We start from the raw sequence: 140,391 nt of genomic DNA, 5'->3' as shown, positions 1-140,391 counted from the left end.
TATACGTATATATATATATTAAACTCAAGCTAAATCAAGGCAGAGATATATAATCCGCTCTGATACCAACTGTTAGACAATTTATATGTATAAACTGAAATATATGTATGTGTATATAAAATGCGGAATAAATAAATATATACACTATATAACTTAAGGATCGAAATACCTCCAGCCATTGATTTTTGAGCTTTAAACCCACATAAGTTTTGATCTGCAAAGGAAACTGGTTGATGTGGGTAATCGGGCTTCCTCGCTCTCTCAACTCTCTTTAGATGGATTTTGCTGTTATGAACAGAATGAGTGAGGAGCTCGGGGACCGAGACCCTATATTTATAGGTGAGATACTCCATCAGTATCTGTGCCACATTAATTGTCAGAATATTTTGACAATTAATTCAGGAAATCAAATCAGGTAATGAATATAGAAATCTGACCATATATAGAATATTACGTAATTGATTCTGTCCAGATTCAATGAATATAAAATATTCATTTATCAGAATCAATAATATTATTTTATTTCCTTAATTAGAAATATTCTAATATCATTGAATTATACTATACCATAATTATCTCATTTACACAAGTGTGTCATACTCACTTAAACATGGCCATGCAATGGGCATGACAAATTTCTAAATAATAATAAAAGTTATAATAAGATGCACATTAAAAATTCAAATAATTAATGTGTAATTTGTTTTTTTTTTAAAAAAAAACTAATCTTACTTTAAAGTATATAGACATGTGCCTAAAAAACATACTACATTATTATTGTATATAAATTGTTTTTGTTCTTTTTAGGATGAATTGTGTATAAATTCTGACTGGCTTTAATAATTATTATGCATGCATAATTTAGTTGAAAGGTTAGAATTTATTGTTTTTGGTAGATAAATAAATCCATAAAGGGAATAGAACTATAACTATAACTAGTCGGTTCCTATAAAAACCAATCAAAGCAAACAAATTCATCAACTCATTTAATTATTGCCAACTTTTTATTTTTATTAATTTATTTTTCTTAGTTTGGTGAAGTCCAAACATGTGTTGTCTATAACTACAAAAAGTAAAAAAGGCTTCTTCTAGTTGTGTTGTGGTCGGCAATTCTCATATAATTTCATTTTAACCAATTAAATCAAATCAATATAATTAACTTTAAACATATTTGTTTTCCTTCTTTCAAATTTTCTTATTATTTTTGACATTAATTAGACATTAGGACCAGTCCTGAGGTAAGATAAAGGAGAAGGCCGACCTAGGCCCCCCACAACTCAAGCTCCCATTTTGAAAAATAAAATAAAATATAGTTAGTAATAAAATAAATAATAATACTCTTATTACTAAATGTGTTGTAACCTAGTGGTAATTTGATTAATTTAACAATTAAGTGTACCAAAGTTTAAATCTTAATAACTTTGTTTTTTTTACTAGCCCCAATTTTTATAGGGAAATTTCATTTTTAACGCTTAAAAAAACACCCTCTAACAAAATTTAGACTCCTAATTAATTTATACAATTAAATGCTATTATTTTCAATTTTTACCCAAACTACCATCCTTTTCATTTTCCTTCTCTCTCTCTGTCTCTTTCTCTTCCTCACTCTCTCTTCTTCTTCCTCGCACCACCGAGACCAACCCAGACCCAGGCACCAAGACCACCCAACCACCACTACCGAACCTCCTTTCCTCCACCACCGAACCTCTTCATCTATCCAAAAACCCAGACGAAACCCAGAGGCCCAAGACCGGTCGGACCTCCATAGCACTCAAGCATCGAAAAACCCAGAGGCCCCGAACCTCTGTCTCCGTCTTCATCTTCGTGTTTATTTTTTTAATTGGATTTTTTTTTATTACATTTATTGATAGGTTATCGATAGTTTATCGATGACATTTATCGATAGGTTATCGATAGTATATCGATGACATTTATCGATAAGTTGTCGATAGGTTATCGATAAGTTGTCGATAGGTTATCGATGATTTCTGTTAGCACACAAAAAAAGCAGTGTGCAGACAAAACCATCGATAAACTATCGACAAAGTATCGATAACCCATCGATAATTCCATTTTGGCCAGAAAATCATACCCTCCACCACCATCTAATGTCTCAAACAAATACGAATTCAATGAGCTTCTGATTGGGGGAGCATTAAGTGGGCGGTGGCGAATGGCGATGGTGGTTGAGAGAAGTCGAGGAGGAGGAAGAGAAAAAGATTTGGGTAGGTGAGATTTGGGGGTTGTTGGATTAAGTTTTGGGTAGATGAGGAGGTTCGGTGGTGGAGGAGAAGAGGTTCAGTGGTGGTGGTCGGTGGTCTGCCTGAGTTTGAGGGAAAGAGAGTGAGGAAGAGAAAGAGACAAAGAGAGAAGGAAAATGAAAGGGGGGGGGTATTTTAGGTAGAAATTGAAAACAATAGCATTAAATTGTATAAATTAATTATGAGTCTAAATTTTGTTAGAAGGTATTTTTTTAAGCATTAAAAATGAAATTTCCCTTTTTATATTTGCTAGACCCAAATTAACATAAGATCGGCCCTTTTAGACACACCCTACTATCTATTCCTATTAGAATATATATATTATGTGTCTTGGGAATAATTAACAATTTTTTTTGTAATAATTTTATTAATTATTAAAATGTGTAAAATAGACCGACAAGATAATTATCAATTTGTCAATCTTTCCCTAAAAAAATGTGTGTTAAATTATATACTTATTTAATAATAATAAAAACTTCATAATATTTCAGTATTTTTTTTTTCATCAAAGATCGGACAATTTAAACAGTTAGCAGGTTCGTCACTCAACATAGGCAAGCTAGGGCTTACTTAGCCTAAGGACCCAAAAGAAATTTTTTCTTTTGAAAATGTGTATATATATATATATATATATTTTTTTTTTTACTAATTTCGAAAATATTATATTTTTTTAAATAAGGGTTATTCAATTTTTTTTTTCTTTTGTTATGGCCCACTAAAATTTAGTACTAGCCCTAAATTAGGTTCCATCTCTAATATATAAGCCAATAATATATGACTAAGAAACTAATCATTTTCTCACTATTTCAAAACTTATTATTTTTTAATAGGATATTGGCGGCTAAACCACCTGAACTTTACGGTTTGTAACACTTAACCACAAAAACTGAATTTTTGGCGGCTAAACTACCTAAACCCTGGTTCTGTTTTGCTCTGCACACCTCTGTCCAAAAATCACAGTTAAGTGCCACGGTGGACTGTCCACGTGTACGCACTTGTACACGTGGTAAATTTTTAGTGGTCCACGTAATTTTAATTTTAAAAAATAATTATAAATATTTAAAAAAACAATTTATAAAAATTAAAAAAAAAATCTTTTTTTTTCTCTTTTTCTTTTTCTTTCTCTTTCTCTTTCTCTTTCTTCTCGAATCTCGACAGAACCCTTTCTTCTTCTTCTTCTTCTGCCATTACTACAATCAGAACCCCAAAATCCCTAAAACCACCCCTGAAACCACCATCAGCACTGAAACCACCTGCAATCACCATCACCATCGTCGAGATCGACAAACCCCCACCCAATAGCCAGAGAATGGAACAACTCAGATAAATGCAACAATTGTGTGATTAGCAGCACCAAAATACAAGGGTTTTCTGGGCTCACTACTGCTGATGATCTTACTTTATGGGCTGGTTTACTGTTGGCCGAAATCGAGTTTTTTGAGAGGTAGAGGTGGGTACGAAGGTTGCTTGTTTTTGGATCGACGTTTATGATATTGATGGGGAGGTTGCAACAGAGAGTGGCAGCGTAGATCGAACAGATCGGTGGTCGGCTGGGGATTCTTTTGTATGAGTTCAGGAGGTCTAAGGCTGCCATGGATGAGCTTAGAAGTGAGTTGGAGAGGACAGCGACGATGACCACCACAACCACAACGACGAGTCAGGTAATGGAGTGGGAATTGGAAGGTGGGATCGGAGAAAGGGTTGACAACTTGAGAGATTGTTTTATGGTTTTGAGATCTGGACTTGAGAATATCGTTGCCCAACTTGATGATTTCTTTGATGAAATCGTTGAAGGAAGGAAGAAGCTTCTGGACTTTTGCAGCCATAGGTAGACGACGGAGAAAGAGAAAGAGAAAGAAAAAGAAAAAGAAAAAGAAAAAAAAAAGGTTTTTTTTAAATTGTTTTTTTTTATTTTTTAAATATTTATAATTATTTTTTAAAATTAAAATTACGTGGACTACTAAAAATTTGCCACGTGTACAAGTGCGTACACATGGACAGTCCACCGTGGTACTTAACTGTGATTTTTGGACGAAGGTGTGCAGAGCAAAACGGAACCAGAGTTTAGGTAGTTTAGCCGCCAAAAATTCAGTTTTTGTAGTTAAATGTTACAAACCGTAAAATTCAGGTGGTTTAGCCGCCAATATCCTTTTTTGAATTTTACAAAAGATTGGTCGGTTGTGATTAGAAGAAAAAGGCATCCAACTACAATATAGTGAGTACTACGTACTAGTAGTAGTGAGGTGACCATACTACATATGCATGTATTGAATTTCAACATTAGCATGTGCTGTATTCATACACAAATAACTAAAAGTGATTGAACCCTAGCATATTAAAATAAATCTAGAGGTTGAATTCTTAACATGACTACATGTTGGTAAATTAAAATAATGTGCATTATTATTTCCACAAATTTATCCTTAGCCAACATATCTATGCTGATTAATGATTGTGCCTAACTAATTTTAGTTGTGGGTGTCTCATAGCTAATTTGGTTTATAAGATTCTTCATACACAAAAAATATATTGTTCTTGACCATTATTAATTGAGTATTGGTATTAGGCAGCTGTATATACTTAACATAAGTTGAAAAATATTTCATTTTTTAGGTCCATTAATCAAAAATATCCTTATATTATTTTTTATCAAAATTTTGAGTGGGTTGCCCAATATACCCCACTCTCTACTTAAGTCTACCATAGAAATTACATTAACCTAAGGGGTCTAATAAGTGGGTATATTTAAAAAAATATAAAATAGAGGTAAAAATTAAAACAAGTAAAGTAAAATGGGTATACAATGTAATTTCTTCCAAAAGAAATAGGGATTATTTCACAAGTACACAAAAATTACAAAAATACGGTTTCACGAAATTTTAAATATTTTTACAATTTTTTTTTTTATTTTATTTACAGAAAATACGGTCATTTTATGTTGTATTCTTGTTAATTTATTATTGTTTTTTTTTTTTTGTTATTTATATGTTATTTTTTGTTGTTGTTTTGATGTTATTTAGATGTTATTTTCATGTTACTTTGACGTAGTTTTCTTGTTATTTTTATGTTATTTCTATGGAAAAATGTAAAAATATATATAAAAAATTAAACGTAAAAATGTAATTTTTTTACAAAAAAATAGTACATTATGTAATTATCCTAAAGAAATAAAATGGAAAGTGTTTTAAAGAGTATTGATATTACTTACTCATTAGAGGAAATTACATTATATACCCACTTTACTTTACATGTTTTAATTTTTACCTTCATTTCTATATTCTTTAAGATATACCTACTTTTATAGATGCTGTCTCTATTATACCCTTAGATTAATATAAATTATATGCTAGACTTAAGTAGAATGTGAGAGTATATTGGACAAACTTCTCACAAAAGTAGATATATTTCAATAAAGTTTAATATAAGTGTATTTTTAATTAATAGATACAAAAAAAAAATATTCCTTTAATGAATAAAAAAAAAGTATTCCTCAACTTATCCCATTTCTTTTGTATACATTTTAGATTTTACTACTGAACTATAGTTCGTGAATGATGAACGTTTTTTTACATGAGAAGATGAAAGATCTATGTGGGCCATAATTGGGCTTCACTTCATTAGGCCCATAAGAACTCCGTGATGAAGAATGAGCACCTCAATAGTTGGGCTTCAATGGACTGGCCCAGTTCTTCAGCAGCAGCCAGCCCATGGTATTGGAATAAATACAAGAATATGAATTCTTTCATGGCCAAAATAAAAGATTTTAAATGGCATAATTTCTCATTAAACTAAATATAACTTAGCTATTACTAAGTATTGAAAAGAAGAGCTCTGTCAAGAAAAATGTGGCAAATTGATACATACATAAATACATAAGAGCATCCAAATTAATAAATTAGATGTACAAATTGAATCTCTTAGAACTAAAATATGTAATATTTAGCAACTAAATTCAAATATATAAGCATCTAAAAAGTCATAGAATTAAATACTAATAAAACTTGGAAAGTACTGTAATTATTTCAAAAGAAAAGATGTCATAATTATCTACCAAGAAAAAAAAAAGATTTGAAAAATTAGAGCATGTTTGGTATTGTTTTTTGTTTTTTGTTTTCAAAAAATTGTTTTTATAAATGAGAACAAAAAATAATTTTTGAAGTTTTTAAAAGCAAGTCATGTTTGGTTAGTGTTTTTTAAAAATAATATTGACTAAAAGTGAATTGGTTTTTAAAACAGAAAATAACATTTTGTTGTTTTCAAAATTCTTGTTTTTTGTAACCTTGTTTTCTGAAAACTGTTTTCAAAAAACAAGGCTAAACAAGCCAAATTGTTTTCAAAAAACAATTTTCTGTTTTTAAAAACAAAAAACAGTTTTTTAGTTATGATGTCAAACATGCAGTTAGATACTAATTGGGCATTAGTAATCTGTTATTTTAAGAAAAAATGATATGATACTAACGAGTAACTAGTTACTACTACTAATTTTTTAAAAATTGAATGGAAAAAAATTCCCATAAAAATTTAAGAAAAAGAAAGGCTAAATACACAAAGGTTTTTTTTTTTTTTTTTTTTTTTTTTTTTTTTGAATAAACCAAATACACAAAGTTAAAAATCCTATACTTATTAAATTCATATTATATATATAAAAAATAAAACATATTTAATGTAATTTCTAATCATTCCATAACACATCCGACCACTTATGACTGTAAATTCTCAAAAGTTACATCTGCATATGGTCAATGTATAAAAAGATAGGAATTAAGACTAATTGATATGTGGATTTATATTACGCTACTAATTCATATTATATTCTCAAAATTAATTTCTAATTCTTGAGAATATGCAATTACGAGTCAATATTATTAAGTTAGAAAAGCTTCAAATTAATTCTTACAAGTATTTATGCCCTATCTTTTTATATTACGCTCGTAGCTACGAACTCATATATAAGAGAGTTTTGGTAATTAGATATATACTTAAATAAAATTTATATATAAAAAAAAAAAAAATTGTGTTTGTGTTGTATCTCACATTATTCAAATGTGAGTGATTTGTGAAATTTATATCACACTCATAGCTACCAAGTCACAACTTTATGATAAATGCTACAAGTGTAATTGAAATTCACACAAAAAAATGACTTATTTTTTTCATACATATTATATTACGGTAGTTTATTATTGTAGTTAATATTTGGACATATTATTGACTACTGTTTAAAATAATACTTAATTTTTGTATTATATCATCGTAGTTATTTATTGGGATTTTTAAAAATTAGTTATAAAATAAATAAAATTAAGAAAAAAATGAATAAAAGAAGAAAAGATCAAGATTTTAATTTATATGGGTCGAATGTTAACAAATTTTAGTCCACGAGTCAATATTATTAAGCTAAAAAAGCTTTAAATTAATTCTTACAAGTGTTTATGGCCTATTTTAAAAACCTTGACTCTCATTTCTTCTTTTAAGGATTCAATTTTTCTTCACTTTTTGCATGAAGAATCGAGTATAGGCATACCCAAATTCGGTAAGATTTTAAGATGTCAACTAGGCGATCTGATAGAGTAAAATATAATATTTATTAACTTTGAGCCTGTAGGATTTTCTTCTCTGATATGTCCCTACACACAGCACAAGAATAATCAAAAGCCAAGGTTACTTTGGACCTTTCTCACCCAGTCAAAAGCTCCTTTTGACTCTCTGATTTGAATCCTCAAAAATAGGGAAACGACAGCCCCTTTAATTTACTTTTGGTCATTTCAATTTTAAAGCAAAAGAAACCCTAGTCTATAACATATATATATATTGTCTTTATCTCTTTTATTTCACTCAGCACACACACACGGCAGCCCTAAAGTAAACCCTAGCATAGAAACTAAATGCCTCCTTCTTCTTCAATGTTCTTCAATGAAGAACATGAAGAACAACTGCCCAAATGCAAGTTTAAATCCCAGAAATACTACACAACCCGAACAGCAAAAAACCCAGAAAATTCCTTCCCAAACCGATTCAATAAACCCAGAAATATACACAAACAATATATATAAAATGCAGAAAATAAAGGAAAGAATGCACCATGGATTTTATAGAGGTTCCCCAAAAAATCTGGGTACGTCCTCTTGAGCTCGCCTCTTCCAATATAGATCTTTAATGATCAAAGTTTACACTTGCAGGGATTTCAAATACACAGGTATGAAATGAAAAACCCCCAATTATTTTACAGTGTTCAGCTCTCTTTTCTCTTTATTTTCTCACTTAAAATCAGTTCTAATTTCTCCCTTTTTCTCCTTGATCTTGCATGAACGGTCTCCCTGGCTTCTCGGATATCCGAACCCTAATCCTAGGGTTCCAAAGCTTAACCTCGCTGTAAGCTTCCTCCAAAGAACTCAGCTTGTTCTTGTGTTCATCTTCTGTGCTGATATTTGTTGTTGTTTTTGATCTGGAGATGAATCTGAATCTGATTGTGTGTCTTGCTCTATTCTGATTTTTTTCTTCTCTTATTCTCTTTTCTGATCTGAGTATTGATTTATATATATGTGTTGTAATAGTGGAAAAACAGAGAAAAGAGTTAGTTACAAAGTTTAATAAACTTTGTAACTAACTTGCTGATCTGTCCTAGGTATTTAGAGGCCAAAGGCCACCTAGGATTTATTTTACTGCCTTGTAATACTTTGTGTAATATTCTGGTTTTTACAGTGTGGTTGATATGGGGTTTACTTTAACAATTTCCACCTCAACCCCATATAAACAGTTCACTGTAATCTCTGTGTAGTTTGAGTGTATCTGAGGGTCTTAGCTCGAACCCATTAAGGGTTTTACCAACCTGTGTCAATCCCCAATAAGCTTAAGCAAAGCTTAAACTTATTGAGAGGGACACAACCTTTGTGCCCATGTCTGCTGGATTCACTTCAGTAGGCACTTTGTCTATCCCGATCTGTCCTTGTGAAACTTTATCCCTGATAAAGTGATATTTTATCTCGATGTGTTTTGTCCTATCATGAAAAACTGGGTTTTTGCACAAATAGATGTTGCTCTGACTATCGGAGTAGATTATAGGCTCCTTTTTCATTAACTTCAACTCCTCCATAAGCCCTTTTAACCATAGAGCCTCTTTAATAGCTTATGTAGTAGCTATATATTCAGATTCAGTAGTCGACAACGCCACTACTGGTTGTAATTGTACTTTCCAACTAGTACAATTGCCCCACATTAAGAAAAAGTAGGCCGAAGTAGATCTTCTAGTGTCCCTGTCCCCCGCATAATCTACATCAGTGAACCCTTCGATGTTCTGATGTGTTTGGTGACCCTGATAGACCAATCCCAACTTAGATGTACCTTTTAAGTATCTCATAAGCCATTTCATGGCTTTCCAATGCTCCTTTCCAGGACTAGACATGAACCTGCTTAGCACACTGATTGCATAAGCAAGGTCAGGTCTAGTACTAACCATCAAGTACATTATGGACCCCACTGCATTAGAGTAAGGAACATTCACCATCTCTTCTTGCTCTAACTTGGTCTTAGGGCACATAGATTTAGACATAAGGTATTGGTTGGTAATCGGCTGTGAAACAACCTTTGAATCTTTCATAGAAAACTTTTCTATGATCTTGTTGATATAGTCTTCCTGATGTAGCATGAGTTTCCCTTTGCCTCTATCCCTTAGAATGTTGATTCCCAAAATCTTAGTAGCCACACCTATGTCCTTCATTTCAAATTCTGACTTGAGCAAATCCTTGACCTTGTTGACATTTGACCTCTCCTTGCTAATTATTAGCATGTCATCCACATAAAGTAGCAAGTAGGTGACTTTAGCAATTTCTGAACCTTTAAAGTACAAACAGTGGTCATAGTAGCTTCTATTGAACCCCTGTTTGGTCATAAAGGTGTCAAACCGTTTGTTCCATTGTCTCGGGGATTGCTTCAATCCATAAAGAGACTTCTCAAGCTTGCAAACATGGTCTTCCTTGCCTTTAACCACAAACTCCTTTGGCTGCTCCATATAGATGTCTTCTTCTAGGTCCCCATGTAGAAAAGCCGTGGTCACATCCATTTGGTCAATCTCCATGTCAAACTGAGTAGCTAGTGCGAGCATCAATCTTATTGTCTTATATTTCACCATTGGTGAGAATATTTCTGTGAAGTCTATCCCTTCTTTCTGAGTGAACCCCTTTGCCACCAATCTCGCTTTGAACCTTACCGTTTCATCCTCGGTTCTCCCTTCCTTGACTTTGAAAAGCCATTTGCAAGATACCACACTCTTGCCTTCGGGTCTAAGTACAACTCTCCAAGTCTTATTCTTTATGAGAGAGTACATTTCCTCCTTCATTGCTTTCAACCAAGCCTTGTAGTTTCGGTCTTTGAGTGCTTCTTCATAAGATTGTGGCTCATAGATCTCAGCTTTAAGCTTGCACATATAGGCATAGGCAATACTCTCATCCCACACATTGTAACTGTACTTCTGGTTCGGTTTAGGGACTCTTTTAGCTCTATCTCTTGTAAGCTGATATTCTGTGAGGTCTTCCTGATTCCCATCTTCTTCATCTTGAACTTCACGTTCCACCTGAATTGGTTCCACCTAATTTGGTGCTTCTTGAGGTTCCATTTGAATTGGTTCCACCTGATCTGGATTCGGTTCCACTTCAGTTGGGCCGGTTTGAGAGACTCCAATAGATGTACATGCAGGGTTAGTTTCTGTGGAACCTGCATCAAGCTCATTAGTATTTTTACAAGGAAAATCATTTTCTTGAAAAATCACATCTCTACTAATGAGAGTTTTGAAACCTCCTTTCCCTTTTACCCACAATCTATAGCCCTTTACACCCTCGGGGTAACCCAGAAACACACATTTTAGAGCCCTTGGCTCTAACTTGCCTACACTTTGATGTGCATAAGCTGCACATCCAAAAACTTTCAAATTAGACAAGTCGGGTGGTTTACCAGTCCACCTTTCTTCAGGAGTTTTACCTTCAATTGCACTAGAGGGACTTCTATTGATTAGGTATGTAGCAGTGAAAACTGCTTCTCCCCAAAATCCATTTGCGAGCCCGACATTGAAAAGCATGCACCTTGCTTTGTTCAATATGGTTCTATTCATCCTTTCAGCAACACCATTTTGTTGAGGAGTTTTCCTCACGGTCCTATGCCTTTGGATTCCATTGTCTTGACAGTAACCTGTAAACTCATCATTACAAAATTCTAGGCCATTATATGTTCTTAGGGTTTTCAATTTCCGGTTAGTTAGGTTTTCAACAAGTAATTTCCAATGTACAAATTTTTGAAAAGCCTCATTTTTATGCTTTAACAGATAAACCCAAACCTTCCTAGAATAATCATCAACAATAGACAAGAAATAGGCACTACCCCCAAAAGTTAGGGTTTTCTCAGGACCCCACAAATCCGAATGAACATAATCTAAGATGCCTTGTGATTTGTGTGTGCTAGTTTGAAATTTAAGTCTATGATGCTTTCCTTGTACACAAAATTCACAAAAATCTACCTTGGTTACCTTGTCCTTACCAAGTAGCTTTTGTTCACTCATAAGTTGTAGCCCTCTTTCACTAATGTGTCCCAACCTTCTATGCCATAGGATAGCCTTAGTGTCTTCCGTCACATGCTCCTTAGTGTTGTGGCAGCAAGCTACGGGGCTTCCTTGCAAGTAGTATAGACCACCATTTTTGTGTCCTTTGATGATGGTCATGGATCCTTTTGCCAATTTTATTGTACCTGCCTCAATTTTGCTAACAACACCAAGATCATCAAGTACACTAATAGAAATTAAGTTTCTAGATAAATCAGGAACATATCTAACATTAGTTAAGGTTCTAATAATGTCATCAAACATTTTAAAATTAATAGAACCTGAACCTTCAATGTTGCATGTTTGGTCATTCCCAAGAATGACTTTGCCCCCTCTAGATTCCCTGTAATCAAACAAATAAGACTTATTGTTAGTCATGTGAAAAGTACAACCCGAATTAATAATCCAATCATCTTTAAAAGATGATGCAGCCACATAGACATCTCCACTATCATAACCATCACTTAGGTTTGCATTTTGATAGTCATTCTTAGTCTTGTTTGATTTGTTTGATTCCTCTTGATGATCTGAATTTTGTTTCCCATTGCTTTTCTTGTAAAAGTAGCATTCTCTCTTGAAATGCCCTAACTTTCCACAATGGTAGCACCCATTAGGATCTTTAGGACCCTTTGAATTTGACCTTCCTTTGTGATGATGATTGCTGCCCTTATGTGAACCCCTACTAGTGCTTGAACCTCTACTAGTGCTTCTACCCTTATTATGCCATGGTTTATTTTGTCCAGGCCTTCCCCTACTTAGGTTAACATCCCCATTAGTATGCCCCGGTCTTTCAACCTTCATTTCCAAATCTTTTGATTTCAAAACTGAGATTACTTCTTCAAGAGTGATCTCAGTTCTCCCATACTTAATGGCTGTCTTAACCTCCCTGTAGGATTCCGGTAGTGAATTGAGAATTATAATTGCTTGATTTTCATCACTTAAGGCCTCATTTTCCCCCGAGTTCGCTAACTCAATGTGCAATCTCAAAAACTCATCCAAGTTTTGTTCTAGAGATTTAGATGGACTCATTTTAAAACCAAAGATTCTCTCCTTCAAGTAAATCTTGTTGATCAATGATTTCTTTTGAAATTGCTCTTCCAACTTGTTCCAAATCTTGGCAGGTGTATCCTCCTTGTCAACCAATCTGATTATAGCATCAGAGAGGTTGAAAATGATCAATCTGGTTGCTGTTTCTAGCAACTCTTCTTGCTAGTCTTTGGCTGTATCACTTGACCATTCCACCTGATCTTTAAGAACCTTCGACAGCTTGTGTTGAGCCAATAGAGCCCTAATCTTCTTCCTCCAAATACGATAATCACCTGAACCATCAAACTTATCTATATCAACCTTCATGGAACTCATAATTGTATATGTATAAAGTTATTTCAAAGAAATTATATAGATAATGAGTTTAGAAAAATCCTGGTGTTGTTCTTTGCAATCTTGGTTTTGTGTGTTTGAATTCTTGCTGGTATGAATGTGAATCTTGATGCTTTCTTGATGATTTCTTTATGCTTTCTTGATTAATCTTTGCTACAGATTGTGCCTTGTTTGGCTCTGATACCACTGTAGGATTTTCTTCTCTGATATGTCCCTACACACAGCACAAGAATAATCAAAAGCCAAGGTTACTTTGGACCTTTCTCACCCAGTCAAAAGCTCCTTTTGACTCTCTGATTTGAATCCTCAAAAATAGGGAAACGACAGCCCCTTTAATTTACTTTTGGTCATTTCAATTTTAAGGCAAAAGAAACCCTAGTCTATAACATATATATATTGTCTTTATCTCTTTTATTTCACTCAGCACACACACACGGCAGCCCTAAAGTAAACCCTAGCAAAGAAACTAAATGCCTCCTTCTTCTTTAATGTTCTTCAATGAAGAACATGAAGAACAACCGCCCAAATGCAAGTTTAAATCCCATAAATACTACACAACCCGAACAACAAAAAACCCAGAAAATTCCTTCCCAAACCGATTCAATAAACCCAGAAATATACACAAACAATATATATAAAATGGAGAAAATAAAGGAAAGAATGCACCATGGATTTTATAGAGGTTCCCCAAAAAATCTGGGTACGTCCTCTTGAGCTCGCCTCTTCCAATATAGATCTTCAATGATCAAAGTTTACACTTGTAGGGATTTCAAATACACAAGTATGAAATGAAAAACCCCCAATTATTTTACAGTGTTCTGCTCTCTTTTTTCTTTATTTTCTCACTTAAAATCAGTTCTAATTTCTCCTTTTTTTTCTCCTTGATCTTGCATGAACGGTCTCCCTGGCTTCTCGGATATCCGAACCCTAATCCTAAGGTTCCAAAGCTTAACCTCGCTGTAAGCTTCCTCCAAAGAACTCAGCTTGTTCTTGTGTTCATCTTCTGTGCTAATATTTGTTGTTGTTTTTGATCTGGAGATGTATCTGAATCTGATTGTGTGTCTTGCTCTATTCTGATTTTTTTCTTCTCTTATTCTCTTTTCTGATCTGAGTATTGATTTATATATATATATATGTGTGTGTGTGTTGTAATAGTGGAAAAATAGAGAAAAGAGTTAGTTACAAAGTTTAATAAACTTTGTAACTAACTTGCTGATCTATCCTAGGTATTTAGAGGCCAAAGGCCACCTAGGATTTATTTTACTGCCTTGTAATACTTTGTGTAATATTCTGATTTTTACAGTGTGGTTAATATGGGGTTTACTTCAACAGAGCCAATTGAGTGAGGCCCCATTCACGAGGTGAGGCTTCTCCGTACAAGCATAGACCGTTTGAGGATGCCAAGTGTCGTGCGTATCCACGTCCGTACCGAGAATATCAGAGAATATAGCGTTGGAGGAAAAAGTGACCTTCTTTTGGTAGCATACGCGCTTCGCCAGTCTGATGCGGGGGACAAGTTCTAACACCGTGGGGCCCTATACATCAAAAGGATTCCATGTAAGAGGACGTCTGGATACTATCTGGGTGACTCTTCGATTACCCACTTCCGAATCACCTCATGAAGGTATCTAGATTTGTCTTGGCAGACTCTTTGCTTCTAGGTCAAATGGCCTTTTCAAGATTAGGGAGGTCTGGCCTTGGCAGGTGAGCAAGTTGGGCCTAGGTTCGTATGAGAACTACAACGTGACTTGGTCATCTGGTTGAATAATCAACCAGACCGGGCCCAAGTTTGGTCCTACCTTAGCTGGTATGTGGACTTAGGAAGTTACACGTCATCATTTCGAAAACCTAGATAACATTTATCCCCAAGCCTTTAGGACTCATGATTCGTGAAGGCTTGCAGGCCTCCTTCCAGATTCACTTGTGATACAAAGCTGGAAATGAAAGAGTTCTTTTGAAATTCCAAAGCAATGAGTGGCGGAAGCCTACTATCTCTTCATCTCCCTGAAGCAGAGGACACATGTCAAAATCTCCTTAGTCTGTGCAGGTTACACGCCTTGAGAAGGCGTGTGAAATCTAGGGATGTGGATTGACGACTAGTTTATGTTAGCGTGACTTGCGAGACGCATATTATCATCAAATGACCTCGATTCTGCATAAGGCATTAAATGCAATCCTTTCATATTCTGTAGCCATTGGGTCTGCATTGTGCTTTCTAGAGCCAAATTTAGATCATTAGATTAGAGAGCACGCAGATCACCACTTTTGGTATAAATGTTGGGGAAGTTGACCATTCACCATTTTTCGTCACTTCAAGTTTTTGAGTTTAAATTTTCTAGAGAAGAAAAAATTCTTGAGAGGAGAAAAAAGCCCCCAAAAATCTGCTTCTAATGAATGTCTGAGTATGTTGACGAAATAATTTGCCTTCTTCTTTGAGTACATTCGAGATTAAACCCAAACGCACCACCCCCAAACCTTAACATTGATCCATTGGAGCTACTGAGGTCGCGAGGTTATCAAGTAGACATTGATGAACTACTGGGGGAGAGTTTGTGCCTTTCAAATGAGACTTCAGTTCCTCAATCGAATCACTGTCGCCTTGCCCTCAATTTGGCCAGAGCATGACGTTCAAATTCCTATCCCAGAGCCTTCATCTCTAACACGTAAGTTCTGTGTATTACTTGTGCATTTTAATTTCTGTCGAAATCTATGTGGCTTAGTCAAATTAAAAGGTAGTTGGCTCATGTAGTTATAGATCATTTATGTTGATTAGAACATTTAGGTTGATTAGAGAATCTTTGTTGTGCTGGTATAGAGCATTTAGGTTGATTAGGATAATTTAGCATAACAATTTCAATCTGCATTGGTGATCTAGTGTCCCTTATGAAATTTGTGTTTCTTACCGTTCAGGTCTCTTCCAATGCCAGATGGTATCTACTGTAAGCTCTTGTTTTGTCTTCTTGTTCTGCATCCGTATGTTCCCAATCTTTCCATTCAGAAGTGAAGTTCCCTGGAGGACATGCTTCCAAATATTGGGTCCAGCTAGCGGGGACCTTTTCAAATAGTTATAAAAGAGGACTCTCTTGTACCCTTACTATGTTTATTAGTGTAAGGTTCTAACTGCTTGGTTTATCCTTCTTTATTCTAGTTACTTCCATGCCTGAAGCAGACAGATTTGTAGAAGAGATGATTGTAGATCCTGCAAAGGAGCCAGTCCGAGAAGCTAAAAGCGCAGAGCCGGTTGTAGCAGCTGATTCATCTCATTGGGAGATGGATCGGTACAAGAACAAACTCTGCAATTTCCTGATATTATGGTCTTACAAGGAGAACACAGGGCTTAGAAGTATTTCTGACTTGTTCTAGAACAAGCTAGCACTAAAGGGTAAAACTCTGTGTTATTGCGTGGATGGATTCGGGGCTTGGAGTTAGGCGCATGTTGAATTTGGAGCTCACCTTCCTCTTCAGAGCTACTTCGCGCATTTTTGCAATGAAGTAGGGCTAGCGCCATTCCAACTCATCCCTCAGGTATATAAATTACTGGCAGAATGGTACGTCTTCTGCAAGGATCAGGACGTGGAAGTCCCCTCGCCTGAAGAGATTATTTTCTTTTACAAGGTTGAATCAAACCCTATGCGGAAGAACACATTTAGGGTAGGCTTCTATATGCTAAAGAAGAGCGAGGATGTGGTATGCCTCGTCAGCTCTTATAGGCATACCCACGACTTTTAGGAATATTGGTTCTTCACATTCGGGTTCCCTTTGAAAAGACATCCATTGACGCTTGATTTCTGCATTGTGGGTAAGTGATAAAATTCTTTCCCATTTTTCATTCTTTAGGTATCCTGACCTGTTAGTTTTAACGAAATTTGATCTGATTGTCTATTGTTGATCTTGTAGATGATCATCCCCACCCTACGATGACTCCTTTCTTGAGGGAGGGGGTAAAATTATACAGCACTATCAATAGATAGTGATATTTCATAATAGTTATTAAATTAAATTATATAAGACTCGATACTTAATTGCACCAATAACGATATAACACTTTAAATAGTATTAGACACCACCAATATTTTTTAACATTTCTCTTTTAAAATATGTTTGATTAAATTCATTTATGGTACGAGAGAAACTCTCTTTCATTGATTTGAGAAATGAGAAATGGATGTGGAGTTCATTGGAAAGTGTGATTGTAACTTTGAGAAATCTGCTCTTTGAGATAAATTATTAACGTGATAGGAAAATCTATTTAACTAACTTAACTAGTCCGTCTGACGGGTTAAAGAGTTTAAAGTCTAGTCCGATAGGCCTGATGTAGCTTGATATGGTCCGATGGGTTTAGGGTTAGGGTCCGATGGGTATAATATCGTAGCTATTTTTGAGTGTGATGACATCAGGTCCGATGTGGGCCTGATGTAGTCCGATACATGTTTGATGGAAGGTTGTTTTTTGAGGTTGATGACATCGGGCTTGATGTGGGCCCAATGTAGTCCGATATAGGTCTGATATTGATATGAATAATGCTGTTTTTTGAGGTTTATAGCATCGGGTCTGATGTGGGCCCGATGCATTCCGATATATGTCCGATGGGTAATAATTCCTTTATTTATTGATATAGAATTTTAACTTTCAATTTCTTGGTTTTTTTTTGCAGAGACCTCCACATCTAATAATTCCACTGTTAGAACATTACATAGGCCGTGTCACTTGACGTAGGGGTAATTATTACTACCTGAAGATTAAGGCCAAATTTGAAAAATTCAGATTATGGGATAGGGTGAGAGAATCCTCTTTCAAACAGTTCTTCGAGAAAGAACCATTATAATTTTCGGGAGCATTAATCCATTAGTTGATGTTGCACAAAATCAAATGTGACAAGCTAGACGAGGTACATTTTTACTTGGCGAATAAGAGATGTAGATTTGGTAGGGTGGAGTTTGGTTTGGTGACCGGGTTAAACTTGTTGCCCGGACCTACTGAAGAAGAAATTGAAGAAAAAGGAAGTTCGAACCAGTTGATTATGAAATATTTCAATGGTAATCCTTCCATCAGCTTTGGCCAACTGCGCAGAGTTTTTGAGAGCTGTACAGAAGTTGATGATGTCTACCAGTTCATAAAAATGAAGCGAAAGCCAATTTTTGGACACTCATTGGGCCCCCATCGGTGCCCCATCGGGACCAATCGAACCAGTTCATAAAAATTAAGCGAAAACCAAATTTTGGACACCCATCGAGCCTTCATCCCTGTCGACCAACTTTGACAGGGCATCAAACCACAATCGGACCTACATCGGACCCCATTAGACCTGACAAAAAAATTGCAGAAAATAGGAAAAATACAATATTTACAGACAACAAGCATTTTAACACACAAAACAGCAAAATAACAGCAACAATCCACAGATCAAGCATCAAAACAACATTCTAAACTAAATATAACAACAACAAATAAGATTACAAAAAAAAAAACCCATGACGTGTATGATGCTCGTCCAAAAATGAGAAAAATTATGCGGTGTGGCTTGTAGTATAGTAGCTTCTAGTGTAGTGAGGTGAAAAGAATGAGTGAAGAGAAGAGAAAATATTGAGTTGTTTTGTAGTGTAGTAGCTTCGGGCAGTAAGAAGGAAAGAGAGAAGAAGAGAGAGGGAACGAGAGAAGAAGAGAGAGGGGGTGAAGTAAATAAAGAGGGTATTTTGGAAAAAATACAAATGTAGTCATATACTACAAATATTGGGTATTATGAGTTTTACGAAAAAAATTTAACTACATGTAAGCATAATTAATCAAATTTCTCATTTAATATTTATAACTAATAACAATAATATAACATTATTAATATATTTGGAATTGATAAAAAAAAACATAGGCTATATAGCGTCACTTTTCTAGTAACACTATACATATAAAATAAAAAAGAAAATGATATAGTGATGCACTTTTTGAGAGTGTAAATAGTATTTTTTTTTTGACACTCACATTAGTGACCCGCATTGAAGTGACACTGAAAGTATTTAAAGTCATTCATTATGTATCACTAAAAATCATTTTTGTAGTAGTGCCACTCTTGTACACATGACATATTTATATTGGTACACCTAATATTATTATTTCAAAATTTAATAAAATTATAAAAATAAAAAATAGAATATTAAAAAAATAAAAAAGAAATATTATAAATTTTGAAATATTCTTTTATAATTTTTAAATAATAATATTAGGTGTACTAATATACACGTGTCACGTGTACAAAAGTGTATATATAAACAGTTCAAGTTGGTAGTTAACTGTGGAAAATAGATGTCACCTTAAATTTGTTAACAGTTTAGTAGTTTGAAGGGTTTTACTACTAAAATTTGAGCTTGGATGATTAAGTGCAAGTGAAATAATAGTTTAGTTGCAAAAAGCTCTTTTCCTATTAGGGTGTCTACACATTTGGTAGTTGATACCCTGTATTTTATCTAAATACAAGTTGAGTACCCTGTATTTTCGATAATACTTATTTGGTACTCTGGGTACCCTAAATTCAAAATTTTTGATAAAATTTTATCAATACAATCAAATTGTGTAAAATTTCATGAATTTTGAATTCAAAATTTAGTTATTTAATTACATATAACTAAGAACTATTTGGTTAAATTAATAAAATTGTATTGATTAAATTTTACCTTAAGGTACTAAGGTAGCGTTTGGTAACACTTTTTTACTCAACTTTCTGTTTTTAAAATTAGAAAAGTGAAAATATTTTTAAAAAACATGTTCTATAAAATTGTTTTCACTTTTTAATTTTTTAATTAAGAATCAAAATTTTGAAATGGACTCCGACTAGACTCGGACTTAAATTCCCCGCCCCCAACGGCCGTGGCGCTGAATTCGTCCTCTGATCCGAATCTAAATCCAACCCCGGACCTAGACCAGACCTAAATAAAATAAAAAAAAATAAACTTTACAGAACACACTTTTGATTCTGTTTTTAAAATTGAAAAATAAAAATAATTATAGAACGTATTTCTGTTTTTCAAAAACAAAAATAGAACTTTCATTATATGATTAAAAATTTAAAAACAAAAAAGTGTTAATAAACGACAACTAAATATATACAATTTGAAAATATGAAAATATTATTAAAATCACAATGTACCAAATATATATTTGAGTAGAGTAATTTGCGGGCAAAATCCCCTGAACTATCAATTTACTTGCAAAAAACCATCCAACCTCATATTTTGGTGGGAAAACCCTCCAAAGTACTATTATGTTTACATTTTTAAGGTGTCGTCTGTCCAGTCTCGTTAAGTCCTAATTTTACCCACGTGGCAATGACAGGTCACTAAAAAATTATCCTAGGTGGCCATATTTTACAAAATAAAATAAAAACTTTAAGAGTAATTTGCGGCAAAACCCCCTAACTATCAATTTCCTTTTAAGTTGGTATAAGGAGAAGGTGTAATGAACGCGCGAGGCGATGCGTGTATGGATGAGAGTAGGATCATGTATGTGTGTCCAAATGAAAATACTCACTCTCACTCACTCGCTCTCCCCCAGAAAACAGAATACAAATGCGTTTTTCTTTAGTATCAACAAAATACTCTGATACCATTTGTATGGTCTGAACTTATGGCTCTCAGGATAGGACCTCAAATCGGTCCCTTCTCCACTCACCGACTCACCATGGCCAATCCTTCTACTGCTACTCTTCTTCCTCCTCACAGTCTCGTCTTCTTCGGCACCTTCCCTATCATTTCTCCACGTTGCTTTCGTCTCCACTCGCTCAGAACTCGTTCTCCCATTCTTCCCTCCCTCAGACTCAGACTCAGAGCTTCTTCCGACTCGCCGCCGCCGTCGCCTTCTTCTCCAGGTTAATTTACTCTCATTGTTATTTCTTCGATGTTTTGAATTTTTGTTTTTTAAAAGTTCGTTGATGAATTAGTTGATTGGAGTGTCGTGGTGTAATGTCTGATTATATCGATTGAAGTCTTGAATTATTTGATGTTTTGGATTCGGACTTGATTTTTGGAGGTTTAATTGTTGTATTAGTTGTTTTTAAGTGTAATTTGTGGAGTTGAATTGCGTTGAATTTTTGTTTTTTAAAAGTTCGTTGATGAATTAGTTGATTGGAGTGTCGTGGTGTAATGTCCGATTAAATCGATTGAAGTTTTGAATTATTTGATGTTTTGGATTCGGACTTGATTTGTGGAGGTTTAATTGTTGTATTAGTTGTTTTTAAGTGTAATTTGTTGAGTTGAATTGCGTTGTGCGAATTAGGTGGAAATGTGTATTAAGAAAGTCACTATATAAGGTTGTGATTGTTTTTTGATGTTTTAAATTTCGACGTGGAATTTTATTGAAGAATGATGAATTTTGAGGTGTGGAGGTTGCGACTTGGACGGAATGTAATGAAATAGAAAATCATCGATTGAAATCTTGAACTATGTAATGTTTTGGTTTCGGACATGATTTGTGGAGCTGTAATTGTTGTATTACTTATTTTTAAGTGTAATCTATAGAGTTGAATTGCGTTGTGCTAATTAGGGGGAAATGAGAAACAAGAAAGTCACTATGATTGTTCTTGGATGTTTTAAATTTAGCTGTGAAACTTTGAGGTATGGAGTTTGCGAGTTGGAAGGAGTGTCATGAAATGGAATATTAAATTGATTGAAGTCTTGAACTATCTAATCTAATGTATAGGATTCGGATTTGATTTATGGAGCTGTAATTTTTATTTTGATTACTTGTTTTCGAATGTAATCAATAGAGTTGAATTGCGTTGTGCGAATTAGGTGGGAATGTGAAACAATAGAGTCAATAATATTCAATCTTGTTGTGAATTGATTGAATTGAATCAATGTGAATGAGTAAAGAATGTTAGACCCAGCTGTAGAATGTGTGGTAGTTATAGTGCTTATTGGGAGTTATCTATTGGAACAGTGCAATTCTGGGCTTCTATGGCAAAGTGTTCTGAAGCTGTGGTGATTTTGTTTAGCAATAAGCAATAATAGTTCAAAAAGATTTTTATGGCGAGGAATTTACAACATTTCCGCTGGTTATTAGATTTACGCCAGATATGGACCTAAGCATGATTGTGATAGTGAATTACTATTATTATATTCTTTAAAACTTTAAATAATTTGATGGAAGATTGGTAAGTTAATCCATGTAGGGTATGAAATGATAGCGATTTAATTATTATTTTTTTTGACTAAAGATAGCAATTTAATTTGATTGTTAATAAGTTAATATAATTTTTTTGCTAATTATTTGTTAATGCAGCAAGAGAAGTCGAAAATTTGGTAATAATTGGCTCAGGTCCTGCTGGATACACTGCTGCGATATATGCTGCACGTGCTAATTTGAAGCCTGTAGTTTTTGAGGGATATCAAGTAGGTGGTGTTCCTGGGGGACAATTAATGACTACCACTGAAGTGGAGAACTTTCCTGGTTTTCCTGATGGAATAACTGGTCCAGATCTAATGGACAGGTATGATATAATAGTACTACAGAGTCAAACTACAGTCTTCATTTTTTGCTTTAATGCATATGAAAGTATGAAGCAGAAACTTGGATTAGAAAACTAATTAAAATCTTGGCATTGTGAATAATCTAGGATGCGACGGCAAGCTGAACGCTGGGGTGCAGAATTGTTTCAAGAAGATGTTGAATTGATTGATGTGAAAAATAGTCCTTTTACAATCCAAAGTAGTGAGCGTAAGGTATGTTGTCCTTCCCAAAAGAGATCTTACTATCTTCCCAGATGATCACCTATACCTATGCTCTTTAATTGTGTTCAGTTATAAATAATTTCTCAATCTTTGTCCCTACTCATAGGTTTGTTTGAAAAAAAATCTAATTTTTGTTGCTTGTACTTTTAAAGATTTATTTTTTGCATTTATATGTCAGGTTAAGTGCCATAGTATAATATACGCCACAGGAGCGACTGCAAGAAGGCTAGGCTTACCTCGTGAAGATGAATTTTGGAGTAGGGGAATCAGTGCATGCGCAATTTGTGATGGGGCATCACCATTGTTTAAAGGGCAAGTACTTGCTGTGGTTGGAGGGGGTGATACAGCTACAGAGGAAGCCTTATACTTAACCAAGTATGCTCGTCATGTTCATTTACTTGTACGTAAGGATCAGCTAAGGGCTTCTAAAGCAATGCAAGACAGGTGAGCTACTGATGAGTTGTTTAACATTAATGTATGGAAGTTTTTATAGCATATCTGTAGTTCTTGTAAGATTGGTAAATGTTAATGCCAATCACTCTCTGTCGATCTTGATCACACACTCATTCACTGTTCATTCGAACCACACTCTTAGAAAATCAGTTAGAGAATTGAATGGAAGTTTTTGTCTAATCTGAATTGTATAGCTCTGAAAAATGAGTTATCACAAGGCTATTTATAGATAGACACTTAACTAACATAACCGAACTCAAGCCTTATTGGTCAAGGCTTGAAATGACCAATAAGGACAGCACATTAGTACTAACTATATTACCAGTCAGCAACTTAGACTAACAGTAAACATATATAATTAATTTAGATGCATGTCAAAATTTGATTTCCCAGCAATTCCTCTTATAAAGGAAAAGTATATTCAAAACTTTTCATTCATCCAACAAGGTATACCTTAAACTCCTAAACAAGTCCACTTGGAATAAAGACGATTGAACTTTGGATTATATTCATGCATATGATGCATTAATTAGCAATATATTGACTTTTTTCTGCTTAACTTACCATTCTTCTGATAGTGATTCAATATAATTTTATCTCATTTATTGGATATGGAAATTTCAACTTTTTCCAAACTAGTACAAGGTTTACAACTCCTGATTGAAACATATAGAAAATGTGCGAACCATCTTTATAATGCCAGTGTTTTGAAGTTGGCTCCTCCAGATCTTGCAGGTCCTATAATTGGGTGTTCTTATTCTATTTTGACTGCGGTTTAGGGTATTTGCCACTTTTAGGCTGTGACTGAAGTTTGTTTTGTGGTGGTTCTTTTCTGTTTAACATTATTGATTGGCTTTCATAATGGTGTAAATTATGTACTAATGAAAATTTTGCATTTGAGTTTTCAACTACCTGAATGTTTTTTTAACAGGTTAATTATCACGAATGTTTCAGAGTGTTCAACAATCCAAATATCACTGTGCACTTCAATACAGAGACTGTGGATGTTGTTAGCAACATGAAGGACCAGATGTCTGGCGTTTTAATTCGTAAAAGTGATACTGGGGAAGAATCAGTCCTCGAGGCAAAGGGATTATTTTACGGTATAGGTCATTCACCAAATAGCCAGCTCTTGGAAGGCCAAGTTGATCTGGACAAATCTGGCTATGTTATAGTTGAGGAGGGCTCTGCTAAAACTTCCGTTGACGGTGTATTTGCAGCTGGTGATGTACAGGTAATCGTGTCTAAAAGTAATTTTACTAAACTTGTTCAACAGAGATTGTTACCTTTGGTGGATACCCATGTAATAATTTTCTTCATATACCTATATAGGATCACGAATGGAGGCAAGCTGTAACTGCTGCTGGCTCTGGATGCATCGCTGCTTTATCCGTTGAGAGATATCTTGTTGGCGAAGGACTCCTAATTGAATTTCATCAGGTAGTTAATCTATTATACAAAACCCTCCTGGGCACACCGTTTACTCGTATAAACTATTTCAATAGAGTTTTTCACTTAAATTAATGTTTCTTTTTACAGCCACACACTGAAGAGGTCAAGAAGGAGCTCACACCAAGAGATGTTAAAGAGGGCTTTGACATTACTCTTACAAAGCATAGGGGACAGGTTTGTATTCTTTGACAAAGACGCAACGTGGATATAAACTTTCAGTTATATTCAGTATTTGTTACATCTTGGTCCAAAACTCAATTATCTCATTCTTTTTTCCTTTTTCTTTTTTGATTTTTTGTTTTAATTTTTTGTTTTTCAGTATGCTCTACGTAAATTGTACCATGAAAGTCCAAGACTCATATTGGTACTATACACATCACCAACTTGTGGTCCATGTAGGACTTTGAAGCCAATTCTCAGTAAGGTATGTGATTTAAAACCATTTATAGGTCGTAGTTAAAATACTCAAAACATTAAAAAAAAAAAAAAAGATTCATTACTGAACCAAATTGCATATGCAAAATTGAATTACATTTAAATTGCTTAGTGACTGGCTTTTATTATATCCATTGCCAATTCGCCATTGTTGCAGTGACAGTTGAAAAAAGATGTAGAGCATTGAACCTTTTGCTAAATTTTTACACTGCAGGTAATAGATGATTACGATCAGAATGTACATTTTGTTGAAATTGATATTGAGGAAGATCAAGAAATAGCTGAAGCAGCTGGAATCATGGGTACACCTTGTGTTCAGTTCTTCAAAAACAAAGAGATGCTCAGGTTAGACTATATATGATATTATATATATATATATACATAAATATATCATTTTATGCTTCATTTGTTTAACATATTATTCCTTAAAACAATTCTTCTGGGAATACTTTTGGGACTTTGTGTAAAGGGCCTGGCAATACAAAACTCCCTAAGTTTAAGTGGACTTTATCACTCCCTTTCCGTTTGTATCTGTTGCAAATTTCGATTTTAGAATAAAATTCTCTATATTCCATCGTTCATACTTATTTTTCATCCATTTATATTATATGGAATTAAGGAAAATTAGCTTCAAAATTACATAATTGTTTTGTTATTGTGGTTATGACAGGACTTTTTCGGGAGTCAAAATGAAGAGTGAGTACAGAGAATTTATTGAAGCAAATAAATAAATAAGAAGAGACTGAAAAGATATGCTACATTGGCTGAAAGTTTGCTTTCTGTGATTCAATTTTGTTCTCTTTGCAATTTTAAATTAGCTTGTCCTAATAATCCCTTCAATTTTCACATTGGATCTAGTTGTCATTCATTGATCAATTACACTGTAAATTTTACTCGAAGATTTTGCCAAAATGCATTAATGCGGATTTTATGTTTAAATTTCTTGACACGAAATATATACGGGTCGTGTTAGGGTTGACCAATTAAACATGTCAACTTGCATAATACGAATACGAATGACACGACAACATGAATCGACTCCCCTAATTTTCACCATCCAAATTACCTTGTCATTTTTCTTAAGAACTTAGCATTATTTACATGATTTTCAAGGCTTGAAATATAGATTTAAAATATAATATTTAAATGATATAAAAAAAATATAGAGAAATTAATGTATGCTGTAATATAAAAGTGTGAGGTAAAATAGATAAAAGTAAGATTTTATTGATGTATTTTTAAAAAGGGCAATTTGCAGCGTAAATACTTAAGTTTAATTTCTGGTTACAGATAAATACTTAAGTTTAATTTTTGACGGTAATAATACCTAAATTACATTTGCGGAACTTCTGAAAGTACCTCGTCGTTAAGTGTCAAGTTAATATTCATGTATTATTTTCTCATTGGTATATTTAAATATATTTTTAAATAAAAAAATAAAATTTTAATGAATTTGACCAATCAACGACTGTCATGTGATTATTGACTTGCTACTATGGTCAAGTATCTCTAACTCTAAGAGCACTCTTAACAACTTCTCTACTCTATTATTCAAAATACATCACCAAAACTCTATTTTTTCTATTTTACATTATACCATACAACAATTTCTCTATTTTTTTTTCTCTATATCATTTAAATAATATTTTTTTAATATATATAAAACACATAACTAGCACAAGAATAAAATACTATTTATATATTATTAAAAAAAAATTGAAGGAGAAATATTGCTTCTTCTCTATGTGTAAATAAGCACTATTACATTCTTTATATTGTTCTTTAAAATACATCACTTGTTGTTAGACCATCATTTTCGCACTTTTCACCTCTTCTCTTGCTATTGTGAGAGCTCTTAGGTCTCAAATTAATCTTTAAAAAAATGGAAAAAAAAGTTGTTGTGAGTGCTCTAAGAGCATCTCCAATGCAAGCAATCCTAAAGTTATCATAAAACTTTACATTACCCTAAAATATAATATTTTATTTTCTCTCGTCCACATCATCATTGGCCACTTCTTACTAAAAAAATGCTCTAATACTAAACAACCCTATAAATTATGTCCCATACACTATTATTTAAAATAACAGTTATTTTATTTATAATGTTTTATTTTATTATTGTTTTTTTGTTTTAGGAAAAACTTATATTTAAAAAAAAGCTATGGCAATTGTCCAAATATTTTACTCCAATGCTATAGCTACTATTAGGCCATCATCAACGGAAGCAACATAAATTGTTATTGGAGACCCACATAAAAGAAAGTAACCAATTAATACATTTCTTTTAGGGATATTTGCAGCAAAAGTCCCCAAAAAGTTCACGGTGATGCAGATTAGTCCCCAAGCTCCAAAAATAGCGGCAATAGTCCTCAAGGTCACACTTTTTATTTGTCCGTTGGTCTCCAAGTTAACAGATTCGTTAAATCCAATTCAAATGCCACGTGTCGAAATATCATTGGTGGGTGTTATTATTTTAATTTTAAAAAATAAAAATAAATAAATAAATAATTTAAAAATAATTTCTTTTTTTCTTTTTCTTTTCTTTTTTTTTCTTTTTCTTTTTTTTTTCTTTTTCTTTCTTCTTCGTCTTCTTCGTTATCTTCTCACTACCAGACCCTAAACCCTAATCACAACCCTAATCCTAATTCTAAAATGGATGGATACAACTCTATCTCCAGAAAAAAATATGAGAGGGTGTTGTACACATACGAGCTTGAGGGATTTCTAGAATGTATAATAGGTTATTTATTTGTTATTAGTTGTTATTATTTGTTGCTTTATCTCATTTACCCAACCAGAGCATAGAGCTCCTCGTCAACTCCAATTCCTCATCCTTAAACTTAAGCAAGAACAACTCATAGGAACTCAAATTCACCGAAGCTAAAACCCTCAAAAATCCATTCCTACTGGAATTAAAGAAGTCATTAACTCTCCGGTCTCTATCAACATCTCTGAGCTTCTGACTGAAACTTCTAGAACCCGAGAGCCTGGAACGAAGAGCTTTAAGGCGTGAAATTTCTCGGCGAATGTCAAACTCAGGAGGAGGAGGTGGCGCCGCAAATTCAATCGGTGCAGTGGTTACTCTGTTGAAAGGCCATAGCTTGAATCTGAATCAAAACAAAGAAGTTGTAGGAAATTAGATCCTTACCAGGTGCGTGAACCGGGGCCATAGCTCTTGGGGTGAGAATTCTAGATGTTGGAGTGTCCCGTGATTGGATGGGAGGTGGGAGAGAAAGAGGGCTGGAATCGAGAGTGGAATCGAGGCTGGAATCGATGGTTTGGGGTTGGGGGTTGGTCGTTCTGGCAGTGAGAAGAGAAGAAGAAGAAGACGAAGAAGAAAAGAAAGAAAAAGAAAAAGAAAAAAAAAGAATAAGAAAAAAAAACCATTTTTAAATAATTTATGTGTTTATTTATTTTATTTTTATGTTTTAAAATTAAAATAATAATTGGAACAATGATATTTCGACACGTGGCAATTTTAAAAAAATAAACGGCTCAGTTAAAATTAGGACTAACGGACAAATAAAAAGTGTGACCTTGAGGACTATTGCCGCTATTTTTGGAGCTTGGGGACTAATCTGCATCACCGTGAACTTTTTGGGAACTTTTGCTGCAAATTTCCCTTTCTTTTATTAAAAAAAAAAACAAAAAATGGTGGGCATCGTAGATAGGCAGTAGCTACTGTCCCATATTAACTCACCCAAATTTTAACCCTCTTTCCTCCACCTCATCCCAACCCTAAGCCCGAACCTAACAAGCAATCAACAATACCGCCTATTAAACTTGCCCTTAAGGTAGCCCACTCCTGACATGCTCTGATCATCAACTTTGATACTTTGATATATAGAGTATTGGAGTTGCTCTAAGAGCATCTCCAATGCAAGTAATACCTAAAATTATCATAAAACTTCACATCACTTAAAATACAATATTTTATTTCTCTTTTATCCACATTATTCTTACCACTTTCTAAAAAAAAAAAAAAAAAAAAAAAGAAAATACTCTAATGCTAAACAACTTTAAATATTGCCACCATACCTAACATAATAGTATTTAATATAGCATTTATTTTAAATTCATTTAGTTTCAATTTTAATTTTTACTTTTTTTTTAAAAATAAAAATAAAAAGAAGATGGAAATTATAGTTACTACTGTGTGTGTGACTTCTCGTGACATTTTCATGCATAGCTACGTGCGTTGGAGTTGCTCTAAGATCATCTTTAATGGAGGACAATATTTATAGTTGCTAAAATACATAGATCATGCTAATATATATATTTTTTATTTTTTTCTTATCCACATAAAATTTTTCATCTCCTCTCAAAAAAATACTATAATAGTTGACAACTTTAAAAGTTGCCCAAATAGTCCTACATCACATTGAATTAATGACTTATTAGCTTAAAAAATAAATTTTTCCTAAAAAAAAATTAAAAAAAGAAAAAAAATATCATGTAGCCATTGATTATATTGAGTAACACTTTACATAAAATTACTCATCATGAAATGCTAAAAGACACCAATAGTATTTTGTACCTTCCTAATATCATATAGCTATTGATGCAATTAATTATGTAGTCTCATATAATTTAATTTAATAATTTTTTAAAAAATATCGTTAATCAATTACAAGAGCAACCTATAGGTAGTGCTAGGCACTACTGATGCCAAATAGCATTGCTCTTTGAAATTGAGTATTGCTATTAAGCACCAGTGGTGTCTAATACTTTTTATAACTGACGCCTCACAATTAGTTAGCGATATTATTTAAAAGTTATTTTCTTTAGTTATACGAAATTTAATACTTATAATTATACTAATAACAATATAATACCGAATAAAATACTATATATACTCTTAGCAATTCTCATTGAAATTGCTTGAACACTATATCATTAGCCAACCTAGGCATTAGGCAACCTAGGGAATCACATGAGGAATCTATTTATTCTAATTTCACAAAATTGTATTTTTGTAAGAAAAAAAAAATAATAAAATAAAAGAAATTGAAAAATTGTATAAACACCAATTTTGATCCGATCTCACACCTACTCAAAGCTCACTCTTTCATTTCAATGGCTTCCATTTCAGGAATTTGCTTCTCTTCCCAATCTCTCAAACCCAGAAAAAACCCTTTCCTCAGACCCACTTCTTCCGCATTCTCACTCCCAACACACTCCTCCTCCCTCTCCATCCCCATTCGCAATTCTCCTCGAATCGCTACTCCCCACTCCCTACCTCGTCACATTTCTCCCGACCACTCAGATGGGTCTGCTTTTCCGACGAAGAACAATCATGGGTTGGAGAAAGACCCCGGCGAGCTTTGGCGTAGGTACGTTGATTGGCTTTACCAACATAAAGACCTCGGCTTGTTCCTCGACGTGAGTCGTGTTGGGTTCACTGAAGAGTTCGTTACCCAGATGGAGCCTCGATTGCAAGCCGCTTTTAAGGCTATGGAGGATCTTGAAAAAGGTGCGATTGCTAATCCTGATGAAGGTCGGATGGTTGGGCATTATTGGCTTAGAAGCCCTGAGCTTGCTCCTAAACCGATTTTGAAATCACAGATTGAGAAAACCCTTGATGCTGTGTGCGATTTCGCCGAAGATATAATCAGTGGTAAGATTACGCCACCTTCAGGTGGGAGATTTACTCAGATTCTTTCAGTGGGTATTGGTGGCTCTGCTCTTGGACCACAATTCGTTTCAGAGGCATTGGCTCCTGATAATCCTCCTCTCAAGATTAGATTCATTGATAATACAGACCCAGCTGGAATTGATCATCAAATTGCTCAGCTTGGTCCGGAGTTATCATCAACACTTGTGTTAGTGATTTCAAAGAGTGGAGGAACACCAGAAACTAGAAATGGATTATTGGAAGTACAAAAGGCCTTTCGTGAAGCCAATTTGGATTTTTCTAAACAGGGTGTTGCTATAACACAAGAAGGTTCTTTACTTGACAACACTGCAAGAATTGAAGGGTGGTTAGCTAGATTTCCCATGTTTGATTGGGTAGGTGGTAGGACATCGGAGATGTCTGCCGTCGGTCTTCTTCCGGCGGCATTACAGGGAATTAACATCAGAGAAATGCTTAAAGGTGCTGCATTGATGGATAGCGCGAATAGAACTACTGTGGTGAAAGATAACCCTGCAGCATTGCTTGCTATGAGCTGGTATTGGGCTTGTGATGGAGTTGGATCTAAGGACATGGTTGTGCTTCCTTACAAGGATAGCTTGTTGTTGTTTAGTAGGTATTTGCAGCAGTTAGTTATGGAATCTCTTGGGAAAGAGTTTGATCTTGATGGTAATAGAGTAAATCAAGGATTGACTGTGTATGGAAACAAAGGGAGTACAGATCAACATGCCTATATACAGCAACTTAGGGATGGTGTCCATAATTTCTTTGTGACTTTCATTGAGGTACTAAGAGATAGGCCCCCAGGTCATGATTGGGAGCTCGAACCAGGTGTTACATGTGGTGACTACCTTTTTGGAATGCTACAGGTTATATTTTATTGCAAAATCTTGTCTTTCCAGTTTTTCTTTTTGCTTTCATTTTGTAGTAACACACACACACACACTGAATTTTTTACTAGCATTGATATAAGGTCAAATTGCTATTAGTGAGGTTATATATGAAATCCGAATTTTTACTTTGCACCAATAACAGTATAGCAATGCTGCTCCTCATCACGAGGCTGAGCAGCCACACGATCCATGTGGGGCTGCCGGATTGGACAGAGTAGCAGTTTTGCAGGCCTGCCGACCAATCTGGCAGCCCCACGTGCATTGTGAGGCTCCTTCAAGCTAGATGGGCAGCATTCTTTATAGAAGTATGTCAAGTCCATGCTTCCTAAGATGCCGTTTAGCATTTCTCATTTTTGTTTTTACAGGGCACAAGATCAGCTCTATATTCAAATGATAGGGAATCAATTACTGTTACTGTACAAGAAGTGACACCAAGATCTGTAGGTGCTCTAGTAGCTCTCTATGAAAGAGCAGTAGGTATATATGCCTCAGTTGTCAACATTAATGCTTACCACCAACCTGGTGTGGAAGCTGGGAAGAAGGCAGCCGGAGAAGTGTTGGCTCTTCAGAAGAGGGTTTTGGCAGTACTTAATGAGGCCAGCTGTAAAGATCCAGCGGAGCCATTGAGTTTGGACCAAGTTGCCGAACGTTGCCATGCTCCTGAAGATATCGAAATGATTTACAAGATTATTGCCCATATGGCAGCAAATGACAGAGCAGTGATCACCGAAGGCACCTGCGGTTCGCCAAGGGGCTTTAAAGTTTTCCTTGGGGAGTGTAATATGGACGATCAGTCGTTTGCTTAAATTATTTTCATTTGGTATGCATGCCATGCTGCCTTAGTTTTCTCATTCTATTTTAGCGAATCAAAGCAAAATTAACTTGAATAAATTAAAAGTCTTATTTTGTCATTAGAACTGTTTTTTGGCATGTGAGACCTAATAAATAGAATAGAAATTGGGAAGAAAAATGTTTTTATCTTCTTATGTAATTTTCTCTTTGTACATTTTAGTTTTGGTTTGCATTTTCTTTCTCTTGTTTTTTGAACTAGTGAGAATGAAATATAATTTACACCGGGTTTTCTTTGTTGATGAAGTTAGAGTTGAAACTCTCCATCCTTATCTTCTGAAGGTGATAATTAGACTGTTTAGCAATAAGCAATAATAATTGAAAATGCTTAGACTTGAAGAATTTGTAATGATACTTTTGTGCTGGTTATTAGATTCACACCAGTTATGAACTTAAACACAATTATGATAGTGAATCATTATTATTAACTTTGAATAATTTGATTAGAGATTGGTAAGTTTTCCCATTTAGACTATATGATAGTGATTTGATTAGATTGCTAATTAGCTACATACTTTTATTTGGTAATTATTTGTTATTGCAACAAGAGAAGTCGAAAATCTGGTAAATGGCTCAGGTCCTGTCTCCTGGATACACTGCTGCGATATATGCAGTGCGTGGTAATTTGAAGTCCGTAGTTTTTGAGGGGTATCAAGTAGGTGGTGTTCATTGGGGACAATTATTGACAAGGTGGAGAACTTTCCTGGGTTTCTTGATGGAATAATTGGTCCAGATTTAATGGACAGGTATGATATAGAAGTACTACAGAGTCAAACTACAGTCTTTTGTTTTTGATTTTATGCATATGAAAGTATGAAGCAGACACTTGGATTAGAATTGTATTTAAAATCTTGGCAATGTGAGTAATGTAGGATGCGGAAGCTGAGCGTTGGGGAGCTGGAGGGTTATGAAGGTTAACCCTTTGACAATCCAAAGTAGTGAAGTGTTAGGTATGTTGTCCTTCCCAAAACAAATTTCACAATCTTCCCAAATGATCTCCTATAACTATGCTCTTTAATTGTGTACAGTTATAGGTGATCGATCAATCTTTGATTTACGCCACAGGAGCAGACTGCGAGAAGGCTAGGCTCACCTCGTGAAACTGAGTTTTGGAGTATCACCATTGTCTAAAGAGCAAGTACTTGCTGTGGTTTGAGGGGGCAATACAGCTACACAGGAACAACCAAGTATGCTCGCCATGTTCATCTACTTGCCTGTAGGGATCAGCTAAGGGCTTCTTCTAAAGCAATGCAAGACAGGTGAGCTATTGATGTCTGAAAGGATTCATAGCATATTTGCAGTACTTGTAAGATTGGTAAACATATTCAATTAACTAAGATGTGTGCCAAGTTTTGATGCTCCAGCAATCCCACTTATAAAAGAAAAGTATATTTTGAAGCATTTCATTCATCCGGCACGGCACACCTGAAACTCCTAAACAACTCCATTGGGAATAAAGACAATTGATCTTTGGAGTATATTTTTGCATAATGATGCATTAATTAGCAATATATTGAGTTTTTTCCGCTTAACTTACCATGCTACTGATGGCTATTGAAATTTTCAACTTTTTCCAAACTAGTATAAGGTTCACAACTCTTGATTGAAATGTATAGGGAACAGGAGTGTATTCTTTGACAGAGATGCTATACGGATATAAACGTTCAGTTTTATTTAATGTTTGTTATATCTTTCGTTTAATGCTGATTTATCTTCTTTTCTATTTCTTTTCAGTATGCCCTACGTAAATTTTACCATGCAAGTCCAAGACTCATATTAGGTACCATGCACATCACCAACAAGCCGATTCTCAGTAAGGTATGTCATTTTAAACCATTTTTTAGGTTGAGTTTATTACTCAAAAAATTAGAAAATAACACACTCAAGCATCCAACCTCTTGAACTAGAAGACTTTTTTCATACATGCTTTGTAGTTCAATAGTACAAAATATAGGAAGATTCAAAAAGATGACTAACTAGGTCTCATAGGAGAAGAAAGATCCATTTGGGAAGATAAGGAATGGAGAGTTTTACTAGTACTTATTTTCTTCTTGGATACAACATTGAAACTTTGACTTAGTGATGAAGAAGATGTTCTGCTCAAATTGCCAATTTGGTGGACCACTGTGTCAAAATATAGCTTACAGTGTAGTGAAATGGTGTCTTTATATTTGAGGATCAAGAAAAATATTAATCTGTGTGAAATTAACAAACACACAAGAGCTGCTAAATCCCACCATTTGGAATGATCCAAAGGCATTCCAAACATTGTTTGGAGAATTATTTCACCTTTCAGCTTTGGATTTCCAGCTACTAATGGATCGAATTCTATACCAATCATGTCATTCTTATATACACCCTGAATAATGTACAAATGTTAATTATTTACAATTGTAGCATATAGAAATAGTTTCATAATAGCTAAAACAAATGAAAAACTCAGGTATAATTAGTTGTACCTGTAATGCCCAAGATGCAAAACTGATATAAGACATCGGATAGCGCCAGAAGAACTTGGGAATATCAGACATAGGTCTGAAGATTTCAGATGCCATCATCATAAACACCTGATAAAATATCACCAAAATCAACATTTAGAGACAAGTTTTCACCACAAGTAAACTTCTAGGCTTTGTTTGAAATTTGGATTTTAGAGGTAAAATAGTGGGAAAAAATATAGGAAAACAAATTCTATAAATTTGATATATATATATTTTCAATTGTTCTAAATTTTATAAAACTACTCTACACCCAAGTTTTAGTTCTTCTAAAAATAAAATTATTAATAACTGATTCAATGCAAAACATGAAAATAGAATTAAAGGATTCTTTATTTTTTTTTCCTCTTACAATTCAAAGTCAAAACAAGACCTTAAAGAATAGTGACATTACTCTCTATGTAAAACAAGTCTTAATTAAAACCATTTGAGTATAAATTGTTAAGAGATATTTAGACATCATATGAGATATGACCATTTTCGTAAATTATATATTTTTGCTAGGAATATATTTTCATCAGTTATTATTATAATAATAATAATAGTAAATATTAGTGTATGTATACTTACAATTAGACCAGTTCCAATCCCTATTCCCATGAGGACATTGGGAACCAAAGATGCGACGAGCATCATGAGAGTTTCTATGACAGAAAGGCAGCAAAATAGGTTAAGAACAAAATAGAAATAGTGAGAAAATCCAGGATGTAATTTCACCATTTCATATATAATTGTCCCTGTTGATATGGCAGTCACCAACAAGAATGGAAATGATGAAATAAAATTTGATATCATTACTACTGCCGCTCCATAGTGATTTTTTATCCTTTCACTGTTGTAAACCTGTGAAAAATGAAATTGTTTTTCATTATGTTGGTTTACAATGACATTATTCTAATGTAATTTATTATTACAAAATGATATTATAATCACCTTATTAGATAATACCCATTTGACACTTGTATTTTGTTATTATTTAACAAAATACAGGGTCGATCGTGTGTTTGTCCTAAACACATGGGCTAAATTAGTATTTTTCCTAGCATTTGATTATTACCTTGATTTCTTCTATGAAAGAAGGTAAGCCTCCATTGGATAAACAAATCATGAAGCCATAAACAAAAGCTTGACACTTGGCTCTTGCAATGATATCCAAATATGAAGTTTTGATGTTGTAGTAGATAGTTCCAGTACATACAGCTACACCCAAGTAGAATACCATCCTCAACCAATAGTATCCAACATCTCTTCTCATGTTTACAAATGAACGATCTGTCAATGTGTACAATTGCTTCCACCAACTTGATTTGCTTTTGTTTGATAACACAATCACTTCTTTCTGAACAAAAAGCATGAAACACAATGTCAAGATTACTTGGTTAGACCAAAATAATCTTTCATAGAAGAAATATGTTGGCTGAATTTGAGCTTATGGACCAAATAGAAATTTATTGAAAACATAGGATGCCAAATATGTATATCGATAGAAGAACACCAGGTATATCAAATAAGTATCTGTCCTTAAATATTGCTGAACCTATCAGGACCTTCTCTAGCTTTTACGGGGTTTCGGGTAAAGTTTAAAAATTGGGTTTTTTATTTGAAAAATAAACTAATATTAAAAAAAAATTCATAAAAGAAAAAGAGTTTGGGAGGCTTTTCGGGCTGAGTGAGCTTCGGCAACAGTCCCAGCTGCTCCACCCTAAAGACGGCCATTGAACCAATTGGCAATGAGTAGAAATTTTCTTACAGAGTTAATTTGTTGTATATTATGTCTTGTAAGTGTTGCATATTCTGAATTGTTGTACTGATGGATGAGAATTTCTTTCATATCTTGTGTGGTCATATTGGTCAGTGAAGTAGATCCCTGTTATTAAGAAATAATAACAATTAACAAAACTATATGTTAGTTATGTACAGCAATTAATATTTAACATAATTAATAGAAATTATCTGAACAATAAAAGGAAAAAAATAATAATAACTGATTCCTCTGTAGAAATAGAAGTTTTATTAGAACGCAGAAATGATGAAGTTGACACATTGTCAAAGTCTGAATTAACACATCGAAGGAAGTGATCTGTTGGGTTTGTTTTTGTAGGACATGGAAACCCAGCATCTGCAAAGAACTGTATATAGAAATATAACAAATTAAATTAGGATTGTTGAGGAAAATAATATATATCTTTATGTTTTACTTTGTAGAATTAATTTTGCTTTGATAAATTTTCTTGACACTTTGCAGCATATTCTATAAATATTGTCGAAAATTCTTGACACCCTTGTGTAAAGAGAAATGCTCAAGGACACTCATGGTGCTTAACACCTATTGATGCAATTCAATATCGGGTCTAACTTATTTTACTTTAGTATTGATTATAGAAAATAACTAACCATTTATAGGATACTATCTCGTGGTGGTGGTGGTGCTAGGCACTATAGCACCATTTCACACACACACTCGAAAGAAAAAGACTAATTACAATTATTGTATTAGTATTTTGATTTACCTTGACAGCTGATTTTGCATCTCCAAAATAAACAGCTTCTCCACCAGAGAGGAGATACAAATCATCAAAAAGATCAAAGAGATAGCCACTTGGTTGGTGAATGGAACAAACAACAATCCTACCATTATGAGCAATGTTTTTAAGAGTACAGACCACAAAGAAGGCAGAAGCACTGTCAAGTCCTGTGGTTGGCTCATCAAGAAGCATGATTTGGGGTTGTGTTAAAATCTCTAAACCTATCCTTAATCTCTTCTTCTCACCACCACTTATCCCTCTAAAATACCAATTTCCAATCTTGTTATCAGCACAATGTTCTAATCCCATTTCTTCTATTGTTTTCTGAACTAGATTCTCTATCTCTTCTTTGCTCATTTTATTTGAAACCCTCAAATGAGCTGAGTATGTAATGGTTTCTCTCACTGTCAGAGTTCCCAAAAACACATCCTCTTGAGTGAGATATGACTGAAACATTAGTTAGTTTGCAAAATTATATAATTAATTTGGTGTTGTACTTGTAAATAACATTAAGTTTTTAACATTATCAAATTAAATAGTATAGATACTACTTACAATTCCTCCACAATTTCGATTATTCTCTTTGTTTCCTTTGACTTGAATTTTGCCAATCATTTTAACATTTGAAGATAGTCTTCCTGTTAGGATTGAAAGAAAAAGTTCATTAGTAAGAAATATTATTTAATTATTGTATATATGATAGAGAAATGCTAAAAGACATCAGTGGTGTCTAACATTCTTCTCGGTGTCATATCACAATTGGCGTAAGTAAGTATTGAGTTTCGTATATTAACTTTTAGGAAATATCGCTAACTAATAGTAGAGCGCTATCTTTAGGTAGTTTTAGGTACTACTGGTGTCCAATTATTAATATGTATGTATAACTCGAAATCTCTAAAATGATTCATCTTTCTTTATATTTAGTTACAGACTAAACATCTTTTTCTTAAATTTTTCTTCATTCTCTCTCATTTTTTTTAATTTTTTAATCAAATAAATAATACTAATAATAGATCATTTAAATATTGTAAAAGAAAACTATAAAAAAGTTAATTATGATGTAAAATAAATGTGAGGTAGAATAGAGAAAATAGTGTTTTGGTAAATTATTTCAAAGAATAAAGTAGAAAAATTAGTAAGCATCCTAATAGATGTTTTATAATAGCTAAGAGGCTAAAGTTTATTTCCATCAAGTGCTTTTCCTTAGGTATAAATATAATACTTCATCTCAAATTCCTAAAATTCTTTATTCAAATGTAGCTAAGCTTTAAAGCTTCTCTATTTATATTATGTATTGTGTGGTGTAGTGGTAGGAATTGTCTTAGGGATTGCTTTTACTGACCCTTCTTTACTTGGGTCAAAGATTTGAAACTTTTAAAGGGATTAAAGAAAAGCTTGGTTCTTGATGGAGGTGGTACTTGTGATGGGAACTTTTGATGTAATTATTAATGACTTAATTAAGATAGACTGAGGTATAAGACCCCTATAGCTGTGGTCCTTAGAATTGTCAGAATGACTGATGGGGTAGGAAAAGAATCTGTACCACGTAATCTCTTTTTAGTTAAAAAAAAACTTTTCTATTTATTATTTTAATATTTTTTTTGTACTTAATTATCTTTCTCTCTCCCAAATTAGTAGTTGTTTATGAATATTTTTTTTTAGAAAAAAGCTAAAAAATATAGAAAAAATAGTATTAAGTAAATTAGTTACTTCTTTATGTTAGCTTGTTCTTGGTAACTATTTTTTCATTTTCTTTTTAAGAATATATATATCTATCTATTTTATATAAAGTGTGCCTATATAACAGAATTCTTTGTTTATGAGAAATTCATGGGTGATTTTTTATTTATATTAAAAATAAAATAGTTTATTATTAAAAATAAAATGGTTTATGAGAAATTCATGGATCACTTTTTATTTATATATAATAAAATAAATCCTATTAAATCAAAAAAAAAAAAAATACGATTGGGTTTTTGCTGTTTTACATCTACGATTGGGTTTCCTTTAATTATTTATTGCATTCCTTTTCCTATTACAATTTGGACATTCCCATGGGATCACACATAATATTCTAATCCGCACTTCTCTTTTTTCTTCTTTACAATTTAATAACAAAATATATAAGTAATAATAATAGAAAATATATGGAAGAAAGAAGAGACCATTATTCACATCTAAAAGATAGTAGAGATAATAATAGAAGCTTTTCGTTTTTTTTTCTTTTTTTTTTAATCAATTTTTTTTTTTTTTTGAATAAAGATAAATTTGAAATTTTAATCGTATAGAGTTTTATTTTAATAAAATATAGTATTTAAAATAATTTAAATTTAAATAATTTAATAGTATTTTGTTATAGAATACTATCACTTTTTGTTAAACATGGTTTTCACTTTCTGTCGACACTACTATATTCAATTTATCAAAAAAAATAGACAATTCACATATATGCGGTCTTGGCTAGAATGAAAAGTGTAAAATACAAAAATTTCACTATGGTCTCTATCGAAGCAAATGAAGATTGAAATCCACCAATGACTATCATTAGTTTTCTTATCTACATATTTTAGACAAATGCTATCTTCAATTATCAACAATTTAGAGATTGATTTTTAATTTTCTTTTTATCTTACACCCATTTAAGTAATGTTTCTTTAAGTATTGGAACATCAATTTTTAATTTATTTTTGAATTAATTTAAGAACATATTTAAATCATCAAGCTTTCTTAAACACTAATATATTGCATTCGGTATTCACTGTTAATTGACAACATTATAAACTATAATATTTAGATACACATAATAATAATCTCACTTAATAACTAATAATATTTTTTCTTTAATTTTTAATTGTATCTCTTTCAAATAACATAGAAAAAAACTAGCATAAAATTTAGTATACGTGCTTCGCACGTAATTTTTGCTAGTATATAATATATATATATATATATATATATATATATATATTTGCTTAGAATTTCCACCACTATATGATTGAATGAGTAGTTCCCATAAAACACTATATTATTACCCAATGCATATCACTTCAATTCCTTTTTATGGTTTACTTTCAAGACCAAAGAGAGAAATACACATAATATTAAACATTTCTCATTCCTCAGTTTCTCTTAGTAATAGGAATTGGGATTGTGTTTTGCTGGGAAATCCACACTCTTTTTCCTTATTCTTTTGTGGACAGAGCCGAATGAGGTCGGAAACTCTTAAGTCGGGTTTCTAAATTAAATTAAATTAAATTAAATTAATCATCTAATAACCCCTCCAACAAAACAAAAAGCTTTGTTATGTTACGTTATAGAATCTAGTTTTGAGTTTCATACAATGATATCATATGTGAATAAATTGATGAATAGTAGAAGTCTCCTACTTAATTCATATTTGGGTATTCATGTACTTCACAAATATTTATGGGATTATTTTAGAAAAATACAAAAACAACAATTTTTTATTTTTTGCAAAAATATAATTGTATGAAATTTTAAATATTTTTACGGTTTTTAAAATTTTATTGAGAAATTCTACAATGCACCTCCTTAAAATGGATATATTGATGCACTATTATCTGTTTTAGCACCCGAAACAATTTTTTAGTCAAATTTTTTCTCATAGTCATGTACGTTATAGTTATTTAAGACATCCTGCAAAATTTTAAGAAATTTAGAAAAGTTTAACACGCCGAAAAATACGTTCAAACAGTGTGTTGCACGCGTGACTACTTTATTTTATACGCGTGTAAAATAGACTGTTTGAACATTGTTTTTTATATTGTAAATTATTCTGAATTTTTAAAAATTTTGTAAGTTATCTTAAATAGCTATAACGTACATGAATATATAAAAAAAATTAGACTAAAAAATTTTTTTGGATGCCAAAACAAATCAAGAGTGCATCATTACATCTCTTGGGGTGCATGGTAGAACCCAATTTTATTTACATAAAATAAAGTATTTTAATATATTTTTTTGTTGTACTTTTATTATTTTGTTGTTGGTTTTTTTTTTATTTGTATATTATTTTTTTATGTTATTTTAATATTGTTTTCTTTATCTTATTTGTATATATATATATCAAAAAATCTCTAAACATAATTGTATAAAATTATTACCAAAAATATTAATTTATCTAAATTTTTCAATATTTATTATGTCATTAGCTAGGGATGGCTCATCTCTTACCAAATTAATTAATTAGGCCGGTCCCATCAATTATGATGAGCTTGAATTTTTTAATTATTGGAATGAAATCACTTTCAATAATAATAATAACAACAACACATAGGTTAAATATTATTTTAGACTTTATGTTTTATAAAAATTACTGATTAGACTTTCTGTTTTGTTAAATTAACCATGTATTTTCCAAAATAGTAAAATAAGACACTGAGCTTAATTTTTGACAATTTTTTTTTAATATAAGCAACTTGAAGACAATTCCTAACACGAATAGATATAGAATATGTAAACAGTTTTATCGCAACATCTTTAGTTCATATTATTATTAAATTTTATTATGTAAAAAATCAATTTAGGGTCTTATTTGTACTATTTTAGAAAATACAGAGTTCATTTTATCATTTAACAAAATAGAGAATCTAATTAATAATTTTTACAAAATACCGAGTCCAAAATACATATAACGTAGGAAATTAAATATAATTGACATAATGAAAATTATATTTTTTGAACATTTTTTTTCTTTCTATATGCCTACTTAAATTGAATGTGATTGATGACCGAGATTTATTTGAACTACCAAATCTCACGCATAGGTATTAGTTTTAATTAATGTTTATATAGTTATATTAAGATTTTAAATTGATTTTATAGATTGTTTTTAGTTTTTTTCTTTTCTTTTTAGTTATTTGTATTTTATTATTTAATATGCATTACTAAATGCTATTTTTTCGAGTGCAACTTAATCTATCTATTTATATATATACTAGATAGATGTTACGTGCCAAGTCACGTATATTTATTTTATATTTTAGTTTTTAGTTTTTTTTTTAATATTATAATTTTAAAATTAATAATATTCAATATAGTGATAATCATTAAAATTTGAAAACATAATAGTGATTTAAATAAAAACAAAAATTATTATTATATTTTGTAATAGTAATTAAAAAAAATTATTATTTGTGCTAAATTTATCTTCGGAATTAATAAAAATGTTCGGTTAAACTATCAAAACATTCAAATTTAATTTAAAATTTAACTAATTCTAAATATCAAAATTTAAAAATAATTTTTAATAAAAAAAATAAACAATATGAACAAATTTATTATTAATTGCAATACTTTAAGTGAATCCGAGAATCATGGAAACCAATTAGTTGGCTTGTTTTTTTAATTTTGATTCTAGTTGTGTTTTCAATAAAGAAATATCCGGATTAAATTACAGATTGATATGAATAAAATTCTTTCTTAAAAAATTTATTTATAACGTATATTAATTATTATATGCATATACTTATATGTACGTACGTACGTAGTATTTAATAAGTAATTAATAAGTTTTACATATATGTTTGCTTCTCTAATTCACTCAATAGTTTATAATTGATATTTATATTTATTAATAATCATCCTCTCTATTCATATTTTCAATATTTATATATATCACACTTCCAAATCTAAATCGGTGATAGAATTTTAATTAGTTATATATATATACAGGGCCGGCCCAAGCATTTTGGGAGCTTTGTGCAAAATTTTAAAATTGGACCCTTTAGAAAAAAAAAAAAAAACCATGTACATTATAACTACAATTTTATTAGTAGCTTTTTTTTTTTTAAGATTGTTTCATAAATTTTTAATTATAGATTTTTTTATTTATGTATATATAATATGAAAAAAATAAAAAGAAAAAAATAGGCCTTTTTTTTTTAAAAAAAAAAATTGGGCCTTAAAAAAATGGGGCCCTTGTGCAATGGCCCAAGCTGCCCAATGCTTGGGCCGGCCCTGTATATATATTTAAATATATAGATATATTTTCAAAATTTGTGTGGTTGTTGTTAACTTCTTCAATTAATTGGCAACATCACATTTTATATAGAATAGATGTACAAAGGAAAAGTATGAGGCGGTGACATGACACTCTACAATCCCTCTAAAACTATTTTTCACTTCTCTCCTTATTCTATCAATTTTAATATTTAATTAAAACATAAATCTACAAATTAATATTTTACTATCTATCTATATATCTATATATAAAGGAGAAGTATAAGACGGTGACGTGACGGTCTAAAATCTCTCCAAAGCTATTTTTATTTTTTCTCCTTAATTCTCTCAATTTTTTAATATTTTATTAGAGCATAAATTTATAAATTAAAATTTTACTATTATTTTAATAAATTTTCTATAAAAATATTTATTTTAAATTAATTATTTTTTAAAAAACACATAATAATAAATATAAACTAAATTAATAATATTAAATTACGTAATTATTTATTTATTTTATATATTCATAATTATATATATGTGTGAATTTTTTTTTTACTTTGTAGAATATAGGAAAAATATTTTTTTATAGAAAAAATTTACTATAAATCAAACATTATAAATTGAACCAAAAAAAAAAAAAAGGTGTGAGATTATGATATGAAAGTATTTTTTTTATAGAAAAAATTTACTATAAATCAAACATTATAAATTGAACAAAAAAAAAGCAGGTGTAAGATTAAGTAGAAGAAAAAATATGTGTGAGATTATGAATCAATTTTTTTCATAATGCATTATTTTTATATTCCAATCATAAAAAGTTGATGTCATCATTGTAGTTCCTATTGATATCCTCAAATTTCTAAACTTAACACTCAATTTATCTTTCTGTTAGTTGATCAATAAAGTGCCACACTTAAATATAGTATTAGCCAAACTAATAATTCTTTTAGAAAAATAGTTTTAAAAAACAAAAATTAATTAAAATAAATTCATATTATTCAAAAAAGAAAAAACATTATATACGTATTAAATGAAATAAAAATTAATTTTTTCATTTTCTATCTTTACAAATTAACCGTAAACAATAAACTTTGATTCTCGATTAAAATGCTATTTTTCAATTCTATTTTCATATATTCAAAATTCTTATTCCATAAACTTTCTACTAATATTTTTCAATCAATAAAACGAAAAGGCAAACTTTAATTCAATAATAAATAGAAACAACATCAAATTTAAAGTTCTCAAAATCTATAAAAATAAATAAATAAATAAAAATGAAATACAAACTCAAATATTAGAACCTTAGTAAAACACTAAAATTCAACCATTAAAAATACACAATAAAATTCGAACTTAGAACTTAACACACACATCAGAATAAAAATTAAACCATAAATAAAGATTTATGCTACTATTTAGCATTCTGAATACAAAAGATGTAAGAGTTCACCAGAATTAGAAATATCAGAAATGGTACGATCAGATTGATACTGAGAATGTCTAGCAACATAATGTACTACTCAGTTTGCTGATCGTATAATGAAAAATAAATTAACATTTGGGAGGGTAGATAATAAAAGTTGGCAGTCTTTGATTAAAAGGTCGAAAGTGGACTTCATTGCTAATTGGTTGATCGTCTAGTGTAATTCTTATTGTTATTAGTCAAATATTTAATGAATCAAACTTTTATATATTGTGAGGATTTGTTGCGCCATAAGTTTGCTGGCTTAAATGTGTTTTAAGGCTGTTGCGTCTATTTTTTTTTTTTTAATTTAATTAATTGTTCCATGTTTTTATGAGAAATTAAAGTTTTCAAATAAAATAAAAGTTAACAATTTATTCATAATTTTACTTTTTAATATATTTAAATCAAGTTAATTTAGTTTTTTTATTCTTAAAGATAAAAAGAAATTTAAGAATCAGTGTTATAACATAAAAATCTTAAGGTTTTTAATACAATAATAATTAGATTAATATAAAGAAATTTTAGTATAATGTAAATTAAAAGATACTAGTTAATTTTAGAATTATTTGATATTCTTATTAAATGTGTTTTGATTTTCAGGAGTTTTTGAATTAATTGGGTGTTATTGAATTGCTACTAGCTAGCCAAAGCGTAATATCTTTGGCTAATTACAATAATAATAATAATAAGTTTTTAGTTTTGTATAGTAAAGTTGAATGAGGGAATTCAATTGTGTATTAATTTTGAGTTTGGAGGTTGCCATCCTAGTTAATACACACATCAGAATAAAAATTAAACCATAAATAAAGATTTATGCTACTATTTTTTAAATTATGGTATTTATTAGCAACAAATTTAATATTTTAAGTATCATAAATTTTTTAATAGTAAAGTTAAAATTTTAATATAATTTTACTAATTAATTATTATTAATTAAAATACACAATTTATTTTTTATATATAATTTAAAATATTTTATATATCCGCCGCAAAGCGCGGAATGTTTACTAGTTATCATATAATAAATATGTTCATAATTTCATATTTTTTATTTTTAATTATTTATTCTTGCCTTAATAATATATACTGAAATTTAATTAATTTTTTGATTTAAAAATAATTATTTAATTGACTAATAGTTATAAAGATTTCAAAACATAAAACAATTATCTATATAGATATTAATAAATTATTTTATTGTATCTTTATATATTAAAAGTGCCTATATAACGGCATTTCTTGGTTTAACAGAATATACTTAAAAATAAAAGAATATTCTGTTAAATTTAACGATTAGGTTTGATCTCCCGTTAAAAATAATTAAACCCAAAAAATTAAATAATCTTTTAAATAAACAATCTTTTAAATATTAATAATCTCTTTTTAAATTAAAAAAATCATCTTAGCCACATATCTCTCTAACAAACCTATCTTGGGAGAATATTAATAATTTTTTTATTTATTTTTTAAAAAAGAAAAATATAGATAAAATATCTAGAAAAGATAATATAAAAGAAGATTGATTGTGTTTGCTTAGAGATTTTTGGGCTTGGGCTTAAAAAAATAATAAAAAAAAAAGATGAAATGGGCTGTAATTAGTATTTACCTTATATGTTTGTGCTTATTTTTAGTTTTATTTTTAATTTTACCACCAAGAGGAGAATGTTGAAAAATATTAGAATATGAAAATATTATTGGTGCTTATTAATAATTTGCAAAGAATGTGAAAGTCTATAAATATATAGTTGTGTAGCTATTATTAAATATGAAATGAGATAATAGAATTTTTTTCAATTAGAAGATTAATGTACATTTTACTATTAATAACATACATTATTATAACACAATTATGTTTTACTTACTAAATATACTGACACATATTTTATTTTTATAAAACAAATCGTTCAAATAATTATATTATTTTAATTATTAATTAAAATAAAAAACTAAAATATTAAATAAAACTAACACTACGTGGCTTGGCACGTAACAATCACCTAGTGATAAATAAGTTATGTATACTTATTTTTTTATTTTGAGCTTAATTTTAAGGAGTTTTATTAAATTTGATAATCTAATTAATTATTTATTATAATTAAAATTTACTCTTTATACACATAATGTATTTTATAAAGAAGTTTAAATTTATTAAGCACATTAATTACGTGATTTTATTAATAATTTTATGCTTGACTATATTATTACTATTATATTTATTTTCTTTCCTTTATTTTTATATTAAATTATAATAGTCTTTATATTTATTTCTATTATTATTTTCCTAATTGTATGTACTTCTTATAATTTTTGAGATGAAATATCAACTTCATTGAATAATTTAGCATTTTGAATACAAACATGTAAGAGTTCACCAGAAATAGAAATATCAGAAATGCTACGATCAGATTGATATTGAGAATGTCTAGCAACATAATGTACTACTCGGTTTGCTAATCGTCTAATTAAAAATAAATTAACATTTGGGAGGGTAGATAACAAAAGTTGGCAGTCTTTGATTAAAAGGCCTTGCTTGGTTGATCGTCTAATGTAATTCTTATTATTATTAGTCAAATATTTAATGAATTAATACTTTTATATATTGTGAGGATTTGTTGCGCCATAATTTTGTTGGCTTTAATGTCTTTTAAGGCTGTTGCGTCTATTTTTTTTGCTTGCCTCTAATTACTTAGGGTAATTTAATTAATTATTCCATTATTTTTTTATGAGAAATTAAAGTTTTCAAATAAAATAAAAGTTAACAATTTATTCATAATTTTACTTTTTAATATATTTAAATCAAGTTAATTTAGTTTTTTTATTCTTAAAGATAAAAAGAAATTTAAGAATCAGTGTTATAACATAAAAATTCTTAAGGTTTTTAATACAATAGTAATTGGATTAATATAAAGAAATTTTAGTATAATTTAAATTAAAAGATACTGGTTAATTTTAGAATTATTAGATATTCTTATTAAACGTGTTTTGATTTTCAGCAGTTTTTGAATTAATGGAGTGTTAGTGAATTGCTACTAGCTAGCCAAAGCGTAATATCTTTGGCTAATTACAATAATAATAATAATAATAAGTTTTTAGTTTTGTATAGTAAAGTTGAATGAGGGAATTCAATTGTGTATTAATTTTGAGTTTGTATATTAATTTAGTTTGGAGGTTACCATCCTAGTTGCAATGTTTCAGGTGGTAATTGAGTTTTGTGTACTGTTTGAAGATGTTATAACTTTATTGTTTAAATTTTTTAGAGCAGTTTTGTCTCATGTGGTTTGCAATAAGTTTTCAACAACTCATGGTTTGACAAAACATGCTTTTCGGTTAGACGATGAGCTATTCTGGCTCGAGGAAAGTTCCTGTACTGTGTGCGAATTTTTACATTATAAATTCATGAGTGATTCTAATCACTACGTCAAACAAAAAATTGAATGTGATTGACTAAATATATTACATTAAACATATTTGTTTAATTATATAATTATAATAGTAACAATGTAATTTTTTTAAGGTAATAACATGTAACTTAAAGTAATTGGAGTGTTCTAATTTGAATTTAACATATAATTACTAATGAAAACTATCATTTGAAACACATTACTATTTTCTTTTTTTATTTGACCTCACATTTTTATATTATACTACCAATACCATCAATTCTTTTATGTTTTTTCCACATTATTTAAATGTTATATATATTTTATTTATTTATTTATCTAAAAAAATGTAAAATATGATGGTATTACATCTAATTTCAAATTTTCAATAATTTTTATTTTTATTTTTTTGACAAAGAATTATAATTGATATTTCAAAGCTCATTATCTTACTTTTTTGTCATACTACAGTCTACAAACACTTTATCAATAAATTTTATTATAAATAAAATAAACTGTGACTGAAACTATATTAGTTACAATAATTAAAATTATTTTTTAATCACAAATTAAGTTTTTATTATAATTAAAAGTGGCATCTTATTCACAAAAACTCCAAATAATAAATTAAGAACTGATTTTTACTACATATAGTCTTATCACTTCCAAACTCGCTCTCTTTTGATGATGCAAGCCTTTTGTGGTCAGAATTATCTGAGTTTATTCAAATCTTTGAGTTTATTTTGGCATTGGCTTTATAATAATTTTCTTTTATTCATAAAAAAGTGAGAACTAATTATCATTACCTATAATTGTATTTTTTTTTTTTTTATATCGTTAGTACATGAGAATAAATTGTAATTCTATATTTTTTTAAATACGAAAACTTTCATAAATTTTTAAAATTTTTTAAATAAATTAAGATATGAAAATTATGATACAAGCATGCAAGCAATTAGCTATTAAATTTAATTTCAACATCATAAAATATATAATTTTTTGATAAGTCTTCTATTAGGAAAAAAAAAAAAGAAATACTAAATTCAACATCCTCATTAAATAGCCGTTATCCTAATTATTTTTACATGCATATATATACTTGCATTTATAAAAGAAAAAAAGTGATTTTTTTTAAAATTATTATTATTATTATTATTAAAAGGTTTAACATTTGCCTAACAAAAAAGACTAGACCTTTTGAGTTTTCACTATATATTCAACTGTTGAATAAAGTAAAGAAAAGACTAGAAATAGAGAGAAAAACTTTGAATTTTGAAATATGGTTTGTTGTTGTGGTAGTATTTTGGTCTTACATATATGTTTTCTTTTTCTAGTGTGAAATTTGGCTCAACTTGTTGTGTTTGTGGTGATCCAAATCTAATAGTTTAGAGGTTGATGAATCTCAAAAATTAACCATTTTTTTTTGTCTAATCAAACCAAATGATTTAACAATATTTTATAATATTTATATATATATTTATATTGTGTGTATGTATGTATTACCAGCAATGGCATCAAGTAGGGTTGATTTGCCAGAACCAGAAGGACCCATGAGAGCCATAATTCGATTGGGTTTGGCATAGCCACAAAGATTGTTTACCAAAACTTGTTTTCTTTTTCTTGATGTCACCACTCTTATATCTTCCCATAACAAATAAGGCCCATCTTCACCTTCACCTTCATCCATCGCTTTCTTTCTCTTATCTGTAGATGTAAATATATATCTATATATATATACACACACCAAGTGATGAGGTTATATAACTTATATATATATGTATGATGAGTTTAAATTGGTTGAAACAATGCAACCATATTTTCGATTAATATCTATTTATTATAACCTTAATATATTTCTCTCTCTCTCTCTCCAAGTGAGGTTGATAAATTTTATACACTTGTATATATATATAATGATGGGCAAGTTAACTTTTAATATGTGGGATCCATCATAAAACAAAAATGATTGATTGAAATTACTTGTCAAATTTATGTGTAAATTACATGCATACATATTATTACTCTTTAAAAGATAGGTCCTTTTCTTCCATGTTGTTTTGCAGTGTTTATTTCACTCTTTTGTATGTTTTGGCCTTTATTTAATCTTCACTATACTTTTCTTTCTTTAATTTCTTTGTATCTTGGTGTATTTTTTATTTTTTATTGGTCATGACTCATGGATTTTCTTTTGAGCTTTACTTTCACTTTTTTCCTTCTATTTTATTCGGTTGTTTTATCATCATAAGATAACGCTCTATAATTAGTTAGTAATTTTTAATAATTTTAATTAAAATTAAGTAAGTGAGACTTAATATTAAATTGCACTAATAACAATGTTACACTGTATAGATAAATGCTAAAGGGCACCAGTAGTGTCTAACATCCTCCTATATGTCAATATCGCTATTAGTCCAATTTAGTATCGGATCCCATATAGTTTAATATAATAATTTTTAGAGAGTATTGTTAGCCAATCGTAATACGACATGAGAAGGTGCTAGGCACCACATTGTACAAGTGTGGTAGACATTTATCATTTATCATTTTCCTTTAGTTATAGTACTTTCCTTTCATTTTTTTCCTTGTTTTCTGTGTGGGTGTTGACTCTTGTTATGTGTCCTTGTGCGTTTATTATTTGACTTTGATTCAATCTTTTGGTTGTTGGGATCATTTAGGGGTGGTAGTTAACATTGATGATTTCATAAAGGAAGTAGTGGTCCTTAGCAACAATTTTTTTTGCTATAAATTAGACAATATCAAATTTGTGGGGTAAAAAATATGTTAAATTTAACACAAAAAATTAGTAAATGTTATATTTAGTATTTTTTTTTATAATTGTGTTTCAATATATATAAGAACAAACTAAGATGTAAATTCACATAAAACAATAATTATTATTAACGATAACTAATAAATTAAATATATATTTTAAAAAATAATAGAAATATGTAACTAAAAAAAGTATATTAAAGTAATTCTTAAATGACAATAATATAAATAAAAAGTATGTATTAATTGTATGACAAGTTTTGTACAATGTTGTATCTTGTGTTAAATTTAGTCAAATTTTTAGCATGTGGCAAATTTGGTAAAATTTAGCATACTATTGGATAAGGATTTTCTACCAAAATAAAGCATTGCATCACTTTTTTAGTACTCTATTGGAGATGCTCTTATTTAGTACAAAACTTGATGCATTTATTAAAAAACAATATAAAAATAATAACTTTATAATTAATTGTATTGTTATTTCATGGTAAATTGCGGCATAACTCGCAAAACTCAAAATTTGACGGCAAATCTCGCAAACATGCATTCTATTAACAATTAGCCATTTACATCCATTTTCATATTAACTGTCAGGTTGGCTGTCCACATGTATATAATGTACTATTTATATAGATACAGTGTACCATTTTCAATTCTTCACTTTTATATATACTATCACGAACCCATGAACCCCATTCCCGTCCCTGTCAACCACGAACCCGTCGAGAGAGAGAGAGAGAGAGAGAGAGAGAGAGAGAGAGAGAGAGAGAGAGAGAGAGAGAGAGAGAGAGAGAGAGAGAGAGAGAGAGAGAGAGAGAGAGAGAGAGAGAGAGAGAGAGAGAGAGAGAGAGAGAGAGAGAGAGAGAGAGAGAGAGAGAGAGAGTCACAAATTTTTAGTTGGCTTTGGGCAATAGATCTATCGAGAAAGAGGGGGTAAAAATGGTTTAGGACATTAGGTTTTTTAATTATTATTTTTATTTTTGTTCTTTATATTTATTTATGATATGAATAAAATAGTCAATAATTTATTAAAGTACAAAAATTTTAATTAACGATTGCTAGTACAGTTTACTGATGCTCTTCAGTCGGTGCAAGAGGTTTTGATTCAGATTGCTGATGTAGTTTGATATCTCAATAAATGTGCTGTATATAATAGAGATTATATATGACAGGACTGATATGTAACTATTCTGTCATTATCAAACTTGTTGTTTGTCATAAAAACTAAATTTATATCACTAATGATGATTAATTAGTAGATCAACCTAAATCATGAGACTTCATGAACTCCTATTCATGCTGTTATATTCTTTGATTCGCTCGCTAAAATTTCTTGAATACGAGATTTACAACTTTCATTTTTGGAGTCTAATAATGTGGATGGTTGTGAACATGATTTACAATATAAAATTTTAATTTTCCCAACAGATCGAATATTGGGTCCCTTTTAGTGTTATTTCTAGAATTAAAAAGTTGTGCACAAATTTAAATTGGATCGAAAATTAACTTTCACTAGTGAGTTAATGCTACTAAAGGATAAAGAGATAATTAGAAGGGTAAAATAGTAATTTGACCAATTTTAATTATGAACCAATACAAGGAGAGGGAACTGCTAGTATTGTTTATATCAATGGAAACTGTAAATAACTAATAAATGTAATTCTATAAAAACTAAAAGTGCAATTTCATATTTATAGTAGAGTAATAATATAATTAAGGTTAATTAAGATTTTTACCCCTACACTTTAACATGTACCAAATCATGCTCCTTAAACTTTTTTAGCCGTTAAAAATTCTCCATGAACTATTGAAATTGTTAGATTTAAGGACTTTTATTTAATTTCATTCAATTTTACTATTTCAGTGATTGTAAATGTACTAAATCATGCTCAGCTCACTAGACTTTAATATCTACCAAATCATGCCATTCGAACTTTAATATGTACTAAATGCGCCCTGAACTTTCATCCATGTTAGACTTTTTTTTTACTAAAATTGTACAAAAGTCATTAAATCCAACAATCTTAATAGTTCAGGAGGAATTTTTAACGACCTTAAAGTTCATGGGGCATAATTTAGTATATGTCAAAGTTTAGAGGTAATTAATATTTATATATGATAATTTAATTAATATATATGATTATTTAATTGATGATTTTAATTTATTGAAGCTTAGTACAATAGGTCCATGGTTCCTGAACCACCATATAACACAATCAAAGGAATATGAATGTTACTGAATAAATAATAATTATATAATTATTTATTGTAATAAATAATTATTTTAAATTTAATATTTAAATAAATTTGATAATAGTTAAGCAATCACATGTCTCAACATATAATATGATTAATTGTCTTATTTTGCAAAATGACAAGATAATCCTAACTAGGTCTCATAGGAGAAGAAAGATCCAATTGGGAAGATAAGGAATGGAGAGTTTTACATTTACTAGAACTTATTTTCTTCTTTGATACAACATTGAAACTTTGACTTATTAGTGATATTGAAGAAGATGATCTTCTCATATTGCCAATTTGGTGGATCACTTTGTTAAAATATAGCTTAGAGTGTAGTGATATGGTGTCTTTATACTTGAGAACCAATAGAAATATTAATCTATGTGAAATTAACAAACACACAAGAGCTGCCAAATCCCACCATTTTGAATGATTCAAATGCATTTTGAACATTGTTTGGAGAACTATTTCACCTCTTAGCTTTGGCTCTCCAGCTACTAATGGATCGAATTCTATACCAATCATATCATTCTTATACACACCCTGCATATACAAACAATATAGTGTATATATATTAAGTATTATATTCATCACTACTATATGTACTTTGATCATGAATATATATGTTATGATTTTTCTTCATGAAATATTACATAAAGATTAGGGTTAATTGCGACATAACTACACCATGTATAATTAATTATGAAAAAGGTAAATACTATTTTAGATTATGTGTTTTGCAAAAATTATTAATTAGGCCTTCTATTTTATTAAATGACAAAATGGACTTTCTATTTTTCAAAATTATACAAATAGGACTCTGAATTGATTTTTTTTTTTTGTCAAAATAAAACTCCATAATAATTTGATTTAGAGATGTTATGACAAAACTAGTTACATTTTCTCTATCTGTTCATATTAAAAATTGTTTTAATTAAAGTTGGTTATATTAAAAAAATAAAATTATTAAAAATTGAGCCCAGAGTTTTATTTTTACCATTTTAGAAAATATAGGGTCAATTTTATTAAATACAGAGAATCTAATTGATAACTTTTACAAAATACAGAGTCCAAAATAGTATTTACTCTTATAAAAATTTAATTCGTTTGTTCCACTAGATTGATAAGGTGTGCAATTAATTCTATATTTCGATATATGGAGAAATTATAATGTTATACGTACGTTGAGTTATAACAACATGCATGTTTTTGATTTTTTTTTTTTTAAATAATTGGTGTTGAAAATAAAATTTAAAATAATTAATTATAAATATAAGGACAAAATTATTTTAATTTTTTTTTGAAAAAAACTTATGAAGAATCCAATTAATTATATATTATTTGGCACATGCATGCATGTATAAATATATAATAATATAAATACTAGTATAGTATAGTATTATGAATATATACCTGTAATGCCCAAGATGCGAAGCTTATATAAGTCATTGGATATTGCCAAAACAACTTGGGAAGATCACATATAGGTCTGAAGATATCAGATGCCATCATCATAAACACCTAATAATAAAATAAAATATATAACATTATTTTCACTTCATATATAATACACCATTATTTAATACAATTACTAGTTTGTCTTAGGTAGTTATACTTTATGTATGTAATATGAGAACTGTTATTAGAAATTAATAGTGCCTAATATCAGTCGCGCTCTATGATTAGTTGGTAATATTTTTTAAAAATTATTACATATGTTAAATTAAGAGAAATTATGCCATATATTATTTTTGTAACCTTTTTTTTTAAAAATTTATTACAGTTTGAGTTTCTAAAGTGGTTGCAGCGCTAGTTGCAATAGGAATTTCTATACGATTTTCTGTTGCAATTAAGGTTTTAGCGCTTGCAATAGGGATTTCCATATAAAATTTCGTAAAAATACAAAAAAAAAACTGTTTTGAAGTATAAAATGAAAAAAACCCAGTAAATTAATTATATAGATCCGATACTTAATTATACCAATAGTAACATAACAACTAGGATGACAGTGCCTAGTTTCTTCCTCGGTATCGTATTACTATTAGTGTAATTAAGTATCGAGTTCTATATAATTTAAGATAATAACTTTTAAAAAAATCGCTAATTAGCTAATCATAAAACCGTGTTGTCTAATAACAATAAATTGTAATATATATTTATAGATGTACTTACAATTAGAAAAGTGCCAATCCCTATTCCCATGAGGATATTGGGAACCATAAATGCAACGAGAATCATGAGAGTTTCTATGATAGAAAGGCAACAAAATAGGTTAAGAACAAAATAAGAATAGTGAGAAAATCCAGGATGTAATTTCACCATTTCATATATAATTGTTCCTGTTGATATGGCTGTCACCAACAAGAATGGAAATGATGACACAAAATTTGATATCATCACTACCGATGCTCCATAATGATTTTTTATCCTTTCACGGTTGTAAACCTACATTTACATTATCTTATATTAAAAAAAATATAAGAAAAATATATAATACACCTCTCAAAAGCAATATACACAGTACATAATTACTATCTCTTTTGGTGAGAAAATTTTTAGTCTATTTTTTTTGTTATATATAATTATGTATGTTGTATGTTGTAGACACAAGAAGAGATTTTAACAAAAAAAAAAAAAGAAAAAATTAACACTACAAAAAATTAATCTTTTTAGTCATAACTTTTTAAATATAATATATATATATATTTTTTAAATGTAACTTTTAGTTACAACAAAATATTATATGTGACTAAAACATTTCATTTAGTTACAAGTTGTCGTTAATTTAGTTTTAGTTATAATAAGTACTTTTGACTAAAAATACATTTAGTCACAACAAATTGTAATTTTTGTAACTAATACTTTTATCCACAGACTTTTTAGTTACAACGTAGGAATCATAATTTATAATTAGTCACAATTTTTTCACTTCTAGTCACAAATTTTATTGTGACTAAAAGTAAATTTTTTTGTAATATATATATATATATATACAGGCCCGGCCTTGGGCATAGGCGGGCTAGGCCTGTGCCTAGGGCCCACCTATCCCAAGGGCCTAAAAAAATATTTACCTTTTAAAATTATACTATTTTTTTTACTGATTTTGAAAAATACCATATTTTTTTTCTAAATAAGGGCTCAAAATAATTTTTTTTCTATGGTCCACTAAAAGTTAGGACCGGCCCTGTATATATATAAAAAAGAATTATATAAATAATTTAGTTAATTATTGTATATGTTTTATCTTAAAGCAAATTATTAAATAAGGTATTTCTTTCTTGTGGTGGTTGTGTAAATTTAGATACATCTCAAGGGCAAGAGTTTAAGTCTTTGTAATGCCATTTTTTTCTTTTGAATATATGCAATTTATTCTAAAAACAACACGTCAATGCTTTTGTGGTTGAATTAATTAAACTACAAATGTATTATTAATTGTTATTTTTTTTATTATATTAATACTACATAACCATTAAGTTTTACATTTGAAATATAAACAGAAAATGTCACTTAAAAAAATATACCCGATTCCAATATTTGATTGTAGGTATAACTATTTTTGTTTTCTTATATAATTATTTGAATCTTACTTTTGATAATTATTCAAAGTTTTTTAAATAAGATTTAAAATTCCTCTAAATACCAAAATGGATATAAAAAGTATAATGGAACAAAACCCTTTTATAGGAAGTGTACTTAGACTTACCAAAAAAATATATATCATTCTTAAATGATAGGTATATAAGAAAATTACCTTGGTTTCTTCTATGAATGAAGGTAAGCCTCCATTGGATAAACAAATCATGAAGCCATAGACAAAACCTTGACACTTTGCTCTTGCAATGATATCCAAAAATGAAGTGTGGATGTTGTAGTAGAGAATTCCAGTACATACAGCTACACCCAAATAGAATATCATCCTTAGCCAATAATATCCAACATCTCTTCTCATGTTTACAAATGAACGATCTGTTAATGTGTATAGTTGCTTCCACCAACTTGCTTTACTCTTGTTTGATAGCACAATCACTTCTTTCTGCAACAATTATTGTTATATTAAGAACTTACTACTACTTTGAGAGGCGACGCCTTATAAATAGTTAATGATATTTTATAAAATAATTATTAAATTAAATTGTGTGGAATTTAAATATTAACATGGATTAACTCAAATAGATGAAATATAAGATAAATTGGTTCGATTGACAAAATCAATGTGTTTTCCTATCTATAACCAAGTTCGCGACTCTTGATATAGGTTAGAACATTTTTTTTTAATATAAAAATGACTCAAAATTTAGAAATTTATTAAGAGTACCCAATAGATCGAGTATATATTTCTAGCAAATGTCAACCTCTTATTTTAATATTTTTCTCAATTTTTTTGTGTTTGAAAATATATGTATGATGGATTTTTTTTAATATTTGTTATAGTTACAATATCAAATCTGTATATTTTTAGAAAATTATTACATTATCAATGATAAAATTTTTGATATTTCAATTTACTAAACGCGCGTATTCGTAGAAATTCGCTTACGGATTTAATTCGTTGTAGATTATTTCTCATAAGTGTTGCATATTCTGAATTGTCATACTTGTGGATGAGAATTTTTTTGATGTCTTGTCTAGCCATATTGGTAGGTGAAGTAGATTCCTGTTATGTATCATAATTAATTAGAAATAATAACATCAATAATTATGTTAATAATGCTTAGATGAAAAGAAGTATATCTAAAAGAAGAATTAATAAATAACAACCGATTGGTGTGTAGATATAATATTATTGTCAAAGTCTGAATTAACACATCGAAGGAAGTGATCTGATGGATTTGCTTTTGTAGGACATGGGAACCCAGCTTCCTCAAAGAACTGCATTTAATTAATCCACTGTTAATTTTATACTTTTTATTTAAATTGAGATAAGATATTTGTGGCGAAACTCTCTTAATATTTATAATTATTGTATCTATGATCCCAATAAAAAAAGTGACGGTAAAAGTACTTTATTTTATGATTTTGCTGCAGTCGTATCCTTTTCTTTGGTCATTAAATATCAACTCAGAAACACATGACGACATATTATTGGATCACGTATTAAATAAGCTAAAGAAATATATCGCTACGTGTTTCTGAACTGATACTTAATAGGCTCATAATTGGCACTTAACAGTCAAAAAAATTTACTACCACTTTTTTTTTTATTAGAGTCATATGTGTAACAATTATTAATGATAAGAGAGTTTTCCTGTAAATATCATAAATTATGAATTAAACAAAAATTATAATTTAATTAAAGTTATTAATTATTTCAGCATTATATTATTGATATATAGTATATTACAATAATATAGCAATATAATAAACTAGAGAACGGAACCGCGCTTCGCGCGGTTTTTAAACTTATATATATATGATGATTCATGTTATTATAGAAACCGCTAATTAAAATGATATTTATATTTATTCACTAAATATTTATTATAAATTGATAAATATGTAGCAGTGCGTAAAACTATCAAAAAATTATTCACTAAATATATGATTAATTATATAGTGCAATATTATAATTTGTTAAAAAAAATAATGTAATATAATATTCATAATATAAATTTATCTTATTTTCTGTTTTTATAATATTCTCTATTGATAATATATGTATCAATTTTATATTTTACATTTTATTATATTATTAAGTTATTATTAATAATTAAAATATATATACTTAAATAATAATTAATTTTAGGTCAAATTTATATAATCAATAATTATTTTCACTTTGTATAATTTATATAACTAAGAACTATTTATATTATTAGATATACTACATTGATGTGATTAAATTGTATAAAAAATTTCTATAGTTAATTTTTCATTTTCTTTGCTATCAAATTTTTGGTTTTATTTAAATTTTACAAATAATTAATAACAATTTTTAGAATAACACTATATAAACTTTTTTTTACTAAATTTGTTTAGTAAGAAAGAAGATACATATACTTTACATAAAATATATAGAGAGGATATGTGAATGTATCATTATAAAAGTGTACAAGTAAAACTTAAAATTTAATAAATTTTTATAAATACTTAAACTTAAATCAATTTTTGTTGGCCCTTCTTCAACAATGAAAAACAAAATAATATATTATTATTATATTATTTAATAAATAATACGAAATAGAAAAATACAATTAACAAATATGTATACATAAATATAATATTATTAATAATAACAACAACAACAACAATAATAATATCTATTTCTATTTATTCTCTTATAACATTGAGTTACTTCTATTATAATTAATTTTTTTAACGGTTGGTTCTTTATATTTTTTTTTTGAAAACAATTTTTTTTTTCAAAAATGAAAAGTCACTAAATTTCTTTAATTAAATAATACTAAAAATTTCTTTGAATTTTATGAATGATATAAACTTATATATATCATCTATTATAATGAACAATTTATTTAGATATAACTAATTAATGATTTTTTTAGACGTGATGCAATTTGTAAATTTACTCAAAATCAAAATCATGTGTGTATTAGTATATGTATAGATCACATAATATTAATAATCGTTTTTAATGTGTACAAAAATAAATAAATAAATACACTTAAATAAAAAGAAAACCAATAGTCATATAATAGATCCTTAACAAAGGAAAGTGAGATGTCACATCATCAAGCTTAACAACATAATTATAAAATTATTTATTAATTATAAAATTTTGAATCATTTAGTATATATATAATAACTAATTATTTATAATAATGGATAATATATTAATACTATTATTTATATAAATTTAGTTTAAGATATAACTAATTAGAAATTAAATAAAAGTGGAATAAATATATAAAAATTATTATCTAAAATCGAAACAAAATTTACCTACACTATATAAATATATGGATAGATATGTATATATAAGCGAATAATATTAATATATTTACTATTTAAATTTTTGACACATAAAAATATCACTTTTAATAAACGTATTTATATATAAAATGAAAAAAATAATATATTTTTAACACCCAAATTCATATATGAAAAAAAAATACTAAAATAGTACTTTCACATCAAATAAAAAATTCACCAATTCAAAATTCCTTACATATTTTTTTTTACATATATGATAGTACCTTAGAAAAGTAAATAGATGGAGTTTTCTTCTAATTCATCTATTTAATATTACTCAAAATTATTGTTCCTTATCCATTATCTGTAGCCAAATAATTCACATATATAGGACGTTTGAATTAAACTAAGAATATTATATAATTTGGTCGATCTTTAAAATAAAATATTTTAAAACAATATCTATAAAAAAAAATATACATACATATATATATTTATATAAGAAGTAAAATTGATACCGAAGAGAACAAAATAAAGAGTTATGCATGTATGAGATAGTAGACTGACTTGTTTTAGAGAATGACACTTTAGGGCTTCATGTGATCATGAGGAAATTCTTAGTGCATTGTTTTCTTAGTGATGCTTTTCTTATTGTTGGTATTTTCTTTTTCTTCTCATTTTATAATTACTCTAAACTATTTACAAAAAATGAAAGGTCTTTTCTTATATGTCTATATTTTGAGAGTGTAATTGTAATTAATTAATACATTAATAGGAGTTACTATCAATTTAATAAAAATGTTTTTATTTGATTATTAATGCTAACAATTTTGTACCGTGTAAAAATTGAAAAGTCTTTCTTTTCTACGTATAAATATTTATTGCAACCAAAGATCATTATTATAATATATTAAAACTGAAAAAAAATATTAATAAATACGTAACTCTCCATTTTTGTGAGTTAACACTAAAAAATATAGAATAAAAATTTAAAAAAAGGAGAAAAAAGATAATATTGAAACTAAGAAGTATAACATGCCATGTCATCACTCCTAACAAAAGGATTATATAAATATATAGATTAGTTTATCTTTTATAAGTAAGAGCTAGCTTTTCATAGGCTTTTAATTAATTAGGAATAATGTAAACAATAATACTTGAGCTTCGACTTAATTATATTCATTCTCCATTAAAATAGATTATGTCAAAAGAATAGCTATATGTGAAGATTTCCTTCAATTATTTTAATAGTTTATATGAATTATTAAAATTACTAATCTATAGGCTAAAATAAAGAAGCATAATTAAAGTGGGATGTTATATATATCTGTATTGCCTAACTAATTTCATAATTATAGTTAAGAGGTAGATAGTAGTTAGTGGTTAGTTTAGATGTCAGTACTGTTTACAACTGACTGTTATTTGTTTCTTCAAAAAAAAAATGATAGAGCTAAGACTCAATTTAGAAACTGTGTTCGATTGTGTGTGTGAGTGATCATCTCAGAATTCTATTCTTAAGTATGCAATGGTGCTGAACCGATAGGAACTTATGCAACAACTGATATCAGAGTTTGGGTGTTCGAAGGAGGATCTTGGATTGAGTATCAAGAACTTGGTGATGATTGGACGAGAAGAGATGGGAAGCACGAAGTTCGATCTTAAGAAATTTACAGGGAAGAACAATTTTGGATTATGGCGTGTAAAGAAGCAAACATTGTTGGTACAACAAGGATTAAAAGCTGCAATTTTAAGGGAGAAGGATTTATACCTGCTGGTCTAACTGAGAAGGAGAAGTCTAAGATCTTGGAGAGGCTCATAGTACGATTATTCTGAGCCTTGGAGATAAAGTTCTCAGTGAAGTTTCAAAGGAAACAACCAACAACTAGCCTTTGGTTGAAATTAGAGAGCTTGTACATGACCAAGTCATTGGCAAATCAATTTTTCTTATAATAGAAACTATATTATTTCAAGATGGCATCAAGAAAGAACATGAAAGATCATCTGGATGATTTCAATAAGATTATTCTTGATCTTGAGAACATTGACATAAAGATTGAAGATGAGGATCAGGCAATCATAGTTTTGAATTCACTTCCAAGTGAAAACTATGAGCATTTTGTGGATACAATGATGTATAGAAAAGATTTTCTTACATTAAAAGAAATACAAAATACTTTGATGTCAAAGGAAATGAAAAAGAAATCTGAACTTCAAGAAGACAGTTCAGGAGAGGGTTTGCCGGTTCAAGGAAAATCCTTCAAGAAAGAGAATAGAGATGGAAACAATCAGAACAAGGGGAAATCTCCTTCAAAGATTAAAAGAAAATGTTTCATATTTAACTCAACATCTCACTTCAAGAGAAATTGTCCTTTGTGGAAGAAATTCAACAACAGCCAATCTGAAAGTGTGGATATTGCATATGATGATGATGGATATGGTAGTGCAGGGGTACTTGTTGTCTCCAAAGATTGCTCCACAATAAATTGGGTAATTGATTTAGGGCATTCTTTCCACATATGCCCCGATCAATCCCAATTCAGTGAATACAATGAGATCAAAGGAGGATCAGTCAGGTTAGGTGATAACAGGTCATGCAATGTCAATGGAATAGGCACTGTCAAGTTGCAATTAGATGAAGGTGGAGTTACAGAGCTCAAACAAGTCAGACATGTTCCTGAGATTAAGAGAAATCTCATCCCAATAGCTATACTTAATGAAGAAGGGTAATCTGTCAAGAGAGAAAGAAGGGTTATGAAGATTGTCAAAGGCTCAATGATAGTGATGAAGGGAGTGAAGGAGAATGGAATTTATATACTCCAAGGTCAGAATGTTGCAATCAAAACATCTAGGAATCCAACTTTTATTTGACACAGAAGACTTTCTCACATAAACAATGGGGGAATGCAAGTGCTCAAGAAGAAAGAAATCTTTGGAAAGGATCAAATCTAAGAGATGGAGTTATGTGAGCAATGTTCTTGGAAAATCAATAAGAGTCAAGTTTGGTAAAGGTGTTCATGTGTCAAAGGCAATTCTGCATTACATTCATTCAGACTTATGGGGTCCTTGAGGAATTGAATCCAAACGTGGAGCTAGGTACTTTCTATAATTTATAGATGATTTTACCAGATATGTTTAGACTTATATCTTGAAGAATAAGAATGACTCATTTAAAATGTTTCTAGAATGGAAAACTTTAATTGAGAACCAAACTAGTAAGAAAGTTAAAAAGTTGAGAACTGATAACGGACTAGAATTTTGTGTGGATATGTTCAATCAACATTGCAAGAAAGTTGGTATTGCTAGATGCAAAACAGTATGAAAAACACCCTAACAGAATGGTCTAGCTGAAAGAATGAATAGGACCATCATAGAAAGGGTTAGATGCATGTTGATTCACTTTGGATTACCAATTTTTTTTTTTGGATAGAGGTTGTTATAATTGCTTGCTAACTAATCAACAGAAGTCCATCATCAGCTATTGGTGGCATAGCTTACGCTCATATCAGATAAGATAAGTTAGAGCCAAGGGCTAGAAAGTGTATCTTTCTAAGCTACCCTAAAGGTATCAAGGGGTACAAAATGTGGAGTATAGAAGTAGGTAATCATCAAAAGAATTTTATTAGTAGATATGTGATATTTGATGAGGACAAGGTATACGAAGACACTCAAAACTTAGCAAGGAAATGATCATATTGAGACCAATGAGAGCACACAGATGGAGGTGGAGTTTGGCAAGGATAACACTCATTCAGAACAAATTATGTGAGCCAGATTATGAAGGTCTGGATTATCAATTAGTCATGGACATGAAGATAAGAGTAGTTTGAGCACCTACTAGATATGGCTATACTGACATTTTTAATTATGCTCTTCTGTGGCAGAAATGATTGAGGATGAACCAAGATCTTATAAGGAAGCCATGAACTCATATGACAAGCTTAAATGGGGTGGAGCAATGGGAAGTGAGATGGTTGCTCTCAAAAGAAACAAAATCTGGATAATTGTACCAAAGCCAATTGGATAGAAAATTATTAGTTGCAGGTGGGTTTTCAGGTATAAAGAAGGCATACTTGAAGTTGAGGAAGCTAGATATAAACCTAGGCTTGTAGCTCAAGGCTTCACACAACGGGAAGGAATAGATTACCATGAGATTTTCTCACTAGTAGTCAAGCATACCTCTATCAGAATTTTGCTCAGTTTGGTAGCAACACAAGTGAAGATTTGGAGCTTGAATAGTTAGATGTTAAGACAACCTTCCTTCATGAAGATCTACGTGAAACAACTAGAAGGGTATGAAGAAAAAGGAAAGGAAGATTAGATTTGTTAACTAAAAAGATTTCTCTATGGCCTAAAGTAGTCACCAAGGCAATAGTACAAAAAGTTTGATGATTTTGTAACCAAGATAGGTTTCAAAAGGAGTGGATATGATAGTTGCGTATATATGGAGAACTTAAGGTTCCATGTGTACTTGCTTCTCTATGTTGATGCCATGCTTATTGCAAGCAAGCAAATGGAAGAGATTGACAAAGTTAAACAAACATTAGGGAAGGAATTTGACATGTAAGATTTGGGCTTAGTAAAGAAGATTCTGGGGATTGAGATTATTAGAGAAAGATTATAGAGGAAACCCAAGCTATCACAACAGGGATACATAAGCAGAATCTTGGATCGATTTGGATTTGTTGAAGTGAAAATTGTCAGCACTCATTAGCCAACAGTTTAGCCTATCATGCTCTCAAAGTCCTTCCACTAATGAAGACATAACATACATGGGATCAGTGCCTTACACCAGTTTGGTGAGCAGTCTCATGTATCTTATGGTCTACACTAGACCTGATCTATAGTGTTAGCATAGTCAACAAATTCATGAAAGAACCAGTGATTGAGCACTATAAAGCAGTAAAATAAATTGTGAAATATCTAAAGGGAACAACACATGTTGGTTTGATTTTTGGATCAAAGAACAACAATAACACTGATGTTATGGGGTTTGTGGACTCAAATTATATAGGGGATATTAATTGACTCGAGAAGTTCTCAAACAGGATATATTTTTCAAATGAGAGGCTGCACCATAAGTTGGAAGGCTGATCTCCAATCCATTGCAGCACTATCAACTACAAAGGCTGAGTATATAGCCTGCATTGAAGCTATAAAGGAAGCACTTTGGCTTAAGGGAATTACCAAAGAACTTGACAGTGATCAAAGATCAATACCAATATTCTGTGATAGCCAGAGTGCATTACATCTGAGTAGAAACTAAGTCTTCTACGAAAGAACAAAACATATTGATGCAAGGCTTTATTTCATCAGAGACATAATTAATGAAGAAAAAGTTAAACTTCTCAAAGTTCATACTGTAGACAATCCATCAGATATGTTGACAAAAGCTCTCCATAGTGACAAGATTAAACACTTCTTGAACCTAGCTACTATCTTTCTCAGCTTTATAAACTATTAGCTCATTGTTGGGTTTTATGCCCTAAATAAAACTCATTTCAATATAATCAGATTTACTTATTAATATAGATCAGAAATAACATTTAATGTTGCATGGTTCACATGATTTATTTCATGATTATATGTACATAATGTATAAATTCATCTGAAACCCTTTTCACATACTTGATCCTGTTTATTGTGCCGTCAACACATTGGAAAGTAAACATGACTATGTGAATAAAGTTTCCTAGATTTATCAGACACAGGGTTTTACTGATATGATAATCTACAACAAGAGTTTACTTGTATTTGGAGAAATACTATGTTCTTTCCAGAACATTGGTTAAAGTAAAGCTCAGGTTGGATGCATGGAGTATGCATCGGAAGGGACCGATATTGAACTTTGACTTAGATTTAATTAAACTTACCGTAAAATCTATTCAAGTCAATATCGCCTAGTTGATCCTAGATCAAATGATCTTAATCCTGTTATGATTAGGCTCAATCTTGAAAGGCTATTCGTGTTCTTTGATTTGTTAGTTAAGCCTACTTTTAGGTCAGGGTGATACGTACATTTTGGGAACACGGTAGTGCAATTGAGTGGGAGCGCTATCATAAACATGGAATCTATAGCTTCTATCTGGCGAATAGTAAGCAAAGGATGATCTCCTTCGAGCTTGACCAAACGAACATAAATGGTGGAGTACTCATTTCACATTAGCTGAAATATCATTTATACGGGGTCAAGTGTTTTAAGGAATAAATACATTGCAGGGTGTAACGGTAATTTAATCCCTTTACAGTGTAGATCATTCATATAGAGGATCATTGATCACATTAGGATTATAACAATGGATAACTAATGATGTGTCTATATGGTGGAACATATAGAGCATTCTATATACTGAGAGTGCAATTCTAAGTTCTATGCGTGGATTCAACGAAGAATTAATAAGTTAGTGAATTTTAGTGCTAAATTCTTGATCTACTTATTGGAAGCTCGGTTATATAGACCCATGGTCCCCCCACTAGTTGAGATAATATTGCTTGTAAGACTCATGTAATTGGTTTTGATTAATCAATTATAATTCACAAGTTAGACTATGTCTATTTGTGAAATTTTCACTAAGTAAGGGCGAAATTGTAAAGAAAGAGTTTATAGGGGCATATTTGTTAATTATGATACTTTGTATGGTTCAATTAATAAATATGATAAATGACAATATTATTTAATAATTATTTATAGTTATTAAATAGTTAGAATTGGCATTTAAATGATTGAATTAGGAAATTGGCATTTTTGAGAAAATCAGATACAAAAGGTGTTAAAATTGCAAAATTGCAAAGCCCAAGGCCCAATCCATTAAGTGTATGGTCGGCCACCTTTGTAGCTTTTTTAAATGATTTTTTCATTATTTTAATGCCATATAATTCAAATCAAACCCTAGAGGAATGCTATAAATAGATAGTGAAGGCTTCAGGAAAATAACACACTTTTCTTCTGACTTTTTCTATTCAGAAAAACTGAGCCTTCTCTCTCCCTATCTTTAGCTGACCACTCACTCTCTTCTTCCTTAGAATTTCGAAATCCTTAGTGATTTGAGTAGTGCCCACACACATCAAGTGATACCTCAATCATAGTGAGGAAGATCGTGAAGAAAGATCATCAGCAAAGGAGTTTCAGCATCAAAGATTCAGAGAAAGAGATCCAGGTTCAGATATTGATAATGCTCTGCTACAGAAAGGAATCAAGGGCTAGATATCTGAACGGAAGGAGTCATTATATTCCGCTGCACCCAATGTAAGGTTTCTTAAACTTTATATGTGTTTATTTTATCGTTTTAGAAAGTTCATATTTAGGATGTTTATAAACATACTTGTGAGTAGATCTAAGATCCTGGTAAAATAAATTCCAACAACTGGCCTCAGAGCCATGGTAATTGATTTACTTATATGTAATTTGGACTTTAAAACGATTGTTTGTATGTTCTTTGGATGGTATCATGTTGTATTGAGTGTTATTTGATGATTGATTGATGATTGTGAAATTTTCGTGAAAAATAATTGTTATTTCGGTTCTGGCATTATTTTTATTGGATAGTATGGAAAAAATTAAGCAAGTTAGCCTTTTACAGAACTCAATTTGGATTTTATTTGAATTAGTTATGATTTTTTGAAGATTTGACAAAATCGGGAAATTTGTCTTGATAGTTTCGCACGATCGCAGAACTGTCCGTACAGTTTCGAATTTTTTCAATTTTCTTCAATTTTTCATACTTTTTCATGGAATTAACTTCCAATTTTTTGTATGGTTTTGTATATATACTATTACTATTCCTAATTCAATTCTAATTATCATTTTGAATTAATTTAAATTTTTTTTTAATTTAATTCAAGATATTAGTGTAATTTGAATTCGAATAGAATTAGTATTTATCTTTTTGCTTAAAAATCTATCTTATTTTTAAATTTGATTATATTTTTTTTTTAAATTTAAGGTCAGATTTTTTAAGATATTTATAATATCTTTTAAGATATTTAAGATATTTTAAAAAATATCTTTTAAGATATTTATAAAATCTTTTAAGATATTTTAAAATATCTTATCTTTTAAGATATTTTAAAATATCTTATCTTTTAAGATTTTTTTTAAATCTTTTTAAGATATTTTGACCATATTTAAATTTAAAATAAGATATTTATAATCATGTAATTTTAAATAGATATAAGATATTTTGCTAATTTTTTAAATTTTGTTATTTTATTTATTTAAATTACATTTAAAAATTTGAAAAAGATATTTATTTATCTTTTATAATTTTTTATTTAATTTTTATTTATAAAATAACATTTAAAATTTAAAAGTAGTTAGCAAATTTTTTTTTGAAATGATATTTAGGTTGGTTGAAACCTAATTTTTCAAAAATTGTAGGTTTAATTTTAAATTTAAATTTTTTTTTAAAAATTTTTCGAATTTTTCAAATTTTTTTTAAATTTTTCGAAAAATTATTTTTTATTTAATTAATTATTTTCGAAATTAAATATTTAATTTAAAATTAAATAAATCCTACATCCAACTATCCAACTAACCTTGTTGCAGGAGTATGTGTTTTAGCTTATGTGTAAGTTTTTAAAACCTATTATTACTTGATTGCAAATAGCCATGGTTACCTTTTGCCAGATCTAATGATCTGATGGCTCCCTTGGTCAAGATAATAATTTGTAACAGGTAAATTTTACAATCTTCTTTCATCTGTGTATGACCTAGCAACATGATAGGACCCATCCAAAGTGTGCCTGTGTGAGCCTATGTGTTTAATTTTATTATAGATGCATATAGGTTAATGTTGCTAAATAAAATGTCATAGTCATTGATAGATTTTATTTAGGCCCATTTAGTTTTGGGCTTATTCAATTAATAACAGTTGTTCTTATTAAGGTTAAATTCCTCTCTTTTGGGCCTTGTGTGAGAGTTGGGAGCCATAGAAGTGGGTACGACATACTGAACCCAGCACCCCCTCACACAAACCACCCCAATTGTGAAGGCCCATTTGCCTGATTTGAATGACTGTACTAGGTTAATTAAACTAGTTTAACCTAATAAAATTGATTAGCAACATAATTAATTTCATTTATTTTGAAATTAATTTAAGAAAAATATAGTTTAAGGAATTTTATATTCTAAGCTAAACTATATGTATTTTCTTGTATTTAATTAAATATAGAATTATAACCATCTAGATTTTTTCTGGAACTTAATTTAAATTTTTCATTAAATATTCCTATTTAAGTTGATATTTAGTTATCTTCAACTAACCAACTTAAATCTGAATATCTTTTGAATTCAAAATTTCAAAATTAAGTTGAGGAATTTTAGGCATTGGTTATTAAGATTCTTTAGATATTTTTTTTAAGTTAATATCTTTTCAAATATTAACTTAAAATGGAATATTTTCAAATTAAGTGGTTACAACTTAATTTTTGATATTTAATTAAATTTAAATTTGAAAATATTTAAGTTCTAGATTTTTCTAGTACAACTTAAATTAGATATTTTTTCAAATTTTGTGGAAAAGATACTTAGTCAAATAAGATATTTTCTAGATAGTTATTTATAGACTACATATTATTTCTAATATTAAATAGGAAAATATTATAAATTGTGAAATTAATTATTTATTAATTAATTTTGGTACAATTTATTTTAAATATATTTTTTCCTAGTATTAAACTAGAGATTAATAATTAAGCCTTCTCTACACTTAATTATTTATTTCTTGAATTTAATACATTTAATTAATTTGAAAATTAAATATCTAAGTTGATTTTTATCATCATACTTAAATATTTCTTTTTCATGACATTTAATTAAATAGAAAATTATTTTTAGTTGAAATTTATTTTTTTTTTCAACTAAATTTAAATAATTTTCAAAATATATTTTTTCTTTATTTTATTAATCAATTTTCGAAATTGTATTTCTTAAATGCTAGAATTTCGAATTTTATCTTGAAAAATAGATTAAGTTGTAAATTAATTATTTTAATTAATTCTTGGATCAACTTAAATCAATGATTTTTTCATTTATTGATTAATTTAAAATAAATTGAATTAAAGTATATTATTAGAAATAGAATTAATTAGTCAAAGGAAAATCTAGATAGGTGATATTTTTGCTTGAAGTATTTTTCTAGTGTATTTAATTAAATAGAAAATTAATATTTAAGTTGATTTTCATCATCATACTTAAATATTTGAAATTTTTCTTATATATATTTAATTAAATAGGAAAATTATATTTTTTGTTGTAAATTAATTTTATTAATTAATTTTGGGCCAACATTAAATTAGAATAATTTTTCCAGGATTTATTTTTTATTTTAATATGCATTTTTCGAAAATTGTATTCTTATATACTTTAATTTTTCGAAATGCAATATATATTTATAGAAAATTAAATTTGAGTTGTAAATTAATTTAAATTAATTTTGTAACAACTTAAATATTTTTTTCTAAATATTTATTGGAAATTATTACTAAGATGGAAATAATTCATGTTATTTTCATATCCATCTAAGTAAAATTTATAAATATTAAATTAAAATTTATATTTAGAATTTTTCATTCTAAATTGGAAATTTTAAATAAATAAATATATATTTAAAATAAATAGAATAAATAAAGAGAATAAATGAAAATACAACTCTTTTTAAATAATGAGCTTTATTATCAAGAGACATTCGATCTCCATTGTGGGTTTTACACCGCGTTTGTTTTAGTGAGTAATCCTCCCTAATGGAGGAACGTTCATTAGCAATTTCGCACCGTTTAACCTCGCATGATAAGTAGTTTGTAAGTGTTTTGTATGGTATGGATCACCCTAATGGTGGCGACCATACTTGACTTGCAAATTATGAAACAATGGTGGAAGCTCATAAGATAGAATTGCCTTGACTCTCGCCTAAACGGGACAACGCCGAATTCCAATCTTGATCGAATAAAAGGTTGCTAGAATGTTTAACATTTTAGACGAGTGACAACTCTATTCAATGAATGGTAGCTTTGACTCTCGCCTAAACGGGACACTGATATCAGTTTGTTGAAAACCTTGGAAATTATTTAGGATTGTAAGTTTTAGTATTTTCACTTGTCATTCCTACTTGCTATATGCTTATAATTTCTGAATTGTGTATGAATTTATATTGAACCATGTTATTTTCTGTTATTAAGTTGTAGTTTAATTTCGAATCTTCATTGTTGGTCTAACTTGGCTTGTTTATCTAATGAGATAAATCCCTAGTGGATTTTCACCATTAGACATACATAATAGTGTTAGATTTCGAAAGATAAATATTGTACATGCGACATCTAGCTGTTCATCAATTGATGACACCTTAGACTAGTATTTTTACGATATGAAACAAGAAGATTATATAAATAAGATTACTTTGACTTTCGCTAATCGAAGCATCGTTGGATTCTTATTTTAAACGAAATTATCCTAATTCCTCTTAGCTTATTCATTTCGAATTAGCTTTCAAAACATATCATTGGATGAATGGTCTATAAATCATTTCATGTCATTTTATATGACGCATATGATTATAATCCCGAAATTCTATTCCCAATTGATATAAATCCTCAATCTTAGAAATCTCCTACTTGTATGGGCAAATCTGACTTAGAGTTTGTATTAGTAGTGTTGGTCCAAGATAGAATTACTCATTATATTTGGTATAAATTTAAGTCTTTGACTTTAATTTTAGATTCCAAATAGAAATTTTCTTAAATTTCTAATTCCAGAATACAATACAGTTACACTTTCTCAAGTGTTTAATATCCATCTTTTATTAATGGATTAAAACTGTATGGAATGTGAGTTAGGTATTCTGTGACCAGGATCCACTTGAAGTATTCTAAGAACTCTTTGATGTAACTAAACCTATATCATCCAAAGACACTACCACATTTTTTTTAATCTATGGCATTTGTATCTTGTTCATAGTGGTTTTGACAAGATCAATCTCTGCAAAGAGTTAATATGCCTATATCCACTGAAAGTAGTTCATCTCATTCGCAGATGGATGTACATTCAGGGGTGGATATGAGTTTTTCGTTGTATTCTTAAAACGATAACTCTAGATTATACCTTATGCAAAGAAATTTGAAATGTTTGAAAAATTTCATCAATTTCTAGCAATGGTTAAACACCATTAAGGTATGTGGTTAAAGATCTTGCGGGCGATAGGGGTGGAGAAATAGTTAGTAGATATGCAGTTCAAAGATCATTACATTGATTTTTAAATTATATCCAAACTTACCTCCCCAGAAATTTCGAGTTGCATGTTGATGATTAGTTACTAGTCGTTGCCTAATTCCTTCTATGGTAATACAATTTCAGAATGATGTAATGGTTGTATACTTAATGTAAATCATTACTAGATTCATGGATGACCTAATCAAAATCTTAAGAAAAGCTAGAACTGTTAACCATGTTTTCTTAGCTATTCTAAGTGATTAGGGGTGGACCATCCCATTGTCAATAGATAAGAAAGTGTTTGTTCAAACAAATACTACTTTTCTAAGAAAATGACTAAGTCCGAAAAACAAGTAGCAAATAAAGGAGATACTTAATTCTTGATTCCAAAAGTGTTCTATCATCTTATATGACATATGATGATCCCACTGCCTCTGTTGTCTTGTCACAACCGAAGAGATCAATACCATTTAGTTTTCTTAGACATAATTCACGGTACCTTGTCGTAGTGGGAGAGTTTCTAGGAACTCACCTTCTTATGACTTGGGAGACACTAGTGATTAAAATCCATTGTGAGTTTAAACAAGTAATGGATTGTCAAGATAAGAAACTAAGAAGAAAGCCAATAGAACTATGGTTTAATCCATTCACATGGAATGACCTAAAGTTTTCTATTACAAGGACATAAAAGGAAATTTTCGTTAATAAGTCTATTCTATGGACTTAACAAAACTTCCTGTTCCTAGTATTATAGGTTTGAGTTTATCTAAACCTATGGCTTGAGGTATACCTGGTAATTACTTACTCTAATGCAAGCAACTTACTTTAGTAAGATGCTGAAGCATTTTCTTTCTAATGGCAATCTATAGAAGCTTCACAACTTCTTAGGTATAGATTTTATTTATCTAAGGAAAAGTCTTAACTATTCCAGAAAAGATAAAGCCATGAAAGAATTTCTTACATCAACAGTGAGAGGTCTTAGATATGCTTTTGTATGCCTTAGACCAGACACCTGCTGTTGAGTGGGAGTAATGAGTAGGTATCAGATTAATCCAGGAGAAGAACATTGGAAGACAATCAAGTAAATCCTAAGATAAAGAAGAGGAACTATATGTTAGTCTATAAGGGTGTGTTTAAAACTCTTAGACTACACCATATCAGATTTCGAAATTTGCCTATGTGCTAGTAAATCTTTCTGATAAGATGGTGATTACTCTGGGGGTGGAATAGTGATTTTGGAGAAGTGTAAAAACCTATACGAAGTCTCTAGGTCTACCGAGAGATAGGCGAATGTTAAAGTTTGCGGGAAAGTTACTTATTCGGTCTAAGGAAAGTTCTATACATCTTTGGCACCATTCCAAATTGCCTTAAACTACTAGTGTTAATTTCCTGATTAACCAAAAGTAGTTGCCAAAGGTATAGAATCCAGTATCCCAAGAGAGTAAACATATAGAGAGGAATTTCACATTATCAATGATTTTGTGATTAAAGGAAGAGTAATGGTGGAGAAAAGGTTGTGGTTAATTCAACCTTTCAGATCCTATTACGAGGAGTTTACTACTACTACACTTGATTTGTATATCAAGGTGTTGAGATTATTTGAAACGCACTTTTTGTTTTATATTAGTGCAAGTGGGAGTTTGTTGGGTTTTATGCCCTAAATAAAACTCATTTCAATATAATCAGATTTACTTATTAATATAGATCAGAAATAACATTTAATGTTGCATGGTTCACATGATTTATTTCATGATTATATGTACATAATGTATAAATTCATACGAAACCCTTTTCACATACTTGATCCCGTTTATTGTGCCGTCAACACATTGGAAAGTAAACATGACTATGTGAATAAAGTTTCCTAGATTTATCGGACACGGGGTTTTGCGATATGATAATCTACAACAAGAGTTTACGTGTATTTGGAGAACTACTATGTTCTTTCCGAACATTGGTTAAAGTAAAGCTCAGGTTGGATGCATGGAGTATGCATCGGAAGGGACCGATATTGAACTTTGACTTAGATTTAATTAAACTTACAGTAAAATCTATTCAAGTCAATATCGCCTAGTTGATCCTAGATCAAATGATCTTAAACTGTTATGATTAGGCTCAAAATTGAAAGGCTATTCGTGTTCTTTGATTTGTTAGTTAAGCCTACTTTTAGGTCAGGGTGATACGTACATTTTGGGAACACGGTAGTGCAATTGAGTGGGAGCGCTATCATAAACATGGAATCTATAGCTTCTATACCGGCGAATAGTAAGCAAAGGATGATCTCCTTCGAGCTTGACCAAACGAACATAAATGGTGGAGTACTCATTTCACATTAGCTGAAATATCATTTATACGGGGTCAAGTGTTTTAAGGAATAAATACATTGCAGGGTGTAACGGTAATTTAATCCCTTTACAGTGTAGATCATTCATATAGAGGATCATTGATCACATTAGGATTATAACAATGGATAACTAATGATGTGTCTATATGGTGGAACATATAGAGCATTCTATATACTGAGAGTGCAATTCTAAGTTCTATGCGTGGATTCAACGAAGAATTAATAAGTTAGTGAATTTTAGTGCTAAATTCTTGATCTACTTATTGGAAGCTCGGTTATATAGACCCATGGTCCCCCCACTAGTTGAGATAATATTGCTTGTAAGACTCATGTAATTGGTTTTGATTAATCAATTATAATTCACAAGTTAGACTATGTCTATTTGTGAAATTTTCACTAAGTAAGGGCGAAATTGTAAAGAAAGAGTTTATAGGGGCATATTTGTTAATTATGATACTTTGTATGGTTCAATTAATAAATATGATAAATGACAATATTATTTAATAATTATTTATAGTTATTAAATAGTTAGAATTGGCATTTAAATGATTGAATTAGGAAATTGGCATTTTTGAGAAAATCAGATACAAAAGGTGTTAAAATTGCAAAATTGCAAAGCCCAAGGCCCAATCCATTAAGTGTATGGTCGGCCACCTTTGTAGCTTTTTTAAATGATTTTTTCATTATTTTAATGCCATATAATTCAAATCAAACCCTAGAGGAATGCTATAAATAGATAGTGAAGGCTTCAGGAAAATAACACACTTTTCTTCTGACTTTTTCTATTCAGAAAAACTGAGCCTTCTCTCTCCCTATCTTTAGCTGACCACTCACTCTCTTCTTCCTTAGAATTTCGAAATCCTTAGTGATTTGAGTAGTGCCCACACACATCAAGTGATACCTCAATCATAGTGAGGAAGATCGTGAAGAAAGATCATCAGCAAAGGAGTTTCAGCATCAAAGATTCAGAGAAAGAGATCCAGGTTCAGATATTGATAATGCTCTGCTACAGAAAGGAATCAAGGGCTAGATATCTGAACGGAAGGAGTCATTATATTCCGCTGCACCCAATGTAAGGTTTCTTAAACTTTATATGTGTTTATTTTATCGTTTTAGAAAGTTCATATTTAGGATGTTTATAAACATACTTGTGAGTAGATCTAAGATCCTGGTAAAATAAATTCCAACACTCATATGTACATTAATAGTCAAGGTAGAGAATTGTTATATATCCGTATGGCCTAACTAACATTCATAACAATTAAGAGGTAGTTAGTGGTTATTTTAGATGTCAGTTAGTCTCAATAAACTCACAAATGACCCTTATTTGTTAGTTACCTGTCCTTGTTTCTTATTTATAAAAGGGCACTTAGTTTATTTACTTTGTATTGACACAATTACCATATAAATAACAGAGTTTAGACTCAATTCAGAAACTGTATTCGATTGTGTGTGTGAGTGATCATCTCAGAATTCTATTCTTGAGTATGCAATGATACTGAACCGATAGGAACTTGTGCAACATGGGAGTTAGGAAGGGTGTTTTTCCTAAAATAGTTTTTTAATCATTGATGATGGATAGTCAAGATCATATAATCTAGTACAATATATAGTATAATACTTTAAGGTGTGTTTAGTAACACTTTTTTTAACTAAAAAAGTAAAAGTATTTTTAGAAAATATGTTCTATAAAATTGTTTTTTTTTCTTAAATATAATCTATTTGTATTTTTTTAATTAATATTTTGGACCCAACATTCTAGACTTAGGACCCCAGATCTGGACTTGAACCTGGACCATGATCCCAGACCCAGACCCAAACCCACACTTGGACCTTGATCCAGATTCAGATCCAAACTCGGCCCCATATCCCAAACCCAACCCATACCCTGGACCCAACCCTCGGACTCGAACCCTGACCTGGCCACGAACCCCAGCCCCAACCCAAACCCTGTACCTTGCCCTGAGACTCGAACCCGGAGCCAACCGTGGACCTGGGCCCAAACTCAGCCTTGGACCCGAGCCTAGACTTGGCCCTAGACCAGGACCTTGATCCTTGACTTGGATCCAAAGCCGGACCTCAACCTTGGTGCAGACCCTGACCTCAATCTCAGACCCCAGTCTTGACCCCTGACCCTGGAGTTTGGGCTCAACCCTAGATCCGACTCCATTTTTTTTTTCTAAAAAAGTTAAATTAAAAAAAAAATTATATAACACATTTTTTTTTTGTTAAATAAAAATATTATTAAACGCCACGTTTGTTAACCATTGATGAAATAGTTCGGATCACACCCTACTAATAAACCTACACTATTATTACTAGCATAAAGTATGGTGTGACAAAAAAATGTTGATTATAATTGTTTATATAGTAGTTTTATTTACCTTGACAGCTGATTTTGCATCTCCAAAATAAACAGCTTCTCCACCAGAGAGGAGATACAAATCATCAAAAAGATCAAAGAGATAGCCACTTGGTTGGTGAATGGAACAAACAACAATCCTACCATTATGAGCAATGTTTCTAAGTGTACAGACCACAAAGAAGGCAGAAGCACTATCAAGCCCTGTGGTTGGCTCATCAAGAAGCATAATTTGGGGTTGTGTTAAAATCTCCAAACCAATACTTAATCTCTTCTTCTCACCACCACTTATCCCTCTAAAATACCAATTTCCAATCTTATTATCAGCACAATGTTGTAATCCCATTTCTTCTATTGTTTTTTCAACCAAATTTTCTATCTCTTCTTTCCTCATTTTATTTGAAACCCTCAAATGAGCTGAGTAGGTAATAGTTTCTCTCACTGTCAGAGTTCCCAAAAAAACATCCTCTTGAGTGAGATATGACTGAAATATTAATATATAAAATTATATAATTAATTAGGTTATTGTATCAAATTATTTATAGTATTCTTTATATAAAATTATCAATATATGCACATAATTAATTTATGTAGAACTTACAATGCCCCCATGACTTTCATTATTCTCTTTTCCTTTAACATAAATATTGCCAGTCATTTTAACATTTGAGGACAATCTTCCTGTTAAATAGAAATGGATCAAAGAAAGAGATAATATATTTTATAATATATATACACACTTTTACATTATTTGTTTTCGGTATATAAAAAAAATTATAAACTATTTTTTATGACAGTATATGTTATAATTTTACTATAAAAAATAAAAAAAAAATAAAAAGATCTTTATTGACAAATTTTGAGTTATAATATAATTTTTTCGTGACTAAATAAGACTTTTAATCACAACAAAAAATTACTTGTGACTAAAACATAATATTTAAATACAAGTTATTACTAATTTAGTTTTGGTTACAATAAATATTGTGATTAAAAATATATTAATTACAACAAATTGTAATTTTTGTAACTAATACAGTTATAGTCACAGACTAGTAATAACATAGGCATAATGATTTCTAATTAGTCATACCTTTTTACTTTTAATCACAAATTTTATTATAATTAAAAATAAACTTGTTAAATATTAGTAAGAATTGTGTCTATTTTTAATAAATTATAAATAATTTACAATGCAGAAATAGAATTCAAAATGGTGAGCATAATATAGTATCCTATGAATTTCATCATACCACGATATGTATAAATAATTAAAGAGCTATTATATATCAAAAACTCAATAGCTAAAACATGAATAAGCACTAACTAATGAGACTTTAATATATAATGTATAATGAAATATAAAAAAAATAGTAGATATATAGCTAGATACATAAAAAAAATTGTGCCATAAATATATAAATATTTAAGTTTAATTTTCTTAAGTTATTTTTAGAATTTTTGTAAAAATTTGACTGTTAAGTGCTAAGTGAATATATATTCACGTGTTATTTTTTTATTAATATATTTAAATAATTTTTTTTAAAAAAAATAAAAATTTAACGACTTGAACCAATCAAAGATTGTTATGTGGTCATTGACTTGACAGTTAGGTACTTATTACAGAAGTTTCAAAAATTTAAATTAAATATTATTACCGTCAAAAATTAAACTTATTGTAATTAAGAATTAAACTTAAATATTTATACCACAAATTATTCTAAAAAACAAAAATAAAAGATAAATAATATATATATATATGTGTGTGTATGTATGTATGTATTACCAGCAATGGCATCAAGTAGGGTTGATTTGCCAGAACCAGAAGGACCCATGAGAGCCATAATTCGATTGGGTTTGGCATAGCCACAAAGATTGTTTACCAAAACTTGTTTTCTTTTTCTTGATGTCACCACTCTTATATCTTCCCATAACAAATAAGGCCCATCTTCACCTTCACCTTCATCCATCGCTTTCTTTCTCTTATCTGTAGATGTAAATATATATATATATATATATATATATACACACCAAGTGATGAGGTTATATAACTTATATATATATATATATATATATGATGAGTTTAAATTGGTTGAAACAATTCAACCATATTTTCAATAAATATCTATTTATTATAATGTAATTAATATTGCATGGTCTCCCATGTGTACGTACTATGTATAGAAGAGAACTTGATTTAAATAAATGTGATCACAACTTCAACTTGATGAGTTATAATAATGTATTATTATTACATGTACTTCTAATTTAAGAGATATGGGTCGAGTTGCTCATTCGGAGAGAGATATGATATGTTTCAGCTCTCAAATAATAATAATTATTAATAAAAAAATTAGCACACCAACCGTCGCGAAACTGGATTGAATAAATGTCGGTAGAAAATAGTTGAGTATGCTTACTCACAACTATTTGAAAGTATTGTGGCTCACTATAGCTGACGGTTTAGAACAATCGGTAAAAAAATTATTGACAGTTATAAACCGTCACACAAACAAAAATCAAATCTAAGCCCTTATGAACCCAGATCTGAGCCACAATCAAAATCATATAAATCACAAATCTCAAATATTACACAATATAAACACAGATCTACGATATTATACAAATATATATTACACTATAATTATTAAACATTACACAATATATTTAAGCAATACACAAATCAAAGATTTGAAGAGAACGGAGAGAGGATGAGAGAGTGACCTAGCCACTGAGTTTTCCTTGTTCAGACTACTACCCTCGAACTACCTGCAAGAACAAAGAGACAATGAGAGAGAGACCTCGCGACAACGAATGATAGAGAAAGAGACACCACACGATGAAGGAATCAAACGGAGAGAGAGAAAGAGAAAAAGAAAGAGGAGACATTATACCTAGGCTGCACAACCATGATTCAATGAGGATGCATGGGGCTTGGACTGGTGCGAGCGGCGCCACTGTGGTGGGCAAGGACTCCGTCTGGTATGGTCCCGCTCGACTCCATAATGAATGAGAGAGAGAGAGAGAGAGACAGAGTTTGGGGGCATCTCCATCGTGAATGAGAGAAGAGAGATAAATAGTAGGGTGCCTCTGGTTTCATTAATACTTGTCGTAGGGGCTGGTTGGTCAGGATGTGGATGGGATGTGCTTGGAAGTAAGGTCATAGCTTCCTTAACGAATGGACTAGGAAAAAGGCAAGTTTCTCCATAGTGGGATAGCGCAACTCTGCTCCCACAAAACTGCTTGTTGATGTAATATACCGGCTTTTGGATCTTTTTCTCCTCACACACTAATATGACACTTAGTGCATGTTCAGTTACAGTAAGTATAGGTATAACACCTCCCCATGATTGGTTTTGATAATATTAGGGGTTCACCTAGGTGTTTCTTCAACGCCTATAAAACACTTGTTCAAACTCTTTTGTCAATTCAATCTTATTGCTTCCTCGCAATAAGTTAAAGAATGGTAAACATATGTCGGTGGACTTACACACAAACTGGCTGAGTGCAGTTATGCGTCCTCGTCAGGCTTTGGACATCTTTCTTTCTTTTTGAAGAAGGCATGTCAATCAATGTCTTCTTCAAGTGTGCTTCGATATCCTGTTAGTTGACGATAAAGCCAATGAACTTACCTGATGATACTCCAAACGAGCACTTAAGCAGATTCAACTTCATGTTGTATCTTTTCAGCATATAAAAACACTCCTCCAAGTCGTCAACGTGGCTCTTGGAAAGTTTAGAATGAACGAGCATATTATCTACATACACTTCCATGTTGATCCCAATCTGATCCACAAATAGTTTATTTACCAGTCACCAGTATGTAGCACTAGTATTCTTCAACCCAAAGGGCATCACGTTGTAACAATAGAGTCACATGTCAGTAGTGAAGCTCGTGTAATCCTGGTCCGCCACATTCATGGGTATTTGGTTATATTTAGAGTACGCATACATAAAAGTCATGAGTTCATGGCTAGCAGTAGCATCTACTAGTTTTTCAATGCGATGAAGTGGGAAGAATCTTTAGGATATGCCTTGTTTAAATTGGTGAAGTCAATACATGTATGTCACATTCTGTTTGGTTTCAGAATCAATACGGGTTTTGCTACCCATATGGGATAGAAGGTTTCTTGGATGAAATTACTGGCCAAGATCTTGCTCACTTCCTCTTTCAAGGCTACAGATCTGAATTCATCAAGTAACATCCTCTTTTGTCACTTGGCGAGTATGTCCTTGTTTAAGTTTAGTACGTGAGTCATTACATTAGGACTTATACCACCATGTCAAAGTGCACCCATGCGAACACTTCTTGATTATCACAGAGGAACTGGATAAGGGCCTTCTTAATATCTTTATTTAAAAGCTCTTTACGGTTTTGGTTCATTCCTAGGGGTTGAGAACAACCTCCTCAAGCTCCTCGATAGGTCCCAAGTCAACCCGGTCATCACCTTATCTCTTCCATTTCCACTTCATTAACTTCAGACACAAATAACATCTGAGCTCTTGGTTGGGATCGTACCCTCATGGCTATCTCCTTTAACTATCCCCTTCCTGGTAGTAGTTAGAACATTAGGGCTACATGCTTGAAAGATATAATTGCCCCCAACGTATACTATCACAAACTCCATCATTTGGGTGGCTGTCTGTGGTGCCTCCCCCAGTGTCAATGGGAGATGTTTTTGGTGCTCGCTATGCTGTCACTTGTGAACCCAACCAAATTAGTACTGTATAATTGTAAGTTTCTCACACTTAACCCCTTTTCTTCTAGGGTTATTTTGTACAATAGGTTCACGCTATTCTTGTTATCAACCAATATTCTCCTTACCCTCCTATTAGAAATTTGGAATGTTATCGCCAGAGGGTCACTGTGTGGCCTTGGTATGTGGAGGGCATCCTCATGAGAGAATGTTATAGTTTAGTCCTTGTGACAGTCAATAGTCCCGTGATCCGTAAGGGGAAATACCGGGTAAGCTGTACAATCCCACACCGTCTGGGGAAGGTCAAGTGGGATGATTCTGAGACTATATAGGTATGGGACTACACAGTTGAAGAGAACTTAAATGGATTGATTGGTACTACCTATATCAACAAGGTGCATCTTGTTTTTCGGTAGCCCATCTTGAAAGAACTCCACAGTTAAGCGTGCTTGGCCTGGAGCAATTTCAAGGATGGGTGACCTCCTGGGAAGTTTTCCCTGGATGCGTGTGAGTGAGGACAAAGCACGCTGAAAACACTCGTGTTGATCTGTAGGGTCAGTCATCAATCCAGGAAGCAGCCAGAGTGGCGTACTCGTGTATAAGAGCCACTAGTCCGTGGGTGTATGGGCCCAATGGAGGCTTGAAGCGGGGACGTTACAAATGGTATCAGAGCCTTGACCCAGCTGGAAGTGTGGTCGACGAGGACGTCGGACCCCGTAAGGGGGGGGGGGTGATTGTGACAGTCAATAGTCCCGTGATCCGTAAGGGGAAATACCGGGTAAGCTGAGTTGAAGTTTACACAGAAATGGTAAAAAGGTTTTCTCAGCTCAAATGGAGGCTGAGGCAACATATTCAATATATACTCTGTTCAAGGAATACAAACACAAATGAAAGGATGACAAGTGGCCCTAATGTTGGTAAAAGAGAGACCAACTCATAACAGAAAAGGGTACACACGGAAAACACAATAACAAACTCTGATTACAGAATTACAACATTAATCAACTAATGCATAATTAACAGAGACTAATTAATCTATTTTCTTAACACCACCCCTCAAACGAGAGGGTGTAATCTTCACTCCGAGTTTGCACACCAGATACTGAAAACGAGAATGTGACAGGCCCTTTGTCATGCAATCAGCAATTTGATCTGCTGAGGGAACATATATGATCTCCAGAGCTTTGTTTAGAACCTTATCTCTCACATAGTGAATGTCCAATTCGATATGTTTTGTTCGAGCATGGTACACTGGGTTTGAGGCAAGAGCACTTGCACTCAAGTTATCACACCAAGTAATAGGAACAGCAGGCAGTGGAAATTTAATTTCTTTGAGTAGAGATTCGATCCAAGTTATTTCAGCACTTACTTGAGCAAGTGCTCTATACTCCGATTCTGTGCTGGATCTAGAGACAACTCCTTGCTTTTTAGATGACCAAGACACCAAAGTATCACCTAAATACACACAGTAGCCTCCAACAGATCTTCTATCATCTACATTACTAGCCCAATCTGCATCAGAAAAGCCAGTAATGTTCAAACTGTTGCTGCAGCAGATGTGAAGGCCTTGTGTGCTTGTTCCCTTTAAATACCTTAGAATTCTCTTAGCAGCATTCCAGTGAGTAATTGATGGTGACTTAAGGAATTGGCTAAGAGAATTTACAGCATAGCTGATATCTGGTCGAGTGTGGCACAGGTATTGTAAGGCTCCAATGAGGCTCCTGTAAGTTGTTGGATTTTCCATTTCTTTGCCATCAGAAACGGATAGAGACTTTCCAGTTGTGATGGGAGTTGGACTAGGCTTCAGATGAATCATGTTATGCTTTCTCAACAGATCTTCAACATATTTGGTTTGGGTGAGATACATGCCTGTCTCATCTCTGAACACTTCAATACCAAGGAAGTAGTGAAGGTCTCCAAGATCTTTGAGAGTAAAGCATTTGTTGAGTTGCTGAACAAATCTGTCGAGATGAGTATTGTTGTTTCCTGTGACAATGATATCATCCACATATATTAAAACAAGAATGATAACATTGTTGCTGATGTAGAAAAATAGTGATGTATCAGCTTTGGAATTTTGAAACTTCCAAGCAACAAGAGTACTCTTGAGCCTGTCAAACCAGGCTCTTGGAGCTTGTTTGAGACCGTATAAGGATTTGTGCAACTTGCACACATAATCAGATTTTTCAGGATCAACATAACCTTCAGGTTGACACATGTACACATCCTCTTCTAGATTGCCATTCAAGAAGGCATTGTTAATGTCCAATTGCTTGATTTTCCAACCTTTAGAGACAGCAATAGTTAAGATGATTCTTACAGTGGAAGCTTTCACAACTGGACTGAAAGTTTCACCATAGTCTAGGCCTGCCCTTTGATGAAATCCCTTTGCAACCAACCGAGCCTTGAGTCTTTGAAGGGATCCATCTGCATTTCTCTTTTCTCTGTAAACCCATTTACAACCAATTAAGTTGTAATCTTTTGACCAGGGTACCAAGGTCCAAGTCTTGTTCCTTTTAAGTGCAATTACTTCATCATCCATTGCTCTATTCCAACCTTTGTGTTGAAGAGCTTCTGCAACAGTGTTGGGTTCAGTACAAGTTGGTTCCCATTTGGCTTGGCTAATGTAGGTTTTTGGCTTGAAAATTCCTGCCTTTGACCTAGTTGTCATGGGATGTGAAGAGACCAGCTGAGAAGGATGCACATCAGGTAACTGGTTTATTGTTGCTGGTGCAGCAGTATTTTCATTTTCTGGTGCAACATTCTGTACATTGTTTTCTGGTTCCTGGAAGACATTGTACTCAGAGCTGCTGAGCATCTCAGAATCAGTAGCTGGAACAATAAAACCATGATCAAGTGTGTCAAGACTAGTATTTGGTGAATTTGTTTCACTAACCTGTTGTGGTGAAGGCACTGCTGCTGTTGGAGTTGAAGCACTTCGAGACAGTTCTTGATTATTTGTGGTCTGAGCTGTTTGACTGTGTTGTTCGAAATGAACATTAGGAAGTTGAGACCATGACTCATTTTGGATAACAAGATGTTTTTCTGGTGCATATGTGTTCAAGAAACCTGTGTGGAAAGGAAATTCCCTTTCATTGAAGACTACATTCCGAGAAATGTAGACTCGGCCTGTGGTGCTTAAACATTTGTAACCCCTGTAGGATTCATTGTATCCTAAGTTCACACACTTCAGTGAATGAAACTGAAATTTGTGATTTTGGTAGGGTCGTATACACGGGTAGCAAGCAGCACCAAAAGTCTTTATTTGTTTGTAATCAGGTCTCTTACAGAACAAGGTTTCAAAAGGGGTTTTGTCATGTAAAATAGGAGTTGGAAGCCTATTGATTAGATACACAGAAGTTTGAAAAGCATCAACCCAGTACTTTAGAGGCATCTTGGCTTGAGCAAGTAAAGTCAGACCCATTTCAACAATGTGTCTGTGCTTTCTTTCTGCTCTTCCATTTTGAGCTGAAGTGTGAGGGCATGAATGTTGAAAATGAATGCCATTGGTCTTAACTAAATTTTCAAAAACTTGATACTCTCCACCCCAATCACATTTAATACTTTTAATTTTAGTTTCAAACTGATTTTCAGCAAAAGCTTTGAATTCAATGAAAGCATTTAGAGCATCAGATTTGTTCTTTAAAGGATAAAGCCAAGTGTATCTGCTGAAATCATCAATGAAATGTATATAAAACTTAAAATTTGTATTAGATGCAATTGGGGCAGGACCCCACAGATCAGTATGGATTAACTGAAGAACTTTGGAAGCTTTAAAAGATGATAATTTAAATGGCAGGGCATGTGATTTTCCAAGCTGACAAGCTTCACAAAAATTTTCTATTTCATTTTTGGGAATTTTTACATTGTTGGAATCACAAATGAGTTTAAGAACTCTAGTGGATGGATGGCCTAAACGCCTATGCCATATATCCTTCTTGGAAAGCTTAACACTAGCTGTTTGAACAACTTTAGACTTAGACACATTAGAGACACCAGAAAAATACTGTGGCTGTTTTTGTTTGTGAGTTGATTTGTTGCTGAATTGGTAGAGACCATCTCTAAGTGCTCCTTCCAGCAGTACCTTCCTTGTGTGTTTGTCCTTCACAAAACAACAGTTAGGATGAAATTCAACAAATATGTCATTATCATTGGTTAGACTTGACACACTTAACAGATTTTTTGCAATATCAGGAACTAATAGCATGTTATTCAGCAACAGTGACTTTGATTCATTGTTGGTTTGCAAGTTACCATAACCAAAATGTGAGATGTTAAGGCTATTACCATCACCTATAATGAGTTTTTCCTTACCACCATACTCATTCTTCTGCATCATGTTGTTTTCATCTGCAGTAACATGATTGCTAGCTCCACTATCCACGAACCAAGCTTCACTGTCAATGACTTCTGGTGCAGCTGTGTAGGCAGCAGCTCCTCCTTGATTGTTTTTCTGACTGGTTTGGCCCCCTGTTTTTGGATCTGAACCCATATAGGCTTCATCGTATCGATTGTAACATATGGCTGCTGAATGACCATAGCGACCACAGACTTGGCAAGTGGGCTTGGGTCCATTAGATCTGCCTCCACGACCTCTGCCAGAGCCATTTCCACCACCACGATTGTAGTTTCCTCTGCCACTACTTTGATTCTGGTAATTTCCACGACCCCTGTTGTTGCTGTTAGGACGATTTGCAAAGTTTGCATTAGGTGTTGAAGGAGAATGAGACGACTTGTTGCTGCTGTTAAGACTCAAGTTCTGCAGCCTTTCCATCTTGTTATCAAAAGCGAGAAGTATTCCCTGCAATTCCTGCCACGTTGTTGTTTGGCGAGCTTCGATCTGTAGCACAATTGGTAGATACTCAATGTCCAAGCCAGACGTGACATTAGATATTAATTGATTCTCAGGATATGGCTCCCCTGCTAGAGCCAAAGAGTCGGCCCAAGCTTTCTTTTGCTTCAGATAGTCTTCCATGGAGGTTGAGCCTTTGCGTGTAGTCTGAATCAGAGTGCGAGTATCGTCCATCCTGGATTTTGAGTGAGCCCCATACAAATTTTCAAGAGCTTTCCACAATGCTGCTGCAGTTGCACATCCCATAACTTCTGTAGCGATTCCTTCAGTCATTGAGCTGTATAACCAGCCCATTAGAAGCTGGTCACTAACAATCCAGTGTTCGTAATCTGGGTTGACTGTAACACCAAAACCGAGTTCTCCTTCAATGGTAGTAGGAGTTGGAATGAACTCTGGTGGGCAGGGTCGAGTTCCATGCACAAAGCCGTCAAGACGATGACCACGTATCACTGTGGACACCATTGTTTTCCAGAGTACATAGTTCTTCCTATCGAGCTTCAAAGGAAATGGTTGGTTCAATGTATTGAACGGTTGAGTGTAGTTTTGTTGAGAGACATGTACGGAAGGGCTAGCAGCACCTGCTGTTGCCGTGGTGGTGGCCTGAGGAGTCTGAGAATGGGACGACATAGTCCAGGCTTTTCACTTGGCTCTGATACCAAGTTGAAGTTTACACAGAAATGGTAAAAAGGTTTTCTCAGCTCAAATGGAGGCTGAGGCAACATATTCAATATATACTCTGTTCAAGGAATACAAACACAAATGAAAGGATGACAAGTGGCCCTAATGTTGGTAAAAGAGAGACCAACTCATAACAGAAAAGGGTACACACGGAAAACACAATAACAAACTCTGATTACAGAATTACAACATTAATCAACTAATGCATAATTAACAGAGACTAATTAATCTATTTTCTTAACAAGCTGTACAATCCCACACCGTCTGGGGAAGGTCAAGTGGGATGATTCTGAGACTGTATAGGTATGGGACTACACAGTTGAAGAGAGCTTAAATGGATTGATTGGTACTACCTATATCAACAAGGTACATCTTGTTTTTCGGTAGCCCATCTTGAAAGAACTCCACAGTTAAGCGTGCTTGGCCTAGAGCAATTTTAAGGATGGGTGACCTCCTGGGAAGTTTTCCCTAGATGCGTGTGAGTGAGGACAAAGCACGCTGAAAACACTCGTGTTGGTCTATAGGGTCAGTCATCAATCCAGGAAGCAGCCAGAGTGGCGTACTCGTGTATAAGAGCCATTAGTCCGTGGGTGTATGGGCCCAATGGAGGCTTGAAGCGGGGACGTTACAGTCCTCCACATGGCTTTGTTTGGGAGCACGATGCTCGGGTGCTAGAGAAGTCTTGTTCGAGTTTTTTTAGCTCATTAATGTACCTTTTCTGAGCCCCGTTACTTGTTCTAAAGAAATACGGTCCACCCGAGATGACCACCATGTCATCTCCTTCCAGAGGTGGAAGGAAGTCCGGGTTATGTCCTCATTGTGGTTGTACAAGAGGGTTATGAGCATTATCTCCTGGTGCCAAACGAGGTTGCACATTGGTACGTGGGACCAAAGGTGGTTGTGCATTGGTTCTTTGAGGGGTATGGCAATTCCAAGATGTGTGGAGCAAAAGACTCAGGCTCCTCGCCAGACTCGTATCCCCTAACTTTACCGTTGGTGTTCAACAACTGCTAAATTTATTGTTCTAGCGTTGTGATTCGTTCATCACAGGAGCAAGAATATTAGGACCGACTGGTGGAGGAGCATTTATGTTAAATTGAGGCGCATATACTCCTTGAGTGGAGGATGTGACAGTCAGTAGTCCCGTGATCCGTAAGGGGAAAACACCGGGTAAGCTGTACAATCCCACACCGCCTGGGGAATGTCAAGTGGGATGATTCTGAGACTGTGTAGGTATGGGACTACACAGTTGAAGAGGGCTTAAATGGATTGATTGGTACTACCTATATCAACAAGGTGCATCTTGTTTTTCGGTAGCCCATCTCGAAAGAACTCCACAGTTAAGCGTGCTTGGCCTGGAGCAATTTCAAGGATGGGTGACCTCTTGGGAAGTTTTCCCAGGAAGCGTGTGAGTGAGGACAAAGCACGCTGGAAACACTCGTGTTGGTCTGTAGGGTCAGTCATCAATCCAGGAAGCAGCCAGAGTGGCATACTCGTGTATAAGAGCCATGAGTCCGTGGGTGTAAGGACCCAATGGAGGCTTGAAGCGGGGATGTTACAAATGGTATCAGAGCCTTGACCCAGCCGGAAGTGTGGTCGACGAGGACGTCGGACCCCGTAAGGGGGGGTGATTGTGACAGTCAGTAGTCCCGTGATCCGTAAGGGGAAAACACCGGGTAAGCTGTACAATCCCACACCGCCTGGGGAATGTCAAGTGGGATGATTCTGAGACTGTGTAGGTATGGGACTACACAGTTGAAGAGGGCTTAAATGGATTGATTGGTACTACCTATATCAACAAGGTGCATCTTGTTTTTCGGTAGCCCATCTCGAAAGAACTCCACAGTTAAGCGTGCTTGGCCTGGAGCAATTTCAAGGATGGGTGACCTCTTGGGAAGTTTTCCCAGGAAGCGTGTGAGTGAGGACAAAGCACGCTGGAAACACTCGTGTTGGTCTGTAGGGTCAGTCATCAATCCAGGAAGCAGCCAGAGTGGCATACTCGTGTATAAGAGCCATGAGTCCGTGGGTGTAAGGACCCAATGGAGGCTTGAAGCGGGGATGTTACAGAGGAATATCATATGGCACCTGATAAGGAGCCTCCCTTTATGCATGCGCCCTATTCAGGTGGTCTTCAAATCAAGTTATCTCCTTTGGTTCAGATGGTCCCAGAGATCCAGGTTCCTTGTGTCACGTGGGGTGTGTTGAGGATGTTCCTGTTAGGTTTTGTGCCCTAAATAAAACTCATTTCAATATAATCAGATTTACTTATTAATAAAGATCAGAAATAACATTTTATGTTGCATGGTTCACATGATTTATTTCATGATTATATATAATGTATGAAATCTATTTAAGTCCAGAACATATGAGTTTGTTAAAGATTATAGTGTTGTCAGCACAGTGGAATATAATCTTAATTATATGTTTGAAAGTTTATTCCCTTATTTGTCAGAACACTGGATTTAGACTGACATGGTATAATCAGCGATAGGTATTCTTACACTTTGGAAAAGTGTTATGTCCTTTCCAGGATATTGGCAAAGTTTACCAGTATCGGATGTATGGAGTATACATTGGAAGGTACCGATATTGAACTTTGATTAGATATATTAGAATTTACCGTAATATCTATTCAATTCAATATCACCTGTTGATCCTAGATCAAATGATCTTAATCCTGATATGGTTCTGTTCAATCTCAAGAGTGTTGTTTGTGTTCTTTGATTTGTTAGTTAAGCCTACTTTTGGGTCAGGGTGATACGTACATTTTGGGAACACGGTAGTGCAATTGAGTGGGAGCGCTAACATAAATATGGAATCTATAGCTTCTATCTGGCGAATAGAAAGTAAAGGATGATTTCCTTCGAGCTTAACCAAACGAAAATAAATGGTGGAGATCTCATTTCACTTAGCTGAAATATCATTTATACAGGGTTAAGTGTTTTAAGGATAAAATATATTGTACGGTGTTACGGTAATTTAATCCCTTTACAGTGTAAATCATCTATATTGAGGATCATTGATCACATTAGGATTATAACAATGGATAACTAATGACGTGTCTGTTGGAAGTTATTTTACCAGGAACTTAGATCTACTCACAAGTATGTTGATTTAACAACCTAAATATGAACTTCTAAAACGATATGAAATTAAACACATAAGAGTATCAGAAATCTTACAGTGATTGCAGCGGAATATATATGTCTCCTCCCACTCAGATCTCTAACCCTTGATTCCTTTCTGTAGCAGAGTATAATCAAGATCTGAGCCCGAAAGTCCTTCTTTGTTGTCTTTGAAATCTACACAGCCTTCCTCACTATGATTGAGGTATTACTTGATGTGTGTGGGCACTACTCTAGCACTCATACATTTCGAAACAGTGAAGGAATAGAGAGCGAGAGGGTGGCGGCTCAGAGAGAATTTTCTGAGAGAAAATTCTTTCAGAATAATGCTGTGAAAAGCTTGTACAGTTGTGTTAAACTCTGAAGCCTTTGCCTTCTATTTATAGAAGACCACCAAGGGCTATGATTGACATTTTGAACTGAGAAAATCAAGGGGAAAAGGAAGGTAAAGGGGCCGGCCTAGGCAATGTGGAAACAAGGCTTGCCTCTTTTCCAACTTTCCTTTTCCTACACTTGATAGTTTCCCTTTTTGTGAAATGTTGCCTATTCCACTGTTCAACCATATTAATGATAAATCTAATTACTTAATAATTAAAAATAATTATCAAATAATATATTATCATTTATTTTATTAATAATGAAACTAATTAAAGTTTCCTAATTAATAAATATGCCCTTCAAAATCTCCCCTTAATGAGTGCTAAATTCTCAAACTGACAAGTTTATCTTGAGAATTTTTAATTGATTAATTAAAATCAATTAAATGAGTCCTACAAGTAATATCATCTCAACTAGTGAGGGGACCATGGGTCTATATATCCGAGCTTCCAATAAGCAGATCTTGAATTTACCACTTAAATTCACTGACTTATTAATTCTTCGTTGAATCCACACATAGAACTCAGAATTGCACTCTCAGTATATAGAATGCTCTATATGTTCCACCATATAGACACATTATTAGTTATCCATTGTTATAATCCTAATGTGATCAATGATCCTCTATATGGATGATCTACACTGTAAAGGGACTTAGATTACCGTAACACCCTACAATGTATTTTATCCTTAAAACACTTAACCCTGTATAAATGATATTTCAACTAAGTGAAATGAGTACTCAATCATTTATCTCGTTTGGTTAAGCTCGAAGGAAATCACCCTTTGCTTACTATTCGCCAGATAGAAGCTATAGACTCCATATTTATGTTAGCGCTCCCACTCAATCGCACTACCGTGTTCCCAAAATGTATGTATTGCCCAGACTAAAGTTTTAGGCTTAACTAAAAAATCAAAGAACACGAATAATACTCTTGAAATTAAGCTTAACCATATCAGGATTTAGATCATGTGATCTAGGATCAACTTCTGATATTGAATTGAATAGATGTTTACGGTAAGTTTCAAAATCTAATTCAAAGTTCAATATCGGTCCATTCCAATGCATACTCCATGCATCCAACCTGAGCTTTACTTTAACCTATGTTCTGGAAAGAACATAACATTTCTCCAAATGTAAGTAAACTCTGTTGTAGATTGTCATATCAGTGAAACCCAGTGTTCTGATAAATCTAGGAATACTTTATTCACATAGTCATGTTTATTTTCCACTGTGTTGACAACACAATAAATATGTTCAAGTATGTGAAAGGGGTTTGGATGAATTTATAAATCAAATAGACAAGCAATTGATTAAGTGAACCAAAACATACACAAGTGAATGAAAAATTACTTCTGTTACTTTATTGATATAGAATAATCTGGATTACATTGAAACAAAGTTTTATTTAGGGCATAAAACCCAACAAACTCCCACTTGCACTAATATAAAACAAATCAGTACATTTCAATTAATCCTAAATTCTGACGGTGCTTTTCGAATGAAGTTACTGCCGAGACTTTGGTGAATGGATCAGCCAAGTTATCCTGCGTATCCACTTTCTCCACCAGTACATCCCCTCTTGCCACATATTCTCTGATAATATGATACTTTCTTTCTATGTGCTTACTTCTCTTGTGGCTTCGAGGTTCCTTACTGTTGGCTATAGCTCCAGTGTTATCACAAAGCAGGACTAGAGGCCTTTCCATTCGAGGAACTACACCAAGACTGGTGAAGAACTTCCTAAGCCAGACAACCTCTTTAGCTGCTTCAGCCGCACCTATGTATTCTGCCTCCATGGTAGAATCCGAAATCGCAGTTTGTTTAACACTTCTCCAAACCACTGCTCCACCCCCAAGAGTAAACACCATCCCAGATGTAGATTTCCTGTCTTCAAGACATCCCTGGAAATGCGAGGTACGTATAGCCTAAGGGATTCAAAGCACCACCCTTGTAGACTAATACATAATCTCTTGTACTCTTTAAGTATTTCAAAATATACTTAACCGCATTCCAATGTACCCTTCCTGGATTTGACTGATACCTGCTCACGATTCCAACTGCATAGCAGATGTCAGGTCTAGTGCATAGCATATCATACATCAGACTCCCAACTGCAGAAGCATAAGGAATTTTTGTCATGTCTTCTATCTCTTGAGGATCAGTAGGACACTGTTCCTTAGATAGACGGATACCATGTCTAGAGGGCATGTTTGCCCCTTTGGTATTGGTCATGGAAAATCTCTCAAGAACTTTGTCAATGTAGGTACATTTGAGAGAGAGCAAGGGATCTGTTCTTCGGTTTCGACAATGCGAATACCAAGAACATAGGCTGCCTCACCCAAGTCTTTCATGTCGAATTGAGTGTCAAGCCATTCCTTGATGTGAGTCATTTTCTTGACATTGTTTCCAATGATCAAAATGTCATCAACATAAAGGACCAGGAATACTACTACTTGGTTTTCCTTGAGTTGGTAAACACAAGGTTCATCTTCATTCTGATGAAAGCCGTAGGTCTTGATGATCTCATCAAACCTTTTGTTCCATGAGCGAGAAGCTTGCTTAAGCCCATATATGGACCTATTTAATTTGCAAACTTTATTCTCCTGCCCAGGAAGAACATAACCTTCTGGTTGCTCCATATAGATGGTTTCTTCAAGAAGCCCATTAAGAAAGGCTGTCTTGACATCCATTTGCCAGATTTCATAATCTAAAGCGGCAGCTATGGAGAGAAGAATTCGGATGGATTTGAGCATGGCAACAGGACTAAAAGTTTCCTCATAGTCCACACCTTCTCTTTGGGTATAACCCTTGGCGACCAGTCTAGCTTTGAAAGTTTCGACTTCGCCTCCAGCACCTCTTTTCTTCTTGTAGACCCATTTACATCCAATTGGACAAAATCTTCAGGTGGTTCTACATATTCCCAGACTTTGTTCTTTTTCATGGAATCCATTTACGAATCCATACGGTGACCATCGCTTCCGTTGCGGACTTGCCATTGCCTGTTTATAGGTCAATGGGTCGTCATCAATACCGTCACCAACGACCATATTGATTTCACCATCCAAGCCATAACGAGATGGTTTCGTTGAAACCCTCCCACTACGACGAGGAGCGGTGACTTTACGAACGGGGAGCTTTAGTAGTAGTTTTCTCGGTTGCTACTGGCGAGGGAGTGGGATGTTCCTCTTCTTGAGTAGAAGAAGATGGTACATTTGAAGGAACAGTATCTGTGAGCATTTCCTCTAATACAATTTCACTTTTCGGTTTGTTGTCTTTCATATAGTTCTCTTCAAGGAAAGTAGCATTTGTAGAGACAAACACTTTGTTATCCTTGTGACTATAGAATAGTCCACCCCTAGTCTCTTTAGAATTTCCGACAAACATGCAAACTTCAGTTCGCGATTCCAGTTTGCTTTCTTTCTTTCTTAAGACGTGAGCAGGGCACCCCCAAATCCTATAATGGCGCAAACTAGGTGTGCGACCATTCCATAGTTCGACGGGTGTCTTAGGGACTGCTTTAGATGGAACAACATTCAAAATGTCGTTTGCCATTTGAATAGCATATCCCCAGAAGGACGTAGACAGAGTTGAGTAACTCAGCATAGACCTAACCATTTCTAAGAGAGTGCGATTTCTTCTTTCTGCAACTCCATTCTGCTGTGGAGTGCTAGGGGCAGTATATTGGGATTCAATTCCAAGTTCAATTAAATGATCTTTGAACTGCATATCCATATATTCTCCACCCCTATCAGTTCACAAGATCTTTAATGTTTTACCTAATTGGTTTTGAGCCAAAGCATGAAATTCACCGAAACTTTTCAAACGTTTCGCATTTCTTTTGCATTAGGTAAAGAAAACTATATCTAGAGAAATCGTCAATGAAAGTGACGAAATACTCATAACCTCCTTCGGCTTTTACATTCAGTGGTCCGCAAACATCTGAATGTACTAACCCTCGGGGTTCTTTGGCACGCTCTCCCTTTACAGAGAAAGAACGTTTGGTCATTTTTCCTTCTAGGCAAGACTCGCAGGGCGGCTCTCCTAAGACGACATTTTTCAATGGACCGTCTTTGGTTAGCCTATTGAGTCTATCAAAGCCTATATGACCTAAACGTAAATGCCATAGATAAGTTTGATCATCATTATCAATCTCTTTTCTCTTAAGGCTTCTAGGTCTAGCTACATTGAAAAGTTCAGTATTTAGTGAGATTTGAGTATCGTGGTCTTAAAACATAAAGCCCTCGTTCCATGTTTGCAACACATATATGAAATCCATTACGAGAAATTGAATAATTTGAACTCGAAAAATTCAATATATAAAATTGTGTACGTAAACATGAAACACTAATCAAGTTTCTACTAAAATTAGGAACATATAAAACATTCTCTAAAAGTAAAAACTTCTTAGAATTAAACTTGATTCGGCCGTTCCTCTTGCTTTAGCGATACCAACTCGCCATTTCCAACTTTAAGCTTTAACTCATCCGGGTGAAGATTCTCCCAAGTTTCAAGCGAGCTGTAATGAAGAACATACATGGTTAGTAGATCCAGAATCAACAATCCACGAGGATTTGTCGTTCTCTAAAACACATGATTCAAATACAAAAGCATCACCTTCGTTTGAATTGTCTAGAAGCACAGGACATTGTTCTTCTTTATGTCCCTTTCCATTACAATTCGCACATAGAACATGATGTCTGACAGTTGTACTTGAAGAAGCGGCTTTGTTGGAGCCCTCATGCTTAATCTTCTTCCTACGATTAAAACTTGCAATGCTAGCAGGTCTCATTGCAATCAGATCCCGCTCATGGGCCCTCAACTCAGACTCGAGTTTGTCCATGTCGGAGGAGTTAGGATTGTTCAATAAGTAATATAGAACAAAACTGTTATACTCCTGAGGAAGACTATAAAGCATGAGTTTCACCCATTGTTCCTTTGATAAATCAATTCCTAGTAGATTTGCCTTTTGGAATTTCAGATTCATCAACAATAGGTGCGAGTTAATGCAACTACCAGGATGCATTTTCACACTATTGAGTTCTTTTGCAAAGATACTAACCAGGAGTGGATCGGGATGAGGGTTATTCATTTTGGCACTACAACATATCAATAAACAGAAGTAAGGTTTCGGTTCTATAAATTCATACACAGGTTCAGAAAACAAACAATCACTTATGTTATAAAAATACTAAATCTAACATAGTTTATTTTCCAAGGTTTCCAACGAACTGATACAGTGTCCCGTTTAGGCGAGAGTCAAAGCATCATCCATTGAATAGAGTTGTCAATTCATCTAAAATGTCAAACATTCTAGCAACCTTTTATTCGATCAAGATTGAAATTCAGCGTTGTCCCGTTTAGGCGAGAGTCAAGGCAATTCTATCTTATGAGCTTCGACCATTGTTTCGCATTCTTATAAGTCTTACATAGTCGCCACCATTAGGGTGGTCATGAACCATATAAATAAACCTATAAGAATACTTATCTTTCGAGATTAAACGGCGCTAACTTGCTAATGAACGTTCCTCCATTAGGGAGGATTACTCACTAAAACAATAGCTATGTAAAACCAACAATGGAGATCGAATTTCTCTTTGATTAAAGCTCATTATTTAAACATGTATTTTGTCTAATCATTTATATTCCATATCTCAGTAATGAAATATTACAAATTAAAGTAAAAACTTTAATTAAATTTCAAAAATGGAATAATTTTGAAAAATATCTTATTTAAGTTGTTTAGAAAATCTAAATACTCAACTTAAAAATATTCCTCAAACAATGACTTAATTAAATATTACCAATTAAGTAGTAACCACTTAATTTAGAAGATATTCCATTTTAAGTTCCCATATTTAGAAAATATCAACTTAAAAAAATATCTAAAGAATCTTAATAACCAATTTCCAAAATTCCTCAACTTAATTTATAATAGGAAATTCAAAAATATTCAAATCTAAGTTGATTTGATAGATTTAACTAAATCTCAACTTAAATAGGAATATTTAATGAAATTATAATATTAAGATTCAGAAAGAATTTATATGGTTATAATTCCATATTTAATTAAAACAAGAAAAATACATATAGCTTTCTAGAATATGACTATTCTAACTATGTTTTTCTTAAATTAATTTCAAGGAACAATGAAATTAATTATGTTGCTAATCAATCTTTTATTAGGTCAAACTAATATAATTAACCTATCACAGTTATCCAAATCAGGCAAATGGGCCTTCACAATTGGGGTTGTTCATGTGAGGGGAGCCGGGTCAGTATGTCGCACCCACTTCTAAGGCTCCCAACTCTCACACAAGGCCCAAAAGAGAGGAATTTAACCTTACAATGAATAACTGTTATTAATTGAATAGGCTCACAACTAGATGAGCCTAAATAAAATCTATCAGTTATGATATTTTATTTAGCAACAACCACCTATATGTATCTATAATAGAAATTAAACATATAGGCTCACACAGGCATACACATTTGGATGGATCCTATCATGTTGCTAAGTCATACACAGATGAAAGAAGTTTGTAAAAATTACCTGTTACAAATTATTTACTTGATCTATCGTCAATTGAACCTTTGGTTAAAACTAGATCATCTGATCTATTATCAAGTTAACCAAGGCAATTTAGATCAAGCAATAATAGGTTTTAGAAAACTTACAAACAATCTAAAACACATACTCCTGCAACAAGGTTAGATTTGGATAGTTGGATGTAGGATTTATTTAATTTTAATCATTTATTTCGAAAAATAAAAATAAAATTAAACCTACCATTTTGAAAAATTAGGTTTTGGGTAACCTAAATGTCATTTCAAAATAAATTGCTAACTTTCCTTTTAAATTTCATGTTATTTAATAAATTAAAAAATAAAATAGAAAATGGTAAATACATACCCTTTTCTTGTTTTACAATTTAATTTAATTAAAAAATAACAAAATTTAAAAGTTAACAAAAAATACCTTATTTCCTCTTTTAAAATTATCATGATTATTGTGATCTTATTTTAATTAAGGTCAAGTTACCAAAAAAAAAATTAATATCTGACCTTAAAAAAAATAAAATAATCAAATTTTAAAGGAAATAAGAAAAAGGTAAGCAAAACTTGATTTTTTCCTATTTTCAAAATCAAATTACACTAATATCTAAAATTAATTTTAAAAAATTAAAATTAATTTATTTCTGATAATTAGATTTGAAATTTGAAAAACAAAAATCAATATACAAAACTACACAAAAAATCGGAATTTAATTCCATGAAATAGCATGAAAAATCGAAAAAATTGGAAAATTGGATGAACTGTACGGATGGCATGCTGTGCATGACCATCCGCGCGCGGATCTGGGTGCATGACCGAGAGATCACGGCGCAGGGAGGCTGCAAGCAGCCCTTCCGCGCGCGTGATCATGTTGCTCGTCACCCCGATTTTTCCAATTTTCAAAAATTCATAACTAATTCAAATTAAATTGAAATCGAGTTCTGTAAAAAGGTAAATTGCTTAGAATTTTCCAAACTATCCAACAAAAATAATTACAGAATAAAAACAGTGAAAAACCTTGTTTTTGCAAATGTCAGTTGTATATACGAAAATATAAAAACTGTAAGCGTTTTCAGCAGCAGAAAGTAATTCTGCTACAGCAAAACTGAACAGGCAGAATATAAAATATTTGCAGAAAAATAAATAACTTGACACAAGAGATTTATACGTGGTATCAGTGTTCTCCCGAACACTCCTAGTCCACGGGGCCACGCCCAGAGAATGAAATCAATTAATAAAGTATCAAAATTACAAAGATAATTGACTTAAACAAGTTTAGACTCCCTCTAAAGTATTGCCGCAATCCTTTGTAATCCACTTTATGAATCTGACTTCTTGAAACACCTTCAAGCCCGAACTCCCTTCGTCTTTGAAGTGTGAGTGCTTACTTCCTCCCGAAGTAAGGCTTTAACAAGTCTTCTCCCGAAGACCAAGTGCTTACTTCCTCCCGAAGTAAGGCTTTATCAAGTCTTCTCCCGAAGACCAATCTCTTGTTCAGTCAAGTAGTTCTTTACAACCTCTAGGATAGAGTAAGAACAGAAATAGAACAACTAGAACCTAGATGAACAACTAGGCTCTCACAAAACAAAGAAAGACTCTCTTCTCTCAAAAGATAAATGTAGAAAATGAATAATGGAAGAGGTAATTCGAATGGTTGCTCTCTAGGCTCTATTTATAGATCATAGAAACCAAAGAGGCAACCACAAGTTCGAATTAGCAGCTGTACAAAAACTTTCCAAAAGAAACACGATCTGCTACATCAGATTCGGATGCTGACGCAGCGGATCTGCCCAGAAACGGGAAACTTACTAAAATCGGGTCCGATCTTCTTTTAATGTTTGATTCCTGCCAAAAACAGATTAGATATTCTGATTGTATCAAGATACAATCGAAATCAATAAGGAAAAGGCAATAAACAAAGTTTCCCTAAAAAAGACAACTTTCCAAAAGAGAATTCCTTCTCTTTTGAGAAGTTTTTCAACAAAGGAAAGTTCAGCTGAAAGTGCAACTTTCCAAACAAGGAAAATGGCAACTACAATCCGAATTTATAAGGCAAGAAATCGAATATGAATGCATAGCAATCTTACCATAAATGGAAAAATTATTTTGTCAACTAACTTGCCAAAAAAAAGACTTTACAATCTCCCCCTTTGGCACTTTAGATGAACAAAATAATTTTTAACACAAAGTACCTGCAAGATAAAGTTAGCCATAACAAATAACTACTCCCCCTGAGTAACACAATCGAAAACCAACAATAACTAAAGAACCATGCTAACTTTTAAACCAAATAGTTCACAGGTACCAAACAAAACAAATTGAATGCTCAATAAAATGCACATTAATTAAGAAATATTTTGACAACTAAATTGCCAAAAAAGGACCTAACAATCTCCCCCTTTGGCACTTTAGATAATCAAAATATTATTAATTAACAAACACCTACAAAACAAAGTTAGCAAAATAAACATAAAAACTCCCCCTGAGAAGCACAACATTAAACCAAAATAAACAGCTAACTTTGACCAAAGATGAACACAAACACAAACCTCAACTCCCCCTAGACAGTTGAGTATACAATTACTCCCCCTTTTTGTTTATCTATAAGGGCCAAAGACAAAAAGAAATGAAAATATAGAAATATGTCCAACAAAAACAAAAAGAAAGAAAACTTATGCCCCATAAAGCTTGATCAATGAGGACAACTGCTTGAACATCTCTTGCTGAACCTCCTCCATGGCAGCAAGACGATTGGAGCAACAAGAAGAGCATTTGAGGGGGCTTGTTTAGATTCCACCATTTTCCTTTTTGGGATGCCCTAGGTTCTTTGTTCTCACCATTTTGATATGAAAGAGACAATGAACAGACAACAAGCAAGAGAGACAAAGAAATAGAATCGGGTAGGTGGTGAGAGAGAATGACAAAAATTGGTTGAAATAAACATGGGAGAGTTTAGGAAAAAGGAAACCAATTTCAACATATTTGAGAAACCACCAGCCCACGATTACACAAGGAAACTGCCCACTCCTTGCAACTTCTTTCCCCTTTTTTTTTTTTTTTTAAAACAAATAAAATAAAAGGAAACTAGAATTACCAACAATATTTCCAAAAATAAGTCAATCTTTCAAGATTAAAGACACATTACCATATAAAAGATCATTCTTTAAATGGAAACATATCAAAAATAACTCAAAGAAGAATGAATGTTGATACTTACCATTTATGCACAAGATTTTCTTAACCCATGAAGCAAGTCACACGCCTCCCTCCTTTTTTTTTTTTTTTTTTTTAAAAAAATTAAAACCGAAAATAAAATATAATGTGTACAATAAGTATATGTGATTCGAATCAAGCAGAGAAATCAAATATCATTGACAATTGACAAAGTAGAATACATGTTATGCTTTTAAGGAAAATAACTAATTAGTATCTCATGAAATAATCATACTTAATTGATGTTGAGGAAAAAGATATGCATGTTACTGAAAATTGTGAACCAGGATTATCAATTTAATTTTAATAGAGGAGACTTACAGATTTGAACACACTTGTCAGACATAAGTGTGTGCAGTGAAAATAGGATCATTGTCCTTGGCAAGATTTTCATTTTCGCCTTTTTCAAATTGATCCCGCAACTGGATGCTTTCACACCATACTGAAGGTAGCCCTTTTCTATGGTAGTGCATCCTCATCATAGTTGCTAATTACAATGTTCCAGCTTACTCATCAGATGGCTTTCACACCTCAGTATGGGTAGCTCTATTCCAGCAAGGGGCCTGACAAGACTGAAACAAAAATTGCTCAACTCTGTATAAGAACATTATTTAATCCTAGACACACATAGAGAGTAACATGAACCTTTTAGCACAACATCACAAGGTATGATCAGACTGAGATCCTAACTAATTATAAACCAAAAGCATAAACATGATTTGTCAAAATACAATGATAGATGATTAAGAGCTAGAGAAGAATCACATAATATTATTGTACAAGAATTATGAACAGATAAAATTAAACAATGCAAACTCCCAATGATTTTCTGAGGGAGTCAAAGCGACTTGCATCTAGGGCCTTTGTGAAAATATCAGCTAATTGTTTTTCAGTATCAACATATTCTAATTGCAATGATTTATTTTCAACAAGTTCCCTAATAAAGTGGTGTCTTATATCAATGTGCTTTGTTCTAGAGTGTTGAACAGAATTTTTGGAAATATTTATGGCACTAGTATTGTCACAAAAAATAGTCAAAACAATCCCAAATCAAACCCATAATCAATCAACATTTGTTTCAACCACAATAGTTGAGTGCAACAACTGCCAGCAGCTATGTACTCAGCTTCGGCAGTGGATAAGGAGATGAAATTCTGTTTCTTGCTATGCCAAGATACTAGATTATTCCCAAGAAAGAAGCACCCTCCACTTGTGCTCTTTCGATCATCAGCATTTCCTGCCCAATCTGCATCACTAAAACAAGCAAGATTTGAATTGGTATCTTTCGAGTACCAAATTCCATAATCAGGAGTGCTATTAACATATCTAATAATCTTTTTTACAGCTGATACATGAGATTCCATAGGATTACTTTGATATCTAGCACACACTTCCACACTGTAACATATATCAGGACGACTAGCAGTTAAATACAAAAGACTTCCAATCATGCTACGATAGAGTGTAGTGTCTACCTTTACTCCATTCTCATCTTTTGTTAATTTCAGTGTGGTGCTCATAGGAGTACTTACCTGCTTAGCCGATTCAAGGCCAAATTTCTTGACAAGGTTCTTAGCATACTTGCTTTGAGATACAAATGTACCTCCTTCCATTTGTCTCACTTGAAGACCCATAAAGAAGTTAAGCTCACCAACCATGCTCATTTCAAATTCACTTTTCATTTGATCAACAAATACCTGCACTTCATGGTTAGATGTAGAACCAAAAACTATATCATCAACATAAATTTGAGCAATGATAAAATCAGATTTTATATGTTTGATGAAAAGAGTTTTATCCACACTATCTCTGTGATAGCCATGAGAAAGTAAAAATTGAGTCAACCTTTCATACCAAGCTCGAGGAGCTTGTTTCAGACCATACAAAGCTTTTTCAAGTTGGTATACATGGTCTGGAAATTGAGGATCTTCGAATCCTTTTGGTTGCTCAACATAAACTTCCTCATTCAAAATACCATTTAGGAAGGCAGATTTCACATCCATTTGAAACAATTTAATATTGAGAATACAAGCAATACATAAAAGTAAACGTATTGATTCTAATCTTGCAACAGGAGCAAAAGTTTCATCAAAATCAATACCTTCTACCTGAGTGTACCCTTGTGCCACCAAACGAGCCTTGTTTCTTACAATTGTACCGAACTCATCACTTTTATTTTTAAACAACCACTTTGTTCCAATAACATTTATACCTTTTGGTCTTCGGACCAAAATCCATACCTTGTTGCGAACAAATTGGTTGAGTTCCTCTTGCATTGCATTGAGCCATTCCTCAAAGGTCATGGCTTCCTTCACATTTTTCGGTTCATATTGAGAAACAAAGCAAAGAAAGCTGATTAAATTAATATACCTTCTGCGAGTTACCATGCTTTCTTCAGGATTTCCAAGGATGAGATCTTTTGGATGATTCAGTTTGACTCTGGTGCTTGGTTCTTTCGAATAGAGTACGTGATGATGTTTGGATGAGTCAAGATAGACGGTTACGGTTCTCCGGTTTCGGTTGCAGCGGCAGATTCGTCATTTGCGGCATCGGCAACGGGTTCCGCCGCATCGGGATCCGCCGATACAACTTTTGGAGGAGTATCCATGAGACTATCTATCTTGGCTTCGTGGAACATTCGAAAAATCTCTAAAATCATCAACAACCACATTACCGATTCCAAAACGGTTTGAGTCCTCATGTTATAAACACGATAAGCTCTCTTGTTTAAGGAATATCCAATAAATACACCAACATCACTTTTAGCATCAAATTTACCAATATGCTCACGATCTCTATAGACATAACACACACATCCAAAAACATGAAAATGACTTACATTGGGGCGCTTACCTTTCCAGATTTCATAAGATTTTTTTGAGGTACCTGGACGAATAAACACTCTGTTTATTATGTAGCAAGCTGTGTTAATAGCTTCAGCCCATAATCGCTTTGTCAACTTCTTGCTATTTAACATCACTCTTGCCATTTCCTGCAAAGTTCGATTCTTCCTCTCAACAACTCCATTTTGTTGAGGAGTTTTGGGAGCTGAAAATTCATGAGTTATACCTGTAGACTTGCAAAAATCATCATACACAGAATTTTCAAACTCCTTACCATGATCACTTCGAATTCGAACAATTTTCCCAATATTACAACCTTTCTCAACTCTTAATCTCAGACAAAGAGTTTTAAAGGCATCAAAAGTGTCAGATTTTTCTCTTAAGAAATCTACCCAAGTAAAACGAGAGAAATCATCAACACACACAAAGATATATCGTTTACCATTCAAACTTTCAACTTGGATTGGACCCATAAGATCCATGTGAAGCAATTCCAATACCTTTGAGGTATTGATATCAGACACAGGCTTGTGAGTGATTTTTAATTGCTTCCCAAGTTGACACGGTTCACACTTACCTTCACTTTCCTTACCAAGCTTGGGAAGACCTCGAACAATACCTGCATTTGACAGTTTTTTCAGGTTTTTAAAATTAATATGCCCAAGCTTGGCATGCCACAGATCTGTGGTGTTGTTGATAGCTGAATGACAAGTAAACACAGGGGTTAGAGTGTAACAGTTATCATTGGATCGAAATCCTTGCCAGATACATTCATTGTCATCATTCAGAACATAACAATGATCACTATCAAAAGAAACAGTAAACCCTTGATCACAGATTTGACTGATGCTAAGTAAATTAGCCCTCAGTCCTTCAACTAACATCACATTTTTCAGTCTAGGTAACCCTTCAAAATTTAGAGTTCCCATACCAACAACTTTTCCAGATAGGCCATTACCAAAGGTGACTTCTCCACATTGCATAGGCTGAATGTTAGTCAAAAAATCCTTGTCACCTGTCATATGTCTAGAGCAACCACTGTCAAAATACCACATTTGTGATGCAAATAGCTTTATCAGAAAAACCAGCTAGACACTTCTTTTTCACCCATATTTGTTTCAAACCTTTATGTTTCTTTTGAGATTTTTCCAAATTATCAAAATAATTTGTTTTAAAGAGATTGTTCAATGTGAAACACTTAGGTCTGATATGTCCTTTTCTACCACAAAAATGACAAATGGGAACAAATCTTTTTACCTGAGATCTTACCCTTTTTGAAAATCCTGGAGATTTTGCAACATCAGAAGCTGTTCTTGCTGCAACAGGCTGTGAAACTGTTCCGGCAGAGTTTGTAGCCTCAAGGTGATTCGTTGGAACACTAGATTTTACAAACTTCGTGACTCCAGAACTTTCCATTCCATTAGAACCAAGGCCTGCGAAACCTCTCTGACCTGCATTCTGAGCTTTTTCAAAAATAGAAGATCCAGGGTTAAGCATTTGAATATTTTTCTTAAAATTTTCAAGTTCCTTCTTTAAAAGAGTAATTTTTTCATCTTTATCACAAACACTTGTCTCATACTCTTTTATTTTCAATTCACACATTTCAATTTGGTGAGACAATTTTTTATTCAATTTATTCAACTCTCTATTTTCAGAAGCAACCTGAATCCATTTTTCATACATGACTTTGTATGATTCAGCAAGAGACTCTTCACAGATTTCAGACTCATCTGAATCTGATTCCTCTTGTTTGGTGGTATTATTCAGACATACCAATTTAGCTTTCACCTGTGAATCACACAACACATTAGACATAACAGAGGTTAGGGCAACATTTTCAGAATTATCTTCATCACTTTCGGTTTCATCATCACTCCAAGTGACATTGAAACTTTTCTTATTCTTTTTCAAAGTGTTTGCACACTCAGCTTGAATATGCCCAAAACCTTCACATTCCCTGCACTGAATTCCCTTTCTGTTAGAAATAGATGGTTTAATAAAAGTATTACCTTTTGAACCTTTCGAAATATTCTTTTTATTTCCCATCTTTTTCATATATTTCTGAAAATTCTTAGTTAATACAGCAATCTCATCATCATATTCACTATCAGAATTTTCATTATCAGCAACTTTCAAAGCAATACTTTTACCTTTATCAGCAATGGATTTGGGTTTGTCCTTTTGTTTAATCTGTTGATTTAATTCAAAAGTACGTAAGGAACCCATCAATTCTTCCACTTTCATAGTGCTAAAATCTTTAGCTTCCTCCATTGCCAAAAGTTTAGTATCAAATCTTTCTGGAAGTACTCTAACAATTTTTCTCACAAGAACGTAATCATCAAGCTTTTCTCCAAGAGCAAAATATTCATTAGCAATGTCGATAATTTTTCATAAAATTCAGCTTAAAGTTTCATTATCGGACATTCTAAGCTCATCAAATTTAGTTTGAAGCATGATAAATCTAGATCTTTTCACATCGAAGTTCCTTCAAACGAGTTTGAAGAATCTCCCAAGCTTCCTTAGCAGAAACACAAGATGATATAAGTTTAATGTAACCCTCACCTACACCATTAAAGATAGCATGCAAGGCTTTGCTATTGTAGGCAGAAAGTTTATCATCTTCAATAGACCATTCTAGTTCAGATTTTATAATAGTATTACCTGAAGAATCTGTCTCAACTGGAGGAGACCAACCTGATAGAACCATTCTCCACGCCTTCTCATCTTGAGATTTGATGAAGGCTCTCATTCTAACTTTCCAATAAGGATAGTTAGAGTCGTTAAGCAACGGTGGTCTAGAAATAGAACTTCTTTCTGCAAAAAATGACATTCTAACAAAAACGTTATAGGACCACACTAAGAGTTTAGTGTCCCGCTCTGATACCAATTGAAAAACCGTGTTTTTGCAAATGTCAGTTGTATATACGAAAATATAAAAAGCGTAAGCGTTTTCGGCGGCGAAAGTAATTCTGCTACAGCAAAACTGAACAGGCAGAATATAAAATATTTGCAGAAAAATAAATAACTTGACACAAGAGATTTATACGTGGTATCAGTGTTCTCCCGAACACTCCTAGTCCACGGGGCCACGCCCAAAGAATGAAATCAATTAATAAAGTATCAAAATTACAAAGATAATTGACTTAAACAAGTTTAGACTCCCTCTAAAGTATTGCCGCAATCCTTTGTAATCCACTTTATGAATCTGACTTCTTGAAACACCTTCAAGCCCGAACTCCCTTCGTCTTTGAAGTGTGAGTGCTTACTTCCTCCCGAAGTAAGGCTTTAACAAGTCTTCTCCCGAAGACCAAGTGCTTACTTCCTCCCGAAGTAAGGCTTTATCAAGTCTTCTCCCGAAGACCAATCTCTTGTTCAGTCAAGTAGTTCTTTACAACCTCTAGGATAGAGTAAGAACAGAAATAGAACAACTAGAACCTAGATGAACAACTAGGCTCTCACAAAACAAAGAAAGACTCTCTTCTCTCAAAAGATAAATGTAGAAAATGAATAATGGAAGAGGTAATTCGAATGGTTGCTCTCTAGGCTCTATTTATAGATCATAGAAACCAAAGAGGCAACCACAAGTTCGAATTAGCAGCTGTACAAAAACTTTCCAAAAGAAACACGATCTGCTACATCAGATTCGGATGCTGACGCAGCGGATCTGCCCAGAAACGGGAAACTTACTAAAATCGGGTCCGATCTTCTTTTAATGTTTGATTCCTGCCAAAAACAGATTAGATATTCTGATTGTATCAAGATACAATCGAAATCAATAAGGAAAAGGCAATAAACAAAGTTTCCCTAAAAAAGACAACTTTCCAAAAGAGAATTCCTTCTCTTTTGAGAAGTTTTTCAACAAAGGAAAGTTCAGCTGAAAGTGCAACTTTCCAAACAAGGAAAATGGCAACTACAATCCGAATTTATAAGGCAAGAAATCGAATATGAATGCATAGCAATCTTACCATAAATGGAAAAATTATTTTGTCAACTAACTTGCCAAAAAAAGACTTTACAATCTCCCCCTTTGGCACTTTAGATGAACAAAATAATTTTTAACACAAAGTACCTGCAAGATAAAGTTAGCCATAACAAATAACTACTCCCCCTGAGTAACACAATCGAAAACCAACAATAACTAAAGAACCATGCTAACTTTTAAACCAAATAGTTCACAGGTACCAAACAAAACAAATTGAATGCTCAATAAAATGCACATTAATTAAGAAATATTTTGACAACTAAATTGCCAAAAAAGGACCTAACAAACAGTAACCATTTTCACCAGAATTCACAAACAACATTCAAACATCAATATGACACTCAAAGCAACATGATACCATCCAAAAAACAAGCAAATCGTTTTAAGTCCAAATTTCTTGCAAGAAAATCAATTACCATGGCTCTGGTGCCAGTTGTTGGAAGTTATTTTACCAGGAACTTAGATCTACTCACAAGTATGTTGATTTAACAACCTAAATATGAATTTCTAAAACGATATGAAATTAAACACATAAGAGTATCAGAAATCTTACAGTGATTGCAGCGGAATATATATGTCTCCTCCCACTCAGATCTCTAACCCTTGATTCCTTTCTGTAGCAGAGTATAATCAAGATCTGAGCCCGAAAGTCCTTCTTTGTTGTCTCTGAAATCTACACAGCCTTCCTCACTATGATTGAGGTATTACTTGATGTGTGTGGGCACTACTCTAGCACTCATACATTTCGAAACAGTGAAGGAATAGAGAGCGAGAGGGTGGCGGCTCAGAGAGAATTTTCTGAGAGAAAATTCTTTCAGAATAATGCTGTGAAAAGCTTGTACAGTTGTGTTAAACTCTGAAGCCTTTGCCTTCTATTTATAGAAGACCACCAAGGGCTATGATTGACATTTTGAACTGAGAAAATCAAGGGGAAAAGGAAGGTAAAGGGGCCGGCCTAGGCAATGTGGAAACAAGGCTTGCCTCTTTTCCAACTTTCCTTTTCCTACACTTGATAGTTTCCCTTTTTGTGAAATGTTGCCTATTCCACTGTTCAACCATATTAATGATAAATCTAATTACTTAATAATTAAAAATAATTATCAAATAATATATTATCATTTATTTTATTAATAATGAAACTAATTAAAGTTTCCTAATTAATAAATATGCCCTTCAAAATCTCTATTTACTGTTTTGCCCTTAATGAGTGCTAAATTCTCAAACTGACAAGTTTATCTTGAGAATTTTTAATTGATTAATTAAAATCAATTAAATGAGTCCTACAAGTAATATCATCTCAACTAGTGAGGGGACCATGGGTCTATATATCCGAGCTTCCAATAAGCAGATCTTGAATTTACCACTTAAATTCACTGACTTATTAATTCTTCGTTGAATCCACACATAGAACTCAGAATTGCACTCTCAGTATATAGAATGCTCTATATGTTCCACCATATAGACACATTATTAGTTATCCATTGTTATAATCCTAATGTGATCAATGATCCTCTATATGGATGATCTACACTGTAAAGAGACTTAGATTATCGTAACACCCTACAATGTATTTTATCCTTAAAACACTTAACCCTGTATAAATGATATTTCAACTAAGTGAAATGAGTACTCAATCATTTATCTCGTTTGGTTAAGCTCGAAGGAAATCACCCTTTGCTTACTATTCGCCAGATAGAAGCTATAGACTCCATATTTATGTTAGCGCTCCCACTCAATCGCACTACCGTGTTCCCAAAATGTATGTATTGCCCAGACTAAAGTTTTAGGCTTAACTAACAAATCATAGAACACGAATAATACTCTTGAAATTAAGCCTAACCATATCAGAATTTAGATCATGTGATCTAGGATCAACTTCTGATATTGAATTGAATAGATGTTTACGGTAAGTTTAAAAATCTAATTCAAAGTTCAATATCGGTCCATTCCAATGCATACTCCATGCATCCAACCTGAGCTTTACTTTAACCTATGTTCTGGAAAGAACATAACATTTCTCCAAATGTAAGTAAACTCTGTTGTAGATTGTCATATCAGTGAAACCCAGTGTTCTGATAAATCTAGGAATACTTTATTCACATAGTCATGTTTATTTTCCACTGTGTTGACAACACAATAAACATGTTCAAGTATGTGAAAGGGGTTTGGATGAATTTATAAATCAAATAGACAAGCAATTGATTAAGTGAACCAAAACATACACAAGTGAATGAAAAATTACTTCTGTTACTTTATTGATATAGAATAATCTGGATTACATTGAAACAGAGTTTTATTTAGGGCATAAAACCCAACAGTGTCTATATCGTTGAACATATAGAGCGTTCTATATGAATGAGAGTGCAATTCCAAGTTCTAAGTGTGGATTCAATAAGGAATTAATAAGTTAGGGAATTTACTTGGTAAAGTCGGTTCGACTTATTGGAAGCTCGGTTATATAGACCTATGGTCCCCATACTAGTTGAGACCATACTGCTTGTAAGACTCAGTTAATTGATTTTAATTAATCAATTATAATTCTAAAAGTTAGACTATGTCTACTTTATGAATTTTCACTAAGCAAGGGTGAAATTGTAAAGAAAAGAGATTCTAGGTTTAATTATTAATTAAGAGACTTTGTATGTCTAATTAATAATTATATTAAATGACAATATTATTTGATAATCTATTTTAGTTATTAAATAATTAGTTTTGGCATTTAAAAAGGTTAAATTGGAAAGTTGGCATTTTTGAAAAAATGGGAATGAAAAATAACAAAATGGGAAAATTGCAAAGTGAGGCCCAATATCCCTTGTTTGGCCGCCCACTATGCATAGCAACTACCATTTATAGTTTTTATTATTTTAATGCCATACAATTCTAACCTAAACCTAAATAGAAAGTGTTCGCTTCAGGAAACACACAACTTCACACATTGTTTCCTTCAGAGAAAAGCCACATGCCTCTCTCTCTCTCTCTCTCTCTCGCTCTCTCTCTCTCTCTCTCTCTCTCTCTCTCTCTCTCTCTCTCTCTCTCTAATTTCGAATCCCTTGAGTGAATAAGTAGTGCCCACACACATCAAGTGGTACCTCAATCATAGTATGTAAGACTATGGAAAATCAGCATCAAAGAAGGAGAAAAGAAGAACCAGATTCAGATCTTGATTATGCTCTACTACAGAAAGGAATCAAGGGCTAGAGATCTGAATGGAAGGAGTCATAATATTCTGCTGCACCCACTGTAAGATTTTCTTAAACTCTTATGTGTTTATTTCATTGTTTTAGAATTCATATTAGGATGTTAATCAAACATACTTGGTAGTAAATCTAGATCCTGGTAAAATAATTTCCAACGGTTCCTCGTAGTATGGAGGTGGAGCATTGTCATGAATGCTCAATGAGCGACTTCTTGAGCCAGAATGGTAACTATCCTCCATGAAACTATCCTTTGTTGTTGATACCCCCGAGCGTATGATCGCATTGCGGTAGTTCAAGATCTTGATAAGTAACTATTGTCTTGTGGTGGATGAGGTTGCGCATGTTGTGGTTCAATTTCCCTGGGTGCCGGTCCCAGGCACACATATTTATTGCGAGAGATGGTGCACCCTCTTTTCCATCCATGTCCCCTAGGTTGAGGCTCCTAACAAGCATATTCATCTCGTGAGTCCTCTCGCCTGTCTCAAGGAGGTAGAGGTAAGTCTTGACTTAGGAGGTGCCTCCCTAGATCATGATTTTCGTCTCTAGGCTGGTTGATATGGTGGTGGTGCATTAGTATGAGGAGGCTTAGGATTCCTTATTGGTGATGGGAGGAACCTGTTTGGCGAAGGAGAGTTCCAAACACAATTTCTTCCTCCCTCATCAATACCAATATCCCTAGGAGCAGGAGACAGTTGAGAAGGCAAGACTACATTATTACGTGTTGTGTCCTGTTCCTCATGGGAGCCTTTTCGTGGGGGATGTGGAACATTGTTATGAGGGGCAATAGGTTCTTACACATCCCTCCAAATCTGGTGTTGTATAGGAGGAGGTGCATCATTCCTTTCGTTCTCACGACCCTAGGTGGTTACTCGTTGGCGTTGTTGTGATGGAGGGCGGTCATTCCTCCTACCATGGGTATAATTCTCACGAGAAGGTCGTTGAGGCACGGTATTACGGGTGGTTTCCTAACTTTGTGTTGTCACCATTTGTGACCTAAACCTCTCCTGACTTTCGATAGGATGACGCATTAAGCGACTTCCATGGGGTCATCCTCTTCTCACCATACCAAGACGCCCACGCGATCCACATCGATGTGGCCTTGTGGCCTCTTAAGCATTATATCTCTCTTGTCACTCTCTATTAAGTCTGAGAGTCTCATCTAGGTGTTGGCACAACACTTCATTTTCCATGAACGCCTCATGAACATTAGTGGTTCATCTCACATCGTGGGATGGTGATGAGGAATTCCCAGCACCTCAGACTTGACCTTCGTCCTGAGGCATGGGTTGTTTGCCTAGGCGCTGAGAGGTCCCTTCCTAAGCGGGTTCAGCAGGTTGAAATTCCTCCAGGCGGTCAATGGTGTTTTCTTCATTCATGGGGATGTCAGTGTCTTCTTCCTCATAGTTCATCCGCCTCATACTGACCATGGTGGCAAGTGGTGATTAACACTCATGCTCACTGTTCTCAATGAAAGCACTAAATTGTTGACACGATATATTGTCAACGAATCAAAGAATATCATAAACGATCAAGATGAGCACAAGTATTCATCAATTAAAGTAAACCGATTTATCAAAAATGAACACGAAAATTTTATAGTGATTCACCCCTTTTCGTCTGTAATAGGTTAGTATACTTGAGTTGGTATTGGTCTCAATATTTGATGATTGCGAGGCTATGCAAGAAATGATTCATTGCGAGGAAGTTCTTCATGGGATGGTGTAGCCAAAGAGCATTACAGACCTGCTCATGTAAATATTTCTAAGTCAAAAGGCTAAGGTGAATCTGTTAAAAGAGGGGAATGAGAACACCATTTCTTTTAATCAAATTATTAAGGCGAGAAAAGTGAAGAATAGAATTTATGCCATTCGAGATGGTAGGGGAGTTTGGGTGGACACAACCATTTAATACTATTAGCCAAGACTTACTTGCAAGAACTAAGGAAATAAGAATCCACTTTTTTGAAGTATGTTACTATGGAAGGTCCTTTGGGAAATGGAGTAACTAGGCGGCAACCTTCTTGATATTCATTTTTCATAATAGTTGTGTATTATGTTAGTTACTCATTTTTGTTTTGCAGATGGCCTTATTTTGTCTTGTGAAAATAATTTTAAATCAATGTAACTTCACTTAAGGGATTTTAAAAGGTTTTTCGCAACTTCGGGCTTAAGAGCTAAATGAGAGTAAATCAGCCATTTATTGTTCAAGTATGGATGATGGTGAGGTTCAAAGTCTTTTAAATATGCATCAAAATTTGAAAGTTATATGCCTTTTTATTTGAGGATTCCCATTTGTTCCAAAAGAATTTTATTTTACAACATATACAAACAATTTCATTTTTTAAGCTAATTATTAAAAATATATATATTTTTTAAATGAACAAATTCATTGAAAATAAAAATAATATTGTCATACAACCTGAAATAATATTTTTTAATTATTATAAAAAAAATATTGAAGCAATATATATGTATATTTTGATTGAAATGCAACTGTTTGTCTAAAATAAATAAATAAATATAATAATTGTAAATTAATCTGTATAAATTATTGTAGGAGGTTGTTTGACTTTATAACTTAAAAATTATTTTTAGTTTTTAAAAACAGAAAATAACTTTAAAAAACTAATAGAGATCATTTGGCCAAATTTTTTAAATATATATTTTTTTTAAAAACTTTATTTTAAAAAATAGAAAACATAAAATATCAAAATGTAGTTTTCAATTTTCAAAAATAATTTTTTTCTCTAATATATTATATTTTACATTTTTGCTCACATACCTTGACCCTAAACTCGGACGATGGAACTCGGACCCGGACACCAGACCCCAGACCCTAGACCTCGACCCCGAACCCCAGACCATGAAACCTGGACCTAGAACCCCAGACCCCAAACTCCAGACGCAATAACCTAGACCATGGAACCCAGACCCCGACCCTAGACCCGGGACCCCAGACTCTAACCCCGACCCTAGACCCAGACCCCGACCCTTGAACCCCAAACCCAAGACCCCGGACCCTGGACCCCGGACCCAGACCCTTGGACTTTCGAACCCCAAACACGGACCCAGACTCGGACCACCGAACCCCAGACTCAGACCTGGACTCAGACCCCTGGACCTCGAACCCCAGACCTCGACCCAGACCTAAACTCAGAATCCAACCTGGACCCGGACTCAGACCTCAACCCGGACCCAAACTCGGACCCCAACCTAGACCCAGACTTGGACTCGGACCCGGACCCCGACCTAGACCCAAACTTAGACTTAAACCCTAAACCCGAAGCCGGACCCGAACTCAGACCCCAACCTGGACTCAGACCTAGACTTAGACCTCGACCCCGACCCGAACCCCAACGATAGGCACAGACTTAGACCCGACCTGAACCTAGATCCTAGACCCCGACCTAGACCCGAACCCGAATCTCAAACACCAGACCCCGTCCCCAGACCCTGACCTGACCCAGACCAAGACTCGAATCCCGAATCCCAACTCGAACCCCGAACCCCGACCTGACTCGAACCCCAAAACTAGAGCTGGACCCCAACCCAGTTTTGACTTCGGGTTTGGGCCGAGTTTGGGTTTGTGGTCTGGGGCCGGGTCTAGGGTCTGGGGTCTGGATCCGGGTCTGGGTTCGAGTTCAGGTCTGAGTCTGGGTTTAGATCTAAGTCCGAGGTTGGATGGGTTCATGTCATAATATGATGTAGAATATTCATTTTTTTTAGTAAAAAACATCTAAAAATAGTTCTAAAAAAAACTGAGCTAAACACCATTAAAATTTTAAAATGATACAAAATTATTTTCTACTCTCACTTTTGAAAACTAAAAACTGAAAATACAACCATACAGACTCTAATTATTTCACTATACTTTTGGTTAGCTACAAAATAAAATTGCTATTTAAGAATACAATTATAATTCAATTGAAATACACGAGAAAAAAAATCAAAACATTAAAAAGTATCAAATATAACAACAATAATAATGAATAATACTTAACACTATATCATAATAAAATTATTTTTGAATAAATATAATATTTATACATGTATTACAATTTAAAATAAAATTATTAATTCTACATAAGTAAATTTATAAACTATATATATATTTTATTAAAATATAATTATTCTTATATAAATTTACATTTTCTTAATACAACAATATATAATTAATTACAATTTAGATATTATTTTTTGGTCTAAATTAAAACTTAGTTTTGTTTGTAATAAACTAGTTTGTCATTTGAGCATGCAAATTAATAACGAATAATTCTTTGTGTTCTAATGTGCGCTGTCATGATTTACAGTTGCTTATCATGATTATCATAGTAACTAATGTTGCTGGATGGTTTATTGTCTTATTGTAAAATTATTGTAAAAGAATAAATTTTCAAAAATTTAATTACATATACATTTAATTTTCTATTGCTTTAAAAAAAATTTGTAGTGTAATTTCTTTTTTCTGTTTTGGTGTGCCAAATTCAGCATTGCTTCCGACCTTGAAGAATTTTGGAAGGTTTAGGTGCTGGCATGATTTCTAACCTTACATAACTATAACCTTTTAAAGTAAAATATGTATACATTAATGTGTGACTCATATGTGTATCGGTGATAGTAGACACTACAAGAAATTTAACTATGACAGGCGCACTTTTCGTCCGCAAAAGTCAATAAAAGCGCCTGGAAACTTTTTCCAAACGCAAAAAATTTCGTCCTCACGTGCCTACAATTGTGCGACTGTGAAAATTCGTGCGGACGCATTAATTGTACGCACCTGTAAAAGTTTGCGCCTATAAAAGGTACTTTCATTTAAAAAAAAAATAAAAATATATAATGTATTCAGTGGCGCTTGTACTAGCGCCTGCAAAAAGTTAATGTCTAATAATAAAAATATTTTTTATTTTTGAATATTTTTAAGCTGTAAAATTTTGAATATTTCAGTTATTTTTATAGTAATATTATTTCATAATTCAATATACTAAAAATTAAATTAAACTAAAATTGCAAATAAAGATTATAATAAAATTGATAATATTAATCTAAATATCAATACACCAAATGTTGTTCAATGCTACACAATATTCAAGTACTTAAATAGTGCATTAATTTGAAGAAAAAGTTAAAAGCTGTAACAGTCCTACATATATTAGAGTAATTGCCATGCCAGCCGTCTTCCTTCAAAGTTCTTCTCAATCTAATACAGTTATAATAGTAGTAATTAGCTTTACAAAATTTTAGAAAACAAAATTAAAAATTTAGAATAGAAAAGTTCAAAACTATACTCATAAGTGGAAAGTGAAAATAGACCAACTATAATACTTTTCACTAAATTACTAATTATGGTAAAAGCATAATCAAGTGCTTAAAAGCAACTATTATTATTAGCAGCTTTTGTTTATAAGAATTAAGACAAAACCAAACTTTAAGAAACAATCCAAAACCAACTTTAGCTTCTAGCAATACAGAAAATTATCAAGAATTTCATAGAACAAGGTTTTCATATTTATCTCATTCAATGAAAGAAAAAAATCAATATTATTATTACATAAAAATAGAGAGTAACTTTCTGAATCCAAAAGTCGAAAATATACCACTGCAATAGTAAAATAAAATAATGGTTGGAAATCCTAAAGAATGAAAGGAATAACTAAAATACTTAGATTCAGACTTCCGAGTGTATGAAAGGAATAAATGTCAAGCCATGTAATGAAAGGAATAAGGGTCAAGCCATGTCATTAGAGGAAAAAATGTCTAAGACAAAATATATAATATTTGTGTGTTTAATTTCAATTTTAAGAACCCACACTCTGCTTAGCAGTTTCAATCATTCACTGTTCTAGTTAATTAACATACAATGGTATTGCAGAATATCTCCAAATTCCTTTTATAGAGAAATCTAGAAAAGAAACAATTAAGCAAGTATGAGGTAACAAGACAATAGTACCTTCCATACAGGCCAAGTAGTAGCCATAGGAACTGAATCTGCCACATTGAATAATAAGTAATCTTAGACACACACATACAACAAATAAAAAATAAAAAATATCTTACACACCAAAGAAAAATAATTGTTACATGTTTCTTATTTTCATAGTACATCATACTCGAAGGATCACATTAAAATACTTTTGTGCGCCTGTATTATAATACTTTTGTGGACGCTTTCCCTGTGAAGCGCCTGAAAAAACGCTTTCCCTGTGAAGCGCTTGAAAAGTATTGTTTCGTGAGATACATGAAAATGTAACCCTTAACACGATATTTATCACATGTTTTAATAATAATTATTAAAAAGTTTATAATGTTAGTTTTAAATAACTATATAAATTAATTATTAATTTCAGGAATGATTCCAATTGATCATTAGTTAATTTATATATTAGTATATAATGCAACATTTACAATAGTAGAAACCATGTGGGATTGTTTTTTAGAGACTCACTAATATGTCAAATTACTAAAAAATTATAAAATAAATTAAAAATGTAAATAAATAAATAATATAGACCAATTCTTTTTTATGCCCCATTTACTTTTTTATTATTTTCTTTTATATATATATAGATATAAATTAAAAATTATTCTTGAACTGATTATTTTTAAATAAAAGTTCTGTATAAATAAATATATAACACTCTTAGTGAAAGAAATTAGTTAGAGAATTCCCAAAATTTATTTTTATAGCTTTTCTAATTAGTTTTATATGAATTATTTAATAATGAATAAAAATTTAAATTAATAATAATATAGAGCATGCACCATTATTAGAGTGGACTTCACAATTAAAAGTGTCTTGTAATTTTTTTTTTCTCTAAAATTTAGCTTTCAAATTAATCCCAGAGCACATTTAAAGTTGAGCATCTATAATAATACATGCCTACTTATAGATATGATCATAATCAAATATTAAAACATATATGAGTTTCATTTCAAAATCAATCAATAATAAATAGTATCAAGACTAGCTCAAACATGAGCATTTTGGATCATTGCAATTTATGAAGCCAAATATATTTTATATAAATAAAAGTTCAAAGATAGAACCCCAAATAATTTGATAAATGATAATAGAATTTTGGTGTGGTCCCAATACAATATGCACAGCCAAACTGAAATTACTTTTCTTTTCCTATAAAAGCTTTGTTAATTTGTGTTAAAATCTCAAAACCTATGCTTAATCTCTTCTTCTCTCCACCACTTATCCCTCTAAAATACCAATTTCCAATCTTATTCTCAGCACAATGTTGTAATCCCATTTCTTCTATTGTTTTCTCAACCAAATTCTCTATCTCTTCTTTTCTTATTTTGTTTGAAATCCTCAAATGAACTTAATATGTAATAGTTTCTCTTATTGTTAGAGTTCCCAAGAAAATATCCTCTTGAGTGAGATATGACTGTAATTTTAGTTTTAAAAACAAGACAAAAATAATACTATTAGTCTACAGAATTTGAGGGAGCAACTAAGCAGGGCCGGCCCAAGTATTTTGGCCTTGTGCAAAATTTTAAAATTAAGCTCTTAAAAAAAAAAAAAAAAGAACCGTATACATTAAAACTACAATTCTATTACTAGCATTTTTTTTAAGATTCATTCATAAATTTTTAATTATAAATTTTTTATTTACGTATATATAATTGGAAAAAAAAATAGAAAAAATAGGCCTTTTCTTTAAAAAAAAAAATGGGCCTTATAAAAATAGGGGCCTTGTGCAATGGCCCAAGTTGCCCAATACTTGAGCCGACCCTGCAACTAAGAAAGGACCTCATTTTGTTCGTAGGTGGGCATCCAATTCCCTGAGGATCATTACAACTTTTGCTTTAGAAGCTGAGCCGAGGGCAATTCTCTTGGCTCTTACTTGGGCAGATGAGAAGGATTGGATGTGCATTCACATTCTCTCGAATTCGAAGGTGTTCTGTCTATGAACAGAGGCCCCCTTGATTGGAAAGTTTTTAATTTTTTTAATCGCGGTAGTTAATTTAATTAAGAAGTTTTCAGCTTGTAAGTTCTTTTATATTAATCGTAGTTTTAACTCTTTCGCGGATGGTGTAACTAAGTGTGCTAGAGTTGCTAGCCAACCAACTATTTATATCAAGGGGAGAGATGTCACCATGTGATTTCCATTTATCTTTCTAATCAATGAACTCGATGTTCTTTCCCAAAAAAAAAAAAAAACTAAGAAACTGTGTTACTAATTTGTTTTTACTTTTACCAGTAAAATATTTATATTTTTGATATTTAGAGAAATTATAATTTATTTTTTAAAATGAGAATTTAATAATTATATTATAGTTATTTGAAAAGTTATGATGAATAGTCAATTATTATAGGGAAATTTCACTTTTTGCCCTTAATAATATACCCCATATTAAAATTTATACCCTCCCTTAATTTGTACAAATTTAGTCCATTGATTACATGAACTTCCCATTTTACCCTTTTTTTTCAAAAAAAAAAAAATAAAATTGGTAAAAACTGAAATTGGTCTTTCTCTCTCTCCCCTCTCTCTCGTGCACCACTCTCTCTCTAGAAAAAACTGAAAAATTTCTCAAAAAATTTCTCTCTGTCCGTCCCACTTTCTCGTCCCTCTCTCTCTTCCCTCTTGAATGGTTGTTTCTCGGTGGGTGTTGGTGGAAAACCGAAGCACAACCCAATATCACTCAAGATTCTTACACCATTATAATGGGTAAGTTGTGTTTTAAGCATTTTGTTAGACTTTATGTAGTTTAAAATTGTTATATGTGTCGTATTTGTTGGAACTGCTGTTTTTTGGTCTGAAATTGTTGAGATCTGGCAGATCTGGTTTTCAGTCGAAATCTGGGTTTTCCAGTTGTTATCGATAACTTATCGATAGTTTGTGGATGATTACACGAGGAAAGGTCAGTGATGACCATTATCGACGTTATGTTATGTCGACAGTATGTCGACATGCTATCGACATTAAGCAACCAACATATTACATACAATTTGTCGACAGTTTGTCGATAGCATGTCGACAAAAAGCATTTATCTTTTCTTTAGTAGTTGTCGTTATGTTGTCGACACCATGTCGACATTATATCGATGCAAATGAAAAAAGCCATAAATAAAACATAACATAACATTAAAATAACATAGAATAAAATAACATAAAAATATAACATAAAAAAACATTAAAAAAAACAGAAAATAAAGTTCATAAAAAAAAACAAACATTAAATAAAACTCACCACAAGCCATAACATAACAAATTATTTTTTTTTAAATTCTTTGGTTTGTGGGTGAGCCTTGCAATACTTGCATAATGTTCCAGGCTTCACCGGTTTACCGTTAAAGATGTCTAGTTTGCAACGACGGCATCCTTCGGGGAACTCTGGTGGTGGAGCCGGCCATACACCAGTTTTGCAAAATTCTCTTTCAAGTTGCATGAACCTGAACTCGTTACGATTTTGTTCTCTTTCGAAAGCTCGATCGGCGTCAAAAACTTTCTGCATTTCAGGAGTAATTATACCAACATCAGGCTCCTGCTTCAGCTCTTCAGGAGTTAAGATGGGGAGTTTGCCTTTGTTCTTTCTTGGCGCCATATTTAGAACTTAAGAATAAGAGAAATTTTTAAGAGTAAGAGAGAAGTAGAAGACAAGAGCACTTATGAATAAGAAAGGGATTTGCTTTTATAGAGCAGTAAACATGTTGGGAATGTAGGAAAATTTAATGGTCATTAAATGTGTAACTGTACAGGTAAAACGCATGAAATAGTGTATTTGTCGACTGGATATCGATACTATGTCGATATGATGTCGACAACATGCTAAATTAGTGGCACAGCTAACTTATTTGTCGATACCATGTCGACGTCATGTCGATAGCTTGTCGATAGGACACGTGTTTGACATGCAACGTGGCAGTTGGGAAGGGTTGTTGGGAACGTAAGTAAAATTTATTAACATTAAATGTGTAACCGTAAAACATAAAACGCATGCACTGTGTGTTTGTCGATTGAATGTCGATACTATGTCGATTGTTTGTCGACATAGGAATGGATTTATTACCATTGTACACGCGTCTGTCATGCAAATTCCTTTGGGAGAATATGTCGATATGATGTCGATGGTGTGTCGATGTTATATCGATGACGAGCATGCTTGGTGTATTTGTCGACGTTATGTCGATATTATGTTGACAAAATGTCGACAATTAGTGTCATATTTTCTGCTGTTGTTGTTATCGACATTATGTCGATTGATATCGATGGGATGTCAATTTTTTTTTTTTTGGTGTTTTTTCCTTTACTCACCTTGTTTGTTTGGTTTGCAATTGTAGGAGAGAAAGTGTTCCTTGTTGTATCGTACGATGGTGTTTGGTTATGTGAGAATTATAATTGGATTTACAAAGCAAATAGCAGCTTGACGTTGACAGTTACAACTGAGACAACCCTACAAGAACTGCGACAAATTTTATATGAAGAGTTGGAAGTTGATCCGGTAGCGTATGATTTAAAGTTGGAGATTTGTTCCTTGTACATGAAGGGACAAATGGTTGCGCCAGAGGTTATTAAGAGAGAACGCCAACTGAGAATGTTCTTAGAGATGAGGGCAACAATGTCAAATACAGAGTTTATGCCATTATTCGTGACCAAGGTGAGAAAAGTTGGGAATTCGTGACCTAAATTCTCATAATTTGTATTTTTATTAATAATAACAAAATCTCATACATAAACCCTAATTATTAAATAATTTAAAATATTAATCATATGCGGTCTTTACACTCAATGACCGACTTCTTGAGTCAGAATGGTAACTATCTTCCATGAAACTAACCATCCTCTATTGTTAAGGCCCCCAAGGTGCAGGCCCCTACTAAGCGTATGATCGCGTTGTGGTAGTTCAAGATCTTGATAAGTAACTATCGTCTTGTGGTGGATGAGGTTACACATCCTATGGTTCAGTTTCCCTGGGTGCCGGTCCCAGGCAAACATAGTTATCGTGAGAGATGGTGCACCTTCTTTAACATCCATGTCCCCTAGGTTGAGGCTCCTAACGAGCATATTCATCTCGTGAGTCCTCTCGCCTGTCTCAAGGAGGTAGAGGTAAGTCTTGACTTGGGAGGTGCCTCCCTAAGTCGTCATCTCTGTCTCTGGGCTGGTTGATATGGTGGTGGTGCATTAGTATGAGGAGGCTCAGGATTCCTTATTGGTGATGGGGGAAACCTAATTGGCGAAGGAGAGTTCCAGACACGATCTCTTCCTCCCTCATCAATACCAATATCCCTAGGAATAGGAGACAGATGAGAAGGCAGGACTACATTATTACGTGTTGTGTCCCGTTCCTCATGGGAGCCCTTTTGTGGGGGATGTGGAACGTTGTTATGAGGGGCAATAGGTTCTTACACATCCCTCCAGGTCTGATGTTGCATAGGAGGAGGTGCTAAATCCCTTTCATTCTCATGACCTAAGGTGGTTACTCGTTACCGTTGTTGTGGTGGAGGGCGGTCATTCCTCTTGTCATGGTATCATTCTCACGAGAAGGTTGTTGAGGCACAGTATTACGGGTGGTATCCCAGCTTTGTGTTGTCACTGTTTGTGACCTAAACCTCTCATAACTTTTGGTAGGATGACGTGTTAAGCGACTTCCATGGGGCCATCTTCTTCTCACCATACCAAGACTCCCACGGGATCCACATTGATGTGGCCTTGTGGCCTCTTAGGCATTATTTCTCTTTTTTCACTCTCTATTGAGTCTGAGAATCTCATCTAGGCATGGCGCAACACTTTGTTTTCCATGAACGCCTCATGAACATTAGTGGTTCATCGCACACCATGGGATGGTGATGAAAAATTTCCAACACCTCAAACTTGACCTTTGTCGTGAGGCATGGGTTGTTTGCCTGGGCGCTGAGAGGTCCCTTCGTTAGCGGGTTCAGCAAGTTAAAATTCCTCCAGGTGGTCCATATTATTTTCTTCATTCATGGGGATGTCAGTGTCTTACTCCTCATAGTTCATCTGTCTCATACTCACCATGGTGGCAAGTGGTGATTAACACTCGTGCTCACTGTTCACAATGAAAGCACTGAATTGTTGACGCGATTTTTTGTCAATGAAACTAGGAATATCGTAAACTAAGAATATCGTAAAGTAAACCAGTTTATTGAAAATGAAATTTGATAAAAATGAACAGGATGATTTTATAGTGATTCACCCTCTTCCGTCTGTAATAGGCTAGTCGACTTCAATTGTTATTGGTCTCAATATTTGATGATTGGGAGGCTATATATGCAAGAAATTATTCATTGCGAGGAAGTTCTTCATAAAGACTAGCATAATTTGTACTCGTTGATAAAAAATGTGTAGCCAAAGAGCATTATAGATCTGCTCATGTAAATAATTCTAAGTCAAAAGGCTAAGGTGAATCTGTTCAAAGAGGGAGATGAGAACACCATTTCTTTTTATCAAAGTATTAAGGCAGGAAAGTGAAGAATATAGTTTATGCCATTCGAGATGGTAGAGGAGTTTGGGTGGACACAACCATTTAATACTATTAGCCAAGCTTTTCTGATCTTTTATCATTACTTACTTGCAAGAATTATGGAAATATGAATCTACTTTTTTGAAGTATGTTGCTATGGAAGGTCCCTTGGGAAATGGAGTATCTTTTGATGCGGCTTAGCTTCTTGATTTTCATTTTCATAATCGACGTGTATTATTTTAGTTACTCATCTTTGCTTTGCAGATGGCCTTATTTTATCTTGTGAAAAAAATTTTAAATCAATGTATCTTTACTTAAGGGATTTTAAAAGGTTTTCCGAAACTTGGGTCTTAAGAACTAAATGAGAGTAAATCAGCCATTTATTGTTTCAAGTATGGATGATGGTGAGGTTCAAAGTCTTTTAAATATGCGTTAGAATTTGAAAGTTAATATGCTTTTTTTATTTAGGGATTCTTATTTGTTCCAAAAGATTCAATTTTACAACATTACAAACAAATTCATTTTTAAGCTAATTATCAAAAATATATATTGTTTTGAAACGAACAAATTCATTGTAAATAAAAATAATATTCTCATACACTCTGAAATTATACTTTTTTAATTATTATAAAAAAATAGTGAAGCAATATATATGTATATTTTGATTGAAAAGCAACTTTTTTGTCTAAAATAAATAAATAAATATAAGAATTGCAAATTAATGGATATATATAAATTATTACATGTTTGGCATCATAACTTAAAAAATTATTTTTAGTTCTTAAAAACAGAAAACAACTTTTAAAAACTAATAGAGGTCATTTGGCCAAATTTTTAAAAATAATTTTTTAAAACTTAGTTTTCAAACTCTATTTTAAAAAACTAAAAAACAGAAAATATCAAAATGTAATTTTCAATTTTTAAAAATAACTTTTTTTTTCTCTAACATATTATATTTTACATTTTTGCTCACATACCAGGACCCTAGACTCGGACAATGGAACTCGGACCAGGACACCAGACCCCAGACCCTGGACCCTAGACCTCGGCCCCAGACCCCATACCCCGGACCCCTAACCTCGGACCCCAGACCTCGGACCTTGGACCATGGAACCTGGACCCAGAACCCCAGTCCCAAGAACCTAGACCATGGAACCCAGACCCAGACCCCCGACCTTGAACCCAATCCTAGACTTAGACCCCGACCCTTGAACCCCAGACCTAAGACCCCGGACCCTGGACCCTGGACCCCTGGACTTTTGAACCCCAAACACGGACCCGGACCCGGACCTAGACCCCTGAACTCCAAACTCGGACCTGGACTCAAACCCATGGACCCCGAACCCCAGAGTACCTCGACCCAGACCCAAACTCAAAATCAAACCTGGACTCGGACTCAGACCCCAACCTGGACCCGGACTCGAACCCCAACCTAGACCTAGACCTGGACCCCGACCCAGACCCAGACCCAGACCCAAACATGGACCTGGACCCAAACCCGAACCCGAATCCCAACCTAGACTCAGACCTCAACCTCGACCCGAACCCCGACCATAAGCACGAACCTAGACTCGACCCGGACCTAAATCCTAGACCCCGACCCAAACCCGAACCCGAATCCAAACCCGGACCTGAATTCTAAACACCAGACCCTGTCCCTAGACCCCAACTTGACTCGGACCAAGACTTGGATCTCGAACCCCAACCCGTACCCCGAACCCCGACCAGACTCGGACCCTAGCCCAATTTTGGGTCTGGGATCAGGGTCTGGATTCGAGTTCGGGTCTGGGTCTGGGCTTAGGACTGAGTCCGAGGTTGGATGGGTTCATGTCATAGCATGATGTAGAATATTAATTTTTTTAGTAAAAAAAACATCTAAAAATAAATCTAAAAAAACTGAGCCAAACACTATTAAAATTTTAAAATGATACAAAACGGTTTTCTGTTCTTACTTTTGAAAACTAAAAATTAAAAATGCAGTCATACAGACTCTAATTATCTCACTAGACTTTTGGTTAGCCACAAATAATAAATAAATACAATAGAATATCTCTATTTAAGAATACAATTATAATTCAATTGAAATACACTAGATTAAAAAAAATCAAAACACTAAAAAGTATCAAATATAACAACAACAATAATAAATAATGCTTAATACTATATTATAATAAAATTATTTTTGAGTAAATACAATTTTTATACATGTATTACAATTTAAAATAAAATTCATAATTCTACATAAATAAATTTATAAACTATATATATTTTATTAAAATGTAATTATTTTTATATAGATTTATATTTTTTTTAATACAAGAATATATAATTAATTATAATTGAAAGATTATTTTTTGGTCTAAATTAAGACTTAATTTTGTCTGTAATAAACTTGTTTGCGATTTGAGCATGCAAATTAATAATGAATAATTTTTTGTGTTTTAATGTGCTGGCATGATTTACAATTGCTTATCATGGTTACAGCAACATTAGTGTTGCTGGATATGATTTATTGTCTTATTGTAATAGTAATAAATTTTCAAAAATTTAATTAGATATACATTTAATTTTCTATTGCTTTAAAAAAAAAATTTGCTGACCTTGGGAAGAATTTTGGAAGGTTAAGGTGTTGGAATGATTTCTAACTTGGTATGATTTTCTATGTATTTACATAACTATAACCTTTTAAAGTAAATGTTACTGATATTAATATGTGACTAATATGTGTATCTTTGGTGATTGTAGGTATCAATTGATCATTAGCTAATTTATATATTAGCATGTAATGCAACATTTACAATGGTAGAAACTATGTGGGATTTTTTTCATAGACACTAATATGTCAAATTACTAAAAAAATTATAAAATAAATTAAAAATGTAATAAATAAATAATATAGACCAATTCTTTTTTATGTCCCATCACCTTTTCATTATTTTTCTTTATATATAAATATAAATTAATAAAGATTATTCTTAAACATATTATTCTTAGATAAATATTCTGTATAAATAAATATATAACACTATCAAGTCTCAATAGTTAGAGAATTCCCAAAATTTATTTTTATAGGTTTTCTAATTAGTTTTATATGAATTACTTAATAAATAATAAAAATTTAAATTAATAATAATATAGAGCATGCATTATTATTATTAGAGTGGACTTCACAATTAAAAGTGTCTCGTAAAATATATATATATTTTTTTTCTCTAAATTAAGTGTAGCTTTCAAATTAATCAGAGAACACTTTTGAAGTTGAGCATCTATAATAGTACATATGCCTACTTAAAAATATGATCATGAATTGATCATTCAATATCACAAGATATATGTGTTTCATTTCAAAAATCAATCAATAATAAATAGTGTCAAGACTGGCTCAAACATGAGTAGTTTGGATCATTACACAACATCTATAATTATTATATTTAATTATATGATTGAATAATCTATAATTTTATTTGCGATATGAGTTAACAGATAACACAACTTATAGAAAACCAAGTCTAGAATAACTATATTTGCAATATGTAATATTATAGGTACATATTATTATTAATATCCAGCTTGATTAATAATAACTAAATTATTATTATTAACTTGGTCTGATAGGAGATGCAAGATCCAATTGACAAGACAAGGGATAAAGAGTTTGATGATTCTTTCTCTTTGATACATTAAATTGTTGAGTGCATAGTAGTGATGATGATGAAGATGATCTTCTCTTTGAAATTTGGTGGAACACTTTGTTGAGATATATGTTGGTGTGTAGTGAAATGGTGTCTTTATATTTTAGAACCAAAACTAATATTAATCTGTGTGAAATTAACAAACACACAAGAGCTGCCAAATCCCACCATTTGGAATGATCCAAAGGCATTCCAAACATTGTTTGGAGAATCATTTCACCTTTCAGCTTTGGATTTCCACCTACTAATGGATCGAATTCTATACCAATCATGTCATTCTTATACACACCCTGAAATTATATATTAAAATTAATGACAAGTGTACATATGTTATTCAATAATAAAACATGTTTCATATTATAGTAACTGTACCTGTAATGCCCAAGATGCAAAGCTGATATAAGACATTGGATAACGCCAGAAGAACTTGGGAAGATCACATATTGGTCTAAAGATTTCAGATGCCATCATCATAAACACCTAAATATATTTATATAATAATTACAACATTAATTTAGGTATAATAATTTGTAAGTAAAAAATAAACTATATTGTCAAAAATTGAGATACACAATGTTTGATATCCCAAAGAAAAATCTTAATTAAAGTAACTTTTTTAAAGTACTTTACGATATTTTTGAAAATAAAATTAATTTTTTTTTTGTGTTCCTGAATTGAGTGGGCTCTAGACGCAAGCCTAACCTATCTTAGTCCAAGTTCAGCCGTGATAATGTACTTCTTTTAATACTAGAAGCCTTAAAATGTCTTAGTAGCAATAGTAATGAATATTATACAAATGTTGTGTTATAAATATCATTAATTTCAGTAATATATATACATAATATAATTGATATATTATATTTTAAATATGCATATATATATTAACTTACAATAAGACCAGTGCCAAGTCCTATTCCCATGAGGACATTTGGAACCATAAATGCAACGACCATCATGAGAGTTTCAATCACAGAAAGGCAACAAAATAGGTTAAGAACAAAATAAGAATAGTGAGAAAATCCAGGATGTAATTTCACCATTTCATATATAATTGTTCCTGTTGATATGGCTGTCACCAACAAGAATGGAAATGATGAAATAAAATTTGAGATCATCACTACCGATGCTCCATAATGATTTTTCAACATTTCACCATTGTAAACCTACATAATTTCATCACCACCATTCAATATAGTTGATCAATGTTATGGTATGAGTTTATTACATTAATAACAATAATATAAAATTAAGCCCAAATACCATTCTAGAGTCTTTGTATTGTAAAAATGATTGATTGGATATTTTATGTTGTTAAATGATAATTCTGTTTATTTTTTAAAATAATACAAAATATGAAGAAAAAAAAAACAGTTAAAGGTAACCAGTTACCATAACATAACCATTTTTGAAAAAAAAAAGTCACATTTTAAAAATTATAAAAAAGAAAGTTCTTTTCTGATTAAAAAAAAATAACCAACTTGAAGCCTATTTCAAGCATGAAGAAATATGAAAAAAAAAATACTAATTTTTTGATAATATAACACCTTGAGATTGGGTTAGTATTTTGTTCAACTAATATTAATTCGTTTCAAGATAAAAAATACATAGTCTCAATTATCATTTGAAAAAATAGAGAGTGAAATTGATAAGTAATTTTGCAAAACATAAAATTTAAAACAATTCTTGCCATAAAATTAATTAATAGTAATACCTTGATTTCTTCTATGAAAGAAGGTAAGCCTCCATTGGATAAACAAATCATGAAGCCATAAACAAAAGCTTGACACTTGGCTCTTGCAATGATATCCAAATATGAAGTGTTGATATTGTAGTAGATAATTCCAGTACATACAGCTACACCCAAGTAAAATACCATCCTTAGCCAATAATATCCAACATCTCTTCTCATATTTACAAATGACCGATCTGTTAATGTGTACATTTGTTTCCACCAACTTGATTTGCTTTTGTTTGATAACACAATCACTTCTTCCTACAAAAACATGATCAACATCATCATAATCAAATTGGTCATATAATGTCATTAACTTTAGTCGTAAATAATATTTTGTTGTGACTTAAAGACTTTTTTTTAGTAGTGTTGAATTGAAATGTGCATACAGTTGAATTAATTCGTTGAATATTGTCTCTTGTAAATGTTGCATATTTTGAATTATTGTACTTGTGGATGAGAATTTCTTTTATATCTTGTGTGGTCATCTTGCTCAATGAACCAACTGATATGGTAGATTCCTGTGATTTAGAAAATAGAAAAAATGTTAATTAAACACTTTTTATGATAATTAATCGAAAATTATGTACTCGAAAAAAGAAATTAATTAAGAACCGATTGGTGTGTAGAAATATTGTCAAAGTCTGAATTAACACATCGAAGGAAGTGATCTGTAGGATTTGCTCTTGTAGGACATGGAAACCCAGCCTCTGCAAAGAACTGTGTATACAATAATATATGAATTAATGTGTATCTAATTTTATAATGAAGAGATTTTTTTTAAAAAAAAAAAATAAAGGGGAATTAAGAGCATTAGTTACCAAAAGAGTTTTTGTTAGTTATAAATAATAAAGAAATACACTAGAACATTTATCTAAGAGTAAGAATACAATTATAACTAAATATAAATATATTAGACAAAAAAAAAATCAAAACACCAAAAGGTATCAAATACAACAACAATAATAATATACAGTACTTAATACTATATCTTAATAAAATTAATTATGACTAAATGTGATATTTATACATGTACTATAATTTAAAATAAAATTATTAATTATACATAAATAAATTTATAGACTATATATTTTATTAAGATATAATTATTCTTATATATAAATATATTTTTTCTTAATACAAGACTTAGAAAATGTAAAAATTATTATTACTTATAACTGGTCTAAATTAGAAATTAATTATCTATTTATCTATATATAAAGGAGAAGTATGAAAATGTGATGTGGCGGTCTAAAATACTTTAAAGCCATTTTTCTTTTTTCTCTTTAATTCTCTCTCTTTTTTAATTTTTTATTCAATTAAAATTTTTTATTCAATTATAAATTTAATAATGGATTAAAATAATATTTATATACAAACAAAAAATTTAATTTACCAACATTAAATAATAATTAAAATTTAAGAAACATATATCTAATATAACTACGGAAACCCTACACGTAATCATAATAATTATATCTAATACTGTAGTAATTATTTTTTAAATTAAATAATAATTATAATAATAAATCTATCTAACTAACCCTACACGTAATCATTAATCATCAAATCTATATAAACTCTAATAATCTTAATATAACTTGAAAACTTCATTTACTTTCTATCATCAACCAATCTCAATTATTCCATCACTGATCTCTTTGATCACCATTATAGCCATCAATATACATGTTTTACTTTTTAAAAAAAATTACACTATTTCAAACTTCAAAGCTCCATAATATTGAAGTATTATCCTCGGTCACATAGTAAATGTATATATATTGTTGCTGTATTTTTTTATTTAGATAATACAGGTATATAAATATATTATATTTTGGTATCATGTATATAAAAATTATTATACATATATATATATATTTGGTTTTGATTACTATTAAGTACTGTTTTTTAATAATTTTATTTCATATATATATGTATAACATGTATCTATACAATTGGGCTTTTTGTTCAGTTTTAAAATTTTAATTTAAGTTTTTTCATTATTATACTTTCTTTTTAACAACTAACTCTACTGACTCTAATTTATTGATTTTTATTTTAATCATTGTTAATAATTTATTCATTATTATATGTATTGATTTAATTTTATTCTTTAATTTTATTTTATATGATACAGAATATGAGAATGCCTATTGTTAGTATTTGATTGTTAATATTTTATTTTATTATTTTTAATTTTATTTGATTTGAAAGGCTTCTAAATCAGAGAGAATGCATATTTATAAGCTTGATGATTCAAATAAAAATGTTGTTGTTATTTGTGGGAATAGTCATTGAGAAGTTTGAAAAAATAGATAGAAGTAATGCAGTACTTTAATTAAACTTTAAATTATATGATAGTTTTATTATCTGTTCCGAGTATATTTTGTTTTTGATATATTGTTCTGAGTATACTTGGGAGGATTTTCAAGAGTTGAATGACATTTGAAAAAAATAATTTATCATAGTTAAATTTTACACTTGCATGATTATATATTTCTTTTTTTACATGATTTATTTTAATTCTTAAAAGCTTTGAAAAGAGAGATTACTATGTTAATAATTATTAGAATTCTAAATTAATTAATTAATTAATTATCAATTTTAGAATTAATTAATTATATATTTTTTCAATTGAAATTATTGTTATTGTTGTATGTTAATTTTTTCTTTTTTACTTTTTCATTTATAATTTAAAACATATTCTTTACTTAGAACGGAAAAATAAAAGAAATTAAAACTTTGCCAAATGAAAAATACATATTTTAGAGTCATTTAGTATTTATAAATTTTAAAAAATAAATATTATGTACACGTGAACTACTAATACAAAATTTAAATTCAAAATAAAATTTAAATTCAAAATAAAATTTAAATTATAAAAATCAATTAATATATAATATATTTGTGCATAACTCAATTAATATGTAAAATTAGATTAGTGAGTACTTAAAAAATATTTATAACAATTATTTAGCATATAATTTCAAAATTTAATTCAAAATATATAAAAATATCTTACAGATAAATATCATAGTTATACCCTTTAACTAAATATATATAAAATAAAGATTGAATTTAAAATGATATTTACATAATTATAAATTGAAAAAAAAAAAAACTATTAAATCAAGTTGAAAATAAAATTTACCAAATAATAATAATAATAATTTAGCATATATTTTATATGATGGTGAATATTATAGTTTTTATAATTATGAGTATTATTCTTGCAGATCAAATATTTCACTTACCACTAGATATACTATTGTAAAAAAATTGATGATTTAGAGATAACAAAAGATCATTATTTATATTTTCATTTAAATAATAATGTTTAAAATATATCTTCAATTAAATGATTATAAATAATTAAATATTGAATAACTTAATATCTAAAACTTAGAATTGAATTTAAATTTGATTAGATATACAATTCTATAAGTGAAATATGATACTAATCACAATAATTTTGAATGTGGTGTCAACTACAAGTGAGAAGGTAATAAAATAATCTTAAATGTAATATCAACTACAAGTGAGATATAATGATGACAACGATTTTGAATGTAGTGTGAACTGTGTGATACAGTTATGACAACAATTTTAAAATCATAATGATAAATTTTCAATAAGTTTATCAATAGTTATACATATTTTTAATTCATATTTAATTTATTAAATACATTTTGAAAACTAAGTATAATAATATATATCTAGAATGGCTTAGTTAATTAAAATTTATTGTTTATTAAATTTAAAATATTTGGAAAAAATAAAACTCTATAATATATATTTGTATTATTAAAAGTAAAATAATACAAGTTTAGTAATTTTTTTACTAATTAATATTATTAAAATATACATAAAAAAATATTATATTAAAATTATCATTAAACATTATAGAAAAAATATCACTAAACTAAATACAACCGCATGCGAAGCGCGGTTTGTTTCCTAGTTTATAATAAATTACTTTGTGATGTGAGCATAGAAATTAATAACTAATAATTCTTTGTATTTTAATATGTGTTGTTATGATTTAATTACACTTGTTTGCCATAGCTACAGTTACTAATGTGGTTGGATGGTTTAGGTGTGGGTGATTTTCCATGTATATAATATTAATTTATTTCAAGAATGATTCCAAGAGGAATGATTCCTTGAGGAATAGTGTTTGTTGAATTTTATATATATGGACGAATATAATTAAATTGGATTCAACACAAGTAATAATTTAAATTGATCATTAGGTAATTTATATATAATCTATAATGTAATACTCACAATAGTTTTTGAACTATGTGGTATTTTTTTAGAAATAGTCACTAATATGCAAATCACCAAAATTATATAAAATAAATTAAAATTGTAAAAAAGAATAAGAAAAAAAAAATAATATGGAACAATGCTTTCTTAGTATGTCACATCAAATTTTTATTATTTTCTTTTACATATAGATATATAAATTAGAGTTTACTCTTAAATAGAGTATTTTTAGATAAAATTCTGTATAATAAACATTGGGTACTTATGCCGTTAAAAATAAATATTGGAATTATACCATTTACAAACTTAAAACTTTAAGTACTTATGTCACTATTTACCTTAAAATATATAACACTCTCAATGAAAAATATCAAGAAAATTAGCTAGAGAGTTTCCAAAATAAAATTTTATAGTTTTTTTTAATTAATTTTATTTAAATTAATAATAATAAATATAGTGCATGCATCACAGGCCGGCCCTAAGTATAGGCAGGTTAGGCCCGTACTTAGAGTCCACTCATTTTAGGGACCTAAATAAAAAAAAATATCATTTAAAAAATATACATATTTTTTTAATAGTTTCTAAATATACCATATTTATAGTAAGAGTTCAATCTTTTTTTTACTTATGACTCATTTCAACTCAGAACCGACGCTGATGCATCATTAGAGTGGACTTCACAATTAAAAGTGTATCCTAAAATAGATTTGTTTTTTCTACTAAAACTAGCTAGCTTTCAAATTAATTAGAGTATATATGCTCATAGTTTTGATCATTATCATTCAATATCACCGTACATATAGGGGTAAGTTGAAAAATACCACTTTATCTCTAATTTTATATTTAATTAAAACACACATCTTTTTATATGTATTGTACCCAAAATACCCTGATATAAGAGAGTCACGTAGAGAGTATCTTGAAATGACATTGGCAAAATTGGTACAATATTTAAAAAAAAAAAGATAAAAATGATAGATTTTAAAAAAGAGGGTAAAAATAAAAGATGACAATATAAAGGCTAAAAAAATATAAAAGGCTAAAAAAAAAAAGGCTCTATTTTTGTTTTTTGTCTAAGGCTCCCAAAAAATTTAAACCTAGTAGTTCATAATCTTATACATTATTAATGTAAAAATTGTCTAACACATTGTATATTCATTAATGAATGATAAAAAAATAGTACTTTAATTGTATAATAGTTAAATTTACCTTGACAGCCGATTTTGCATCTCCAAAATAAACAGCTTCTCCACCAGAAAGGAGATACAAATCATCAAAAAGATCAAAGAGATAGCCACTTGGTTGGTGAATAGAACAAACAACAATCCTACCATTATGAGCAATGTTTCCAAGTGTACAAACCACAAAGAAGGCAGAAGCACTGTCAAGCCCTGTGGTTGGCTCATCAAGAAGCATGATTTGGGGTTGTGTTAAAATCTCCAAACCAATACTTAATCTCTTCTTCTCACCACCACTTATCCCTCTAAAATACCAATTTCCAATCTTGTTATCAGCACAATGTTCTAATCCCATTTCTTCTATTGTTTTCTCAACCAGATTCTCTATTTCTTCTTTGCTCATTTTATTTGAAACTCTCAAATGAGCTGAGTATGTTATAGTTTCTCTTACTGTTAGAGTTCCCAAGAAAACATCTTCTTGAGTGAGATATGACTGAAATTTAATTTTATTACAAGACAAAAAACAATAGTATTAGTCTATAAAATTAGAGGGAGCAACTATAATAAAGGTGTATATATCTCTATTTTTTCAGTTTTTAGAAAAATTATAACTTATTTTTTTATATGACGATTTATAATATTATTATGGCATGCATTATTTGTTTTTAAAAATTCTAAATTTAAAGGGGTGCCAATGTGTAATAAAAAAAGTTAAAGGGGTGAAATATAAATTTTCTAAAGAACACTAATGAAAATTATACAAAATACACTATAATTAATTTATCAATAAAAAAATTGGGATCGGCCAAGCCCTCCTCGCCATTGCCATAGATTCGTTCGTCCTTATGTGCAATTAAATGTTTAAATTTTGTTTTCGATATAATAAATTATTTTTATTTTTTAAAAGCAAGTAGAATAATGGTATAAAAAAATTTGAGTTATAGTTTTTCTAAGTGAAAAAAATAGACATTCCTACTAATAGCTACAAAAAAAAAAATATGCTTTTGCTATATAATTTTTGTGAACTTATAATTAATTTGGTTGTACTATGATTAATTAGTTAATTATAAGTTGTACTATATAAATACTTACAATGCCTCCACAATTTCGAGTACTCTGTTTCTTTCCTTTAATATGAACATTGCCGATCATTTCAGTATTTGAAGATAGTCTTCCTATATAGAAAGGTTAATTAGATAGAGAGATATATAAATAAATCATCTTTATCCCAACAAACAAAAAACACACACATAGAGTAGAGCACATTTATTAAATCAAGACTAATTAATTACTATGTGTTTTAGGCAACCCCTTTGTTATTTTATTTTATTTTAATTAATTAAAGTAAAATGCATTTTTCATCATGCGTCTATAAAAAATTTTACTTTTAGTTACTATAAAATTTGTGATTAAAATTAAAAAAATTGTGACTAAAAAAATATAGTTAAAAAAATTAATTAGTCACAAAAATCAAAATACTTGTTGTAACTAAATTAGTGACAAAATAATATATTTAGTCACAAATAATTTTTTTGTTGTGATTAAAAGTCACATTTAGTCACAAAATTTTTTGTTGTAGCTTAAGTTGATCTTTTTTTTTTTTTTTTTTTTCTGTACTTGTTTGTAAGCCAAGAGTGTTTCGAGGCCTTTGGCTTTCGATATGGATCAAAATGTGTTAGGCCTCGCGGTTCTTTCATCTTGTCGGGCTGTTACCTCACGGTCTTGACTCTCACATTAGTATGATATTGTTTGCTTTAGTTCTAAACCTTCACGGTTTTGTTTTTGAGCACATTTCCAAAAGGTTTCATACTAATGGAGAAGGTATAACACTTATATCTAAAATAACTCTTATTATATATTCTTTTAATGTGGGACTTGGATTGATACCCCAACAAAATGGAACTAGACGACTCTTGCCAAGTACCTTTGGGATATGGAATGGCAACAAGCTTTTTTATGGGTAAAGTAGGTGAATTGTATCTACTTAAAAGGCCAAATTTTGTGGTCTCATGAGCTTAAGCAAGAGCTGAGTTAGTATTAGAAAAAACTCATCAGACTTTAAGGATATTCTCCCAAAGTGCAATCCAAGAGGCTTGTGTCTTGAATAATACAAGAGATGTTTTAGTCACAAGTAATATTTTGTTATGACTAAAAATCACATTTAGTCACAAAAAAATTATGTTGTGATTAAAAAGTTGTCACTAAAAGTAACAATTTTTCGTAGTAAGAATGACTCATGTTTCTTTTGAGAGGACTATTTGGTATAAACTATGAGCCCCAAAGCATTGGTTTATTCTTTGGCAAGCTTTACATAGTCATCTTCTAACGAGAGATAATCTTATTAGAAGACAAATGAAGATCGATTCACCTCTTTGCCTTGAATTAGAGAGTTATGATAATTTATTCTTCACTAAACATTGGTAGATGGCTGGGGAATAATCTTTGGTCGAATGTCTATGAAGAGTGGATTTTTTTGGCTGAATAGCAAATTGCCCAAAAGTTTGATGACATTTGTTTTTTGTGAAGCAATGCCTGCAGGCCTACATAAACTCATAAAGTATTTGGATTTATAGCAATTTATGTATTTTTGAGAGTAAATGCTTGGCCCTTATTGTATTGATTAGGGTTGTTCATCCGATCCAATCCGCACTTTTTTGGTCAAACAACATCCAATCCGCACTAAGTGCGGATTTCATTTTTTGGATCCAATCCAATCTGCACAATAGTTTAAATCCAATCCAATCCAATCCGCAAAAGTGCGGATTGAATCGGTTACTTTGGATTGGTTACTTTTTAATATTAAATTATTTAATATTTATGAAAAAAAATATTTTTTTTCATATAACTAGCAACAAAATAAAACAAACTGTAGTTATTTTATGTCTCCAACAACACATTAAATAAATAAAATAACAAATAACAAATTCAAAGGAAGAAAAAAAAATTGTATATATTAAAAAAATATATTATTTTATTTTAAATTGTATGTAGAAAAAAAAAATATATAAGAATAGAATATACATTTTATCTATTAAGTTTTGCAATATAAATGTATTATATGTATTAGACTTTTAAATTACTATTTTCTTTACATTAAAATGTTATTTGTATATATAATTTTTTAATTTTGTTATAAATATGTGTGAATTTGATTGGATCTGTTACTTTTACAAGTCAATCAACATTCAATCCGCACAAGTGCGGATTTTGAATTATTCAATCCAATCCAATCCGCACAAGTGTAGATATCCGCACTTTGCAGATTGGATTGGATTAGATTGGATCGTGCAGATTAGATTGGATCGGCTATTTTATGAACACCCCTAGTATTGATACTCTAGTGAAAGAAAGTACTAAGATAAGGTACTATATATGTAAAAGAATCAAAATTATTCAAGTTGGATTAGGTGACTTTAGAGTTTGTAAAGAGGTTATAGTTTTCTTTGTTTGTTGGATCGAAGAGGTATATATGCCCCACATTTGTTGTAATTGGGATAGTATTGATTAATGAAAGTTTTTCTTCATAAAAAAAAATAAATAAAATTATATGATATCAAACATATATCATTACAAAAAATAATTAACTTTAATGCCAATTTTTTAGTCACAATATTTTTTTTTTTGACTAAATATGATTTTTCGTCACAATAAAATAAAGTTATTTGTGACTACAATATAGTATTTAAATACTATCACTAATCTAATTTTAGCCACAATAAGTACTATGACTAAAAAACACATTTAGTCACAATAAATTGTGATTTTTGTGACTATATACATTTAGCCACAGATATTTTAGTCATAACATAAGAATGATGATTTATAATTAGTCACAATTTTTTTACTTTTAGTCACAAATTTTATTATGACTAAAACTATTTTTTTTTAGTGTATAAATAATTAAGGATATGTTTAACGATCTTGATTAAATTTTATGTAGTTTGGATTGGTGGAATTAATTAAAATCCCAAATGAAATATATATAAAGCAAGATTGAAAATCTCATATGTATTCTTGTTGAGAGAATATAACAAGTTAGGTCCTCAACATTAATATATGAGATCTTATTCCAATTTTACTTCTTATATATATATATATATATATATATATATATATATATTTATATATTGGTAAATAACAGCATAAATATCTAAAGTTTTAAGTTTGTAAGTGGCATAAATTTAATATTTATTTTTAGCGGCATAATTTTCCAATATTTATAAAACTATAATTTTCTTCTAGTTTTATCAGTACAAACTCTGTTTTGAATTTATTAAAAGAATATTTGGAAGTAATTGATATTACATGTTTTTATCTAGACCCAATGATCTAGAATTCAGGCCTTGTATGTGTCCTGTTTAAAATAATAATAGAGTTTGTACTGACAAAATTAGAGAAAAATTACAATTTTATAAACATTGAGTTCATATACCACTAAAAATAAATATTAGATTTATGTAGCTTGCAAACTTACATTTTTTGATATTTATACCGATATTTATCTTTTTTTTTTTATGTGTTATATGTTGTTTAATTTCAGAGTTTGGATTTTATAAGTGCATGCATGTTGTTATATCAATTAAGTTATTAATTAAACCATATCTATACTTTTGTATATATATTTTGGCAGCTGATTTTGTACCTAAAAATACAAAATACGGAATGTATTCCGTTGTACGACAAGTATGTAATAATGTGTTCCAGGGTACGTTATCATTTCTTAATCCTAATTACTCCTAGATCAACCCCAGCCTTCAGATCAAATAACTACCACATCTTACGGCTTCCGTACATCAAGAAATACATTCCGTGAAAGTACACTAACAGAACAAAATCGTGTCCCTATATATTTATATAGAAAGTAGATTTGGCTATATATAGTTAGCAAACAAAAGAAAAAAGACTATATCTATAATTAATTATTAATTACAAGGTGTACTTGGAAGCACATGCAAAGGATCCAATCATTATACATATACATAAAAACTTAAAAAGAGACTTAATTAATTAATTTAAGAGCACATAATATACATTAATCAAAGAAGTTAATTAATAAAACAAGTACATATATACATATATAGAAGAAATTAACTGATATATATTAAAATGGGAAGAATTTAAAGAAAGAAAATTACCAGAAAAGGCATCAAGTAAGGTGGATTTTCCAGAGCCAGAAGGACCCATGAGAGCCATAATCCTGTTAGGTTTTGCATAACCAGAGAGATTGTTAAGTAGTTTATTTCTTCTTGGTTTGATCATATTATTATTAATATTACTACTTCCCACCACCACTGTTATCTCTTCCCATACCAAATAAGGCCCTTCTTCTTTATTATCAACTATCATATTCACCTTCTTCACAATATTATTATAATTATTATTATTATTATTCTCTTTTCCTTCCACTACTACTTCCATAGAGAATACTACATCATCATCATCTTCATATTTCTTCATATTCCTATTCTCTCTCTCTCTCTCTCTCTCTCTCTCTCTACACCTAATGAGTAGTACATCAGTTTATATAGCTATAGGTCGGCTAACTTGCTCACATCATTAATTTTTAATAGAGTACATGTGTGAACTCAAAATATGTATTCAAACTACTTGTTCAAAAAAAAAATGGATATATATAAAAAAAAAAAAAACTAGGGGTGTATCTGTTCCGCACTAAGTACAAATACCATACTTTAGATCTAATCCAATCCATAAAAATACTTTGTTTGAAAAAGTCCTATTCAATCTCACAGCAACACCATTCTGCTGAGGTGTGTGTGCTTCACAGTTCTGTGTCTAACAGTGCCATACTCATAACACAATATTGAATTCAGTATTAACAAATCCCAAGCCATTGTTAGTTCTCAATACTTTCAATTTTCTATCATATTTGTTCTCAACTTTAGTTTTGCATTCAGTAAATCTTAGCAAAAATTCTTTCTTTGTTTTAATCAAGTAAACTCAAACATGTATACTAAAATCATCTACTATGGACAAGAATTAGCGTTTACTTGAGTGAGTTGCAACTTTGTGAGATCCCCACAAGTTAGCATGTACATATTCCAAAGATCTTTTAGACACATGTATTACAGTGTTGAATTTTAGTCTGTAGTGCTTCCGTAATATGCAGGCTTCACAGAATGGGAGTGAACTTGATTTAAATTTTCCCAACAAACTTTGTTTGTTCAATTCTTTGATGCCATATTCACTCATGTGCCCCATTCTCTTGTGCCACACCTTGATTCTTGGTGCTTGACAGTATCAGCTTCAAAGGACAAAATGGTCTC

The 140,391-nt window shown here is 31.7% G+C and overlaps 4 protein-coding genes across 9 annotated transcripts; 2 read left to right on the top strand and 2 right to left on the bottom strand.

The window, feature by feature from the left end:
* The first annotated feature begins 20,754 nt into the window (after positions 1-20,754).
* On the top strand, positions 20,755-26,222 carry LOC115711346 (NADPH-dependent thioredoxin reductase 3-like). The gene is made up of 10 exons (XM_030639682.2): positions 20,755-21,082; positions 22,495-22,702; positions 22,829-22,934; positions 23,122-23,387; positions 24,351-24,630; positions 24,729-24,836; positions 24,936-25,022; positions 25,168-25,272; positions 25,498-25,628; positions 25,954-26,222. Exons 1-10 carry the CDS (start codon positions 20,842-20,844, stop codon positions 26,012-26,014), a joined length of 1,593 nt encoding a protein of 530 aa, XP_030495542.2. The 5' UTR covers positions 20,755-20,841; the 3' UTR covers positions 26,015-26,222.
* Positions 26,223-30,174: 3,952 nt separating this feature from the next.
* LOC115709294 (glucose-6-phosphate isomerase 1, chloroplastic) lies at positions 30,175-32,899 on the top strand. The gene is made up of 2 exons (XM_030637367.2): positions 30,175-31,784; positions 32,174-32,899. The coding sequence occupies exons 1-2, from the start codon at positions 30,360-30,362 to the stop codon at positions 32,612-32,614; spliced, it is 1,866 nt and encodes a 621-aa protein (XP_030493227.2). The 5' UTR covers positions 30,175-30,359; the 3' UTR covers positions 32,615-32,899.
* A 1,580-nt stretch (positions 32,900-34,479) lies between these two features.
* LOC115709295 (ABC transporter G family member 15) lies at positions 34,480-38,343 on the bottom strand. Its single transcript, XM_030637368.2, has 8 exons — positions 38,236-38,343; positions 37,666-38,127; positions 37,141-37,284; positions 36,906-37,022; positions 36,213-36,494; positions 35,726-35,998; positions 35,117-35,224; positions 34,480-35,016 (listed from the first exon to the last, which is right to left on the bottom strand). Exons 1-8 carry the CDS (start codon positions 38,293-38,295, stop codon positions 34,630-34,632), a joined length of 1,833 nt encoding a protein of 610 aa, XP_030493228.2. The 5' UTR covers positions 38,296-38,343; the 3' UTR covers positions 34,480-34,629.
* Positions 38,344-53,601: 15,258 nt separating this feature from the next.
* Positions 53,602-139,575, bottom strand: LOC115708972 (ABC transporter G family member 15). Of its 6 annotated transcripts, none has more exons than XM_030636993.2 (9): positions 79,064-79,303; positions 77,879-77,958; positions 77,300-77,761; positions 58,264-58,374; positions 58,043-58,159; positions 57,257-57,538; positions 55,678-55,950; positions 54,919-55,026; positions 53,602-54,048 (listed from the first exon to the last, which is right to left on the bottom strand). In XM_030636993.2, the coding sequence occupies exons 1-9, from the start codon at positions 79,245-79,247 to the stop codon at positions 53,650-53,652; spliced, it is 2,016 nt and encodes a 671-aa protein (XP_030492853.2). In that variant the 5' UTR covers positions 79,248-79,303; the 3' UTR covers positions 53,602-53,649. The 6 variants fall into 6 exon arrangements, with proteins under 6 accessions (XP_030492853.2, XP_060967549.1, XP_060967551.1 ...); XM_061111566.1 differs by lacking the exons at positions 54,919-55,026; positions 55,678-55,950; positions 57,257-57,538; ... (3 more) ...; positions 77,879-77,958; positions 79,064-79,303 and adding exons at positions 127,298-127,405; positions 127,816-128,088; positions 128,637-128,918; ... (3 more) ...; positions 135,200-135,282; positions 139,243-139,575 and having other exon boundaries at positions 53,614-54,048; XM_061111568.1 differs by lacking the exons at positions 54,919-55,026; positions 55,678-55,950; positions 57,257-57,538; ... (3 more) ...; positions 77,879-77,958; positions 79,064-79,303 and adding exons at positions 127,298-127,405; positions 127,963-128,088; positions 128,637-128,918; ... (3 more) ...; positions 135,200-135,282; positions 139,243-139,575 and having other exon boundaries at positions 53,614-54,048.
* Positions 139,576-140,391: the final 816 nt, after the last annotated feature.

Source organism: Cannabis sativa, chromosome 3, assembly GCF_029168945.1.
Source record: "Cannabis sativa cultivar Pink pepper isolate KNU-18-1 chromosome 3, ASM2916894v1, whole genome shotgun sequence".
Lineage (NCBI taxonomy): Eukaryota > Viridiplantae > Streptophyta > Magnoliopsida > Rosales > Cannabaceae > Cannabis > Cannabis sativa.
The sequence above is the reverse complement of the archived record's forward strand: the minus strand, read 5'-3'. Positions and strand labels throughout refer to the sequence as shown.

Excerpts from the sequence above, each read along its gene's own strand:
- LOC115711346 (XM_030639682.2), top strand. The coding sequence starts at position 20,842 with ATGGCTCTCAGGATAGGACCTCAAATCGGTCCCTTCTCCACTCACCGA. Across the intron at positions 23,388-24,350 it reads TCTAAAGCAATGCAAGACAG|AGTGTTCAACAATCCAAATA; the intron begins GTGAGCTACTGA and ends CGAATGTTTCAG. Across the intron at positions 25,629-25,953 it reads AAAAACAAAGAGATGCTCAG|GACTTTTTCGGGAGTCAAAA; the intron begins GTTAGACTATAT and ends TGGTTATGACAG.
- LOC115709294 (XM_030637367.2), top strand. The coding sequence starts at position 30,360 with ATGGCTTCCATTTCAGGAATTTGCTTCTCTTCCCAATCTCTCAAACCC. Across the intron at positions 31,785-32,173 it reads ACCTTTTTGGAATGCTACAG|GGCACAAGATCAGCTCTATA; the intron begins GTTATATTTTAT and ends TTGTTTTTACAG.
- LOC115709295 (XM_030637368.2), bottom strand. The coding sequence starts at position 38,295 with ATGATTGGCAAAATTCAAGTCAAAGGAAACAAAGAGAATAATCGAAAT. Across the intron at positions 37,023-37,140 it reads CTATTTCTACAGAGGAATCA|GGATCTACTTCACTGACCAA; the intron begins GTTATTATTATT and ends TCTTAATAACAG. Across the intron at positions 35,999-36,212 it reads CTTTCATAGAAGAAATCAAG|GTTTACAACAGTGAAAGGAT; the intron begins GTAATAATCAAA and ends CATTTTTCACAG.
- LOC115708972 (XM_061111566.1), bottom strand. The coding sequence starts at position 139,564 with ATGAAGAAATATGAAGATGATGATGATGTAGTATTCTCTATGGAAGTA. Across the intron at positions 129,378-134,138 it reads ATGCAAAATCGGCTGTCAAG|TTCTTTGCAGAGGCTGGGTT; the intron begins GTAAATTTAACT and ends TTGTATACACAG. Across the intron at positions 128,919-129,046 it reads TTCAACGAATTAATTCAACT|GAAGAAGTGATTGTGTTATC; the intron begins GTATGCACATTT and ends ATGTTTTTGTAG.